This window comes from Lepidochelys olivacea (assembly GCF_965140295.1).
Source record: "Lepidochelys olivacea isolate rLepOli2 genome assembly, chromosome: 22".
Classification (NCBI taxonomy): Eukaryota; Metazoa; Chordata; order Testudines; family Cheloniidae; genus Lepidochelys; species Lepidochelys olivacea.
This window is the reverse complement of record NC_140432.1, coordinates 15,596,247-15,734,595: the sequence shown is the minus strand read 5'-3', so window position 1 is coordinate 15,734,595 and position 138,349 is coordinate 15,596,247. Positions and strand designations below refer to the sequence as shown.

Genomic DNA, 138,349 nt, shown 5'->3' with positions numbered 1-138,349 from the left:
ATAGTCTAAATGTTAGGATCTTTTGACCTCTGAATTGTCAGAATACAGCATAGAGAGGGACTGTTGATTACATTGTTGACCCTACTTATACATATGTAAAGACAAAACCACCAACATTATCTCCCCACACACCTTCTGAGGGTTATTTTGCAGGCTGTTTAATCCCTTCTAGCCATGCATCACACTGTCCCCTGCTAAAAGCAGGCAGATCAGCTGGGGAGGGTCAGACCCGCCAGCTTTCTTCCATCCGAGGTTCATGCTGCTCTTTATGAGGTCGGCATGATGCATTATTCAGCAGGACTCGCTTCCTGCCCAGATCTCACAGCTGACGAAAGGCAGATGTTCAGGGAGGAATCTGGACACTGTTCAGCCTTGGACCTCTTCACACGCCTCTGCCAGGGGAGGGGGAAGAGTCGCCCTCTCCTGGGACACAAGAGGAATTCAGTCCCTCTGAAGTAAGGCTGGAGGCCTAGTCCTGTTACTCCCCAGATGGTGCGCTAGCCTGTCTCCAGCTTCCACCCACTCCACCAGGTATGAGAGCACTGGGTCTAAGTCTCATTTACTCCACTGCTGCCAGCCATTGCAGGGAGCTAAGGAGACTTTAACCCACCTTTGCACTCTGTATTCTGAGGCAGGGCTGGGCCCTGCCTGGCCCCATGTGTAACTTAGAGCAACCTCAGGGCTCCTCTAGTGCACTCTGTTTCCCAGGCACCATAGGAAGCAGCAAATAGATGCAGTGCAGTGCACATGGGCCATGCTCCCTACACCAGGGGCCCTTACATAGCGGCTGGGGAAGCCTCATGTGGAGAGCTGCACAAAGAGGCCATGGGATAACTAAGATCAGGCCTGCTGTGTTCTCTGGGATGAGGGCCCTAAAGTCATCAAAATATGGGTGCTGCTTTTGGACCTATTGGATGGCCCGCAAGTTGTGCCATCATTGGGGTGTAGGTTTCCGACCCAGAGCGAGGAGACCCCCTCACACCCTTCTCCAGTGGAGAAAGGGGAATTCATTCTCCAGGCCAGACTCTCAGCTGGTGTAAATGAGTGTCACTCCTCTGACAATAGGGACTTACTAGCTGGGGATCTAGCCCTCTACATTCATTTGATCCTGGGGTAACTCCGACACCTGCCCCAGTCCTAGAACATCCCCGTCCTGCTGAGTCTCTGTACCAGTTCATGTTGCTCCCCCTCTCTGGGCTCGGATCCCAGTGAATAATTTGTGTGTGTTCCTCACTCCTTCCTCTCTCCCTTGTTTGTGCTTTGAGGATTATTAACCATGGCTACAATAGCTTTTGTTTATACAGTGGGGATGGCGTCTTGGAAAATCAAAATGGGGGAGCGAGCCAGGGCAGAGGAAGGAAAGACGTGAGCTGCGAGGGAGGAAAGGGATGAGTTTAAAATAAAGCACCATCTGGATTTTCAGGTTGGAGGAGCCTGAGATCTTGGGTGCTGCCTCGGGCCCACCTGCTTCTGTGCCATGCACAGTGACCAAAAGAAACCAGAGTCCCCACGTCAGGGACAAAAATGCTCCTGTTCCACTCCTGGACCCCTCCTACAGGTGGGAGCTGTGGAACAGGGCTTAGCTGCAAAATCTGCTCCAACCAGCCTGTTTGGTGCTGCAGGGCAGGTGGGGTGTGGGGGAAGCCAGGAGCCCACTTTGGGAAGCAGGATTGGGCAGAACAGGTGTCTGGAACGTTGACTCGAGAGGTGACTGGGGCAGAGCCAGTAAAGCCATTAGCCCAGTGAGCCAACAGGTTCCTGACTAATCTGAGCCGAGCAGGCACAAAGCAAAGGGGAGGCCGCTCAGTTAACCTGGATTCCATCTGAAATGCTGGGTATAGCACCACAAGGAGGGGTGCCCTGGAAAGGGGCTAGCAGCACAGAGGAAAGATAAAAGCTGCCTTGGAGAGCATTCTCAACAGAAAAAAGGTTTTGACGTGACCTAACCTCCCCACAGTAGCAGGTCTATTGAGTAGAGCTGACTCCCGTCCAGCTCTGGGAAGAGAGTAGGGTCTAGTGATTAGAGCAGGGCACTGGGAGGCAGGATTTCTAAGACCTGTTCCTGACTCTGCCACTGAATTGTTGTGTGACCTTGGGCATGTTACTCCTCTGTGCCTCATTTTCTCTGTCAAAGGAGAAGAATTTCACTGACCCAGCAATGTTAAATGCTTGGAGGAAGGGGACAGGGACTAGCTACCCCAATGAAGAGACTATAAAAAAGGAGACAGCGTGGAGGAAAGGATACCATATTATCCCTGATGGTGGCACATCACTTTGAAGGCTCTCACAATCCCACAACTGAGAAGGAGGCTGAGCTGGTTACAAAACTGACCTGCTTTAGAGGGGGAATGAAGACACCTATAAAATATATTTATAACTGTAGCAGATCAAGCACTCACTACCTCCACACCCCCTGCTGGTCATCCAGGAATTATCTCCCTTCCAGTCCTCACAGCGTCTCCTGCTGGCTGGTATCTGTCCTACCTCAGGACCCATATCCCTCCCACACCCCAGTGCCCCTTACCCTGGGGTTCTGCCCCACAGCAGTCCCCATGCTCTGGGTCTCCCCTCCTAGGGAAACCCCCAAAGCCCACCTCACCTCAGTGGCTACTGCCAGTCATGATCTTGCCCCCATTCTCTGGGACAAACTTGCAGTCTGTAATGGCCACTCATCACTGGCAAGGAGGTTAGACCTGCTGCGTTTCTTGACCTAGCTGTCTCCCTGCAGCCCCAGTACCTCCTTTGGCCTTAGAATCATAGAATAACAGAGTTGGAAGGGACCTCTGGAGGCCCTCTAGTCCACCCCCCTGCCCAGAGCAGGACCAATCCCAACTAAATCATCCCAGCCAGAGCTTTGTCAAGCCTGACCTTAAAAACTTCTAAGGAAGGGGATTCCACCACCTCCCTAGGTGACGCATTCCAGTGTTTCACCCTCCTAGTGAAAAAGTTTTTCCTAATATCCAACCTAAACCTCCCCCACTGCAACTTGAGACCATTACTCCTTGTCCTGTCATCTGCTATCACTGAGAATAGTCTAGATCCATCCTCTTCGGATCCACCTTTCAGGTAGTTGAAAGCAGCTATCAAATCCCCCCTCATTCTTCTCTTCCGTAGACTAAACATCCCCAGTTCCCTCAGCCTCTCCTCATAACTCATGTGTTCCAGTCCCCTAATCATTTTTGTTGCCCTTTGCTGGACTCTCTCCAATTTCTCTACATCCTTCTTGTAGTGTGGGGCCCAAAACTGGACACAGTACTCCAGATGAGGCCTCACCAATGTTGAATAGAGGGGAACAATCACGTCCCTCGATCTGCTGGCTATGCCCCTACTTATACATCCCAAAATGCCATTGGCCTTCTTGGCAACAAGGGCCCACTGTTGACTCATATCCAGCTTCTTGTCCACTGTCACCCCTAGGTCCTTCTCTGCAGAACTGCTGCCAAGCCATTCGGTCCCCAGCCTGTAGCAGTGCATTGGGTTCTTCCGTCCTAAGTGCAGGACCCTGCACTTATCCTTATTGAACCTCAGAGTTCTTTTGGCCCAATCCTCCAATTTGTCTAGGTCCCTCTGTATCCTATCCCTACCCTCCAGCGTATCTACCTCTCCTCCCAGTTTAGTGTCATCCGCAAACTTGCTGAGGGTGCAATCCACACCATCCTCCAGATCATTAATGACGATATTGAACAAAACCGGCCCCAGGACCGACCCTTGGGGCACGCCACTAGATACTGGCTGCCAACTAGACATGGAGCCATTGATCACTACCCGTTGAGCCCGACAATCTAGCCAACTTTCTACCCACCTTGTAGTGCATCCATCCAGCCCATACTTTAACTTGCTGACAAGAATACTGTGGGAGACAGTGTCAAAAGCTTTGCTAAAGTCAAGAAACAATACATCCACTGCTTTCCCTTCATCCACAGAACCAGTAATCTCATCATAGAAGGCAATTAGATTAGTCAGGCATGACTTGCCCTTGGTGAATCCATGCTGACTGTTCCTGATCACTTTCTTCTCCTCTAAGTGCTTCAGAATTGATTTCTTGAGGACCTGCTCCATGATTTTTCCAGGGACTGAGGTGAGGCTGACCAGCCTCTAGTTCCCAGGATCATCCTTCTTCCCTTTTTTAAAGATTGGTACTACATTAGCCTTTTTCCAATCTTCTGGGACTTCCCCCGATCTCCATGAGTTTTCAAAGATAATGGCCAATAGCTCAGCAATCACATCCACCAACTCCTTTAGCACTCTCAGATGCAACGCATCCGGCCCCATGGACTTGTGCACATCCAGTTTTTCTAAATAGTCCTGAACCACTTCTTCATTCACAGAGGGCTGGCCACCTCCTCCCCACGCTGTGCTGCCCAGTGCAGTAGTCTGGGAGCTGACCTTGTTCGTGAAGACAGAGGCCAAAAAAAAAAAGCATTGAGTAGGTTAGCTTTTTCCACATCCTCTGTCACTAGGTTGCCTCCCTCACTTAATGCGGGGCCCACACTTTCCTTGGCTTTCTTCTTATTGCTAAGATACCTGAAGAAACCCTTCTTGTTACTCTTAACATCTCTTGCTAGCTGCAACTCCAGGTGTGATTTAGCCTTCCTGATTCTATTCCTACATACCCAAGCCATATTTATATACTCATCCCTGGACATTCAGCAAGGCCTCAACCTGGGGACTTCCCAGGCCAGAGCTCCCCTGCTTCAAGTACCTTATACTCCTTCAGGCAGCTAGGTCCTTCCCACTCAAAGGCTGGAATGAGACTGACCCAGTGCCTCCCTTAGCCCTTATATCAGGGCCAGCTGTGGCCTGATTGGGTGTGGCCACAGCTGTGGCCGCCTCCCCAGTCAGCCTACCCTTTTCCCTTAGGAGAGGGGTAACATCCCCGCTACAATAACAAATGGAAGAAGGAGAAATTTGATAATAATAAATAAAAAGAAGTTAGGAATTATAGAAAAAAATGGATAAAGGAAGCAAAAGGATCTAAGGAGAAATCTGTGGCCAGCAGAGTTAGGAGAATAAGGAGTTTTTAAAATATACTAGGAACAAAAAGGATCCTGACAGTGGTATTGGTACTAGTTGGAAATGGGAGAATTCTCAATAATACTGTAGAAAAGCCAAAAGTATTCAATACATATTTTTATTCTGTATTTGGGAAAATCACTGATGATATACTCTCATCATATGGTGCTGATAACACTCTTTCCACTTCACTGGCATCTGTGGAGGATGTTAAACAGAAGTTATTAAAGGTAGATATTTTTAAGTCAGCAAGTCCAGATAACTTGCATACAAGAGTTTTAAAAGAGCTGGCCGAGCAGCTCACTGGGCCATTAATATTGATCTTCAATAAATCTTGGAGAACTGAGGAAGTTCCAGAAGACTGGAAGAAAGCTAATGTTGTGTCAGCTTTTAAAAAGGGTGAATGGGATAATGGGTAATTATAGGCTGGTTAGCCTGACATCGATCCTGGGCAAGATAATGGAGCTGCTGATACGGGACTTGATTAAATGACCCTCCTTTAGTTCTTTATTAATTAATGCAAATCGACATGGGTTTATGGAAAATAGATCCTATCAAACTAACTTGATATCTTTTTTTGATGAGATTATGAGTTTGGTTGATAAAGGTCCTAGTGTTGATATAATATACCTAGATTTCTGTAAGGTATTTTACTTGGTACCTCATGGCATTTTGATTAAAAAGCTAGAAGGATATAAAATGAACATGGCACACATTAAATGGATTAAAACCCGGCTAAATGATAGGTCTCAAAATGTAACTGTAAACGGGGAATTGTCATTGAGTGGGTGTGTTTCCAGGGGGGTCCTCCAGGGTTCAGTTCTTGGCCCTACACTATTTAACAGTTTTACCAATGACCTCGAAGAAAACATAAAATCATCAATGATACTTGCAGATGACACAAACATTGGGGGAGTGACAAAGAATGAAGAAGACAGATCACTGATTCAGAGCTACCCAGATCGGTTGGTAAACTGGGTGCAAGCAAACAATATGTGTTTTAATACAGATTAATGTAAATGTATACGTCTGTAAACAATGTGGGCATGCTCCACAGGATGGAGGACTCTATCCTGGGAAGTAGTCACTCTGAAAAAGATTTGGGGGTCGTGGTGGAAAATCAGCTGAACGTAAGCTCCCAGTGTGATGCTGTGGCCACAAGCAAATATGATCCTGCAGTGTATAAAGAGGGGAATGTCAAGTAGGAATGGAGAGGTTATTTTACCTCTATATTTGTGTGGTGGGGTGTTCACCCCACACTTGTCCTGAAGGGGTTAATGTAGGCTAAGCCGGTGTGCCAATTAACCAGACAGGCCTCAGCTGAGGGAATCAGGTGGCTGAAGTAGTCCGACTGAATAATGAGAGAGCCCAGCTGAGAAGGAAAGAGCAGGGCTGAGTTTATAAAGACAGGAAGGTGGCCGTAGATAGAGGGCTGTAGGGAAGTGTACTGTCTGGGAGATGTTTTGGGGACTGGTAACTCCAGAGAAGGGGGAGAGCCCAAAGGTTATTAAAGGCTCAGGGAAAAGGTAGTAAGGTCCAGCATGGTGCAGACCTTGGTTGCTGTGGGTCTCTGAGCTGGACTCCGGAGCAAAGGGCAGGTCTGGTTTCCTCTACCAGCTCCTGAGGAAATGGCATAGAGCAGGCAGTGGAGAGCAGACTGCCTGGGACAGTGTGCCCTAAAAGACTTTGACACCCAAGACAGGGAGGACCCCAGTGACCTGGCCAGAGGGCCAAGTCATAATGAGGAAGCTGCAGGTTCTGGAGCGAGAGGGGTCGCAGGGTGAGAGGACGATGGGTGGAGAGACCACCAGAGGAGAGTACAGAATCTGGAAGGAGCTAATCCCCACAGTGGCCAGCAGGAGCCGCCCCAAGCGGTGAGTTGACCTGTGATAATTTGGCACTTGTGCAACTGCTTCTGGAATGCTGTGCCCAGGTCTGGTGCCCACAGCTCAGAATGGATGTTGATAAATTGGGGAGGATTCAGAGAAGAGCCATGAGAATGATTAAAGGGTTACAAAACCTGCCTTATAATGATAGACTCAAGCAGCTCAATCTAACGTTAAGCCATGATATGATCACAGTTTACAAGTATCGACGTGGGGAACAGATATTTAATAACAGGCTCTTCAATCTAGCGGAGAAAGGTAGAACACGATCCAATGTCTGGAAGTTGAAGCGAGACAAATTCAGATGGAAAATAAGGTGTAAATGTTTAACAATGAGGGTCACTAACCACTGGAACAATTTGCCAAGGGTGATGGCGGATTCTCCACCACTGGCCATTTTGAAATCCTGATGGGATGTAATTTCTAAAAGCTCTGCTCTGGGAATTATTTGGGGGCAGTTCTCTGCCCTGTGCTATACAGGGTCAGGCTAGACGATCCCAACGGTGCCTTCTGGCCTTGAATCTGTGCAAGTGCTTTCCTAACAATAACCAAGCATCCGGCCACTTCACAGCAAGGGAAAGGAAGGCACAAAGGGGGAAGTGATTTGCCAGGGCTTCAGTGAGAGAACCCCAGAGTCAGCTTGTCCAGTGTCCTTAAGAAGGACCTGCTGTCCTGGGATGGATCCATCCAGCTCCCCGAGTCGCTGCAGAGAAGGATTTTGAAGCAGAGAATGGGTCAGAGGGTCCCACAGGAAATGAACTGGTGCTGGGGGGAGAGTAGGGGAAGAGTCTCTCCCCCCCCACCCCTCCTGGCTAATTTTAACTTCCCTTTTCCTTTGCAAAACTTCTGAGTTCATCTCTCCCTTTAGCTCATGCCCAAGAAAAGGCTCCCATTGTCTGGAGCCGGACAGAGTCGCTGAGACAGTTACTTGCCTTCACAATGGCCGGGATTATACTGCCAGCTGGGGGGGGTGGCCAGGGGAGGGGAGGTCCCCAGCTGGAGCAGCTGCCTCCCAGATTCTCCCTCTTCATGTGCTAATTAACTAATTAATCCAAATAAATAAGACTGGTTGGTTGGTGGGGGGGAGGGGAAGCAAGGGTGGGAGGCAGGGCTCTGGGGCAAGCAGTGATTGCAGCAGACAGGGAAAGTGAGGCAGGGGCCCAGGTGGCAGGCTGGATGCTGGGGACATTCATTTCCATTACTGGAAATCCCTAGGCTCCGGATAAGACGGGACAGGGTGTCGCTGTCAATTAGTGTCTTGCATGGTTCTGAGCTGCTCACTGCTTGCTGAGCATACACCGGGGAGGATCAAGGTCTGATTAAACAGGCCTGTGTCTCCCGGGCCCAAGGAAGGAGGGCCCCTCGCCCTGAGAATATTTTATTTTCAGTAATCACCAACACCATGGATTGCTTCCCGAGCACTTCCTCCCTCCTTGCTTCTACACAGGCAGCATTGCCTAGGAGCTAGAGCATGGAACAAGAAGCCAGAGAATGGCCTCTAGTGGCAAAATGTTAGGACTCCTGGGTTCTATTCCCAGCTCTGCCGTTAGCTCAGTGATCAGGTGACGCACATGTCCCCTCCCTGGGCTCCAGAAGAGCAAAGCATCATTGATCATGTTGGTTCCCAGATGCTGGCCTGACCCATCCCTGAGTGCCGCTTGGAGGGTCACCTCTACATCCAGAGCAATCCTGTGGAGCTGGGACGAGTGGCACCAGGAGGTATCTTTGCCCCATGGTGCTGTATTGCCCAGACTGATCTGTCCGTCTGTCCTGCACTCCACACACTGTCATCAGAGCTGCTTCTTAGGGTACATCTAGACTGCAAAAAACACCCGTTTGGCAGCGAGTCTTGGAGCTCGGGTCAGCTGCCTTGGGCTTGTGCTGTGGGGCTAACAATGGTCGTGTAGACATTTGGGCTTGGGCTGGAGCCCAGGTTCGGAGATCATGCCCTATAAATAGCAGCAAGAGGCTGGGACACCAGGCAAAGCTGCAGGTACCAACATGGGGTATGTTCTGGGCTCCTCCTCCCCCCTGCCTGTCAGAGCTCAGAAGAGCGTTAAGGCAGCTGATGGTTGTAATGGCTGGTGGGCCAGGGAGTTCTGTGTGTCTGACTTCACACCATCACCTATTCATCAGCAGCCCCCTGGCCGTGACCAGAGGGAAAGTGACAGCTGGGGGAGCCAGGGCCGTGCCTGGGTGAGCCTGATGCCTTTGGGTCAGAGGCTTAAATCAAACTGCCTGGTGCTATTCTCATCCCCGTGCTGCATGTCCAGACTTCCCCCAGCACCTCTGCTTACCTCTGATCACTCTTCCGCAGGGTGTATTCTGTGCCCTGGGTCTCAGTTACAGGGCACGTCTCCCATCCCAGAGGCCTCGCGGCTAGTGGATCTGCTGGCCCAGTGGCCAGAGCTTGTCACTGGGCTGCTTGTGCCGGACTGGGGACAAAAGGAATAAAGCTTAATTTGGTAGGAAAGAAAAATGGAGCCAGTGGCAGGGACAGCAGCAGCAACGGTGGGGGGATGGTGGGGTTGGGGTGGCAGAAGGGGCTTTGCCCCCCAGGACTAGCTCTATTCTCAAGCCTTGCTGATTGCTCCAGGCAGCAGGAACACAGCCCCTTAAGCCCACTGAGATAGAACCTCTGACATCCTCTGTCCCCTCTCCAAATCCTTCCTGCTGCCTCTGATCCAGAGTGGACTGTGTGCCCTGCCCGGCTCCATCCTCTCCAGGTGCCAGATCCCTTTATTAAGATCCATTGCGTTAGCAGGCTTGGGTTTGGAACATACTCACAACAGCCCCGGTCTTTGTTGTCCCTAGGTCTGAGTTTCCTTGCAGGGCTTCATTCTGTCTGGTATCCTCGGAAGGCAGGTTTTGCATCATGCTCTGGGCTGGGGCAGATTGGAGGCAGCCTGGCTAAATTCACCAGCTTAGGGCAAGTTGAGATGTTTTTTATAGGCTGGTGAAATAGTCAAGATGGGGTGTAAGGGCTGGGCAATTTCCTGGTGGCTTTGCCAGGCTGATTCCCACACTCCTCCCCAGCGAAGACTCATCAAAGGACATGCTGACTAGTGAGAAGGAGAGGGCTCCAGCCAGGACTCCGCTCACAGCACTTAGCTCTCCCCGAACGTGCATTCACAGTGACTACCTAACTCCTCTCCAGTCTGCAGATCCCCTCGTGCTTTATAAAGGCAGGTCACCACCATCGCAGAGGGGGAAACTGAGGCACAGGGAGGGGTAGTTTGTTGCCAAGGGCCACCCAGTGAGTTAGTGTCAGAGTGGGAAGCCAGACCCAGGGCTCTAGAGTCACAGTCCGATGCTTGAGCCCCTGGGCCGTGCTGTGGCCCTTTTATCTCTACTCAATTATCCTGTTTATGGCTGAGGTTTTGCAGCTGCTCCCAGCCCCACTCTGGTCACTGAGGCCAGACCTAGTTATGACCCCTGTGGCCTAGAGACATCCTCTCAGCTTAACAGCTAATATCTCAGGCCAGTGAACTTTAGGAAACCATCAGATGGGCTGTAAAAAGGGGCAGAGGGGAAAGGAAGCCCACTGGCTCGGAAAAGCGGGATTTACCCAGGCAGGTTATTCCCATGAATTTTGCATGCTTTTCCCAGCGTTCTTTGGAGAATGTCCAGACAGGATATCAGTACCCCAGCTGCCCCTGCTTCAGAAACCTTGCTCTGGAAAGCCGCCATTCGGAGCTGCGGCCGGCAGAGATCCCCAAGGCTGCCAGTCTGAATAAAGGTGCAGGAGGAAGGAAAGCCCATTCTTTTCCTGGAAAAGACAGATCCTATCAGCTTTATTCTGGGGATCCTCTATAAGGGCCTGACCCTGCATGGAGTTGTTGAGCACCCTCCATTCCCACAGATCCCAAAGAACTGAGGGTGCTCAGCACCTTGCAGGACTGGGCCCTAAATCAATATATAATTTTCTGCATATAATTTTTTTCTTTGCATCCTATCCTAACTTGTTATGCCTCATGGCCGTGGAGCTGTTAAAACAGCTGCCATGTCCCACTCCAGAGGTGGCTGCATCTTAGTGGTGGGTGAAGGGATTCCTGTACCTTGGGGCTCACCTCTTGAATGACAGGTGCTGGTGAAAGTAAGGCCCTGAGAAATGAAAGGCTTCTCCATGGGTCTGGTTCCCTCTCACCTGCACTGGTGTAAACTGGAGGCAAATCCAACAGGGACTAGGCTGCCTGCATACCTCTCTCCCCACAACCAAGGCTCTCAGTAGGCTTGTTTCAACGTCAACACCATGCTGTGTTGCCGATGGGTCGCTCCTGGGCCTGCCCCAAAGAGCAGTGAGATCATCCTAAGTATCTCTGCTCACATCCATAGAGGAAACAGGAAAACAGGGGTTTCCCCAGTCCCAGAGCAGATACAGCACAATCACCCATTGTTTTAAACAAGTGAGGAAAAAATGAACTCTGCTGCACTCTGCTTAAGAGGCAGGGATCTGGGAGAAGCTTTTTCCCACCCCCTGGGACACGTTCACAAGTAATAGGGGAGGGAGAATTCCGGAGGAGAACTGAACTCAAAGCGGCCAACCCCAAACTGGTCTTGCAGGGTGAGATCGGCCAGTGCTTTGCTGGCTCTCTGCTCCTTCAAAGCATTGCAGGGAAGTTGTGATGGGGAGGGAAGGGGTGGCTTGTGTGTGTGTTATCCCCTCTCCAGCAGAGTGTGCATCTGATGTGAGGAGTGCCGCTTGCCCTGAGCAGAGATCCAGCAGAGTTGGAAGCTGCACATGGATCAAGGAGCTGGGACAGAATTGCTAACGGGATGGAGCAAGGAGACTCGCGCCCAGGCTGGAGCTGAGCAGCTGGATTTTCACGCAAGAATAATTCATAATAAATGGAGTTTATGGCCACAATCCTGCAGCAGATCCCTGATGCCCCTGGAGTTACACAGCAATATAAACCAGCGAGAATGACAGCTCTGGCCCAGGGGGATTCATTCAGTGTAACCCTTTCAGCCTCGGATGGTTAAAACTTTGGGGTCCTAGTGAAAATCAGGGAAAGACGAGATTCCGTAGATGGGCCCCAGGAGCTAGATTTACCTCTCCAGGCAGAGCGTGTGCTATGACCAGCGCAGTTCCATGCATCCTGCCCAGGGAGCACAGGGCCCCTCACCAGGAAGTCCCGTCTTTGGTGCTTTGGACAATGCTTTGGTTTCCTCTGAGGATCTCATTCATCATCCATCAGGATTTGTTGGAAGTTCCAATCTCCGGCCCTTTGTTCAGGCTCATTCTTCCCATTCCTCTGACATCCCCCAGCTCATTCCTAGCATCCCTGCTGGGCTCTGCCCAGGGCGTGACCCGAAGGCACCCATAACCCAGACAGCTGGCTGCAGGCATGGATCAGGGCTCAGAATTTCATCAGGCCAAGATCCAGAGGAGCTGGTTCTTACCCCAGCTTTGCGGTCCACCAACAGTCCCCTCAATATGAGCAGTAGCTAGAGTGAAGTGTAGAGCAAGCTGGGTCTAGGCAAGTTTCCCCCCCAACAGCTCTTCCAGTGCCCCCTGATCCTGATACACTATTCCAGTTCTGCCTGTGCCTCATAACCATGCCCTCCGCACCTCAGGGCCACTAGGGGGATGTTCTTCTGCAGATGAGGTGTAGAAGTGGGGTCCTGAAGACTTGACTCTTTGAAAGTAATGCTTATACTGAGCCCTTCTATTGCACGCTGCATCCAGGCATCTCAGGGCTGTATCAACATCCCCATTTTACAGTGGGAGAAACTGAGGCAGGGAGGGGTGACTTTCCCAAGGTCACACAGTAAGTCAGTGGCAGAACTGGGAACTGAGCACAGGTCTCCTGATTCCAGAGCCGACGTACCCGAGCTCCTCGCGAAGCTTCAGCCGGAGACAAGCGGCTTCATTTCTTGTCTAAAACAATTACATGCCGAGCTGCTGAACAGCTGTCCTGTTCCACCCCCAGAGGTGGCTGCATTGCAGAGGCAGGGTCAGTCTCACCACCCCTTACCTAGCAACGTCTCTGTGAGCTGGGACTAAGGTTTACAAAGTGCTGGGAAGATGAAACGTTCTGTGTACGGGGGGGGCAGGAACAATGTGTACAGTGGGGGTGCTGAGAGCCATTGAACCAAATTGCAAACCCTGGGTGGGATGGAAACCACCTGAAGCCAGGGGGTGCTGCAGCACCCTCAGCACCTGTGGTTCCAGCACCTATGTCTATGTACGTGTTAAAACCAGGCGATCACCATCTGCCCAGGGAGTCCCAGTTTCCCTGCTCCCCTGGGGCTCAGCCGTAGCTGCTGTGAGCTGGAACGCCAGCTACCCATCATGCCGGCTGAGCTCTGGGTCTGTTTCACTGGCCTGCTCACGTCCAAATGAGCGTAAATGACTTCTAATGAGGTTAGGGGAGGCTAATTATTTTGTTGGGCCTGGAGAACAGGGAGCGGCGAGTTCATTCAGTTCTCGTGGGTGGCTGTAATCGCGTTAGAGCTATGCGGCGCACATGGGGTCGATGGGCTATATCCAGAGAGGCGGGCCAGGGGCTAGCGCTTGCTACTGCTGTCGATTCCTTTCCCAAGGCAAATCAGCGTGACCTCCAGCAACTGCCTAGCATGGCCTGCAATAAGCAGAGCTAGCTCAGCAACCTCTGGGGGTCAGGCTGAGAACTCGGAGACGTGGAGGAATTCGGGGAGGGGACTTGGTGCTGGGCTATAATGGAGGTGACACAAAGGAACTTCAGTGACAGGGGTTTCCAGGCAGATGGGATGCAGTCAGAGCTCAGCAACAGGGATTCCTGGATGCTGTGATCTACTTCTTGTGATGCAGTCATCAGCGACAGGGATTCCCAGACGCTGCAGCGTACTGGCGGACGGTGGGAATACAGTCAGTGCCTTCGAGCCGGCAGCTCCTTCGTGCTGGGCTACAACAGTCAGTACCAGGCTGTCTCCGCCCTAGAGCGGCTCCCAGCCCCCTCTCTCCGAGGGGTGACGCCACCCCCATTGGAGGAAGGAGGTGTCAGCACAGTCAAAGCAGCCGTGTGCCACCTCTTTCCCTCCCTTTCCAACGGAAGGATGGTGCACGCCTGCCCCCCGGGGCCTGGGCCGCAGCTACAGTGACCCCGCATTTGCTACAGGGGTTTTGGCACCCACACAGACTGGGGAGTGGCGATTCTGCTCCAGCACTGCCTGATGTCAGGAGGGACAGGGAGACTGGGCTGTGGGCAGGAGATGTGGCCATGGAGGAGCTAGGCACAATGAGCAGAGGGTCCATCATGACTGGCTCCCAGAAGAAAGAGGTGGGAGGGGGAGGAGAGGTAAGGAGACAGGAGGGAAGCAGGTGCAGCGAGGGATGGGCTGACATGGTGCCTGCTCGTCCCAGGCCGACTCGTCTCCCACTTCCCCAGCTCAGGGGCCTGAACAAATCAGCGAATGAAACTGACAGAGGCTGCCTCAGATTTTTGAAAAAATTGTTAGAAATCCAAACAGGACCAGAAATGCTCAAAATATCTCCGTGTATCCCCCTCCCATGGGGAGCCAGGCCCCCAGAGTGGGCGTGAGCCTTGAGGGAAGGAGACACACACGGCCGGAGAGAACCCAGGGAGGACACACCCATGTACATGCATGCACCCCCCCCCCCCCCCGCAGAATGCCACATGCAGGAAGAGAAGGAGCACAGAATGGGTGGAAAGAGGATGTAGGGAACGCAAGGTGAAAGCCTGAGCAGCAGAAGGGAACCCTGGGGAGGAGGAGAGTGGAGGATCCAGAGGGACGGGGGTGAGAGAGGGTAGGTTTTGCTGCTCCAATAATTAAGACAATGATCCTGAAGGTGACCAGCATTAAAAAGCGCCCAGGAGTTAACTCCGCGCTGTTTGGGTTTGTTCAGGAGCTGGCACGAGCCCTGGGGCGAGCGGCAGTGCTGGCTAGTGAAATCCTGGAAGCAGCTAGTGAAGGGCAGAGTACTAGGACAGGACACTGCTCGTTTGGACAAAGCATTTCTAGATTGGACTCGGCCCGTCACAAGCCCCTTTCCCCTTTAGGATGGCAAAACACTTCAACAGCCCAGGCAAATTTTGGCACTATCCCCGTTCCATAGCTGCGTAAACAGAGGCACTGGACGAGGTGGCACGTCCTGCATCAAGGTGACCCAGCACCAGAGCCACAAATAGAACCCAGGAGTCCTGGCTTCCAGCCCCCAGCTGTAACCACTAGCACTTCCCAGAGGTGAGAGAACCCAGGAGTCCCACCTCTCAGTCCTGGACATGAGTAGATTATGCTCCCTGTCAATATTACCAGCAATGCCTCGTAACGCCTGGTACTTCTTGGCCAGTCTAGGGAGTAGCAGTGCAGAGCAGCTCCTAGGGCTGAATAGCTGCGGCCCCCGGATTGCTCATAGCCAGGAGTGCAGCCAGCTCCATGGATAACTTTCCCATGGCTCATCCAGTTCGCTGCTTTCCCCTTCCTTAAAAAGCCTTGGGCTCCAGGTCTCGCACACAGAGCTAACGGCTTGTCGTCACCGGCTCCAAAGCCTGAGGAGCCTGGAATGCGTCTCCCGGGAAGGCTCAGGCTCCGTTTGCAGTTTGCTGTGCAACCTCTGAACCTGCAGTGGGGAGCAGGGGAGTGTTGTGTTGGGAACCAGGGGCTGGAATGTCAGCACAGTCCCTTGGGGTGAGCCTCTGGCACAGCCAGGGTGGCATGGGGCTTATTTTGGATACTGGGGAATTAAAGTAAAAATATCCTTCCCAGCAGCCAATGCTGAGCCTCTGCTGCCAGACCCAGAGACCGTGGGTTCTTCTGACTGCAGGAGCAGTTGGAAGCTGGCCATAAATGTAATGCTTGTGATGAGAAGCTGATAACATTGGCTAGAGCCAGGCGATGCCGCAGGCAGGCAATGTGCAAGCTCCCCCGCTCCCCCCCCCCCCGGCTCTGTAAATTCACCTCAACCCCCGACCTGCTATTATTCCAGTCCTGGGTCCTCCACACAGCTCTGCCAGCGCACCTCAACCCTGACCTGAAGCCCCCCTTGGTAGTCCAGACCTGGCCTCTCACGCACCCCAACACTCCTGCTATTTTTCTAATCTGTCACTTCCAGTTGTGCCCGACAGGGCAGGGATTCTGCGACAAGCACAGACCTCCCCTGTGACTAGGATGAGAACTCACTACACTCATGTCGCTGGTGATCTTAACAATATATCAAACCCAGCTCTCCTGAGGCACATGCCTGACGAGTTAACACCCCTTCCACCACCCTGATCCTGCCACCCTTTCCCTTTCTCCTTCAGCTGGCTGAGCACCACCCTCTCACAGAGGAGATCCAGAGATTGCAGCACTCTGCTGGGATGACAATACTGGTGCCATGTGATCAGATACCACGGTGATGGGCTTGGTGTGAGAACCTAAAGAGAACAGAATGCCAGCTGGTCATCAAGCCCTGGCAGTTACCCACTAGTTCTGCCCCAGTCCCTTATGCTGGGGTCACATGTTGACCCCCATTACTGGAAATCCAGCATCCCCACCAGGCACCTTGCAGGCCTCTGATCACTGTTCTGTTGGGTCCCCCAGCAACACCACCAGCCTGAAGTCCAGCAGACAATGCAGCCTCCAATTCTGCTTCATCTTAACCTACTGGCCATCCAGACAGGGATCCATAAGCTGCAGAGTCCTTCCCCCCAGCCCAGCAGGTTCTCAGACACTGATCCAAGATGAGAGCGGCCTCGGCGGCAACTCCCCACCACCTCATCCGCTCTCTCTCCTTTGTTCAATCGATCTGCAAACCTGCCCCCGAGCGGTCATTGAATACAAGGAGTCCTGAGTGGAGATCACCCTTGGGACCCCCCCCGTAGCAAAACACCTGGCTCGCTGGCTTCCCTGCAGCCCCAGACACATCCTCCTGCACCGCCTGACATTACGAAGGCTGAAAATATTCCCAAGCACAGTGGGAACGGCGGCAGCTGCAAACCTGCCTGAGCGGCACACAGGCCACCGAGGGGCTGCGCACAGCAGGGCAGAGCCAGTGCCAAGCTTCGGCGTTCCTAGAAGGACGAACTTTGTAACTGTGTGGCACAGGGTCGAGGTCATTCTCCATAGAACAGTCCTGCCGCCAGCTGCCCTCAGATTGCAGGGGGCGGCTCAGACCAGCATGCAAGCTTCAAAGCTGACCTCCCCCTTTCTTTATGTGCATCTGCAAAGCTCCCCATTTCTCACCCCCCCAGGACAAATGCTTTCTAAACTGATGCCAATGCCCGCAGAGCTCCTGAACAGACCCCACAGTAACAAGCCATCATGCCCAGGCCTCATGAGCACCCCTGTCAACCACAATGTAAAGCAACTACGAGCTTCATTTTTAGAGACAAGCCTAAACCCTTATCCCAGATCCAAACATCTCCAGATTGTACAGATGGGGAAATTGATGCATGAGAAGAGGATGTAACTTGCCCCAAGATCAATCAGCATGTCAGCAACACACCTGGAAATAGAACCCAGGAGTCCTGATTCCCAGACCTGTGATAACCACTTGACTTCACTGCTGCCCTTTAATTACCTGTGGCGCTTTGAAGCCCAGGGACGCTCATGCGAACCAGCAACAGGGTCAGAGAAAGCTACCCTGGGGCAGTTGTCCCTGGCCATGGGGCTCAGCTTTGCTCTCTGGTTGTTTTGCATCAGCATCTTGCATACCCTCTAATTCTCAGCCGAGGATGCTACATAGGGTGACCAGGTGTCCCGTTTTTAAAGGACAGTCCTGTTTTCTGGGACTTTTTCTTATATAGGACAGTGGGTGGGTAATAGGAGCCTGTTTTTTCACAGTTGCTATCTGGTCACCCTAATGCTACAGGAGTAGGGCTTGTCAGAGCTCAGGGCAAGGGGAGGAAACGCAGGATAGCACGTTAACAAGCAGCCCTGAGCTCGGGGTATCTGGTTTTAGCAGGCCGAATACATTCTGTTAAATCTATTAAAACCTGGCTTCTCCCAGAGAGCCGGGGCATTGGAGAAAGAGCACCTGTGTAAACAGAACACAAACAGCTCCTCATCATGGAAAAACCCAACCCCAGCAGTGCCATGGGACAGCCCAGGCAACACAGGGTGAAAATCACAGGGTTGGAGTGATGGGGGCAGCTGCTAGAGGTTTGCACGGCAGGACAAAACTGAAGCCGAGAAATTATTCTAGCACATGACATCGGGTTGCAATTAACCCCTTAGTTTCCCTCTGCAACATTTCCCCTCCCCCACATATTTTGCACAGGGGAGGGGCAAGGAATTCAGGGGCGAGAGGTGAAGAATGTGGAGAGACGATGCAAAATGTTGCAACACAGGGATTCCACCCCACACACCTCCCCAAGCTGTATTCCAGGATTTGTTGTTGTTTTTTGCAAGCAAGATTTTGCAGGATATGAGAGGTTGCCTGTGTAGTTTGGGTTGGTCGGTGACCATCTGAGGCTGACCCCAGTCACAGCCATTTGAGAGGAACTTTGTCAGCATCGATCTGTATATGTTAAAAATAATAATTCCTTCTTGTGTTGAGATGATTAAAAGCAAAGCAATTTTAACGTCTGCTTTGCTTTCTTTCCAGTTCATGCTTGCTGCTCAACCACCACCCCTAACGAGAGGCAGAACGGGCTCTTGATAGGGGCAGTGGGCTGAGAATTGGGAAATCAGTCCCATTAGGATTTGTATTGCACTTGCAGCGACAAGGCAGCAGCTCAGGATGGCCGAGGTGTGAGGCCCGTGGTCCTGAGGCAGCCTGGTCTGGTACAATCAGGGGCACCTCTTCTGTGACACGGCCATATTATGGCCATTACATGTGCTGTCGGGATCTGTGGCTGGGGATACCAGGGCAGGGTGGGGGAAGGCACCTCTCCTCAGGGAAGGGAATAAAGAGGGGTAGCTGCCCTTGTCTTGGGGGAAGTAAAGGCGGGCTTTGGGGGTGAGAATAAATGGGGTGCTGCCTTTACTCCCTAGGGGGAATAAAAGAAGACCCAGGGGAATGGGTCTTCGACTCTAGTGAGGCCTCATCTGGAGTACTGTGTCCAGTTTTGGGCCCCACACTACAAGAAGGATGTGGAAAAATTGGAAAGAGTCCAGCGGAAGGCAACAAAAATGATTAGGGGACTGGAACACATGAGTTATGAGGAGAGGCTGAGGGAACTGGGGATGTTTAGTCTACGGAAGAGAAGAATGAGGGGGGATTTGATAGCTGCTTTCAACTACCTGAAAGGGGGTTCCAAAGAGGATGGATCTAGACTGTTCTCAGTGGTAGCAGATGACAGAACAAGGAGTAATGGTCTCAAGTTGCAGTGGGGGAGGTTTAGGTTGGATATTAGGAAAAACTTGTTCACTAGGAGGGTGGTGAAACACTGGAATGCGTTACCTAGGGAGGTGGCGGAATCTCCTTCCTTAGATATTTTTAAGGTCAGGCTTGACAAAGCCCTGGCTGGGATGATTTAATTGGGGATTGGTCCTGCTTTGAGCAGGGGGTTGGACTAGATGACCTCCTGAGGTCCCTTCCAACCCTGAAATTCTATGATTCTATGAATGGGAGGGAGGCACCATTCCCTACCCTTGGGGTGGGGTGGGGTGTACCAATGGGAACAGAGGGGAGTTGTGACCCAGGAACTGGCAGAGGGCACTCTGACGCTTCTCAGGGCAGCCAGGGCTGTGAGTTACCTTGTTGCCACCTGCCTCCAGTGTGTGGGGTTCTTGCCTGTGCCAGCTGGGTGTTAGCTCAAGCATGCTTCTCTGGGCTCCACCAGTCGTGTCTTTGCCCTGTAGGTCGACAATCCGCATACCCCAGCCCATGACTCCTTTCAAAGTGACCCGCTATGGCGTCCAGCCTCTGATCACTGGATACCCACCGAAATCCCAGAGCCTTTGTTCCCAAAGAACAATGTACCCCAGTTGATTAGTTTTACCTTAGCCCACACCACCTGTATCATATGCAGCACTTGAGTTCAATGATAAAACAAAAGGAAATTTATTTAAGAAAGAACAGAGATTCAAATATAAACCAGCATGAGAGATGGGAATACATGGTTACATTTAAAGCAACATCATTTCACTCATTCTTGATCTAAAATTTAAACTTCTTTAGACAGGGGGAGAACTTGTTAGTTATCTCCCCAGAAGTTCTCTCCTGTATCTGCAACCAAGCTTAGCTGAGACCCACTTTTTCCGAAACCAACTCACTGCCAGTTTACTTCCTAGGTGAAGGATCCCAGGGGGTGTCTCCAAAATACACAAGAACAGACCTTTGATGTTCACCTGAACATCAGGCTGTCCCACACACCCGCTATTTACCTCTTCCTGTTAAATTTCCTCTTGTTTGAAGATTTCACAGTCCTTCATTAATATTCACCTCAGACTGTAGATGGAGGCCCATTGTGAACCACACAATACTTAATTTACACGTAAACAGCCAGTGTAGTTGTAGCCGTGTAGATCCCAGGATATTAGAGAGACTAGGTGGGTGAGGTAATATCTTTTATTGGACTAATTTCTGTTGGTGAGAGAGATAATCTTTTGAGCTTACACAGAGCTCTTAAATTCATAGATATTAAGGTCAGAAGGGACCATTATGATCATCTAGTCTGACCTCCTGCACAACGCAGGCCACAGAATCTCACTCACCCACTCCTGCGAAAAACCTCTCACCTATGTCTGAGCTATTGAAGTCCTCAAATCGTGGTTTAAAGACTTCAAGGAGCAGAGAATCCTCCAGCAAGTGACCTGTGCCCCACGATGCAGAGGAAGGCGAAAAACCTCCAGGGCCTCTTCCAATCTGCCCTGGTGGAAAATTCCTTCCCGACCCCAAATATGGTGATCAGCTAATCTCTGAGCATATGGGCAAGATTCACCAGCCAGACACCCAAGAAAGAATTCTCTGTAGTAACTCTGATCCCACCCCATCTAACATCCCATATTTCAGGTCTGGGAAAGGAACTCCTAGTGTCACAGCAAACTGCAAGGGGGTGGGGGGGGAACAGATTGTTTAGCATAAGTAGTTAGCACATATTGTAAGGGACCATTCAAGGACCATTCCTTTTCCTGAAAGGAAACCTGCACAATACTTTCAAAAGGTGAGTTTGGGAGCTTAAATTCATTACTCAGCTAGACAACAAAAATCATGGACTGAACATAGACTCTGGATTTATGGCTTATTACAACCATCTGTAACCCACTAACCCCCTCTTTTTGTCCGATGACTGCGGGGGTTTTAACGGACCACTTCCTCTTGAATGAGATTAACAAGGCCTGGGACAGTCCAGTTTGGAAAAGAGACAACTGGAGGGGAGTGGTGGTGGGGGATATGACAGAGGTCTATGAAACCATGCATGGTGTGTAATTTACCCCTTCACATAACACAAGAATCAGGGGCCACGCTATGAAATGAATAGGCAGTAGGGTTAAGACAAACAGAGGGCAGTACTTCTCATGACGCACCGTCAACCTGTGGAACTCACTGCCAGGGGGACGTGCGACGGGCGTTAAGTACGGCTGGGTTCAAAAAGAGCACGAGGTAAGTTCAATGGCGGATGGGGTTCACCAAGGGCTAGGAGGCCAGGACGCTCAGGGATGCAACCCCGTGCTCCGGGCGCCCCGAAGGGCCAGAAGCTGGGAGTGGAGGACGGGGGCGGGACCCCTGGACAATCGCCCTGTTCTGGTCGGGGCAGCGGAAGCATCTGGCCCCAGCCACGGCCTGCCGACCGGATCCCGGGCTGGCTGCTCCACGGGCTGGCCCAGGATCGCCGGGGGGGGCCCGGCACCGGCCGGGGGCCACGGGAGGTGAGCCCAGGCTCCGCCTGGGGGTGGCGGAGCCGCCAGGGGGAGAGAGCCCGTCCCCAGCCGCCCCTCTGCCCAGGGTAGGGCGCTGTCCCTTTAAATCCTCAGCCCACCCACCCAGCCGGAGCCAGCATTAGCCAATCGCAGGAGCCTCGGGACCCATAGGCCACGCCCCTTCCGTCGGAACGTAAACAGCAACCCCCCCCCGGGTGTCCTTCAAACAGCCCAATCAGAGCGCGAGCAGGGGCGGTTCTCGCCGCCCATTGGCCGGCGTCCAGCCCCGCCCACTCAAGATGGTGGCGCCCATCCGCGCGGAGGGAGCCCCGGGACGTGGATAAGACTCACCCCCCGCGGGGGGGGAGGGGGGAAGCGATCCGGGGTGCCCCCCCGTGGGAGAGCGGGGTGAGGAGCTGCTCCCCCCCCACGCCGCGGAGGGATGGAATCGCCCAGCCGGCACTCCCCCCCCCAGTCAGAGGACCCCCCCCTGCGGGATTTCACACCCCCCCCCCTGCTGGGACCCCTGCCTGAGCGCCCCCCCCCGCCTGGTAGCAAGGGAAACATCCCCCCACCCCACCCCACCCCCCGCAGCCAGGACCTTGAAACGCTAAAGTGACCCCCCCCCCGGGCACCTTTAGCCACCAGAGGATCCTCTTCTCCTCCAGCTGCCTGGCAGGACCCTCCCCACCCCCTGGGAACCATCCCCATCCCTTCCGCTTTTCCCATCAGAGCCTGACCCTTCTCTTTTCCTCCAACCCAGCTGCTGTAGTTCACGCCGGGACCCCCCTCGTCAGGGCGCGAGCCATGGATCTAGTGTTCCTGGTCGTCAACGGCGTCGGGATGGCCCTGGATTTCTTGAGCCTCCTGCTCGATGTGAACTTCTTCCTGGTCTCCACCTTGGTCTCCGTGCTGGTCTGGCTCATCACGTTCGTCTACAACCTGCCCAGTGCATTGGTGGCTGGTGTGATCCAGTGCTGGAACGGGACTTTGTTCTCCTTGGTGTACCTGGTGGAGGCGCTTTGCTGCCTGGCCCTGGGCTCTGTCCAAATGGTCACCGGCCTGTTCCGAGGCTTCTGCTCCAGCCTGGAGAGTCTGAAAGTGATCGGGAACCTGTTCTCGCACCTGGTCCTGAGAAGCAAGGAACTTGTGCACCGAGGGCTCTGGAATGTGGTTGGCTCTGGCCAGTCGCTCCTGAGGCAGGTATGCGAAGTGTTTACCATTGCCATGAGCCTCCTCGCCTACTTTGTTAACAGCATCATCAACATCTGCCTGATCGGCACCCAGAATCTGGTGCTGGCCCTGTGGGACTCCATCATTGGCCCTTTCCTAAGAGTCACAGACCTCCTCTCTGCTTTCCTTGCTCACATGTCTAGCAGTGCCATTGCCATGTCCATTCTCGTGTGGTCACCCTGCCAGCTGGCATTCGAACTGCTAGAGTCCATGAGCAAACTCCTGGTTAATGTCTTCTTCCTGAATCTTTATGGCCTAGTGTTGCTCGCCCTAATTGTCACAGTCAGCATCTTAGTCCTCAACCCTGAGCTGACAAGGACGCTGGCAAACCATGTGTTGGGATACCTGAATACCTTGCCTTCCTACCACCGCCTGCGGAGGGACATCTGGCGCCTCTATCAGATTGTGCTCTTGTCACTGGGGATGGTCGTGAGCTCCCATGCTTGGCGCAGGGTAGCAGGCTGGGGTCTCCAAATGGCCAACTGGAATGGAGGAGGCAGAGCAACAAATCAACAGGTCAATCAAGAGCCACAAGGTGCAGAGGTCAACCAAGGCAGGCAAGGGGCAGCTGCAACCATTCATAGGCCAGTTGCTCTTGGAGGAGCTCATCAGAGAAGACCAGGGCTGCCTGGAGCCAATCAGCAGGGTGCAGGTGGTGCCCGTCAGGTGCAGCAGCCGGCAGCCAGAGGACATGAGGACCAACATGACACGAACGTTGAGCAAGGATCAAATGTGCAACCAGCCTCTGGTCGAAATGCCACAGCAGGGCAGCGCCTTCAGCCACCAGGCGAAGGACCAAGCACATCACGAGCCAAAGCTCTGAGGAAAGAGCAGCTGAATGCTTCGGAGGAGGACAGCGAGGATGTCGCTTTGGAGAATGACCCGTGGATGCTCCTGAAAGAACAAGAAGAACGTAAAAAATGTGTCATCTGCCAGGACCAAAGCAAGACAGTCTTGCTCCTGCCCTGCAGGCACTTGTGCCTCTGCCAACAATGCACCGAAATCCTACTGCAGCAGGCCATCTACCAGCGCAACTGCCCACTCTGCCGACAGATGATATTGCAGACTCTCGACGTGTACTTGTGAGTTCGGGGTGTCGCTTAATCTACATTCCACCGGGCTTACCCGGTGTGCCAGCCAGCACAGGAGAATCCTGGGACCCTGGCTTCCCGGTGGTGTTACTTTGTGTGTCGGTACCCGGCAGTAGCTCAACGCTTTCTATGCCACCAGGAGTTTTCCAAAGAACCGAGAATGGCACTGAAACAGAGAGAACATTAGAAGCTTGGTTTCACTAATATTATGGTGTAACTTGTCACTGCCACTGGAAAGCACAGCAGCCGGTCTCAATAATGGACTGAAAGGTTTTGGCAGTTGAACATTCTGTATTTCAAGGACTTTTGCCCAGAGTGCAGAATCTTCCTCTGTTGGTTCATCATATAGAAGGCTTTTTCAAGCAAGGCTTGAAAAAGGCTCCAGACACTTCCTAGCAAAAGTCTGCTATGAAAGATGAAGGCTGTGCCCTGGTAAGAAACTCAGCTGTTAGGAAAAAGCAAATGCTGGAATTCCAACCCTGCTATTAGGAGCAAGGCAGGCTTGGCTAATGACTGCCTGAAAATCTTGGCATTTCTCCTCTTCTCTCAGCTGTTGAGAGGGAGAGGGAGCTCTTCTTGTTCCCCCTTACCCTCCTGCTTTCTTGTAGGGGGTCAGGAAGGGAGTTGAGTGGCTGACATTGACACGTTCTTGGTCAGTTTCACAGCAAACTACAGTGCTGTCTTATCAATTTCACACTGGTGCCCCAGGCTCACAGGTCCAGATTCTCAAAGATATTTAGGCCTCAAATGCCTATCAATTTCAATGGGAGTTGGGCACTTAAATAGTTTTGAGGATCTCGGCTACAGCCCCTAGTGAGTGGGCAAGTGCATCTTTCAAGCCTGATCCAAAAGACTGGCTCGTGATCTCCACAGCAAGAGGCCTATTTGGCTTTTGGTTGCAGAAGCACACCCTGTGCAGTCTTTAATCATTTCTTCAGAAACTGTCACAGTATTTTGGATCCTGGTGCCATCTGGGGTCTTGATTTTTTCTTTTTCCCCTTCAAAAGCTGGTAATGCAGGGGGGAAATTAATAGGCTGTGGGATTTTTCCAGCTCATTTTCCCCACTTCTCTCAGGGCCCCTCCTCCTCGAGAGAGACGCAAGTTAGAAGCCAAATGTTGCTACTGGGGAGAACACAAACTCTTCCCAGTTTAACTTACCATAGAGTTAAGTCAGAACCTCATTGGATACACTTGCATGTAATTAGCACAGATCACCTATGCAAGATAGCACATTCCAGACTCCTTGCACGGCTTTTCTTTTTTCTTTTTTTTTTTTTTTGGGATGGGGGGTGTTTGAGAGGGGGAGAGGAAAGCTGACTCTTTTTTCCTTTTGAAGATTTTCTTCTCATGAATGTGGTGCTGTTTTAACAGCCCTGGAGACTGAAGGCCTCCATTTATCCACAGAACAGGTCCAGCTTGGGCAGCAGCAATGCAAGCATCCACATCTCCCTGTACTTCCCTCCACACTCAGAGGGTCCCCTTTAGAAGGGACTTGATTCTCCGTGGCCTACTCAACCCATGGCCTTTACTGAGACTGCTCTAGAGCCATCCCGTTGTAACTGTCTTCACTGTCTCCCAGACTGGGTTGGAATTGAAGGAGTGGTCTCCGAGGGGGGAAGCTCCAAATCCCAATGCTGGACCGCTGAGACATGCAGACTCTGGGGAGCAAGTACTTTTCCATGTGGGATGAAGCTGTGATTGCACATATAGGGGTTGTAATTTAGAGTGGGATTATATAGTGTTGAGTTTTACCCACAGCCTGAAATGTGAAACATATCATGAGATCTCCTTTGCTTGTGCACCATCCCCTTGCAGTGAAACTTAGCAGTAGTCTCTGGACTGGGAGGTCTGGAGGGCCTGTCAACATTTTGCCAGTAAGCGTAATTCCAAGAGATCAGCAAGCTGACAAATACATATTTAAACTAAAACCCTCTCGTGTTCCCGGATGCTTGAGATGGGTTATAAGAGTGCCAGAATCAATTTAATTGTCAGTACTTACATTGGAAAGAGTCCCTGGACCACAAGACAAGAGGCTGAGGGCTGTTTTTCTTCTCTCTCAAGCTAATAAATAATTGATAGTTGGTCTGACCCCAAATGAAGCCCTGTATTAAGGCCAGAGAGCACTTGGGGAGGGTCGAATTATTTTGTTTACACTGCAGAATTCTACTATGTCATAACGAGACGTGGGCTAGTCGGTGTGAATGTAACTGAACAGTTATAAGCACTTCGTGGGACGTTGTTACAGCCTCAGGGTGAAATGCTGGCTGTGCTGATGGCAATGGGAAAATTGACTTCAGTGGGTGCAGGATTTACCCCTGGTCTCGCTCCGGCGTTAGTATATGAGGCGGCCCCTGCATGGAGGCCAGAACCGAACAGTTCTACCAAGGGTGGGGCACTGTGCTGCCCTGCAGAGCATGGCACACAACGGCCTGTAGGAAGACCCCCCGTATTTGTGTGCTTGACGGTCTTAGGGAGGCTGATCCAGGCGTTGGCGAAGAGTTTCAGGGCGGAGCTTCACCTGGCAGATGAGTGTGAAGGGTGAGATGCAGAACCTGTGAGGTTAAGCTTCTAACCTCGAAAGCTGCAAGGGAGCAGTGCTGCTACTGGGCCACTGACACGTAAAATGATGGAGGTTTCACTTTCTGACCAATAAAAAAAGAATCCTAGACAAGCATTTGAATGGCTGCTGTGTGATGCCGCTGGCAAGGGGATGAAAAATATCCTTCTCTGCCCCTTCTGAGCGCCTTGCACTTGAAATCTAGGGTGACAAAAGTGAGATGTCACCGAATCAACTTCTGCCCTCGCTTGTAACCCACGCAGCCAGAGGTACAATGTGGGCCCTGCCTATTCTGACACACAGCCAGGCTTGCAATCCTCATGTTTACAATCTCTTACTTTGCTATTTTAGAAAAAAATTTCCTTCCCCCCCCAGCTGCAGTCTGTTTCAAATGTTGCTTTCCTCTCCATCTGGCCAGTCCCTTTCATTTTCTGCCTCACCTCCATTTTCAAACACTGCAGGGGGATGTTGAAATCCAAATGGAGAATTGTTTATTTTCTAAAAAGAAAAGGAGGACTTGTGGCACCTTAGAGACTAACCAATTTATTTGAGCATAAGCTTTCGTGAGCTACAGCTCACTTCATCGGATGCTGTAGCTCACGAAAGCTCATGCTCAAGTAAATTTGTTAGTCTCTAAGGTGCCACAAGTACTCCTTTTCTTTTTTCAGATACAGACTAACACAGCTGCTACTCTGAAACCTGTTTATTTTCTGTGAATTCCCCTGGAAATGCTCTGATTGATTTGTAGAGTTTGTATAATCCACCCCCCAATCACCACAAGAGCGTCTCAAAGCGCAGCAGAATGGTGGCTGTGGGGCTGGGCCAAAGCTCCTTCCCGGTGGTACGTGTGTTCTGTCCCTTCAGAAAGTGCTCCAGGGCCTTAGTGCTGATGGGCTGGGGGGAAAGACCATGCCAAGTAACAAAGCTCATAGCTGCATTGCTAAAATCCCAAGTGTATTTGTGGTATTATTCATGCCACAAATTGCACAGGCACAATCTAATACAGTAGCACGGGTCAGCTGGTGTAAATGGGCAGAGAGCTATGCCCAATTCAGCCTGAGGAGGATCTGGCTGAAGAGGCTTCTTAGGCTCTTGGGGAGGTGCAGCGTCCATAACTGTACGTAATGCTTTCCACCTGCTCCAGCACAGATGAGGCTATTCCACTTCTTCCTAACCATCCCCCTTGGAAGCTGGAGGCAGGCAGAGGCCTGCGCAGCGAACCCGGCCCTCTTGGTAAAGTTAGCCAGACCCTCCCCATTTGTGCCTTCGTAAAAAGCTGGCTCCCTCATGGCTGCTCTCTGGCTGCTCTGCTTCAGGGGTTTATTTTGAGCGATTGCTTTTCTAACGCAATCCCCTGAGGGAGAGAGTTTTGTATCGGGCTTTCTGGGGGACTTCTCTTCCCAGAGCTCACTGCTGCTTCCCTTCCTATCCAGTCTTTTTTGATGTTTTAAAAGTCAGTCTCTCTGCCTTTTTAGGGGATGTTATTTGCTGTCCAGAAAAGCTGTGTGTTTTAAGGTTAACTCTTTGCACTACTAACCTGACTCTGCACATTAAAGTCTCCTTTGCAAAAACCAAGCTGCCTATGGCCCTGTTCTTGGGAGTGCTCCAATTGGGGGAGGGCCACCTCCCCACAGGGATACTGGTGTTGAACTTCATTTCCGCTCATCTCTGGCCACTGGAAAAGGGAGAAAGCCCTGCAGCCAGAGATTGCAGGCTTTAATCAGCAGGGAACCTGCAGCTTTAGCAGGAGAGTTCTGAGCAAAAACGACAAGGGTGAAGAACAGGGTAGGACGCGGTGGGGGTGGGCAGAGAGGGCTGGGGGGAGCATGTTCAGATCGTGCACACAACCAGAGAGGGAGAGGAGGGGACCCTTCAGGGGTGTGGTCAGGCCCTAGGCAGATATGGGGATGGTGTGTCAGGGGTGTGCTTGGGCGTAACACACAGTTAACCTTCAACTGGGGAAGCTTGGCCACTTGCATGCACAAGTGCAGCTATGGCTAGTGCCCCCCTTTGCCTCCCACGTCCCAGTTGTGTGAAACAAAACGAGCAGGCAGTAAAAACCGGCCGAGTTCTCGATCAATATCCCTGCCCTCCAACCTCTTTCAGAGCCATGTTCCCTCACTCACTGGTATCTGTTATTTGTATATATGTTCTTCTTGCAACCAGATCAGGCCTTGGGCAGTGGGGAGAACCTAGCCAACAGGAAAGCTTCAGCGTTTACAGGTCAGCTGGGTTTTGAGTTATGCTGTACGGAAGGGAATAAAAAAAATCTGAAATTAATTCATTTTTTTCTCAGCAGGAAAAAGCTTTCCCCTCACCCTCTCATAATAAATAATAATATAATAAAATAGTGGTTAGATTTTGCTCTAGCTTTCCAAAGAGAAATCTAGGAAATCGTTGAGCTTAGCCAAAGCATGGAGAAGTTCAACCCCCACAGAAGGCTTTGCAGAAATTTCTGAGCATGCGGAGACATGTGGCTCAGCATAGACGCCACCTTATTTGATACTCTGGGGGGCCTTGGGCAAGTTGCTTCCCTTCTCAGTGATTCAGCTTCTCCAGCTGTGAAATGGGGATGATGATCTGGACCTACCCCCCAAGGGTGGATGGGAGGCTAATTTATTCATGCCTGCAAAATGTGACACTTCAGGGTATCTCTAGGAGGCACTATAAGCAGAGAGAGAAGACCCAGAAAGGAGGATGTTTCACTTATTATGTGTCTAGGTAACATTTCCTTGTAACAATATGGAAGCCACAACTATCTGGCTTCCTATCAATTATGCTTTGAGGTCTGTGAAAGTGCAGTGGCTGTTTAATGTGTTATCCTTCACGTCCTGTCCTGAGTTGCTGGACGGATATGCACGGGTAAGCATGCTGCTTTTCAACCCAGAGGTGGTTGCATTTCACTAGTGGATGAACTATTCTTGCATATAGTTTGGAGCCACGAAATGGGAAGGAGTTCTGGCTTCCAGTTCCCTGATCTAAATGCTCAACAACCCCAGTCCCAGAGTAAGGAACATAATCCAGGAGTCCTAAAGCTCAGACTCCTCCACTCTAGTCAATAGAAAACACCCCCTCCCAAAGCCAGGACTAGAACCAAGGAGTCCTGGCTCTCAGTGCCTGCTCCAGCCACCTTGAAGGTCTGCGTTCCTTTGGGAGACGAATGTCTCTAATGCTGCCTCATCTCTCTGCAGCCCTTGTGTGGGCGAACTCCCACCCCCACCTCTCGGCACGTACGCAGCACTTCCTAGCTCTGAATATTAGCTAACTCATCCCCTCACCCTCTTCTTTGCTGGGGAAACTGAGACATTGCGAGGTTCAGCCCCACATTTTCCAGGGTGCCCACCATTAGTCCGACACATGATTTCCAGAGATAATCCATGCCCGCAGTGCCTAATGAATTCAGGTAGAAATGCAAGGTGTGGGGGTGCTCAGCACTTCTGCAAATTAGGCACCCCAAACTAGAGACCCCCACATTTGGAGGCCACTGTTGAAACCCTGAGCTTAAAGGGCTTGCCCAAGGCTACAAGGCTAATCCACAGCAGAGCAGGGATTAGAGCGGCTTCGCTGAGGATCTGGCTATCTGTGCAGATGCTACCAGTACCGACCTCCCGAGCCAGCCGAAGGCTTGTGGGAAGGAAACATGCCATGCTGGAACCTGGCGGTGCTCTCTCTACCCGCCCACCCTGCAGCTGCTGCTGGCCTAGCAGAAGGAAGTTATTTTTTGGCTAATATTCCTGTAGCCCATTAAGATTCGTTATTATAAGCAGCAGAGAGCTGGGTTCGGAAGGCCGGCTCTTCCCCTGGGAGCCATCAGGCCTGTGGTTTTACTTACTCCCTGGCTGTTACAGCAGGCAATTAACAAAAAAATGCAACTGTACATTCCCTGCCGCCCTGCTACCAGCGAGTCTAGGCAGATCGCAGGGTTATTGATACCTGCACTCAACCTTTTCCCTTAATAACTCACCCATTAAGTGGCAGCTCCTGGACTCGCTGTTCTGGCTGCTGTTAAAAATGTACCTTCCAGCCGGCTTCGTGTTAGCACAGGGCTAGTGAAATATTCATGGGCCGAGAGCTGGAACGCAGACCAGCTGAGGGGTGGGAAAGTGACCCTGCACTGTGATCCCTCAGCGCAAACAACTGTCGTGGTTTGAGCAAATTCCAGCCAGCTCTCCTGTGCCCCTTTGGGACAGTGAGACCTAGGCTAGCCCGGGGGATTTGTCCCAATTCTAGCCACCACTGCAAACCCCAGCATGGGCAGGCAAAGCTGCTATAGACTGCCCGATTTGCAGTGGTGCAGCTTAACCTGGTTCCAATCATGCCTGCGGCTCCCTGGTGCAAATCCGGACTTACAACAGCTTTGCCTGTCTGTACTGAGTGTTTCCCTGCTGGAGCTGTACAAGAGCCTGGAATCTCCAACCTGGAGAAAGCCTTGGTCTGGTGGCACGTGGGGGAGATCTCTTTACACCCCCCGGTCAGATTGCCATCCTACTCCAGACAGGGCATGGGTTAGTGGCTTAAGCATCAGGCTTCACCGCCCACACCCTGGAACAATAGCAGCTGGGTCCTTTGTCCAGCGGAGGGGGAGGAACAGAATTCCAGGTAGCCCTGGAAAGTGTTTGGGTGGAACCCTTAAAAATCCAGGCTCTGTGCAGGCATTCACCAGCAAGTGGCATTTATGGTAGGAGTTGGGGTCTTTGGCTAAAATCCACCACCCTGCACTGTTTTAATGTGCGCTGGCCACCAGGCAACTCCCCAGAGGCAGTTGCATTTCAGCAGGGCATTTTGATCCCTGCGTGCATAGCAGGCAAAATACAATTAATCCCTCCCAAAGGGCTTCCCAGCCTCTGGCACACTCCTGCACCTGGAGGTGGATCCAGAGCAGCCTAGAGACTCTTCTCATCCTCTGGCCTGGCAGCTTCAGCCCCGCCAGACTGTGTGGTCCCGAGCAGCCAGTGCTGGCTCCGTGGCTCAGAGGGGGGATGAAGCAGAAGGAAGGGAGATGAGCTGGGAGGGGAGATGCCCTCCTGACGGGAACACATGTGGGAGTTTGAGGCTGGGGAGCTGGACATCTCAGCCTGCACAGCCCAGAGCCTGGCAGAGCTGCCTGGTGCTCACGTGCAGCAAGGGGCCTGGATTGCATTAGTGGGGACGGAAGGAGGAAGAGGCTGGAGACCAGAGGAGGCGGCGTTGAGGTACTAACCAGGGGACTGGGTTACTCCTTGGGATCAGGCTTGGGTCTCTGGCCCATACGTGGCCGCATGGGTGGACTGAGTTTGGCTGGTCTCAGTCCAGCTCCTGGCTTGCACAGCACAGAACCACCAACTCTGCTGGCACCAACTGTCTCAGAAGGGCCAAGGAGTGACTGGGCTGGTCATGCAGCCTCTTCCACCAGGGCTATGGTCACGGGTCCCAAGGAGGGGATAGTAATTACAAGCAAACTCCACCTGGACGAGCCGCAACTCATCTGGCTCCCATTGCCTGGGCAGTAGCCCCTCTCTTGAGCAGCTTCTGCCTAATCTGGGCAAGATACCATGGGGTCTAATCGTGGCCCCAGCTTTAATGAGATGGTGATTTCCATGCTCCAGAGACGGCGGCAGTGTCAGGAGGACAGACAGATCCATCTGCTCTCACCCCCTGCTGCCTCTCTCCACAAGGCAGGTTGTCTCGTGCCCAGTAGGGAGGCTGGCTAATGATGCTATGGGCAGCAGATGACAAATGGCAGCTGGACCACCGGGGACCTTGGCAGTCGTGGGCCTGAGGCGTAGGGAACGAGGTGGGGCAGGAATGTCGTGTGCATAGAAGCTCTTTGATGGCACCGTCTGGCACCCCGGAGAAGGCTCCTTCAGCTGTTGATGGGTCAGAACGGCGAGCCCAGATCCAGCCTCCTTCAGCTCGGGATGTGGGAATTCAGATCCTACATCTGGATCTGGCAAATGGCCTCATTGCTGCAAATAGCAAAACCAAACCCTTAGATGCAAACTTGGGGGTGTCCAGAATCCGGATCCAGCACCTGCAGCTAAGCCCATGTCTGCTTGGGGCTGTGAAGGCAGCAGCTGCTTTTCTGCAGCGATGGGACCCAGGGCGGCTGCAAGTCGCCTGTTTTGAGGAGAGCTCTGAGCAGCTGAACCTCTAGGACAGGGGTCCCAACCTCGGGGTCTCAGCCAGGTGTCAAGGGGTCACGGCCACCCTCGCCTCCCGATATTGCTAAGGGGAAAAGGGATTTCCAGTGGGAGGGGAAGGAGGTTTGGGGGGGGTCCCAGCATGGAAAAGGTTGAGTACCACTGCTCCAGGGGCTTCCCCACCCTTCCTGTTTGCCCACCCTCAGCCCAACCGCCCCCTGGAAGTGAGGTTCCCTCCCCCTGCACCATCCTCTGCAGCCCCCCCAGCCCAACCCAGCAGATGAGTTCAGCTGCAAAAGAGGCTTGTCCATCTCCAAGAGCAAGCAGCTCCTGCCATCGATCCGTGGATCCATTTAGCCCCCAGGTGGCTCCGCTTACGGAAACAGATCAAACCCAGGCAGGCATAAGTCGTAAGTCCACTGCTGTCCTCAGGCCGCTTCCAGGAAGGAGGTGCTGCTACCAGAGCATTCGGATACCCGGGGCTCTGGCTAACCAGTCCCAGCCTAGCTTCTAGGGGACCCAGGGCTCTGCAGTGAGCACCCAGCAGCCCCCTAACGCTCTGCAACCATCCCCCACCTCAGCACCAACTGCTGCGCTGCAGCCCCAGAGCCGGCGGGAGGGAGGGGCGGAGACCCGTGCTGGGGCACCTCTGTGGGCAGCACCCCGTGCCCGTCACATCCGGTACATACTCACTCTTCTGTAGCACCCACCCCCTAGGCTCTCAAAGCACTTTACATTAACCCATGGAGTCCCAGAGTGCCCCTTCCCTCCTCCTGCAAGGCATTATCCCCATTTTACCCATGGGGAAACTGAGGCAGAGAGTGGTTAAGGCCAAGGTCGAATGGTGAGTCAGTGGAAGAACTGGGAATAGATCCCAGGAGTCCTGAATCCTAATCTCCAGCTCTAACCATTAGACCCCACTCTCTGCCAGAGACAGGCCTCCCAGTGTCCACTCCACCTGCTCTAACTACTAGACTGCACTCCACCACAATGACCTATGTCAGACACATCCACTGGGAGGGGTCCATGGCCCTTGGGAGTACTGAAAGCTCTGGGTTAAGGAGGGTACCTGGCTGCTTCTCTGGGGGACCAGGGGCATCTTAAATGAACATGAAACTCAGAGGGGGTGAGCCCAAGTCTGGGGGGAGCTGTGAAGTCTCATAGCCCATAGATTCCTGGAGTTCTGTTTAGAGGTCTCCCCAGCTGGTGCGTGGCCCCCTCCCATGAGGGCACTCGGGGCTGGAGAGCTTAGCTCTGGGGTCCAGCCAGGATTTTCAAGCATGGTCACTGATTTTGGGTGCCCACCAAGAGAGCCTAGAGCTGCTGGGCTCTCTTCTGTCAGCGGAAACTGCAGGGGCTTAGCACTTGCTCAAGATCAGGCCCAGAGCATCTCAGCCTGGGCCCCCAACTGGAGTCAGCTGGAGTCAGTGGCCACTTTGGAAAGCGCCTGCCACACATGGGGACTAACTAGCCAGGGCAGCCCCAGGAGCGGCCTCTCCCAGGGGATTCAATGGGCACTCCATGCTGGTTCCCGCTGAGGGGAATATCGGGCTAGAATTCCTTCAGCCATGCCTCTGGGCGGCCTGGGAGGCCGGTTGCAATCTCCAGATCCGGAGCTTCCGGGCCAGGAGTCCACAGCTTCCCAGGCCCTTGCACAGGCCTTCATTGGAAGGAAGCCCTCTGTTTGTTCATGCCAGCCTCAGCCCAGAGCTGGAGGAGACGCACCTCTGGGGAGAGAGGGCAGGTCCGTCCCCCTGGCCTGCTCAGCCCTTGGCCCGCTCCTGACTCAGGCCCAGTTAGCGCCAGTGGTTCTGCGGCTGCTAGGAACTGGACTGAGACCTGCCCAGCTCATTCCACAGGGGAGAATGGCTCCCAGCCAGGCCTGGCCTCTGGCTCATTTCACACCAGCAGCTAGACGCAGCGGCTCCAGGCCCTTTTGCAGGGAGCAGCCGCTGAAGCCAGACTTGCTCTCGCTAATGCAGTGAGCCCTTGGTCCAGAGTTGCTCGGGTCCTGCGTTCCCTTTCCGGGGGCTTTGCTCAGGGGCAGCCCAGGGGTCCAGTATGGGACCCCAAAGACCTGCCATGCAGCCCACCAGCCTGTACCCACAGGTGTTGGCTGCAGGGATTCTAACAAGCAGCAATTTCTATGTCTCAGGACAGACATGAGCCAAATGGGACCCTGAGTGACACCCATTCCTGTAAGATCCTATGCGGCCCATGGGCCTGTGATGGGGTGTCCACTCCACACAAGGCCTGGCCACTTGGGCCAGTTACCAGCTCAGGCTGCACCAAGGAGCAGAGCAAGAATTAATTAGAGATGAGGCTCAGCTGGACAGGAACAGGAGGGGCCCATATAACGCCCAGGAGCTTGCCTACCTAAGGGGCCTGTAGCCTCTCAGGGTGAGGGAAGGAGAGGCAGGCTGTAGTTTAGGGATATAGCAGTATGGTTCAGAGTTGTGCAGACCCTGGCTGCTTGTTGTAGGGTCCTGGGCTGGAACCCAGTGTAGAGGGCTGCCCTGCCACAGCGCGGTGGTGCTGTTAAAGGGCCATGAAAGAGAAAACTGCCCGGGATGGTGGGTCCTGAGACACTTTGAGAACGTGCCCCTCCTGGCAGGGGAAACTACAGTGACCTGGGAAGGGGCAAGTCGTGAAGTGGGAGCAGTCAAGTCCTGAGAGAGCCAGCCCCAGAGGAGTGATGGAGTGTCCCCTGCAGGAAGGGGTTTTGACCCACAGAGCTCATCCCCAGATATGGCCAGAAGGAGGCGCTCTGGTGGTGAGTCAAGCACCCTGTGACAGAGCCCCTACTAAGCCTGAACACAGCCCCCAGTCAGGTGCAGGCGGCCCTATTCCCTCTTGCTGTGGGTTGAGGTTGTAGCCTGCCCCAAAGGGGCCTCCGGTCACCTAGTAGGGGATGTTGTGCTCCTCAGCCTGGGCCCCAACTTTGGCTTAATCTGCAAACCCCCCTGGGACTCAGCTGGACAGTGGGAAGGGGCTGTTCAGCCCATGGCAGCCCCTGCTATGAGGCATCTGACAAGTCCCCAGAGAGAGCTCTCCTCCCTGGGATGGCTCCAGGTGCTGTTGCCCCCTCTTCCCAGCCTCCCTCTCTGCAGACAGAGGTGATCTGCCAGCTAGCATAGCAGGGGGACACAGACCCCTGGCGTTCATAGCTGGGATGGGGAAGGGAGAGACACTTTCTGCCAGCGCCTCCTGCTGGGGGACCCTGGGGGTGGAGCAGCAGAGTGCTCTCCTATGGTCAATGCCCCAGTGCCATTCCCTCCAGTGCCTCCTGCTGGGGGGGCCTGGGACTGCAGTGCTAGGAGCTCCCCAGCACTGGCTGGCAGGGTTCCCTCCAGCTCTTTAGGGCAGTGTGTGCTGGCCTGGGGCCTTGGGGAGGATCAGTGGGGAGGTAGGAAGTGCCCATACCCTGGATAATGATCCTAGCCCCTCTCCCCATAGGCAGCAGCCCTGGCTCCTCCCCGCCCCCCATCCGTTTGTCCTGCTGCCTAGCTCCCCTCTGGGCAGGTAACCAGAGCAGGGGTGGCTTATTGACCTTGGGCTAATATTTCCTTGAGGTGCGTTCTGCCTCTTGGCTCATCACAGCCGGGGACTCTGGGAGGCTAAGAGGTAAGGCCAGGGGGCACCCTGCTGGGCTGGCCCCATGGGGGACCTTGGCCCAGGAATGGGGGCTGCAGAACAGACCAGGCAGGGCACAGAATATGGCTTTTCTGGTTAGGAGGTTAGGGAAAGGACTGGGGGTAGAGGAGTCTTGGGCGGTGGAGACGGAACCCAGCAGGCTTGGCTCACAGTCACCGCTCTAAGCACTAGCCCATGCTCCTTCCCAGACCCAGTGTATGCTCCCAGGCTGCTTTCAGAGCCTGCAGCTCAGGGACATGGAGGTGGTACAGGGCATGGGGTGTCTGTCTATGCCCAGAGCCTCAGGACCTGCCTGTCCAGTGTCCAGCAGCCATCACAGCTGGCCAGCACCCTCCACGCCCAACTTCTATCCTCAGCAGGGAGGAACATGTACCACCACCCTGCTGCCTTCTTCCCACTCCTGGGCATCCTGCTCTTAGCCCCCGACCCCAGCCCTCTTCCCTGCAAACTGGCTCCTTGTCAGACCCCCCGCAGCTTTCTGGGCCTCTCGCCTCCCCATGGGGCCCTGCTCCTTGTCCCCAGGCCACCTGGAAACCTACTGCTGCCGGATGTGCTCATAGGAGGAGAGGGATGCCCTCTTGTGGAGCTCTGAGGCCATCACCGACCGCAGCAGGGCGTAGTATGGGAGATACACCAATAAGATGTTCGCAAAAAGAAAAGGAGGACTTGTGGCACCTTAGAGACTAACCAATTTATTTGAGCATAAGCTTTCGTGAGCTACAGCTTATGCTCAAATAAATTGGTTAGTCTCTAAGGTGCCACAAGTCCTCCTTTTCTTTTTGCGAATACAGACTAACACGGCTGTTACTCTGAAACCTGTCAATAAGATGTTGTTAGGGTTTCCCCAATTCATCCTTATTCTCTAACTCTCCCTTCAACCAACCCCAAAATGTACCTGAACCCTTCACAATGGTGGCAGTAACAGAGCCAGGACAAGAATTCAGGAGTCTGAATTTTAACCTTCTCCTGCTCAGACCACCTTCAACTCCCAGAGTTGGGAGAGAACTTAGGAGTCCTGCCTCCCAGGGCCCCATCTCTAATCACTGCAGCCCTTTGACTCCTTCCCATGACTGGAGATAGAACCCAGGAGTCCGATCTCCCACTCATTCTACCCGCTTGGCCACACTCCCTTGCCACGTCCCCCTTCCCAGATCACGCTGTCAATGCCCCACATTAGCAATTTCTCTCCTGCCCCCCAACACTGCTCCCCTCCCTGTTCTGTGGGCCTGGCTCATTCCTGAGCCCGAGTGGCTTCTTGGGAGGGTCTTTTAAGTGACAGAATCAAACTCTGCTTTTTCATGACGGGGGGCATGAAGCATTCAGTCTGGCACCTGGGCACTGCACACAGACGGCTGGGTGCTATCCCCTGCAGTGTTTTAATACCCACCATCTGTTGGCGCTCTCTAGCACTGCTTAGCTTAGCAGGGCAGGCAGGCGAGAGGGGGATGAAATGCATTGCCTCTTCCCATGCTCTGCTCCCTGTCTGGGCAGCCCTGATTCTCAGGCCTGTGACCCACATGAGCTCAGGCTGGATGAGCACAGCTGTCCTCTCGGGGAGATCTATGATGCCTGCTCCCCCCTGGGAGCTCACAGGGCCCAGACTCATTTGCCATCCCCCTTCCATGCTCTCACAATGGGAAGCAGTCCCCAGCTGGGCACGATCCAGCGGAATTTAGAAAAGTAGCACCAGGGCTATCTTGGACAGAAGCGCAGAGGGCTCTTCCTTCCCTTGCTAAAAATAGGGACCTTTTCCTGAGCCAGGTCACAACATTCACACTGGAAATCTGCAAGGGGAGAGAGGGAAGGGAAGTAAGACAGTGCTGCCTCAGCAACTCCTGCCCCCAGGGAGGCAGTGAGGGGAGCCAGGCGTCACTCTCTGGGGGAGCTCTGGAGTTCAGAGAACGAGGGCACTGTTCCAGCTCCGGATCTCAACGCACCTCCCAACTCCACTAATCCTCACGGCAGCCCTTGGAAGACGGTGAGCCGTGGAGGGCAGAAGGGAAACTGAGGCACGGAGCGGCAAAAACGACATGCCCAAAATGAGTCAATATCAGAGCTGGGTCTAGAACCCCAGGAGTCCTGACTTCCACACCAGGCAGGTTGCTCTGAGAGGCGAGTAAGGCGCTGGCTGATACGCCCTGTTGCTGTGCAGAATGTGGGGTGTGTCGTACCCTGGCAGCGGGGCTGCTAATGAACAGAAGCAGGAGCTAGGTCGGGGGAGGGATAGCTCAGTGGTTTGAGCATTGGCCTGCTAAACCCAGGGTTGTGAGTTCAATCTTTAAGGGGGCCATTTAGGGATCTGGGGCAAAAATTGGGGATTGGTCCTGCTTTGAGCAGGGGGTTGGACTAGATGACCTCCTGAGGTCCCTTCCAACCCTGATATTCTGCTGAATTGATGCTTTTGCCCAAGAACCCGCCCAATGTGGGGAGCTGGTGCCCCCTAGGGGAGAGAGGGCTCTGTGCATCTGCCCAAAACTGCGCTGGAGCCAACAAAGCACAAGGGCATGGCCTTGCCAGCTTGGGTGCAATCAGGGACAGCCTTTGCCTGCAGGAGCAGGCAGCGTTGACAAAAGTGTCTGTAAATGGGGCTTGCTGCTGGCATCCCTCTGTCCTGACACGCGGAAAAGAGCTGACATGCTAACACCCTAACCTACCTGGGAGAGAAGACACAGAAACTGGCCCTGACTCACATACAAGGAAAGACACAAAAAAGCGGACACATGCGAATGCCCTGATGTGCACACAGGAGCCAACACAGGCTAACATGCACTAACATGCATACAAGAGAAGATCCTAACACACTTAGTCTTGCATACAAGAGAAAACACGTGACACTCGGTCATGCATTCGTGAGCTGATAACACAGACATGCCCTGGTGAGCATACAGATGAGGCACACAAATGTGCCCTGACGGGCATACAACATGCTAACACGCTTTGATGAATGTCCAAGAACCCAAACATATGATCACGTCCTGACACGCGTTCCGGAGCAGACATGCTAACAAGCTGACGAACAGTTAAGAGCCCATTTATTGAGGGAGGTCATATACACGGTGAGAGCGACGTCTGGGTGGCATGAAAGCAGGGTGGTCCCTGCTCCTAGCACAGATGAGGTTGGGTGACTTAGCTGGCAAACCTGCCGCCTGTCAACCCAGCTCCTGCTCCATGTCCCAGCCGCGGCCCTATGCAGGGTGTGCTTGGAGCAGGTCCAGCGGGTACTGGAGTCAGGCCACATGTGGTGTCTGCTTGTCAAATGGCAGCGCTCAGTGGGAGCAGGGTCCAGTCCATTATAACCGGGTCCACCTGGAGCTCCCACGTTGGCTTCAATGGGGTTTCTCTGTATCCCCATGGGTGTAAGTGGGAAGAAGATCCAGCCAGATCCTCAGCCGGCGTACAGTCTTGAAGCTCCGTAGAGGAGCTGTGTGATTTACAGCAGCTGAGGGTCTGGGTCTGTTCATTGAAAGCCCCTGAAGAGCCCTGTTTTTGCTCAGAGCAGGGAGGGTGCAGCCCCAGCAATGTGCCGGGAGTTCAGTGCCCATGGCCCACCCAGCCCTTGGAATCTCTGCTGAGATGCGGCGAGTGAGCCCCACAGACACTGGGGGGTTTGTGCCGCGGATGCTGCCCAGTCCTGCTGGGATGCAGCGCTCACACCACAGGGAATATGCTTCAATACTAAATGGCTATGGGCAGTGACATACAATAACCATGCCCTTGCGTCTACATTGCACAGACAGCGCGTGCCTCAGGGAGCCAGGAGATGGGCTGGGGTGAGACCTCCCAAACTTCATGCACCAGTGATAATAGGAACACTTAGCTCTTATGCAGTACTAACTAATGAATCCTCACAGCGCCCTCCCCGCCCCCCGGGGTAGGGAAGCATCATTATCCCCACTGTACGCATTAGTGGGAAGCGTTAATGGTGAAGAACCCACCATGCTTAGGCCACTGGACCCTGATGCCTCTTGGGGGTCCCTCCCCAGGGGACGTGATGGGGTTTGGGCTGTGCGCCGCGGGGACGGCACTTCTCAATCGCTCCCCCCGCCCCGGGCAGCTCGGGTCTCAGGCGAAGACAGCTGAGTTCTGCCAGTAGGTGTACACCAGGAAGCCGGTGAAGGTGCTGTCCGTCTTGATGCTGGAGTAGAAGCCGAAGTAGTCACCCACCCCGACCTGAACCCACACCTCGTCCTCCGGCTCCAGGCGCACCAGGGCGCCACCTGACAGTGACGTGGGCTTGGGCCAGTTGCCGTAGAACTGGAAGAAGGAGGCCACCGAATGGCCGTTCTTCATGATGTCAAACTGCAGGCTGGTGCGGTACACGGTGGCGTGGACAGCGAAGTAGTAGACGCCGGGGATCTCACAGGTGAACTTGCCCGTGTCCGCGTCATAGTGGCCCTGCTCATTGATCAGCACCACGTCGAAGCGGATGGGCTGGTCCGCCAGGGGTGGGCTGCGTGACTCCGAGCGCTTGGCGGTGAAGGCTGAGCGGGGAGCCACCGCGCACTCCCCCTGAGCCCCCTTCTCCCCAGTCAGACCATTCATGCCGGGGCTGCCGCTGTCCCCTCGGGGACCTGGGACTCCTGAGGGCGAGGACAGAGAACATTACAGGGGGCAGGAGAGAAGCCCAGTGCACTGGAGCCAATAATAACCAGCCAGCCCATCCATCTCTGGATCTAATCCGTGATACACCCATCACCATGGGATCTGTGCCCCTGGTTGCATGTCATGGATACCAAACAGAGCAGACAGGACCTACTCCCCCCTCACATCAACTACATGGCATCTTATTTATTCCCCCTCAAAGGATAAAGACTGAGACCCAGGGACTTTGCACCTGGTGCTTAGCCCCTTTGGATCTATCTGGTTGGCTGGTTAACCCAACTGCTCTAGTGCGGTAGCCATGGGTCTACCACTGGATCCTCCTTCATGGGGAGCAGGGCTCCAGTTCCAGGTGCATTCCCCAGCAGGGAGGTCTCCTTACCGGGTTGCCCGATCTCTCCCTTTTCTCCCTGCGTCCCGGCCACTCCGTCCCGGCCGTCACGTCCATCTCTGCCTGGAAGACCCTGGCTTCCATGGCTGCCGGGCGTGCCTGGGATGCCGGGCTGCCCAGAGCACAGGCTTGGGATCTTGTTGTCCTCAATCTGGATGGAACTGGCGATCAGCCCGAAGAGGAAGAGGAGCTGCTTCATCTCAGCTGCCGTGGAGGGGCTGGGAGCAGAGTGAACCATTATGTCTCTAGCAGGCTGAGAGGTGGAGGCCCTGGCTTGACAGCTCTGATTAGGGTCTGTGGGCTGTAGGTTCCCCTCACTCCACAGCAATGCTCCGACTGAGCTTGGGTACCAGAGACGCTGGACACTGGACTTGATGAACCAGCGATCCGGACCACAAGGGAGGTATGGGATACTGGCCTGGGTAGGCCACGAGCCCAGTCAGTCCAGTCCAATCTGCCCCTCACCAGGGTATCTGGGAACTATGGCATGACAGGAGGGAGGACAATGGGCTAAATGGGCCAGGTGTGTGTGCTGGGCTGGAAGGGGTATGTGTGTGTGTGTGAGTTGTGTGGATAGTGTTCTATGAGCTATGCAGTGGGTAGGTGCATGGTGGGTTGTGAGCTGGATTGAGCGGTGTGTATGTGGTGAGCTGTGGGCTGGGTGTGTGGTTGTGGGCTGTGTGTCATGGGTTGTGAGCTGTGGGTCGTGTGGGTGGCTGTGGGCTGTGTGTCATGGGTTGTGAACATGGGGCGTGTGGGTAGTTGTGAGATGTGGGTGGCTGTGGGCTGTGTGTGTCATGGGTTGTGAGCGTAGGGTGTGTGGGTGATTGTGAGCTGTGGGGTGTGTGAGTGGTCGTGGGCTGTGGGGTGGATGGGTGCTTGTGGGCTGTATGTGTCATGGGTTGTGAGCTGTGGGGTGTGTGGGTGGTTGTGGGCTGTGTGTGTCACTGGTTGTGAGCTGTGGGGGTTGTGGGCTGTGTGTGTCATGGGTTGTGAGCTGTGGGGTGTGTGAGTGGTTGTGGGCTGTGTCTGTCACTTGTGAGCTGTAGGGCGTGTGGGTGGTTGTGAGCTGTGGCTTACGTGAGTGGTTGTGGGATGTGTGGGTGGTTGGGGGCTCTGTGTGTCATGGGCTGTGGGGTGTGTGGCTGGTTGTGGGCTGTGTATCATGGGTTGTGAGTGTGGGGTGTGTGGGTGGTTATGCGCTGTGGGGTGTGTGGGTGGTTGTGGGCTATGTGAGTCATGGGTTGTGGGCTGTGGGGTGTGTGAGTGGTTGTGGGATGTGTGTGTCATGGGTTGTGAATGTGAAGTGTGTGGGTGGTTGTGAGCTGTGGGGTGTGTGGTTGGTAGTGGGCTGTGTGTGTCCTGGGTTGTGAGTGTGGGGTGTGTGGTTGGTAGTGGGCTGTGTGTGTCCTGGGTTGTGAGTGTGGGATGTGTGGGTGGTTGTGGGCTGTGGTCAAGGATCCTGTCTCTATTTCCTGCCCTCTAGGGCAGGGGTTCTCAACGTTTTCCTTTCTGAGCCCCCTCACCCCCCGTACAACATGCTATACAAACTCCCTGGCCCAGCTGTGCTGACGGTGACTCGCACGCTCCTAACTCTCCCTTCACACGGGGCGTGAGGCCAGGACCCTTCCAGACCCTCGAAAAAAACCAGAAACTGGGCTTGTTTTTGGCTTAATTGGCTTGTGAGTTGCTTGTTGGCTAGTTTTTGGCTTGTAGCTTATTGCTTGTTGTAGCTTGTTGCTTCTTTTTTTTGATAGGCTCCCGGCAAGCAGGGGCAAGGAGGGGAGAGAGCCAGGGGTGCACAGTGGGCCCACCACAGTCCCTGACTCACACCGGGGGGATGGGGGGATCTAGAGTGTTGGGGTTCTTAGGGATTGGCTTGTTTTGGCCTTGTTTTGAAATGGGCTTAGCTTGATTTTTGGCTTATTGTGAAAGTCGGGGTGCTTATTTACAGCATGAAAGTTGGCAACTGTGGTCCCTTCCCGGCTCCACAGTGCATTACCCAGGGGCTTCAGCACCGCACCCAGAAGCAGGGTAGCACCTCTCCCCGCCCCCCAAAGCTGTGGAGTGTGGGGACACCCTCCCAGCTTCTGCAGCATTACCACCCTCCCAGCGGATCCAGAATCCAGCCCTTCCCCCTGCCTGCAAGGCTAGTATTCCCCTCGCTCCCCCAAGCAGGGCTGCTATCCAACTCACTTCAGCATTGGCTTCTCCTGCATTGCCACATACAGGCCTCTCCCCAGCCTGGCTCGGAGCGCCCGGGTAAGCAGGGATCCACTGGGGAGCAGGTCTCTCCCCTTCTGAACTCCTACAGGCCACTTTCTCCAAATAAAAGGGAAAGAAGGAAAACAGAGCCTGCCGCTGGAATGTGTCATGACTGGAGTTGGGACCCAGCCGAGCTCCCGGGCCTGGCCGAGTTGCTAAGGGAAATCCCATGGCCCGTCTGGCCGCATAGCTACACCATCAACTTTGTTAGGAGCAGCTGGAGCTGGTTAGCTTTACTTACTGTGTATCCTGGCTCTCTTGCTGCGCCGGCTTTGCGTCCCCTTGTCCTGTGAGCTCTTCCTGACCACTTCAGCTCCGAGGAAAGACTGTCTCTCTCCCGCACCCCTTCCCCTCCTTGTGTCTCTCCTCCCAAACTCCAAAGGAAATCAGTGACTTTCAGAGCCAAGAGCTACAAGAGGAGGGGAAAAAAATCCCAGTGTCGGAAATGCTGTCACCAGTGGGAGGAGGGCGGGAGAGACAGAACCACAGACCTGACTCGAAAAACCCCTTGACTTAACACATCACCCTGCAGGAGCTGCTGAGGGAAAGAGGCAGAGAAAGAAAAGGAGAGAGGGGAATGGCAGAACAGGGAAAGACAGGAAAAGTGAGAGGAGGGTGAAGGAGGTGGCTCACATCCTCTAGTTCACCCAAGTAGCCATGAATATGTCAGCTCCCCCATTCTGGAAGCATCAGGCCAGTCTTTGTGCTGTGGGGAGTGCTGCCATACCAGAAACCGGCTGGTTCATTTTTGTGGTGCTTTCTCTGGGCGGAGCGGAGCCCAGTGACAGGGCTGGGGAAGGAGGGGGAATGCGAAACAAGCCAAAAACCGGCCTCTTGGAGGGGAGCACTGGGGTGTCTGGGCCAGGCAGGTGTTTTGTGGAAGGTCTTGGAGGAGGAGAGGCTGTGGGTGTGGCAGGTGGGAGCAAAGACCAAAGGGTGTGAGGGCTCCCGCAATTCAGTCCTGCTTAGGGACATCATGAGACACGAACTAAACCACACACCCACGGACGGGACACACTCCATGCACCGATTGTTACTGTACACGTCACACACGCGAGCAGCAAAGACCACATGGCATGCACTACCCACAGACTACCCACAGATGCACCTCTAAAGCCACAGACCACACGCACAGACCCACTAACGCTGAGCCACGCACCCATCAGCACAACACACAAACGTGCATGCGGGGGTCACACCCTCGCTGGCACAACACGCAAACACTCTCCCCTACTAATGTGAAACACCGGCCAAAGCCTTGTGGTTCCAGAGGCCGCGTGAGACCTTTTACTTGGCCTGGGCTCACATTTCTCTCCGTCAGCTCCCCAGGTCGCTGCAGGTTTCTCCTTGGACAGCAGGCGAGCCGGACGGACAGCAGCAACACTGGGAGCCCAGCAAGGTCCCTGATCGCTTCCACAGGCTGGAGTTTTCTGCCGGGAGGCTGGCTATAAAGCCCTCGTGCTCCCCTTCGCCCAGGGCCTGGGGCTCCCAAGCTCCAGGGTATGCTGAGCTCTGGGAGCTGGGGCTGAGCGTCAGCAGGAGTCGGTGCGGCTGATCTGTGAGTGCCTGCAATCCCAGGGAATAGGCCACGGCCAGCTCTGCAGATGGATACAGAGACGCAATGCTGCCAGCAGGCCGGGAACATGGAGGAAACCACCGGGGCAGCCAGTATAGGTGTGAGTGAAGCTCTCTCTCCCCCATCGCTGGAGCACGGGACACAGTGCCTGAGGCAGGCCTTTGAAACGCTTATTTAACTCATTTCAGCTCTGAGCGGAGCCCAAGCGGCTCTCGCCCCAGCTCTGCCTGCCATGGGGTTGGGGGAAGAGGTTCTCCGGCCAAGGAGAATTCCCTGGGGAAGCAGCCAGCCAAAGACCTGTGTGCCCAATGGGTTTGTGTCCCCATCACTGAAAAGCCTGGCTCACCCCTAGCAGAAATTAATGACAGCGAGACTCTGTCCTGGTCTATTGCTTTCAGCCGTACACTGATCCTCACAACCCTACTGGGAGGCAGGTCAGCTTCAGCATCCTCATTTTACAGGTGGGGAAACAGAGGCAGGGGACAGTCACGTGGTTTCTCCAGACAGTCTGCAGCAGAGCTGGGAATAGACCCCTGAAGTCCCAGTCCCGCTCTAACTGCTCGGTCACACTGCCTCCTTTTGGCAATTGTAGCAGAGGCTAAGAATTGAATGGGCCACTCTCAGAGCTAGAGACAGACCCTCCAGATAGAGAAAACACACAACTGGGCATTGGGCTGAAACAGTCCATCTGCCTGATTTCCTGACACCAGTAACAATTCCTCCACTGCCCCCCAGAAGTAGATAGAGTGAAAAATTCTCTCTCCCCCTCCTGTGGACATGTGCAGCAGGTTTTACTCTGGTGGGCTTGTTTTTTTTACAAAAAGTGGCTTAAATATTTTGAGAGTTGCGGATTGCAGGGGTTTGGGGCTTGTTTCCTTTGGAGGGTGCTTACTCGGGCTTTTTTGCAATAGGTGACTTCAACACAAGGCTATAGTTTAAAAGTGGTTGTAGGCATGATGAGCAGTTTCAGGGTGATACAGTTCCTTAGAATTTGAGAATCCTCCTATCCCCGCTCCCGTTCAATGAAGAAAACACACCCAAACACATGAACTTAGTGGCCCGCCCCTTGACACATCCTATGTTTGAATTTTTTGTCCCACACCAGGATATGCTCCAGCGATTCAACACGGGAATGTACCACACTGATGCAACAGAGAGCACGGAGGATGGAAAGAGTGAGAATGACCTTTTTAAATCATGGAAGTGCACACACGTATTATTTTAATATTTTTAATGTGTAACTTAATGTGTGCAACAAAACTAGAACTGCAAAGGATGGAATTTGTAGAAACACCCCCCACGGTCCTCCCTCTGAACCGGGCAGGGCTTCTTTGGAAAGGCTGTGCTGCTTCTTATCTCTCCTGAGACTTGGCAACAAGGCGTTATTGCAATATGCAAAGGCAGAATGAGGTTGTGAGCTGTAATGTAGCACAGGGGGTGCAGTCACGTCTCGGTGCCAGGGGTGCCTGGGAGCTGTGCACCAGTGGGGGGAGGATGCGGTCTCGTCTCGGTGCCAGGGGTGCCTGGGAGCTGTGCACCAGTGCGGGGAGGGTGTGGTCACGTCTTGGTGCCAGGAGTTCCTGGGAGCTGTGCACCAGCGGGTGGAGGGCGCGGTCACGTCTCGGTGCCAGGGGTTCCTGGGAGCTGTGCACCAGTGCGGGGAGGGTGTGGTCACGTCATGGTGTCTGGGAGCTGTGCACGAGCGGGGGGAGGGTGTGGTCACATCTTGGTGCCAGGGGTTCCTGGGATCTGTGCACCAGTGGGGGGAGGGCACAGTCACGTCTCGGTGCCAGGGGTTCCTGGGAGCTGTGCACCAGTGGGGGGAAGGCGCGGTCACGTCTCGGTGCCAGGGGTTCCTGGAAACTGTGCACCAGCGGGGGGAGGGTGTGGTCACGTCTTGGTGCCTGGGAGCTGTGCACAAGCGGGGGGAGGGTGTGGTCACATCTTGGTGCCAGGGGTTCCTGGGAGCTGTGCACAAGCAGGGGGAAAGTTTGGTCACATCTTGGTGCCAGGAGTTCCTGGGAGCTGTGCATGAGTGGGGGGAAGGCGCGGTCACGTCTCGGTGCCAGGGGTGCCTGGGAGCTGTGCACCAGTGGGGGGAGGATGCGGTCTCGTCTTGGTGCCAGGGGTTCCTGGGATCTGTGCACCAGTGCGGGGAGGATACGGTCACGTCTCGGTGCCAGGGGTTCCTGGGATCTGTGCACCAGTGGGGGGAGGATACGGTCACGTCTCGGTGCCAGGGGTTCCTGGGAGCTGTGTACCAGTGGGGGGAGGGTGTGGTCACGTCTCGGTGCCAGGGGTTCCTGGGAGCTGTGCACGAGTGTGGGGAAGGCGCGGTCACGTCTCGGTGCCAGGGGTTCCTAGGAGCTGTGTACCAGTGGGGGGAGGGTGTGGTCACGTCTCGGTGCCAGGGGTTCCTGGAAACTGTGCACCAGTGGGGGGAGGGTGTGGTCACGTCTTGGTGCCTGGGATCTGTGCACCAGCGGGGGGAGGGTGTGGTCACATCTTGGTGTCAGGGGTTCCTGGGAGCTGTGCACGAGCAGGGGGAAAGTTTGGTCACATCTTGATGCCAGGAGTTCCTGGGAGCTGTGCACGAGTGGGGGTAAGGCGCGGTCACGTCTCGGTGCCAGGGGTTCCTGGGAGCTGTGCACCAGTGGGGGGAGGGTGTGGTCACGTCTCGGTGCCAGGGGTTCCTGGGAGCTGTGCACCAGCGGGGGGAGGGTGTGGTCACGTCTTGGTGCCTGGGAGCTGTGCACCAGTGGGGGGAGGGTGTGGTCACGTCTCGGTGCCAGGGGTTCCTGGGAGCTGTGCACCAGTGGGGGGAGGGCGCGGTCACGTCTGGGTGCCAGGGGTTCCCAGGTGCTGTGCTTTAGCAGAGGGAAGCCCTGCTCTGAGCCTATGGAGAGAGAGCCCCTCTGTGCCCTTCCCAGCGGACATCCCAGGCCTGGTGGGTGGCTCTACCAGCGTTTGAGATCACAGGGGTGGTGTTCAGCCAGCTGCACTGGCCTGCGGATCCTCCCAGTGGATGGGAAAACAGGATGTTGTCTTTGGTCAGGAGAAGCTTGTTTGTGGCTTTAAGGCACAGCCAACCTTAGTGGAGTGGTCAGGAGTCAGGCCAGGAGTCCAAACCCAGCTGGCAGCTCCAGCTACGGCCTGCCCCTGCTCCAGAGCAGAATCCACCTTCCCCTTCTTCGGGAGTGGAGCCCCTCCCACCCTCTCCCCAGTTCTTCCCACCCTCTCCAGCGTGGGGAGGGGTTCAGTATTTACAGCTGAGGGAGAATACCCCCACTTTGCTCTGGGTGAGATGGGCCCAGACTGATGCACAGCCAGGAACCCCGTACCCACTCACCCCTGAAATGGGAGGGCTTCGGATAACAAAGGGGCCTAGATCCTATCTCCTTGGCTTTTGGATCTCCCAAACAACACCCCACCCCCCACAGCCCAGCCCAGCCCAGCCCTGTTATGAGCCCGACCAAATTCCCGGCCATGAAAAATGCATCATGGACTGTGATATCTGGTCTTTTATGTGCTTTTACCCTGTACCATACAGATTTCAGGGCGGGAGACCAGCGTTTCTCAAATTGGGGGTCCTGACCCAAAAGGGAGTTGCGGGGTATTGTCACCTTACTTCTGCACTGCCCCCAGCGCTGGCCGGCCGGAGAGCGGCAGCTGTTGTGGGGAGCCCAGCTCTGAAGGCAGCGCCCGCCAGCGGCAGCATGTACCAGCCCAGGCCACCCTGACTTCTGCGCTGCTGATGGCAGCGGCTCTGTCTTCAGCGCTGGGCTCTCAGCCACCAGCTGCCCCTCTCCGGCTGCCCAGCGCGAAGGCAGAGCCGCCGCCAGCAGCAGTGCAGAAGTAAGGGTAGCAGTCCTGCAACCCCCCCCCAATAACCTTGTGACCCCCCCCCTTTTTGGGTCAGAGCCCTACAATTACAACACGGTGACATTTCAGATTTAAATAGCTGAAATCATGAAATTTACGATTTTTAAAATCCTATGACGGTGAAATTGACCAAAATGGACTGTGAATTTGGTGGAGCCCTGGCTATGAGCCCTGCCTGCTTCAGAGAGACAAGGGCTCCTGCTCTCACTCCCCAGCTCCTTGTCCAAGGACCCCTTAGGTCTCGGTTCCCAGTGACCCCTTCCAGTGATTCCGCCCAGCCCAGGCATATTCCAGTGCTTAGAGCAGGGGATTCATACATGGGCTTCCCCTGGGTTCTGCTCCTGGCCTTGCCCCTGACCTGCAGGTAAATAATTTCCCCTCTCGGTGCCTCAGTTTCCCCAGTGCTGACCTGGGGGTAATATTGACCTGCCCCCCCAGGAGAGTGTGAAGCCAAATTATTATTTGAAAGGTTGTAGTTGCAAAATGCTGCAGCTGTTTATTAGACACACAGAGTCGTGCCAAGGGCATTGGAGCCCACGCTGCTGTTCTGGCCAGCGCCCTGGGCACTGCCAGCCAAGTCAAGTGGAATACAGTGCACTGGGCCTTGCCTTAGCCTGCAGGTCTGCGTGGTGAGCTGATTAACTCTTTACCCTGTGTACAAGTGGCATTCGGGTAAGGTGGAAAGACAGCTGTCCGGTGCCAGAACTGGGCCAAGGAACTGAAGTGTGCCAATGGGTGCTATGTCTTAAGCTGCCGTGGCATTGGGGAAGCAGCCCTCCAGCCCCCTGCTGCCCAGATGAGATGTCAAGTTAGAGGCTCGGGCACAGGAAGGTTTGTAAAACGAAGTGTGATGCTGGGGTAGGTGCCATTTCTTAAGGTGTTTTTTGTCATTCGTCTACCTAGGTACTTCTATGGCCCCTGCCATCACAACAGGGCCCCATGTAGCTATGCTTTTATCCTTACAACCCCCTGGTTGTTAGGGAAGTAGCATTGTCTCCATTTTACAGATGGGGAAACTGAGTCAAAAATTTGTTTTTTCTTTTCCCTCTGTCATGCAGGGGGTGTAGGACGGGGTGTATCGGAGGATGTGATGGGTGAGAAGGCACGAGCCGGCGGACCCTTTGACCCCACTGCAGGACTGGGGAGATGGGGCCAGGCGTTGCCGAAGTGCTGTGACTATGCAGTGTGGAGACCCCAGCAGCCATTCACTCGCATTCTGGGCACTTAGGGCCAGCCCTGGTGGCTCCCACAGGGGACTGTTATGGGGGATACCATGGGGAGTTATGAGGGATACCATGGGGAGTTATGGGGCAGCAGGCTCCCAGTCTCAGGGTGGGTGGTTTCTTCTCCAGCACCTTTATTTGGGGGTCCTGGGCCCCACAGGCTCTCCCCATGTCCTCAGGTCCCTGAAGGGAAACGCGTTGGAAGGGGAGGGCATAGCTCAGAGAAGAGTTCGAGTATCCACCCACCCCAAAGCCAGACAGGTCGCGTCTCTGGCCTGGCTGGGGCGGGAAGAGCCACCCCACCCTTCCACTCGCTGGGCCCCACCTTCCCCTCACGGCTTGAAGCACTCCACGGGGTCGTTGGAGTCAGGGAGGACATTGCAGTTGATGGGCCAGAGGATGCTGAGGAGGCTGAGGGCCTGCTGGCAGCGCTGCTCTGCCGTCAGGCACACGGAGCGGCAGGGCTGCAGGACGCCCCCGTCCGGCGTGCACTTGGGCACGAAGAGGCTGCAGATCAGCAGGCGCAGGTGCTGGTAGCAGGAGAGCCCCATCAGGGTCTGCAGGGAGAGAGGGAGGCAGTGAGCACCACAAGGCCTGGGGTACTGGTGGGGGCGGCTTCCCCGTTTATGGGTGCATTACCCCCTGGGCACTCTACACTGCTGGCACCTGATGTCCCCACCTTCCACCCAAAGCAAATTCTCCACCCAGCCTGCTTGCTTCCCACTGGGTTTCCCTTCCCGCCCAGCTGACACCCCCCGGCCGGGCAGCACAGTCTCCCCCATGGCCCCCTGTGCTGGGCTCACCTTGTAGTCTCGGAGCATGGTGGCTGCTTCCTGCTGGTCTGGGATGGTCAGCCAGATGTTGGGGAAGGAGGTGGTGTTGTAGCTGAGACCCAAGCACACCTCCACTTGGATCTGCTGGCAGGAGGACTCTGCAGGGGAGAGGGCAGGTGATACAGGTGGCAGCTCTGAGCTGGGGGGGTGCGCTGGCTAGGACGTGCAAAGAACGTTTGCAGGGCCCATGGGCTCCAAAATCTGGATCCTAGCCCAGCAGGTGCCTCAGAGTTGGTGGTCACATTAGTGTGTAAGGACAGAGGTTCCCTGGGTGCAGAGCTGAGGCCTACCAAACTCATTCCACCTGTGACCTGAACCGGCTGAGGGAAACTGGAGGATAAAGTCCCCCCACCCCATAAGCCAAGTGTTGGTCATTGTAGGAGCTTGGTTGGGCTAGGGGTTGTCACTCACCAAAGGAGGGGGGTGAGACACTAGTGCAGTTGAATTCATCGCTCCCATCCGGGCAGTCATGCCAGCCATCACACACCGACTCCCGCGCCTGGCACTCCCCGTTTCTGCAGGAGAACTCCAAGGGGCTGCATGTTTCTTGGCAGATGAGAGAGAAAGATGTTGGAATGAGCGGGTACTCGTCTGAGTACAGCGATGGGGCCTACATGCTATGGGCTGCAGTGTAACTATAGTCACCATGGTGACCCCGTGCTTGCAGACCCAACCGGACACACACGAGCAGTCAGCAACTGTAATTACAATGGGAAGCGGTGCCCAACTCCAGTGTAACTACAATGTAACCATGGTCACTGGATCACAGACCCAACTGGACAGCGCTATCATACCGTGACTAGAGCGAGTGTCCACGGGCCAGGATAGCTACAGTGGTATCAATTTGCCACTTCCCGTACAGATGGGAACTGAGGCTCGCTGGGCCTCAGTTCCCATCTGCACAACAGCACTGCTTCACTGGGATGTGCACGGACAAATGCACTGAGGGGGAGCAAAGGTCCCCTGGGAAATACCTTGGAAAGAGGAAGTGGGGGAAAGGCAGACCTGGAGGGTGGAGGAGTGGACTCTCCTGACGGTCACTGCTAAGATTTCTGGGCACTGCTGCTTTCTGTTTACCCCAGTGATTCCCAGGGGACAGAGCTAGGGAGGTGATCGCATTGTTCTCCCTTCCTAACAGCAATCAGCTACTTACTGGGCAGCAACAGGGAAATGACAGGGTGTCAGGCTATTCCCTTGATAAACCTCCCAAGGCAGTTCCCCTCCTAGAAAAAAACGACCCTGTGATCAGCCTGGCTGAGGAGGTCTCTGTCCCCTTCTCAGGGAGGTGTGGGGAGATGGGACGATCCCACAGCTAGGGAGGCAGACCAACGGCCGAGACCCATGCTGCTTTCACCACATGTGATGCCCAGCTCCGTGCCAGCGATGAACCCACAGCTGAGCAGCACCCTGGCAGAGAGTGCACCTGGGTCAGCTTGGCACCAGGACATGCCACTCAGAGATGGGCGACCCTGCCACCCAGCTGGAGGAAGACCGAGTAGCAGGGAGGGTGCGTTTCAGACCCAGGGACCTACTTTCCGTGGCGTTCCGGGCACGGTAGGTGGCAAAGAACCCGTCCTCCGCCACGCCCTCATCTGCCATGAACAGGACGGTCATGACGTGTCGTGAGGAGGTCAGGACGGGCGGCAACTGGGAGCCACAGAACCTGCCAGGAGAGGAAATGTGATGGGAACGAGGGGGCTGAGGAGCAGGGGAGAGAGACCAGGAGGGAGAGAGAGATGGAGAAAAAGAGGGGAGTGAGACAGAGAGGGAAAAGAAGAGAGGAGCAGAAATGGGGATGGGAATGGACGGTGTGTGGGAAGTTGTGACCGTGCCAAATGCCTCCAGAGACTTTTGTCCCCTCCCTGTGCAGCCCGTCTTCTTGCTGTGTGCAGAATATTGGCTAGTACCTTGGGAAGGCATTGATGCCTAGTGGATAAAGCACTGGACTGGCACTTGGGAGCCCTGGGTGCCCTTTCCCAGCTGTGCCACCGGCCTGCCTTGGGTAAGTCACTTCCCCGCTGTGCGAAACGGAGAGAGTAAAACCGACTTGCTTCGTACAGCACCTGGAGATGTATGGCTGACAGGCAGCTAAGGCTGGGTCTGGGAGGGGCAGGACCTGGGTCTCTCCAGTGCTGGGGATGGGGGCATTCAGTCGGGTAGGAGAGAGGTTCCTCTTTCTCCCCAGGAGGTGGCTCTGCAAGGCAGCCCTGCTCAGGGAGTTCTGCCCCCCTCCCCTTCCCTCAATCTCCTGCCCCCAGCGGCAGATCGCTGAGCCGCGGGCACCTGTACCTGCCCAGGAGGCTGAGGGCGTCCGTGCCTGCACTGTCGTGCACCTCCACAAAGTCAAAGGTGCAGTCCTCCTGCGACTCCAAGCTGAAGTTGTGGAACTGCAGATCGATCACATGGCCCACGGGCACGGCGATCTGCCAGAGACAGAGCTGGAAGAGACCGATGCCAGTAAGCCTGTGCCAGACATCCCTGCCCGTGTCTGGATGGGGAACTGCCAGCTGGGCACAGACCGGGTGGGATGGCGTGGGAATTATTTCATGATATTTTGTATGAAGCGTGTGTGTGCCTCAGTTTCCCCTATGTGGTGTAGGGTTAAGTAGGTGGTGCGAAAAGCTTGTTTCCTCTTTGTAGAGATCCAGAGATCCGGGTGTGTCTGACGCCTTGCTGCCTGCTGCCCCAGGCCCATGGAGAGTCCCAGAAGACAACAGCCACTCCAACTGGATGGAGATTGGGCACCTAGCAACTAACGACCATGGATGCCAGCAGGGTGTGACGAGCAGGGGAACAAGGACAAAGGACCGAGGAGGGGCCGGGTGGGGTTGCTAAATGGGGGCTGCTGGAAATGGGGGAGACGTTCCTGGACTGGGATGAAAGAGGGGTCAGAGGGCTCTGGGCCGGACGCAGATGCTCTACGCTGTAACTTTTCTGTTCCCTGTGCTAACCAAGGGCTGTCTACACTGTGTTCCAGACATGTAATAAACCCTGTTGCTGTTACAGTTCTGGCTGAGTCACTGCAGTTTAAGGAAGTTGGGGGCAGGGGGGTACATGGATCCCTTTGGGTGCACACAGCTCCTGCAGGCGGACTCGCTGCAGGGAGCTCACAGTGGGAAGCAGGGGTGGTGAAGGCTCCGAGGTTCAGTCCCCAGAGGCGGGGAAGGCAAGTGGCTCACCCTCGTGAAAGAGTGTGACCCTAAGGGGGCTGGTACACTGAAGGGCTCCTCCCAGGGACTGTTCCAGAGCCGCACGAGAGCACCGGACCTGATCCTTGACACCGGGCATTAAACCACTGCCCACCTCTGGATGGAGGAGCTGCCAGGGTGGCCCAGACTGGGGCATTTCTGGCTCTTCCTGGTGTTCTGGACACAGTGGGGGACCCTATCCCTCTGTGGCTTGAACAGCACAGGGCCAACCTGACCACTCCACCTCCCCTGCCCTCCATAGCCCTGGTTCTCCTTTCTGATGCCAACAGCTGCATGGCAGAGGTTGGCCCTTGTCCTCTTATGCCAGCTGGGCCACATGACACACCTCCCCGTAGCCTCCACTGCTTAGCACTCTTGCTGCCCCCAGCCCCTGGCTCCCCCCTCACCTGCTGATGCGGGTATGGCTGGGGGTGGCTTGGGGTGGAGAACTGCCCCTCCAAGCTGGTCAGCGACCCACCGCATTCTGGAACAAGACAGACACCATGGGGTCGGATCTCTGCTCTTGCCCAGCTGTGACTGGTGCACGCTGGTTATTCTGCCGCCAGCCCTGTGACCCATGGGCTCTCCCCATCCCACCCCCGGCCCGGCACCCCTGGTGCTGTCTGACTCAGTCCTGGCTTTCCAGGGCTCCCTGCACTCTGCAGCACCCGGGCAAGAACATTTCAGACTGTCCCTGCTGAGGGATTTGCTCTGGCCCCGCGTAGTCTGTTAGAGATCGCCCCACCCCATTCAGCCCACAACACATGGACTTTTCCTCCCATGGCTCTGACCAGGCCCCTCAGTCCTGACGCATGGCATCCCCTGTTTTTCCAGTCCTGGATCCCACCCACTTCTGCCAATGCCCCTCAACCGTTACATGCACCGTCCTCATGCTGTCCCAGGCCTGGGCTCCCACACTTCACCAACGCCCTGCCAGGCTGTCCTGCCTGCCAGCCCTGCAATATCCCTCGGTACGGGCCCCCAACACCCCATTGCAACTCCCGTCCAGGGCCCCACCCAGCACTGCTGCTGCCCCTCATGCTGGCCCAGGCCTGCCCCCCCCCCCGCCCCGGCCCAGCCCCTGTGTGGCCAAGCCGTGCCGGAGGCCGCCCGGCTGCCCGTGCCTTTGTGTCTCGAGCTGCAGTTGGCTTCGTCGCTCTTGTCCGTGCAGTCGTGGAAGCCGTCACAGACAAGGCCCAGGTGGAGGCAGAGCCCCTGGTCGCAGAAAAACTCGTCCCAGGCACAGCTCTCTAGGACAGACAGACAGATGGACGAGGAAGAGGAGTGGCTGCTGAAAGCAGGAGCCAGTGGCTGGGTGCGGGCCTAGGAACCTGGCAATGCCCCTTGGTCAGCAGCTCCCTGCCCAGGGCCAGTGCCCCATTGCCTGTGGGTTCACAGATCTGAAGGCCAGAAGGGACCACTCTGATCAGCTTTATAACAGAGCCTCCCCCCGCCCTTGGAAGCTGCCCACAGGTGCCCAGGGCTCGGGGTGGCCCTGCATCAGAGGGCCCCTGCTGCCCTGGGAGGGTGAAGCCCCAGGGGTTGGGGTGGCTGTGTGTGGGGGGGCCGCACTCACTGTCCCTGGGCACGATGGCGCGGTAGTGGGCGGTAAACCCCAGGGCACCCACGCTGTTGTCCGAGACGAAGGTGACGCGCAGCCGGTTGGAGTTGGTGTTGATTGTCGGGGGCGCCACGTCCCCACAAAACCTGCAGAGAGCAACAAGTGTGTGCAACCGGTGCCCCCTGCCCCAGAGACCCTGGCAAGTGGGGCAGGCACCTGCCCATTAACCTCTTGAGCCCATATGGCTGGAATGGCCTGGATCCCGTGGTGGGGGGAGGCTGGATCTGCCAGGGTGCCCTTGGAGCAGCAGGGGAGCACAGGACAGCTCCGCTGGGCTCCCTCCACTCCATTCCTGCTGCGCTGCTCTGGGGGGAGAGACCCGCAGGCCCAGGGCAGGGGGCATTTTTGGGCTTATGGGCATGTCAGTGCTGGCTGGAGGCAGGAAGGGTGGACAAGCTTCTGTCTCACAGCTCTGCCAGTACCCCTCAATCCTGACCCAGAACCCCCTGCCATGCCAGCCCTGGGATGCCATGTCCTCCCACTCCCCAGCTCTCCCAGTGCCCCTCAAGCCTGACTCACAGCCCCCTGCCATACCACCCATGGGACACCCTGGCCTTCCCAGGCTCCCACCCACCTCTGCCAGTGCCCCTCAGTCCTGATCCACAGCCCCCTGCCATACCAGCCCTGGGATACCCTGTCCTGCCCCCCAGCTCTGCCAGTGCCCCTCAAGCCTGACCCAGAACCCCCTGCCATACATCCCTGGTCCCCCTGTCCCCCCACAGCTCTGCCAGTGCCCCTCAGTCCTGATCCACAGCCTCCTGCGCTGGGCTCCTGTGATGACAGGTACAAAGTCCGCACTGGATAAGAAGGGGTTAAGCTCTGGGCCTAGGTGGAGGCACCTGCAAAGCCTGCCCAGCTGGAGGCAAGGTATAAAAGGGAGGCAGCGGGACTAGGGCAGATTTCTGGGCTGGGGAAATGCTAGCAGTACAGCCCTGACCAAGATTGCGCAGCAGAGACTGGAGAGACCTAGCGAGCAGGTCAGAAGCTTTGTGGTTCTTTAACTTCCTCTGGGGAAAGGGGCTGTTGGTAGGAAGTGACCTGGGGGGTGGCTGCTTAGCACCCTAAGGTGCAGAACCTGGCTGCCCACCATTGGGCCCTGTATGGGAGCCTGGTGGAAAGGGTGGGCCTGGGCTCCTCTATGCACTCCAAAAGATGGGCCACCCAGGGGGCCTTCTCCTTGGGGGAAAATCCAACTGGGGGAGCCCCTGACTAGCCAAGGGCCAAAAGCCTGTGTCCCCCAAGCTATGGGGAAAGCCCTGAAGCCTCTGTGGGTGCTGGAAGACTTCTCTGTGACTGGTGTCTCTTTGGGGACCCCCTGGAAGGGGAAGCCTGGATTGTAACCCAGCAGGGGAGCCACAGAAGAGGGGTTGCCTCCCCCAACCCCAAGACAGAATTGTAACTGACAAAGGGATGTCGGGGAGGGAGACCACTTGCTACAGCCCTGCTTGAGTGCCAGGCAGCCCTGGGGGTGAGTGCCCCTCTCCACCCCACCCCCTGCTTTACCAGCACACCTGCCCTGGACCTTCTGCAGGCCTAGCTAGGCTGGGGCCTGGCCTGAGCAGAGGGTGCTGCTTGCTCTGGCAAGTTGCCCACCCTGGCAGATGGGAATCCAGAGCACTGCCCCTCTGCAACTGAGAAACCCATGGCCCAAAAGCTGAGGATCTTGTGGCTGATGTGAGCCTGGATGGGTGGGGATATTGGGGGGGGGGGTCTGATTCATCCAGCCTGGCAATGGGGTCCCTACCTGGATGTCCCTCCCCAAGGGGAGCTGCTGGCTGCTCCCAGCTCTTCGTACAGCTCCACCCTGTCGAAGAGGCACCATCTTGTGCCTTCCAGGCTGAGTGACTCGATCTTTAGCTGGATGGCCAGCCCGTCCTCCACCTGGATGCGCCAGACGCACAGGGTGTTGGGTGGGTAGGGGGCAGGGTACCTGGGGGAGCTGAGGGAGCCCTCGGGGCCCTTCAGGGTCCCCCCACAGGCTGCACAGGGACACAAGACACATTGGAGAGGGAAGGTTACAGTGGGTTGAGTTAAGAAGGGGTTCTTCCCCATATCACCCTAGGATGGGGGGTGCTGTGGGGTGGATGGGGCTCACTCTCTGTGCCCCCAGCCCTGGAGGGGGGTGGATGGGGGGGTCCCCTCTGTGTTCCCAGCCTGGGTGGGGAGCTATGGAGTGGGTGGGGCCCCTTTCTGTGCCCCTAGCCCTGGGGCTCAATGCTTACCCTAGTCAGGGATGGGGATCCCCTCTGCTCTTAGCTGCTCTCCCCACTGCTCCCCCTTACTGGGATTAACATGAGGCTAGTCAGGGAGGTGAGGAGGGGGGCTGTGAATGTGGCTCCCTGTGATCTCCCTGGACAATGGGGTCTCGGTTTGGTGTCTGATGCCCTCCTGTGCTCAGTAGGGTTGGGGGTAGATCTCTGGGTCCCCTGGCCTGGGGAGAGGCTCTGCGAGGCCCTGGTACTCACAGGGCTCTGGTGTAGCAGCTGGGGGCGGCTCTCTCTGTGGCTCGGCGGTGCCTGCAGGCGCTGTGGTGGCGTGGTGATGGTGGGCAGATGCAGTCGCAGAGGAGGGTCCGGCTGAGTGTGAGGACTGCAGCTCTGCTTCCACAGGGAGAGCCAAGAGTGGGGGTCAGCCACTGGAACCGGGGTCTCTGGGCAGGCAGCTGAGACTCTCTCCCAGGGATCAGACACTGCTGGTGGGGGAGGCCTGGCCTGCAGCTGTCTCCCCTGCTTGGCACCCCAGATTGGGGCGGGGAGGGAGCAGGGGCTCGGAGCTAGGTGTTTGGGGGCTGGGGAGTCTCTTCCCTCCACCCGGAGCTCAGTGGATTTCAGGCTGTTGGTAATTCCAGCTGGAGGGTGGACCAGGTGGGGCCAGGGTCTTGATGGGGTAGCAGTAGCTAACCCTTACTCCATTCCCGCAGGTGTGCTCCCAGCCCCACTCACTGCCCTGACCCTGGGGGGGGCGGGGGTGTAAGACTGCAGCTGGGTTGTGCTGCTAGCATGCCGGGCCCCCCACACCTGCTGTCCATCCACATGCCCCAGCTGCCCCTGCCCTGGTACTCACGGGAGATGATGATCCCCAGCAGCAAGGCGAGTAGCAGCAAGAGCAATGCACTCATCAGTGCTACGCACAGCCAGGAGAACTTGCAATCGGGCCCGTGCTTCCTGCCCGCCCTGCCCCAGAGCCGCTGGCCTGCGGGGGGAGCTGTGTGCACAGCGAGGGGTCACTGGTGAGCATGGCTGGGGGGGCCCCTCCTTCCCAGAGCCCTAGGGGAGAGGTCTGTGTGGCACCCAGCCCTGCCAGCGCTAAGGGCAGTGGGACAGGACCCCCAAGGCTGGAAGAACTGGGGAGGGGACCCTGTGGGGATACACCTGGCTCTGGGTACGAGCACAGGACCCCTCAAGCCATTCTTGGGATACCCAATATTCTGGCCGTGGCAGCCAGTGGGCGCTGTGTTGGGTGGGACCTGTGGGTCACTGCTCCCCCTCTGGTGCTTGTGGGTATACAAAGTGCAGCTGGAGGGCACTGGAACAAGCTGCTGTGGGGCACAGGACCAGCTCCTTGGGGTACACCGAGTACAGGGGGCCTGGCTTGAGGGCACTGGTGTGACCATGGTGGCCCCCTGACAGCCAGTACTGTGTGGTGCATGACTCCCTTAGGGAGGACCCTAGGGTCTGCTGGGCCCATCTCCCCCAGGCAGAGGGAGATCCCCTGCCTCTCCTCCCTGTTCCCCTCAGGGGCTGCCCACTCAGAAGGGCCCACTGTTGCTAGGGCCCCCAGGGAGCTGGTACCGAGGCCATCCCAGGGGGATCCAGTGCTGCTCCCGTTCTCCCCCGCCATCTGGTGCGGAGTGGGGGGTGCGCAGCCAGCCCCCTCGCTCTCAGGCTTGAAGATGGGATTGCAAAACTCCGTCTGCAAGACACAGAGCAGGTGGTCAAGGGGCTGGTGTGGCTATGGTGGGGGTGGAGCGCCTGGGACACAGTGCAGTGTGAAGCAGCAGGGAGGTGAACAGTGCTTTGTGGGGTGGGGAACATGGGGCATGCTGGGCTGTTCATTAATGGGAGTCAGGGCCTTGCTGGGGGGTGGGTGTGCGCAAGGGGGCCAGCCCTGGGTGCTGGGAACAGGTGCACATGGCAGGGAGGGGTCAGTGCTGGGGAGGAGAAGCAGGAGGTATGGTGGGAGTGGGAAGTGAGGTCCTCCCCACACAAGGCAGAGCAGGTTAAATTAGGTCAATTAACCTCATAGGCTGCCCCAGGAGGAGAACCAGGGCTCAATAAAGCTGAGTGGAAGATGACCTTCAGGTGGGGTGGTCTAAAAGGAAGAAGCTGAGAGCAGAATGGGCTGCTGGGGAAGCAGTTGCTCCCTGGGGGAGGGAGTTTGGGCAGGAATGTGCGGTGCATAGGAAGGAATCCAAGGAGTGCTGGAGCCTGGGAGCAAGCAGACAGTGGCTGCTGGGCAAAGCATTCAGGGCTGGAACCTGGGGTCGTGGGCAGGCCTGGTTCCCTTCCCTGCTGCTGAGAAAGTGGTCCAGGGCCCGGCTGTGGTGCAGAAGGACTGTCTGGAATGGCGGGGAGGACAGTACAGTGACCTGGCCAGGGCGTGGAGCCACAGAGGAAGCCACGCGAGCCCTGGAGAGCGAGGTGGGATGCAGCATGAGCAGCTGTCGGTTATGGGGAGCATCAGACCTGAAAGGAGCAAGACCCCAAACAGATGCCCCAATGGTGAGTGAATCCCCTGATGGGGGTCTGTACCAGGCATCGGGGGAGGGGGACTGCATGGTATTGAGGGTGAGCTGGGGGAAGCACATGGCACTGAGGGGTCAGGGCTTGGGAGGTGACTGCCTGGCCCCAGGGGCAGGAGGTGACACCAGCAGCAGGAGCTCTGGGCCAAGCGGGTTCAGGGCCAAGACCCCACACAGCTCCCTCCCCAGTGGCACCTGCTGCCGCCCATACCTTACTCTGCTCCAGCCTGTCGGGGCACAGCGTGATTTCAGTGAAGTCCTTCATCGCTGGGGGTGATTCCTGGCAGGATCTGGCTAGAATTGCTCCCCTGGTGCATTCCTCGCCCTCTGGGTCTGGTGGGCCCTGGCCCCCTCCCATGGCCCCTCTGCCATCGGCATGGCCGCTCCTGATCACTGTGACAGCACAAAGCGGCTCCTGAGAGGTGCGACTGGGGTTTGATCCTTCCCCCGGGACATCCACGTGGTTATTGCGGAGCACTCAGAGCTCTGGTTGAGCTCAGTCTGCCTGCTGCTGGGAATGTAAATGGCCAGGCTGGCTGCTTTGGCTGGTACCAAAGGTTGGAAGCCAAGGAATGGCTGTACTGGACTCGAGGGGGAGGGGGCTGGGAAAGCCACATGGCAGTGAAAGAATTTTAAAAGCATTAAAAAAAACAGCCCAAGCCCCAACCCCTCCTCCCACCTTAATCCAACTCAGCTGAGGATGCTGAGGTCAAGTCCCCTGGCATGGCAAACAGGAGTCTTAAAGGGACAGCACTGAGCTGGCTTGGTTGGACTGGTGCTCCCCAGGAGCTGAGGACCCTAGTGGCTCAGGCAGCTAGATCTGGGATGCATGGAGGGGTCCCCCATCAAGTTGATGAGATGACCTGCCCTGCTTCCCCTGGGCTATGTGGTGCTGTGGGTAGGTAAGCGGCTGTTGTGCTCCACCCCAGAAGTGGCTACATTGTGGCGTTGGCGGAAAGCACCCCTGTATTCACACCCTACATGCCACTGCACAAAATAGGCCTTGTGAGGGATCATTTGAAAACTAATAACTTGCTGGTTGATAACTTAATGTAAAGTTACGAAATCCCCTGTACAATGGCACATGTTCAAAATGCCTCAGCCCTGCCCAGGCAAAGGTGTTAGACTCGTCTGGTCTGGCCCAAAGAAGGCAATGTGTTTACTTGTGTGCAAATTGAGGGAAGCAGGGTCCTCAAAACTGCAGGGGGAGGAGATAGCGGAACTACAAGTTCTGTTCCCTGCCAACAAGAAGGGAAAGGTGCATGAAGCCTCTTTGCCCACCAGACTCCATGTTGCCTTCCTCACAGCTTGCATAAACTTTGCTTTGAGGGGTAACCTTCAGTAGGACCCACTCCTAAGGTTCCCTGGACTATAAAGGGGTAGAGAACCCCAAGTAATCTCTTTTGCCTAAGACCACCAGGGCCCCTGCACCTTTGGGCCTCTGGGAGAGAGCCTGACCCAGGAAAGGGACAGTCCCCATCTTGTTGGAAGGCTGCGGGTGAGACCATCTCAAACCAAGCTTTGAACCAAAACTTGTTAGATTGTTAGACTTAGATGCATGTTCACTCTTCTTCGCTTGTAGCTAGTTTCACCTCTTCTACTTGAATTCACTTAATCCTACCTTTGTTTTGTTTTTGATACTAATCTAAAACAATCCAGTGCTGTGTGTAAACCAAACTGTTTAACTCAAGTTAAAGCAACAAACTGAATGTTGACTCTTTACAGGGGCAACAAACATGAAGATCTGAACCCTTCAGGAGAAGGCAGGTCAGTGCAGAACGCACATCTTTGGGGAAAGCTGGGACTGGGAGTGTGCTGGGGTCACCCCGAGAGGAGTAACCAAGGCTGCTGAAAGCCAGTCTTGCTGGACTAGGCTGCAGCTCTACATGGACGCTTGTGGTGTGACTAGGGGTCTGGTTGTGAGTGGTGCAGGGTGGGAGTTACAGCAGCAAAGCTGAGAGGCAGCCAGGGTTACAGGGCATGTGATGACCCAGCCCCTCACTGGTCTGGACTGCACCCCAGAGTGGGACGGTAAGGTATGCTGATGTAGTACATTCCTGAGGAGCATCTCCGAGCCCCTGGCTTACATTGCTCTATGAAGCCTTAGCCATCCTTGAGGTGCACAGAGCAGTGTCTATGGAGTTTTCTGTAATTGTATGTGGCCAATGTGTGCCTCAGTTTCCCCTTTATTTTTCATGGTTACTGGAGTTGGGGGGAGACAGTCTCTCAGGGCAGGCTAAGAGACATAAGCATGCATGATGCCTAGCTGTCTGAACCTGAATGGGTCTGTAAAGGACTGGTGGAGGCTGACACCCTATCGATGGAGAATCTGAGAGGACAATGGCAAACCCTGTCACCAGGACATGGACACCTGGCAACCAATGCCCCAGAGGGAGATGGATTTCCCCACCTCTCTGCAGGGAAGCTGGGCAGAATCTCCCAGCTCAAGAACCAAGGATTGGGAAGGTGTAAAGGGGGGGAATAAAAGTTGTCATCTGGAGGGCAGCTAAGTGCTCACCAGGGATCTGAGGAAGGAGATGATGGTGCTTGGAAAGGGGGGTACGCTACAGTTTGGCTGGGCTCTGGGCTAACCTGAAGGACCTTGAAGACTCTGGGCTAACCTAAGGACTTGCTGTGTTCCCGTTGACAAATAAACTTACTGTTTTGACCATGCTACTTGAGTCATTGCAAAGGCTGGGTGAGGTACATTAGAGGGTGAGGGGGGTCTCCAAGTCTCTCCAGGAGCATTTCTCAGTTGGCCTTGCTGAATAGAGTGCCTGCTGTGAAGGAGGAATGCTGGTGCCCCAGAGATTCAGTCAAAGGAGGGGGTGAGGCTGCATAGCCTATTCTCTGCAGGAAAAGTGAGACCCCTTGGGGGTCTGTCCCCCCCAAAGGGGTTCCAGCTAGAGACTGTTCCAAAGCTGGGGGCGGAGCACAGATCCTGTGGAGCTATCAGTAGGTCAGTGCTATTATCCCTGCATTGCAGGGGGGAAACTGAGGCATACATAGAAAATATTAGGCCCTGAAAAAACCTACATAGGTTCCCCTCAAGGTGCTGCAGTTAGGAGCTAATGTCCCCTTTTGAAAAGTGCCTTTGGAGCCATTGGCTTTCAAGGAGTGTTCTGCTCCTAAGTCACTTCCATGCTTTTGAAAATGATTCTCCTAGTGGCCATCACTGGGGCATCTGTGCACCTGCTTTGCCCAAGGTAATGCAGCCAGTTGGTGGCCCAGCCAGGAGTAGAACCCAGCAGTCCCACATCCGAGCCCTCTCCTTGGTTGCGCTGGTGTTAGTGGGTGGGAATTCAAGTCCGCCTCTTCTTTTATGCTTGTCTGATGGGTGCTGCCTGGAACGAAGCTGCAGGGTCAGACATCTTATGAGAGAGTGTGCCTGGGGTAGGGAGATGGAGCTGGGGCCTTCTCCCATGGTCTTGAGTCCCTCCCAAGACATGATCCTGGCCCTCAAGCTGCTTTTGCTCCCCTGGACAGAGGCCGCTTAGGGACTTGTGTGGAGTATTCATGAGATCTCCAGGGGTGGCCTGGAGGCAGCAGGGCTGTCACTGTCCCAGGGGGTCTCAGGTCCTGCACTTCCAGTGGGCTTGTTAGGGGGTGAATGTGTCTGGGGGGGAGCCTGGTTCTCCACCCCACAGCAGCTCATTCCCTTGCTCCCTCCAGGGCATTACTGATGCCACCAGTGCCCCATGGGCCTGCAGGGAGTGGATGTGCAGTGAGCGAATTCCCCTGGCTGTGTTTACCGTTGGCTGGGCTGGGTGCAGCGTTTCCCTAGTGCCTGGCGCCAGGGCCCAGCCAGTCGCATTCCTGCAGCCCCTCAAGGCGAAGCTGTTTCTCTGTTACTAAGCAGTGGAGAAAGGGCTCATTGTGCAGGAGCTTTGGGGAGAGCTGAGCTGCAGGGGGAGAGCCCGGTACTTAGGGCTCCCAAGACTGGGGCATGTTAATGGGTGGTGCGGGGGAGGGTTTACAGCAAAAGGCTTTGCTCTGGGCCTGGATCTCTGCTTCTCTAGCCAGCCCTGGGTCCCTTTTGCAGTGGTGTCGTAGTTCTCGTTCTGTTTCATGCTGCACAAGCCAGGCTCCGGGGGGCTGCAGGAGAAACTTGCTGCCTGCCTCAGGCCCAGGTTAAAGGGTGGTCCCAGCTTGCTTTAGGCCCTGCTGTCCTGCTCTGGGGGGCAATGGGAATCTCATAAGCCCTCTGGGCAGCCAAGAGCTGTGCCCTGGCACAGAGCACGGCTCTATCTAGCCCACTGCCACCAGTGAGTAGCCAGTGGCAGGATAAACCCCCTAGCTGGCTGGGCTTACCTGGCCTGGGGGCGGGTTTCCACAGCTCATGCCCTTGAGCTGCCGCATTAGGCTGGGAGGAGTGTGGTCTGTCCTGTAGCGTTAGCTTGGGACGCACACAGCAAGGCAAAGCCTGGGGGGGGCGGTCAAGCTAAAATTTATTCCTGTACAAGTCTCCCTTGTACTCTACACTCTTCCGCTCACCTTGCTTACACAGTAAACAAGCAATAACCAAACCAGCAACTCTGCTCTGCTCAGCCTCCCTCCAGCTGCTGTCTGGGCTGCTCCTGTAGCCACTCGTCCCCTGCAGCAGGTGCCCCCAGCCACGTTGAAAGGGGCCCTGGCTAAGCAGTTGGAAAATGTCCCTTTCAATCTAAGTGTCAGTCCTCTTAGACCTGTTCTTGGGGCAGGGCGCAAGGAGCGGTTGAGGGAAGCAGGCAAAGCAGCCAGGATGCCCCAGCCGTGCAGTGCCAAGAACAGGCAAGTGGCACAATTCAACATGGCTGTGGGGGCATCTCTGAGCATGGCAGGGGCTAGCTCAGCTGTAGGGTGTGGTGGGATGCTCTGAATGTGGCTGGGGGGGAAGGGAGGAAGAGAACAAATTAGAGAAAAGACTAAAAAGGCAATTGAGATTCCCTGGCCAATTCAGGGGAAGCCCAATGGGGCTGGCTTCACGCCTCTGTGGGAGGGAGAGGCTGCTGCTCACCATTCCCAACTGCTCAGAGACCCTCCCACGCCCCCCTAAAAAAAAAAAAAAAAGCTGGCTCTCAGAAAGCTGCTGGCCCTCATGGCATAGGCTGGGCATGCTCCAGAGGATTGTGGGAACATTACTTCAGCTCACATGCCCCTCCCTGCTCTCAAAACATTTTAAGGCACGGTTGTACAGCAGGCTGGTAAACCCACCCAAAGCGAGTCTCTCCCCCATCCCCGATGCTCCAAGCAAGGAGGCCCCCTAGGAAACCAGTGTGGGCACTGTGGATTGAGAAAAGTCAATTAAAAATGAACTCAAGAGTATCCCCCCAAAGTGCTGAGATGCAGAACAGTCACTCCAGGACCTGTCCTGGGCTCCCTGTGCACCGCTGGGCGTCATCCACACAAATCCGGTCATAGCCTGGCCAGGGAGTTTCAAATCAATAATTCACTGCTACGACTGCTCTATGGGCAGAGCCACCAGCCAAGTTGCCTCGGGCTATTGGAGAAGGGTGGCGGGCTATTAGTCCGGTTTAGAGGAGCAGCCCCTGGCTGCAGCGAGCAGGGTGGGGCCGAGCTGGAGAGCAGGTGCGGTGTTTCCATAGTGCAATTCAAGATGGGGTTCCCAAGCAGCAGGCTCCAAATGGTGTGGTTGCACCAGGATGAGATGGAGGTACTCTTGGGTCCCCAAACCCCACTCGTGTCTGCCCCGGGGTGGGAGGGGTTGGTTGCTTGGAGTTAATGGGACAGGCAGGCTTCTGCGCCCCTTGGCATTTATTACACACTAAAGAAAAGAGCAAAATAAGCTAAGAATCCAATCCCCGCCCCTAATAGCAGGAATCGTCCAAACTGTCCAGCCCCCTCTGTGCCGGCATCCTCTCCGCTGTCTGTGCCGCCGGTTGGTCTGGGGCTCCACTTGTCTTCAGCCTCAGCCGCAATGGGCCCCCGGGCAGGAGAAATCTACCCCCCCACCCCCGGCCAGGGTGCTGGCCCCATTTTAGGGGTGGTTTCTCTTGCGTCTTGTGTTGTTTTTTAAAAAACGAACCGATTAATAGAAATCCCCGCCAGAGTCGTGGCCGTCCTGGGTCTTCCCGTCTCGGCATGGCCATGCCATGCTCCCAAGGGGCCGAGCGGGGGGGCAGGAGCTACATGCGGGAAGACGGGCTAGCCAGCTCGTAGAAGAGCAGGTAGGCGTCGCTGCTGCGCACGTGGCTGGAGGACATCGGGGTGACGCTGTAGGGAGAGAGAGGCGGTCATGGCACAGGAAGGGAAGCTACCCCCATAGCAGCCCCCAGTCACCCCACAGCTACAGAGCTACCCCCACAACACCCAGAGCCTGTGCAGTCCCCAGTCACCCCACATCTACAGATCTCCCCCAACAACACCCAGATCCCGTGCAGCTCCCAGTCACCCCACATCTACAGAGCTACCTTCACAACCACCCTAGCCTGTGCAGTCCACAGTCACCCCACATCTACCTAGCTACCCCCACACTACCCAGAGCCCATACAGCCCCCAGTCACCCCACATCTACAGATCTCCCCTGACAACTCCCAGAGCCCGTGCAGTCCCCAGTCACCTCACATCTACAGATCTCCCCCAACACCCATTCCCCATGCAGCCCCCAGTTACCCCACTGTGATGTTGCACTCCATAAGATTTTATGAAAATATGCTAATGAGTGTGAATATAATGTAACTGGAATACGCTTCATGCAAAAGGTCTCTTGTAAGGTATCATTACAAAGCTTATAATCTACTGAGTGTGGTCATCCTATTTGTATGACTATATCATACCTGTATCTGAAAGTAGGAATATAAAACATAACTCTGAGGTCCTATTGTAGTTATGCAAAGTGTGGGCCATTAATGGTGGTTTAGAATCTTGATGGGTTCCATCAGCTAGGACAATTGACTGCAGATGGCTCTGTTACTTGCAAGCCTTCCTATGAGTCAGGCTGGGAAGAATGAAGGCTTGGGGTCTCACAGGACATGTGACCATGTCACCTGGTACTGGAACCCATCTTAAACCTGGTGCTTTTCCATTTAGAAGGAGGGGTGGGGACCCAAAGAGACAAAAGATTGCTGCCTTGTGCCAAAGGTATATAAGGGCGTGGAACAGAACAAAGGGGGCTGCAGTCATGAGAAATCCCCTAGTTTTTATCACCTGAGCTGGAACAAGGACTGTACCAGGGAAAGGATTGGGCCCAGACTAGAGAGGAGTCTAGTCTGTGAAAGAAGCTTACTGGAACATCTCTGAGGGTGAGGTTTCATCTGTAATCAGTTTCTTAATGTATTCTTCTTAGACTTGCATGTTTTGCTTTATTTTGCTTGGTGACTTACTTTATTGTCTGTTATTACTTGGAACCACTTAAATCCTACCTGTTATACTTAATAAAATCACTTTTGTTTATTAATTAACCCAGAGTAAGCCATGAATTCCTGGGGGTGCAAACAGCTGTGCATATCTCTCTATCAGTGTTATAGAGGGTGGACAATTTATGAGTTTACCCTGTATAAGCTTTATACAGAGTAAAACAGATTTTCTGGGGTTTGGATCCCACTGGGAACTGGATATCTGGGTGCGAGAGACAGGAGCACTTCTTAAACCGCTTTTAGTTAAGTCTGCAGCTTTTGGGGGACGTGGTTCAGACCTGGGTCTGTGTTTGCAGCAGGCTGGCGTGTCTGGCTCAACAAGACAGGGTACTGAAGTCCCAAGCTGCCAGGGAAAAGGGGCTCTCAGCACATCAGGTGGCAGTCCCAAGGGAGTTTCTCTGACTCAACCTGTCACAGCGGCATAGTCAAGCAGGATCTGTGCACAGCTGATTGCTTTGAAATGCTGGTAATGATTTTAAGTGAGGTTTAAGTGTGTTGGCTGGAGAACAGACAAAGTGATTACCGGTTAGATATTTTCTGTTTGCTTATTTTGGGTAAGGGAAATAGGGACAGAAAAGTAAGCAAAATAAGTGAGAGTGAAGATCAGAGGAAGCTAGAACTGCACAAGTTGCAAATTGCCCAGAAAGGCAGAACGCTGGGTGCTGGGAAAACGAGCTCACAGGTATTCTCAGCACATCAGGTGGCAGCCCCAAGGGGGTCCCTGTGACCGAACCCGTCACACCCACATCTACAATCTCCCCCCACATCACCCAGAGCCTGTGCAGCTCCCAATCACCCCACATCTACAGATTTCCCCCAACACCCATTGCCTGCGCAGCCCCCAGTTACCCCACATCTACAGAGCTACCCCCACAGCCCCCCTAGCCTGTGCAGCCCCCAGTTACCCCACATCTGCAGAGCTACCCCCACAGCCCCCCTAGCCTGCGCAGCCCCCAGTTACCCCACATCTACAGAGCTACCCCCACAGCCCCCCTAGCCTGTGCAGCCCCCAGTTACCCCACATCTACAGAGCTACCCCCACAGCCCCCCTAGCCTGTGCAGCCCCCAGTTACCCTACATCTGCAGAGCTACCCCCACAGCCCCCCTAGCCTGCGCAGCCCCCAGTTACCCCACATCTACAGAGCTACCCCCACAGCCCCCCTAGCCTGCGCAGCCCCCAGTTACCCCACATCTACAGAGATACCCCCACAGCCCCCCTAGCCTGTGCAGCTCCCAATCACCCCACATCTACAGATTTCCCCCAACACCCATTGCCTGCGCAGCCCCCAGTTACCCCACATCTACAGAGCTACCCCCACAGCCCCCCTAGCCTGTGCAGCCCCGTTACCCCACATCTACAGAGCTACCCCCACAGCCCCCCTAGCCTGTGCAGCCCCCAGTTACCCCACATCTACAGAGCTACCCCCACAGCCCCCCTAGCCTGCGCAGCCCCCAGTTACCCCACATCTGCAGAGCTACCCCCACAGCCCCCCTAGCCTGTGCAGCCCCCAGTTACCCCACATCTACAGAGCTACCCCCACAGCCCCCCTAGCCTGTGCAGCCCCCAGTTACCCTACATCTGCAGAGCTACCCCCACAGCCCCCCTAGCCTGCGCAGCCCCCAGTTACCCCACATCTACAGAGCTACCCCCACAGCCCCCCTAGCCTGTGCAGCCCCCAGTTACCCTACATCTGCAGAGCTACCCCCACAGCCCCCCTAGCCTGCGCAGCCCCCAGTTACCCCACATCTGCAGAGCTACCCCCACAGCCCCCCTAGCCTGTGCAGCCCCCAGTTACCCTACATCTGCAGAGCTACCCCCACAGCCCCCCTAGCCTGTGCAGCCCCCAGTTACCCCACATCTGCAGATCTCCCCCACAACACTCATTGCCCATGCAGCCCTCAGTCACCTCAATCCACAGAGCTGCTCCCCACATCAGCCCACAATACCCATCCACCTCCCCATATGCCCATACAGACCCCTGGCCACATGGGAAGTGGGACGGGTGCCTGGGATGCCAAGTGCCAGGATTACCGGGAGTCGTTGAAAGTGTGCCACTCGCCGGACACTGGGCTCTTGCAGTAGGCTGTGTAGTGCCCTCCCATGGTGGTCCCGGAGTGATTTGAGATGGCATACAGGTTGTAAATGGCATGATCTGTAGGGGTGGGGCAGAGCAGAGCAAACCCAGCAATTAGCGAGGGTAGGGTCCAGCGTGCTCATCCAGACCCCTGCTGCTGGAATCCCCTGCCGGGCTGGTATTGTGCCCTTGGGATTCCACTAGCAAGGCACAAAGAGCAAGACCCCAAGGACTGGGCAGAAGAATGGGGGAGGGGGTGAGCCAGGACTCCTGGGTTCTATTCTCCGCTTGGGGAGGGAGAGTGGTCTTGAGTGAGCAAGTGATTGGGGGAGCCAGGACTCCTCAGTTCTGTTCTTAGCTCTGCCACTGGCTTAGTGCATGGCTTTGTGTGTGTCACGTCCTGTGCCTCAGTTTCCACACCTGAAATACAAGGCTAAAGGCATGTCCCTCGGGGGCTGGGGAATTCGTCCACCACTGTCTCGTTCCCTCGAGGGTGTGGGGTAGAGGGGTGCAGCAAGGCAGAGCGTGCCGTGCAGCCTCTGCTGGGGCAGGACACAGTCCTAGGGAGACAGAACGTACCCACGCCCTGTCTGTGGGATGAGTGCACTGGCAACCAAGGACACGCAGCTAGTGGGGAGAGCTCCCTTGGGGTGGCTCATCAGCCACCAAGCTCCCTGTGCCAGGGCCCGATTCGAGGTGGCTGCAGCACGGGGAAGGTGTGCAGGCTGAAGCCTGTTGGGGATGACTCAGCTTGGGTGGCAATTGCTGGGCTGATGAGGCAATGGGATGGGTAAGTGGAAGGATCTAAGTGGGAGGGAGAGGAAACGGGAGAAGTTCAGAGGGGCAGCCTGGGTGGAGGAGAGGTGGCTGTGGGGAAGTCTGCTTTGCTGGCAGGCTGCAACCCACTCTCTTGACCTTGGTAAGTGAAGAATAAATCTGCACAGGGAGGAAGGGTCACGACTGGGTGTGTGTCTGATCTAGGGCCAGGCCGGGCAGTGTGGCACACTGGTTAGCGACAGGGGTGCTCCGTGACATGCCCCTGATGCCCAGTGGGATGCCGTGAGGGACGCTGCCCCAGCCCTGCCCCATCAGCTACGGGCATGTTGTCTCCCTGTGCCAGCACACCCAGCCCCCGCCTTGCCCCAGGGTACTCACTGCAGCTCTGTGCGGCAAACTCCCGCAGGTCCAGGTCCTTCAGCTGGAAGCTGATGAAGGTGGTGAGCTTGCTGGTTCGTATCCTGGCTTCAGAGAAGCGCTTCAGATCTGGGGGGGCGGAGTCAAGGAAAGGGGGCAGGGCCAGGACAGATGGATGGGAGGGAAGGGTGGGAGGAGATGTGCACAGAGCCCTTTGCCCTCTTGGGGATGGGCCCCGGTCTTCCTCTGGTATGTCCCACTCAGCAGAAGCTGGATCTGCTAATGCCTGGGGGTAGGAGGTGACTCCCACCCATATCCCTTTGCCCCAAGACCCCCCACCCTCCCGCCCCATGGCATATGCTGCCTAGGTGCTGGGATCTCCACTGCAGGGAGCTCCGGGGAGACTGATGGATACGAAGCACCAGGATCTTTGGAAACCTCTGGACGCTGAACTTCTTTGTGCACCTTGTCCTGGTTTTGCAACGACAGCATGTCTGGGGGAGACAAACCAGGATTAGAGGGGGATCCTGATAGCATCATCGGGGGGCTGAACCCAGGAGCCCTGGGCCAGGCCCGAGCGTACTACCCACAGGGGAACTTCAGCAAATAGGCCCACCGTCTAGCGGAAATGGGGCACAGCGGAAGCAAATCCAAGCCTATCCCTGAGCCAAGATGGTGCCCACCTTGAGGGCAGGCGGCCTCATTCCCATGGGGCTGGGATGCGGGACCAACTGCTACAGCAAAACTGTGATGTGGGCAAATGGCGCAGTGCCGAAGGGTGATGATCTCTGTACCGCACCTCCTGATCCCTAAACAGCAGTCTGCCTGTCCATCTGTCCCTGCCCGTCCATCCCTTCCTCCCACCGTTTCCCCACCCATCCCTCCCTCACTGGCTTTTCGTCTCCATCCAGCACATCCTCCTTGGTGAAGAGCCGCAGGCAGTCCAACAGGGTCACCTCGCCATAGCTCTTCTGTGGGGAGCAAAGAGTGAGGGTCAGAGCATGCCCAGGCAGGCAGGATGGGGGGACGCTGAGCAGCAGGTGGGGGTGGGGGCATTACCTTGGCAATGGGCAGGGACAGGTCCCAGAAGGGGTCGAAGGCCGTGGAGCAGTAACCACACTCGCTGCAGGTCAGGGAGCTCTTCAGCTGCCCGACGAAGAGATCTGGGGTGGGGTGGGAACGAGAGGGGGTGAGAGATGCCCAAGGCACTGCATGGCCCAGCCCTCACCCGGCAGGGCTCTGACCATCACAGCAACCGTGTCTTCTACCGATCTATCCATTTGTGTACTGGATGTATGGGGTCTGAGCCGGCTGCCTGCCCTCCCCTCCATAGACACTGCAATTCCCCTGCCCGCCTCCACTTCACTCCCTGGGCCTTGCTATCCTTCCATCCACTCCCTGCCCCCATGTCCTCCCCTCCCCGTACCCAGGCACTCACCTCCGATCCGGCTATCCTCCCTCTCCTGGTACTTCTGCCACATCTGCCTCCCTTTTTCATCGTCACTGCAGGGGACAAAGAAGAGACAGAGTGTGTGAGATGCCTGCCAGGGCCAGCGCCCCACCAAGGCCTGAGCTGCTTTGCAGTCTGCAGGCGGAAGCATGCCAATTAGGAGGGAGCTGCAGGGAGCATGCTCTGCCCCCTTTACGGTCACTGGTCCAGGACTGATGCTGGAAAAGCTTCTCTGGTCCTGAACTCCACTACCGCGCCAGTGGGTCTCAAACCCTTAAAAGCACGGCATGCTGAGGGCCTTCGGGCTTTGCATTTAGTCCACTTGAACTTTAGTCCAGCACCGCTGGAGCACTTGATGGCTCGCGAGTTGAGTGACATAAGAGACCAGAGCCGTACCCCCATACATCAAGCCTGGGGACTCCATATATTTGGGATCTGTGACGTGCTAATTCCAGGGCTAGCAATGCTAAACCCTACAGACATCACGGCAGGCAGGTGTGCAGAATGCCGGGCTGTTACAGGGCTGCCGGCTCCCCCGAGCTTGGAACGCGTGGGAAGAAGGGATCCCCTCACATTAGCAGGGCTTTCTTTCTTTTTTCTTTTCTTTTCTTTTCTGGAGGGGACAGTTACCTGCCCAGTTTGGGATCTGCTGGTGATTTTCCTTCCCTGTGGCTCGTTTATTAGGCCCCAATCTCCCCTCCGCACCTGCAGCCCCCGTCTCCCCCCAGGCCCCATCACAGTTGGGTTCTGGTGTCCTGGGCGTTTGCTGCCAATTTGGTCCAGCCACCACCAATCTGAACTTGCTCAGAATCACCCCAAAGAGAGAGCTGGCCAAGGCAGGCCCCTGGGGTTGGGTTTAGCTGGTGAAAAACACCTCTGGGACCCCTTCTCCAGTTCCAGGCTGGGCGTGAGCCAGCTGGCAGGGAGCGTGGCTCCTTGGCGATGATGGATGGATGCTGCTCTGCAGAGGCAGCGTGCGAGAGGCACCAGTCTGTGCCACGGGCGTGGCTCTCTCCTCGCGCGCGCCGCCTACTTACGGCAGGTGGTCCAGGTTGTTCAGGTTGGATCTGGGCCGCACTAGCACCTGGTTCACCTCGCTGTGGAGCCCATCGAGGAGGAAGCGCAGGAATTCCTGAGCATCCTGCTGGCTGGAGTGGACAAGGGAAGGGTAAGGAACCACTCCCTGGGCTCCACAAGCCCCCTACCCCACCCCCCGTCTAGCCTAGGCTGTGGCAGAGCCTTACTTGTAGCCGACAAAGCGGGGTGCGTATCTCTGGATCTGGGTCTTGAATTCCGAGGGGCTCACCACTTCATTGGGGGACGAGGTCCAGAGCAGCTGGATCAGCTTTGCGAACTCTGCCAAGAGAGAGTGCAAACAAGGGTTACCAGGGCCTGCAGCTTGCTCCAGCCCAATCCCCCAGGTCCCTGGGGGCGTGTTCAGAACCGCAGCCCCATCTACCGGCGGCTCTCCTCTGAGGGGGGACTGTCCAGCTTCTTACTCCGCAGATCTGCTCCCAGTGCATATTCACGGCCAGATCTGCTGAGCAGAGGAGCAGCAGGAAACCTGGTCTGCTCTGCCTGGCCAGGGTCTCACGGAGGAAGCTGAAGCCTACACCTTGGGTATCAGCGGCAGAGCTGGCAAACCTGGAGGAGGAGTCGTCAGCCAGTCAGATTTAAAAAGGGGTCTTATGAATGAGTCAGCGAGAAACATTTTGTTGCCACATGTTAGACACACATCTGGTGGTCATCAGCAGGGTGTTTGTAGCTGCTGGGAGTGGTGCAGTTATTCTATATCATGTCATGTTGAAACCTTAACCTGAAAAAATCATAAAATCACCAAAAAGGCCACAACTTGGAGAAACACGGTCTATTTTTTTACCAAAAATTGGCAGAAAGCTTCTAAATTCAATTGCCTACGAACTATGTACTCAAAATAATACTGTTGCGGAAAGTTTGGGGAATATTTAGCCCCTGGTGACATATTTTATGCATTTTCCCATACTTGTCTGCCTTTGGTTAAAGCAAAAGTCTGTAGTCACACGACAGTATGAGCTTGTTTGTATCATGTAATACATCAAAATATCTGTCATTATTTGTAGGGTGGACTGATTGGAGAAGACTTTCTGTCTGCTATTTTATGACTATTGGCTACCGTGCAATGATTTCTGCATCAGCAACTGATGTAAATACAGAGTACACCAGGATGAAATATTTTCAGGATATGTTCCACTCTCTGGGCCAAGACTGGACTTATGACGTGTATGATGAAGCAATGTATTGCAAAGCACAGTTGATTAAATGGAGGAATCGAACCGAATTTGACAATGACCCCTTTGAGATGGGAGGCGTGCATCGTACAGTGAATTTCCTGGGTGACATAGGCAGTGTGATACAGGAAAGTGGGTTTGAAGACCTCCTTGTGGAAGCAAGCATCGATGGTGCTTCAGTCATCAGCCATGCTGTAGGAGCGAAAGCACAGAACCGTGGTGTTAGAATCCAGAAACCTATGAAGGAAGCAATGAATCATTTGAAATGGGTGGCACTGGGCGATTCCATGAACAATGATGTTCTCCCAGGAGACGAGAAGAGACGCATCTTGGAGAAAGCTTGACCTTGCACGGAAGCATTTGAAGATGTGGACAAGGCACACAGAGAAAAGAGCGTGGAAGCACAGAATGCTCTGGCAGACGTCATGAACAGAACCCAGTCACTCCGCCAGCTCATGGACACTTACGTTACCCAAGGGAAAAACTGCTGAGATACATTTCTGCTCTGGGAAAACTATGTAATGGATAAAGAAAAGGAGGACTTGTGGCACCTTAGAGACTAACCAATTTATTTGAGCATGAGCTTTCGTGAGCTACAGCTCACTTCATCAGATGCAGCTCACGAAAGCTTATGCTCAAATAAATTGGTTAGTCTCTAAGGTGCCACAAGTACTCCTTTTCTTTTTGCAAACACAGACTAACACGGCCGCTACTCTGAAATATGTAATGGATGTTGCCCAACTCCTGAGGGATACACTGCAGCAAAGAGAGGAGATAACAAGTCCTCGTCGCTTGAGACACTGGCAGAGATGATTGCACTTGAATTGCAGTGTGGTCATATGAACTATGCTAGATGGGGTTGTGTAAATGTACCAGAAGCCAGATATATGTCCCATGCCAGCTGACAGTCAGGGTACAGAATACCAGACTGCTCCACGGCCATGTCATGCCATATACCACAGAAGCATGTGGCAATCACTCAGCGAGGACTGTGAGAAGCATCTGCATCTTTGCACAAAAGATAAGGCGCTGACCAAGTATTACCTGACTGTACATTTTACGTTATTCGCAGTGATGTGTTTTCCCCGAGATATCTGAGAGACAAGGCAGGTGAGGTAATATCTTTTACTGGACTATGGTGAAAGAGACAAGCTTTCGAACACCAAGAAAACTCAGTCCAATCAAAGATATTACTTCACCCACCTTGTCTCTGCACATTTTAAGGCAGCTGTAACATCTACACAAGGCAGATGTGTGGAATGCAGCCTTCAGAAGCAGATCTCCACAAAGAAGTGACCACAAAGGGCATTGCTACAGATGAAACTGCTGTCCAAGATATTATAAAACTTGTGACTGAAAGTATGACAAAACCTTTATGCACTGAACCTGGAACAAGCCCAGACCACAGGCAGCCACTTGTGAACACTGCAACATCTACTGTGACCCCACCAGAAACTGAAGAAAGTTTGCTTGATCACAGAGAACGGCACACAAGGAATGAAACAGTTTGTAACCAGGAGGCTGCAAAGGGGTGAGGGAGACGTCTCTGAGCCCATAAAAAGGCACAATCTCAAATCATTTGATAATCGCAACAAAACAACTGATCAAAAGAAGAAGCAGAGCTGGGAACAGACATGTGTTGTATGTTGTCAAACATTCATGCTGTCAGTAGAAGTGACTCTACTTCAGCTTTCGGTGGCACAGTAGAAAGAGCTGGCTGACGACAGCCGCTGAGCTGGAGAGAGAAGAGAAACCAAAGAGGTCTTTTCTCCCTTTTAAGGTTCCACAGTAGTTCATCTGCCATTGATGGGCCTTCTCTATTGGGCAGGACAGGACATCACACCTTCTGCACACCAGCATTTCACACGACCTGATGTCTTTCTCCTCATTCGTGATTTACAGTTACCAAGGATTACAATGCAAACACTTAAATATTACCTTATACCATTGGGTACAGATATTATAAGCGAGATTAATGCATGCAGCAATTTACAAACGTTTTATAAAATCTAAACACATTCTTACATTTCTAATGTCTGTTTTAACAATATTAACACACAGGTGAGTCAGATGGGTTCCAGCCAGGTATTTGTCAGTGTTCAGGTGAGACCGAGGGGCCTTGGCATAAGCTGTCACCTGGTCTCTCAGTGTCTATTCTGCATTGCCCACCCAGATCTCAGGGCTTGCAGCATTCACAAAGCACACCCATTCACACCTCTGTTGGACTTAGTGATGTCTATTGTATGAACGCCAGAGCATCCCCACTGACAGCAATCCCTCTTCTCCATTGGTCTCAGGACTACATGCCCCTGGCATGCCTGTTCTCAGCTCCCTTACCTCCCAGTGCTCTTTGCTTGTAATATGGACCAAGTATACTCTGTCTCCGCTCCCCTCTGTCTCAGCATTGTGGACCAGACCCACAAGGGGGTATAGATGTGGCAATCTCACCATTGCCCTGGCTTCCAGATGCCTAGAAAATCATTGGAACAACAATGGGATTCCCAATGCCTGAGTTAGGGGCTTGGACTCTGTCTTGGAGGAAGGGGCAGAGACAGGTACCAAAGAATGGGATACATAAAAACAAGAATGACAGTCACAGAACTGCCGAAGCTAGCCACTGGGACATGCCAAGAAGAGGGGCGGTGCTAAGCCCTGACCCTTTTAGGCAGCTTGGGACCGAGATATATTTGTGATCTGCAGCCAGGAACCCCTCCTGGAGTAAGCTGACTTAGGTGCATGAACCATTTTGTGTCAGATTGATATGTACCTGCCGAAGATCATACAAAACAGATTTGAGCAGAGGGGGAAGGAGGCACAGGCCTTCTGTGTAATTTTAGTGCGATGGTTAGGGTCCTCACAAGGGCTGTGGGGGACCCTGCTGCAAATCGCCCTTGTGCCTGTACTAAGAAGAGATTTGGAGAGGTGGCAAATGCAGCCCTGGTAGGTGTTCCCAGACCTTTGGAGTTCTGTGATTGGGGGTGGGGTGGGGTGGGGTGGGGTGGGGATGCCTCTCTCTTGCCTGTGGAAGCTGTTCCACTTTAATTAAATGGTATTTGGGCCTCAGGCTGACCCAGTTCCCTCTGTAGGCTGATGGCTAGACTGTGCGCCTTGGGTGGGCGAGATGTGAGTTCAAACCTCCCTGGGTAGCGTTGCGGGTGCCTCCTTTCTTGCCTTTCAAAGCTGTTCCACTTGAATTAAATGGTATTTGGGCCTCTCCTTACTGCAACACCCTCTGTAGGCTGATGGTCACATTGGGTGCCTGGGGTGTGTGAGATGTGGGCTTGAATCTCCCCTGGTGCGTGTCCCTGGACCTTTCTCTATTAGCGAGAGGGGTTGCCTGCCTCCTTCTTCTTGCCTGTTGAAGCTGTTCCACTTTAGTTAAATGGGCTCTGGCCCGGCCTCATAGCTACCCTCACTCTCTAGTCCAGTGGTTAGGATACTCGCCTGGGTTGTGGGAGATCCTGGTTCAAATCCCCCAGCTGCCTGTTCAGCAGGGATTTGCACAGGGATTTCCTGCCTCCTAGGCGACCGTCCTTTGGGTGGGCCATCCTTGTCCGAAGCCCCTCTCTTTCTCAAGAGGCCGTTGTCTTCTTGGGACGGAGAGGGGATTCGGACAGGGATCGCTCGCCAGCGACTCTCCCCAGGAGGTGGCGGCCCCCAGTTCACACCCCTCAAAAGAGCAGGGGAGTGCCCTGGGGTCTGCCACAACCTGGGCGTGTATCCTGATCAGGGTGGACAAGAGTGAGAGGGGGGTTTTACTGTAGCGCAGCATTGCCTCTTTAATTAAAAAAGCAAGAGGCCCTGTGCCGGGCCTCTTGCTCAGCTAGGAGGGGCCTCCTCTCACCCGCCAGAGGCCCTCCTATCCCACCGAGCGGGGATGCGAACCAGGGTCACCTGCAATCCAAGCAAGCGCCCTAACCCCCATACCATAGAGGGACTTGAAAGCTTAGCTCGCCCCAGTTAATATATAGTTAAAGTGGAAGGCTGGAGCGGTAAGAAATTGAGACTCCCCATGCCGTCTCAAGCGACACCCAGGGGAGTTGAACCAGGGTCACCCGCAATCCAATCGAGTGCCCTAACCCCCATACCATAGAGGGCTTGGAGACTTTTCTTTGCCCCGGTTAATATATAGTTAAAGTGGAAGGCTGGAGCGGTAAGAAATTGAGCTCCCCATGCCGTCTCAAGCGACACCCAGGGGAGTTGAACCAGGGTCACCCACAATCCAAGCAAGTGCCCTAACCCCCATACCATAGAGGGACTTAAAAGCTTAGCTCGCCCCGGTTAATATATAGTTAAAGTGGAAGGCTGGAGCGGTAAGAAATTGAGGCTCCCATCTCAAGCAACGCCAAGGGGAGTTGAACCGGGAGCACACACACAGCAGGTGAGCACCTTAACCCCTGTACCATAGAGGGCTTGGAGAGCTGCCTTTGCCCCGGTTAATATATAGTGAAAGTGGAACACTGGCGGGGCAAGAGATTAAGCTCCCAAGCCTTGATCTCAACAAACAGAGAGGGGGCTTGAACCAGCGGCTTACTGCTTCCAGGGCACGCAGCACGACCCCAGGACTATTCAGGGAGTCACAGGGAGCTGCTTTCCCAATTCTCATGTAATATGCACTGAAAGCGGCCAACCTGCAACAGAAAAGCCTGAGGGAGAGCCCACATCCCACTACTTCCTAGGCAGACACTTAGGCCATTTGGTTGAGAGGCAAGTGCTCAACTCCCTTCTCTTTAAGAAGAAGAAGAAGAAGCAAAAGGGGGATGGGAACCACCAACCTCCCACATGCAAGTCACAGAGTCCAACCACTGGACCACCCAACTCTGGTGGCTCTGCTTTTGCCCCAGTGAATAATGTAACCGAATGTAGCCCTCCTGCAACAGAAAAGACCGAGAGAGCCCCCACAGGGGAAAACCTCCGAGCCTAGCACTTAGGCGATTCGCCTGAGAGGGAGTTCAGATCCCTTCTCAGCAAGAAGAAAGGGGCTTTGAACCCACAGCCTCCCACTTGCTAGGCACGCACCACACCCATCAGACTACAGTGGGCTGCTAGGTGAGCTGCTGGCCCCATGAATATGTCATGTAAGTGGAACAGCTTCAGCAGGAAAAAAAAGAGATAGGGGCCCAAGCGCCCCAGGGGGATCCCTCTTAGTCCAGAAGCTGGATACTTGCTTGAGAACAGGGAGATGGCTGTTTGTTTAAGTCCTTCCTCAGCAAGCTGGGGGAGGAGTTGAACCAGCATCACCCACACACTGGGTAAGCACCCAAACCACTGGACTACAGAGGGATTCATGTTGCAAGGCTGGCCCGTTACCACTTCATGGAAGTGGCACAGGCCCGACAAGCTACAACGAGGAAGTCTCCTCAGGCGGTTCTTTACTTCAGTATTGGGGCTCACGCTTGAGAGACTGCAGAGCCCTCTTCAACTCCCCGGCGCCCATCAGGCGGGGAGAAGGAAATCGACCCAGCGTCTTCCCCTCCCAGGTACCGCCCTCTGCTTGCCAGCCACGGCCAGGAACCCCTCAGGGGACTTAGCGTGAGCTGGTTAGGGACCATTTAGCGTGAGCTGGTTAGGGACCGGCCGAACGCCCCACAAAACAGCCCAGGAGACAGAGGCGGAGGCCCCCTTGTGTAACTTTTAACCTAGTGGTTTGGGGCCTCGCCTGTGAGGGAGGCTGGTGGGGGGGGGAGCGTGCTTCAGGTTCAGCTGGGAAAAGAGACGGTTAAGGTTGGCTCTGACAGAGGGCTAGCCAGTCATGACTGGGGTGGGGAGCGGGAATCGGGACGTGTTATTTACCCCTTCACGCAACGCAAGAACAGGGGTCACCCGCTGAAATAAGCAGGCAGCAGCTTTAACCCAAACCAAAGGCAGTACTTGGCCCCGCAACGCACGCTCAGCCTGTGGAAGTGGTTGCCGGTGGAGGTGGGGTGGGCCAAAACTGTAAGTGGGTTCGAATAGAAAGACTGAGAAAGTTTGTGGCGAATGGGTCCATCCGTGGCTATTAGCCAAGACGGTCAGGGACGCAGCCCCGTGGTCCGGGCGTCCTTCGCCCGCTGACGGCCAGCTGCTGGGAGGGGGGGGGCCCGACGGGACGGATCGCTTGAGAGTTGCCTTCTTCTGTTCACTGCCTTTGATGCAGCCGGCATTGGCCGCTGTTGGAAGGCAGGACAGTGGGCTAGCTGGGCCATGGGTCTGTTGCATTATGGCCATTCACCTTCTTAACTCTCCCCGCTGCCTGACGAGCACAAGGGATTTGCAAAGGGCTCACCTACCACCCGGGTGAGTGCCCTAATCACTGGGTCCTGGGCTACAGCGACGGGAGCACCCTCACTTGAAGCTGTTACACTTTAATTGAAGGGCCCTGAGCCCAGTTAAAGGCTGCGGCTCCCTCTCTGATTCCGTGGTTAGACTTCAGAGAGGGGGTAGGAGGCTGGCTCGTTCAAATCCCCCTTCATCCTGCTGGGAAGGTTGTGGGGAGGTTTGACGAGCGCTGCCCTATGGGCTGTCTGTGTTCTGTGGTTCCGTAAATCTAGTGATGGGGGTCTCGTGATCCCTTCCTCTTTCCCGTGAAACTGTTCAACTTTAATGAAATATTATTTGGGCCAGCCAATTCAGCAGCTTCCTGTGTAGTCCAGGGGTTACGCTACTGGTCTGGCTTGTGGGCGCTGTGGGTTCAAATCCTCCCTTTGTCTGTTGTGAAAACTGATGAGATGGCTGGTGGTCCTGGATTGAATCTGTGGCGTCCCTTGCTTTTTGGCCCGAAGAAGGTGTTCCACGTTAATTAACTATTGTTCAGGCAAAGCGCCCGGCACCGCTCCTTCCGTGGTCCAGTGGTTGGGCTCCATGTGGGTGCTGTGGGTTCAATTCCCCAGATCTGCTGATGCTGAAAAGAGCTTGAAATGAGCGTTTAACACAGGCCTGGTTGGTCTTTGGGTACTGCCGGAGGGGGGCTGCTTCTCTCTTGCCTGTGGAAGCTGTTCCACTTTAATTAAATGGTATTTGGGCCTCAGGCTGACCCAGTTCCCTCTGTAGGCTGATGGTTAGACTGTGCGCTTTGGGTGGGGAAGATGTGAGTTCAAATCCCCCTTGGTGTGTGTGTGGGTGGCTGTCTTTCTGGGGGTGCCTCCTTTCTTGCCTTTCAAAGCTGTTCCACTTGAATTAAATGGAATTTGGGCCTCTCTTTACCACAACTCCCTTGGTAGGCTGATGGTCACAGTGTGCGCCTGGGGTGCGTGAGATGTGGGTTCAAATCTCCCCTGGATCTTTCTCTATTAGTGAGGGGGTTGCCCGCCTCCTTCTTGCCTGTTGAAGCTGTTCCACTTTAGTTAAATGGGCTCTGGCCCGGCCTCACGGCTACCCTCACTCTCTAGTCCAGTGGTTAGGATACTCGCCTGGGTTGTGGGAGATCCTGGTTCAAATCCCCCAGCTGCCCGTTCAGCAGGGATTTGCACAGGGATTTCCTGCCTCCTAGGCGACCGTCCTTTGGGTGGGCCATCCTTGTCCGAAGCCCCTCTCTTTCTCAAGAGGCCGTTGTCTTCTTGGGACGGAGAGGGGATTCGGACAGGGATCGCTTGCCAGCGACTCTCCCCAGGAGGTGGCGGCCCCCAGTTCACACCCCTCAAAAGAGCAGGGGAGTGCCCTGGGGTCTGCCACAACCTGGGCGTGTATCCTGATCAGGGTGGACAAGAGTGAGAGGGGGGTTTTACTGTAGCGCAGCATTGCCTCTTTAATTAAAAAAGCAAGAGGCCCTGTGCCGGGCCTCTTGCTCAGCTAGGAGGGGCCTCCTCTCACCTGCCAGAGGCCCTCCTATCCCGCCGAGCGGGGATGCGAACCAGGGTCACCCGCAATCCAAGCGAGCACCCTAACCCCCATACCATAGAGGGACTTGAGAGCTTAGCTCGCCCCGGTTAATATATAGTTAAAGTGGAAGGCTGGAGCGGTAAGAAATTGAGGCTCCCCCTGCCGTCTCAATCGACGCCCAGGGGAGTTGAACCAGGGTCACCCGCAATCCAAGCAAGCAAGCACCCTAACCCCCATACCATAGAGGGCTTGGAGACTTTTCTTTGCCCCGGTTAATATATAGTTAAAGTGGAAGGCTGGAGCGGTAAGAAATTGAGGCTCTCCAGGCCGTCTCAAGCAACACCCAGGGGAGTTGAACCAGGGTCACCCGCAATCCAAGCGAGTGCCCTAACCCCCGTACTATAGAGGGACTGAAAAGCTTAGCTCGCCCCGGTTAATATATAGTTAAAGTGGAAGGCTGGAGCGGTAAGAAATTGAGGCTCCCATCTCAAGCAACGCCGAGGGGAGTTGAACCGGGAGCACACACATGCCAGGTGAACACCTTAACCCCCATACCACGGAGGGCTTGGAGTGCTGCCTTTGCCCCGGTTAATATATAGTGAAAGTGGAACACTCGCGGGGGCAAGAGATTAAGTTCCCAAGACTTGATCTCAACAAACAGAAAGGGGACTTGAACCAGCGGCTCACTGCTTCTGGGGCATAGAGCCCGACCACAGGACTACCCAGGGAGCTGTTTTCCCAATTCTCATGTAATATGTACTGAAAGCGGCCCCCCTGCAACAGGAAAGCCTGAGGGAGCCCCCATTTGCCACTACCTTTTCATCAGGCACTTTGGCCTTTCAACTGAGATTTATGTCATGTAAGGTTTTGCAGCGGAGGCAGCCTGTGTCGCATTGGTATCTTCACTGTAATGTGGTACAAAGAAGGAGCTCTGGAGATCGTGGGCTATGGGTTGCTTGCTAAGAAGAACAAAACAAGTGAGAAACTGCTCCCATCAGTGGCCTCCTTCAGGCAGCACTTGAAAAGTGCAAATTATCAGCTCACATGGAATCATGCAACAAGTTCGGTATCTTCAAGTCCCCCCTGTTACCCTCGGACGGGTGACAGACAGCACGGGTCGTCTCGTCCCTGCCATTGTGGTGCTGCTGCCTGCTCCGGAAGCCGCCCTGCCCTTTGCGCAGCGGGGCGGTGAGAATGCCCGTGCGACGAGGAGATGCGACTGCCGCAGGGAAGATTTGCTGTGCTCCCATGCACGCAGCTGTGACAGGGACGAGTGCAGCAGCACAGTATCGAACTCAGCAGAGACCCTCGGGGCGAGCAGAAATGTTTCAACTGTCTGCATACTACTGAGACTATGTTTGTGAGTAAATATAGCTCGAAGGGGTGCTGCATTTGACCTTCAATAGCCCCTCGTTAGATGTAGAGGTTACACTGAGAGCACATGGCTATACTAACCCTTGCATCTGATGAAGTGAGCTGTAGCTCACGAAAGCTCATGCTCAAATAAATTGGTTAGTCTCTAAGGTGCCACAAGTCCTCCTTTTCTTTTGGCTATACTTTGTTATTCACAGGATATATTCATACAAGACATTCCACAGCCCTTCTGCAAAGTGTCCTTACTGTTTCTAAGGCGTTCACATGGATTGTCATTGTATTCAGTGACAGTAAGAAGATAACAATAGTTGCATCTGTGTGCTTTAGACATATGTCTCCGGTTGAGCAGACAACATCAAAATATATGTTTTATATTTAGGGGGTTGAGGTGTTGTTATCTGTGTAGCTTATAAAAATAGCAGACAGAAAAACATTTCCCCAATCAGTCCATTCTATAAATAATGACAAATATTTTGATGTATTACACGGTACAAACAAACTCATGCTGTGCTGTGACTACAGACTTTTGCTTTAACCGCAGGCAAACAAGCACAGGGAAATGCATACAATATATCACCTGGGGCTATATATGTCCCAGACTTTCCAAAACAGTGCTATTTTGACCGCATAGAAGTTTTCTGACAATTTTGGGCAAAATTAGACTGTTTCTTCGCGTTATGGTTGTTTTGGTGATTTTTCCGTATTGGATGCCTTGGAACCTTTAAACATCACGTGATACAGAAAAACGACACCACTTCCAGCATCTGCAAGCATCCTGCTGATGACCACCAGCTATGTGACTCACATGTGGTAGGAACAATTTTCTTCTTGTTGATGGGTTTATCCCTTAGTGCCCCAAATGGGTCCGGGCAGGTAGACTAGTGATGGTGTGGCAAAGGGGTCACCGAGGGCAAAGGCTGGCAGGGGATGTGAGAAGAAAAAAGCCAGCATGACTCTCGCATCCGAGGGAGAGTTTTGCAGGAAAATCTTCTTGTGCCCATGTGACACAGAGCCAGAGGACCAAGAGGCCGGGAGCCCCGTTCAGACAGGGTCACTCGCCAGAGGGGAGCAAGCTGTAGGCACCGGCTCAGCCCCCAGTCTGCCAAAGGGACGGGCCAGGTGGAGCACTGGTATCTCCCAGCCCTGGCTGTGGGCAGCTGGCTCCCCTTACCTGCCATCAGCGCGGTGTGCATACGGCTGTTGCTGTTGAGGTCCCGCACGTACTGGTTCTGCAAGCAGTAGTCCCGGAGCTCCTTCGTGTTGCTCAGACACTGCAGGATCGAGTTCATGAAACACTGCAGGGGAGGCAGAAGAGAAACTATGGCAACAGGAGACAGGACAATCCCAGCTGTGGGGGAGATCCCTGGAAAAGGGACACCAGTACCAGGGGGCTGGGAAAGCCCACCTCAACCTGGTGTTGCAGGCCACATCACTGGAGGGCACTGGAGAGATGGATCATCTCATCTGATCTATGTCTCTAGAGCAGGGGCTTTTAGCCTTCTTCAGATGGGGGAGACTGCTCATTAGAACAGAAATGTCTGGGGATCCCCCCTCTTTGATCTTGTAACTTCGCTGGACCTGTCTGCAGCCCCCAGGCTGAGAACCCAGGCAGTCTGTGCCATGCAAACCGGGGAGATGTGAGGGAGTTTGTTGGAGGGAGAAAGAATAAAATCAGCATGGTCTAGAAAGGCCACGTGGCTAATACCGACACTACTTCTGGCTCCTCCCGCTCACCTGCATCCAGACAAAGAACACAACCAAGGATGCTTCTACTTAGGTCCTGGTGTGGATTTGCAGGGACTGTGGCCTGCATTTCCCAGTCATAGAAAGCCAGGGGGGCGGAGACCATCCTGTGTGAGAGGTGTCCCTTGGTAAAATCTCTCAGGAAGCAGGTGGGAGAGCTACTGGAGGAGGTGGCTAGGCTGAGGCCCATCCATGAAACAGGAAGAATTCATTGAAAACATGCACAGGGAGACCCCCAAGGCAGAGGAAGCAATCCAGCTGCAGAGGACTACAATAGTGCCACTGGGGGGGAGGAAATGGCTCTTGAACAGAGTGGGAGGCCGGCTGCTGGCTAGTTCTGGCAGTGCTCCACCCCTGCTCCCAACCCACTGTCCATAGAGAGCAAAAACCAGTATGCTGCCCTGGTAACGAGGGTTGAGGAATCTCCCCCAAAGGTGGAGGAGGAGAAGCCATGACTCTGAGCAGATCGGCAGTGAGCACAGGGGCTCTGGCAGTGAGGGTGAAGGAGTTGGGGGTGCAGGCGGTGTTCTCGTCAATCCTTCCAGTCAAGGGTAGGGGCCCGGGCAGAGACAGGCATGTCCTGGAGGTGAACACACAGCTGCACAGTCATCGTGCTGCCAGGAAGGCTTCCGCTTCCTCAGCAGTGGGATGCTGGTCCTATTGGGAATCCAGGACGTGGGCGGGCAGAGCTCGTCCACTACAAAAGGATCCCCCCACAGCCTAAGGGGGAGATCCACAGGGCCTGGAGAACCAACTAATTACGGGGGACAACTAATGAAAAAAAAACGGGGACGGGAGTGCGGTCAAAGGGTCAAACGAAGGGAACCGGACGGGGACACCGAGCAGAGAACCCCGGACAGCGCCCACCGCTCCGCAAAGGCGTCAAGGGAGTCGGTGGACGCCGCCCAGAGGAACTCCGCTCGGAGGCGTGAACGGACAGAGGAGCAGAAATAGGCCCCGCAGTCGCAGGAGACTCCATCGGCAGTGGGATGCTGGTAGCCGGGAAGCCACCCGGCTCCGGTTTAGAAGGGGTTAAAAGCCAGCCCTTAGGGATGGCTGAGACTCAATCAGAAAAGGCTGTGAGGCAGCCAATCAGGGCCAGGCTGGGCCCTATAAAAGAGCTGCAGGGCGAGGGGGCAGTCAGTCTCTCTCTAACTTTAGAAAGAGGTGGACCTGGCTGGAAGAGCAAAAAGTACCTTGGACAGAGCAGTGCTGGGTCTTGCAGGCCTGGTGCCCTCCCAGGCTAAGGCCGGACAGGAAGGTACTGGGACTGCAGGGAAAGGCAGCAGATCCAACACCCTTGCCAATGATGAGTGGCCATCACAGACTGCACTTTGCCCCTGGTGAGAGGGGGCTAGATGAGGACTGGCAGTGGACACTGAGACAAGGTGGGTATAGGGGATTGGGGTTCCCCTGGGAAGGGAGACCCAGAGAGTGGGGGCACTGCTGTGGGCAGCACCCCAAGGGACAGGGGCTGAAGGCAGGAGGGACACTGGCCAGCAGGAGGTGCTCCAGGGTTGAAAGAGCTAATTCCCAGGGTAACCAGCAGTAGGCACTGTACTGGTGAGTGCTTGACCTGTTACAATGCTGGTCTGAGAGAGACTGCTGAGTAGAGATGGGGCCCAGTATCTTTGGATACAGACCGGCTAACCTAGTGAGGTGGGCTTTAAACTAGGCTTGGGGGGGGGCAGGAGACAAAAGCCTACAGGCAAGTCCAAAACCTAGAGACCAGGGTGAAGGGTCAGAATTTGGGCAGAACATGGGCAATCACAGCAGGGACAAAGGACAAGAGGGGAAATATAATGAACCTCTTAGCAGTCTCTATGATAAAGAAAGATTTATGGTGATTAAACAGGAAGAACTAGAAATAATGAATTATCACAATTATGACCAAATAGGCATCATGAACTAGGGTGGAAAAATTCATGAGTGGAATATTGGTAGAGAAGGGTACAGCTTCTTAAGGAAGGACCGGTAGGGAAAAAAGGAGGTGGTGTTGCCTTGTATATCAAAGATAGAAGTGGGAGGCAGACTTGGGTAAGGACAAAAAGGGTAAAAACCAAGGGTGATGTCATGGCAGGAGTCTATTCTTGACCACCTAACCAGAAAGAATAGGTGCATGAGGCCTTGTTAAAAGAAACTAACAATCATCCAAAGCACAGGAGTTGGTGGTGATGGGGGACTTCAACTACCCAGACGCCTGCTGGGGAAAATGAAACAGCAGGGCACAGATTATGCAACAAGTTCTTGGAATGCATTGGCGTTAATGTTTTATTGCAGAAAGCTGGCTCCTCCCTATTAGACAAAATCAAAAGTGGAAGGCAACTTGGGTGAAAGTGATCATGAAATGATAAGAGTTCATGATTCTAAGGCAGGGGTGGGCAAACTTTTTGGCCCAAGGGCCACATCTGGGTGGGGAAATTGCTTGCAGGGCCATGAATGTAGGGCTGGGGTTGGGGTGTGGGAGGGTGTGCAGGAAGGGGCTCAGGGCAAGCGATTGGGGCAGAGGAGGGGTGCAGGGTGTACAAAGAGACTCAGGGAAGGGGGTGGGGTGCAGGAGGGGGCTCAAGGCAGTGGTGCAGGGAAGGGTGTGGGATGGGGCTCAGGGCAGGGGTGTGTAGGGGCTCAGGGCAGGGGGTAGGGGTGCAGGAGGGCTTCAGGTTCTGGCTCAGCACTGCTTACCTGGAGCAGCTCTGGGAACACAGCAAGGCTAAGGCAGGGTCCCTGCCTGCCCTGGTCCCGACCCCATGCCACTCCGGGAAGCAGCTGGCCCCAGGTCCCTGTGGCCCCTGGGGAAGGGGGGGCAGGGCAGAGGGCTGAGCTCACTGCCCTTGCCTGTGGGTACCTCCCCTGAAGCTCCCATTGGCCGCAGTTTCCCATTCCTGGCCAATGGGAGCTTCCAGGGAGGTACCCACAGGCAAGGGCAGTGCACAGAGCTCTCTTCTCTCTCTCCCCCTGACCCCGGGATGTGGTGCCGACTGCTTCTGGGAGCAGCGCAGGGTCTGCAGTGCCATGGGGTGGCCATCCCATGAGCTGGATCCAAAGCCCTGAGGGGCCGGATCCGATCCACAGGCCATAGTTTGCCTACCCCTGTCTTAAGGAATGGTAGGAGGGAAAAAACAGCAGAATAAAGACAATTGACTTCAAGAAGGTAGACTTTAGCAAACTTGAAGAATTGGTAGGTAAGATCCCATGGGAAGCAAGTCTAAGGGGAGAGTTTAGCAGAGTTGGCAGTTTTTTAAAGACCTATTAACAAAACATTTTACAAATTGATTAAAACAGTAATTTTAGACTGCCTAAGATTTCCAAAGGGGTCTGCACCTCAACTCAAAAATTTTAGGGGTCTGCAATTGAAAAAAGGTTGAAACCTCTTGCTTGTAAAGCAGTGGGAAGAGCAAGGAAAGGGTAGGCCCATTACTCGGTGAGGAGGGAAAAGCAATAACAGTAAACGCAGCAGTGGCTGAAGTGTTAAATGCCCTTTTTGTTTCAGTTTTCATCACAACAGTGAGCAGAGATTGGCCAACTAACATAGTGAACATCAGTGTACATGGAGTAGGCTCTGACCCTAAAATAGGGTAAGACTCTAGTTAGGAATTACTTAAACAAGTTAGACTGGTTTTTTGCAGGTAGGCAGTCCTAATGAAATACATTCTAGAATACTTAAGGAACTGGCTGAAGGGATCTCTGAGCAATTAGCAATTATCTTTGAGATCTCATGGAGGACAGGAGACATGCCAGAAGACTGGAAAAACAAATGTAGTACCTATCTAAAAAATGGGGGGAGGACAACTCAGGGAATTATAGACCACTTGTCTTAAATTTAGTACTTATAAAGATGATGGAGCAAATCAATCAATGTGTACATATCTAGAAAAGGTAATGGCCAACATAGATTTGTCAAGAACAAATGTCAAACCAACTACTATCCTTCTTTGACAGGGTAACAAGCCTTGTGGATGCGGGGAAACAGGAGGTGTGATAAAACTTGACTTCAGTAAGGCTTTCGATACAGTCTCACATGAGCTTCTCCCAAGCAAACTAGGGAAATATAGCCCAGATGAACCTGCTAGAAGGTTGGTGCACAACACATGAGGAGACAAGTTAGCAATGGTTCACAGTCAAGCTAGAAGGGTATACTGAGCAGGGTCCTGCAGGGGATCAGTGCAGGGTCCAGTTCTAGTAAAGATCTTCATAAATGATTTGGAAAATGGCATAGAGTACACTTATAAAGTTCCCAGTTGATACCAAGCTCGGAGGAGCTGCAAGCCCTTTGGAGGACAGGATTCAAATTCAAAATGATCTGGAGAAATGGTCTGAAATAGAATGAAATTCAATAAGGACAAATGCAAAATACTCCACTTAGGAAGGAATACTCAATTGCACAAATACAAATGACCTCCTGGGAAGGAGTATTGCAGAAAAGGGATTATTGTGGATCACAAACTAAATATGAGCAAACAGTGTAACACTGTTGCAAAAACAAGCAAACCTCATTCTGGGATGTATTAGTAGGAGAGTTAGAAGCAAGACATGGGGAAATCTTCTGCTCTACTCAGCACTGTTAAGGCCTCAACTGGAGTATTGTGTCCATAGATTCATAGATATTTAGGTCAGAAGGGACCATTATGATCATCTAGTCTGACGACCTGCACAATCCAGGTCTAGGTACCATATTTCAGGAAAGATGCAGACAAATTGCTCTCCTCTGGACTTCCTCCAACAAAAATGCTTAAATGTCCAGAAAAGTTGACTTAACAGAAAAGATGGGGGGGGGGGGGGGAGGGATTGAGTTCTTCTTAAAGAGAAGACTGAGGGGAGAGAGAAGTATATAAGACTCTTATAAAGAGGAGGGTGACTTCTTGTCCTGTCTTTAGTGGGTACAGAGAAGAAGCAATGGGCTCAAATTGCAGCAAGGGAGATTTAGGTTAGACATTAGGAAAAGCATTCTGACAGGGTAGTTAAGACTGGAACAAATTACCTAGGGAGGTTGTGGAATCTCCATCATTGGAGGCTTTGAAGAGCAGGTTAGACATACACCTGTAAGGGATGATAATACTGAGTCCTGCCTCAGCACAGGGGAATGTGCTGATACCTATCAAGGTCCCTTCCAGTTCTACATGTCTAAGATTTCTATTCTCGTGGCATCTCAGCACCATGCAGCAGCTGGCTCCAAGCCACACTGAGGCAGCAGGGGCAGAAAGCTGCTCCCATCTGATAGTGGCTGGGTGCTCTGGGATTGGTGGGGCAAGTTCCATGTGAATAGGTGTCCACATGCCAACACCTTCCTGCACCTGTGGGCAGCCTCAGCAGAGGGCCCTGCTGCCCTGGTACTGCAGAGCATCAGATGGACAAGTGACAGATACCTGGCCCGACTCCGGAGTGGGATATGGGAAGTGAGGGTACTCCTCTGTACATGGTGAGTGCTGAGCAAGCTCTCTCTGTAAGAAAAATATGACCGAATGCTGGGGATGGGGCAGGGCCCTTTTACCACCTCTAAAGCCAATTAAACAGGGCTGAGAGCCAGGCACACCCAGCACCGCAGCTGGGCAATCAGCATGGGGTGGCTTTACTACAGGCCCCAGATCAAATTAATGATGCAGCGCCTAGCACCCGCTGATGAGCCACAGGGGAAGGAAGTTTCCAAACAGGCCCTTTTCCCTGGGGTTAATGCCTCCCCAGCAGTGAGAAGGCAAAGCACTGAAAGCAGGCACGGGGTGCTCAGCCCCTTGGGATGGGTGCAGGGCATCCTGGGGCTGTCAGTCCATTGGGGTGGGTGCTAGGGATCTCTGCCCCTGTGGGCAGGTACTGGGTATTCCCAGACTCTCAGCTTGTGGGTGGGGGACTGTCTGCTGTCACTCTGGGTTCCTCTTTCTGTGGTGTGGAAGTGAGGGGCAGGCTCAGCACTGGGGGATCCGCTCAGTGAGGCCGCTGCCGGAAGTGGTTACAGAAGAGCTGTGTGGTGGGTGGAGCAGGCTGGGGGACCGCTGGCAGAACCAGGAAGGGAGTTCCTAGCATTAGCACAGTCTTTCCTGAGCAGAAACTGAGAAGGCCCTCTGTGGATTGGGTGCATGAGTCCGGGTGGTGGGGTGGGGCTGGGTGCCAGCCCCTTGGGTAATACAGGTCAGGGAAGGGCAGCAGCAGCTTGGCGTGGGTGGGTGATGGTGACTGGGTGCAGGAGCCTGACAAACCAGTCCAGCATTCAGGGCTCCCTAGTGGTGCAGCAGTCACATCAGGGACCATGTCTCCAGGGTGACCCCTGTGAGCATGTGGGGATGGGGCATGGTGCGAGGGGACCACTACCCTGGGGGGGAGCCCAGCAGAGATGCAGGGAAGGGACTCACCGTGTTTCCAAGGTTACGGAGGCCAGTCAGACCCTGCACTGTCTTGGAGATCTGAAAAGAGAGAGCACCGGGGGCAGATCAATGACAGGGCTTGGGCAGCTCTCAGGCAGTCAGTCTAAAACCCCTGGCAGACACAGTGGGGAGCAGTGACCAGACAGCTGGGGGGCCATACCCTCTGTAACCCTTTCTGCCCATCTGAGCATCCATGTGAAGATCTAGGCTAGGAGTAAACCAACAGGAAGCCTTCTCCAGATGCTCAGACTCCTGCATATCCACAGCCTCCCCAGGCACAGGCCAGTGTCACTATGTACATATTACAGATGGGGAAACTGAGGCACCAGGCAGGGTAGACAACTGACGAAGGCCACATGGCCAGGTAGAACTGGGAAGGAAACCAGGAATCCTGACTTCTTGTTCTTTGCTCAGGGTACACCTCCCATTTAAAACAATACAATACTTCAAAGAGCACCTTTTGCTGAGTCTGGGGAGCATCCTTGGCACCCACACTTCCACCCTCGAGGTGGGACTTTAGCCCTTATGACAGCATGACTGTGATGTTGACTTGAACTGGGACCGTATAGAACATTGTTGCAACCAAGGCCCTGTAGTGGCCCCAAATCTTGTATAAAGGGAGTAAAAGGAGGTGTGTAAGACAAGGTTATGGTTTGCTGGTTATGATTATGCTATGTGAGCATGTATCATCTTTTGTATTTAAAGACATAAGTATTGGCTCTATACTGTCTGTATTTCAAACTTATGCTCTGCTTCTGGGTGACACCCCAGACAAGTTGGTGTCAGCTCTGCCTAGCCTGCTTGATGGCTCATCAAGGACCATCAGCTGTACAACTGACCCATTGAGAGGAGGCAGACACGCCTTGCAACTCAGCAAGGTGTGCAGGGACCTGCCTATGGACACAACTCTGAGGTTTTTCCAGGCCATGGGATGGACAGCTTGTCTTTGGGACAAAGACCACATGGCAAGAGACTATAAAAAGCTGCTGCAGCTCCTCCATCTGGTCTTCAATCCAGCTTCCTACCTCTGGAGGGACTTGGCTACAAACAGAACCTCTAAACAAAGGACTGATGACCCATCCCAGCTGTGGATGTTCTCCAGAGCCTTGATTTAAACCTGCAGCTTATTCCATCATTGTTATAAGCCTGAACCAAGAACTTTGCCATGACTGTATGTCATTGATTTCATTTAACCAATTCTAGCTCTTGTCTATAGCTTTTCCCTTCTATGAATAAACCTTTAGATTCTAAAGGATTGGCAACAGCGTGATTTGTGGGTAAGATCTGATTTGTATATTGACCTGGGTCTGGGGCTTGGTCCTTTAGGACGGAGAAGCTTTTTTCTCTTACTGGGTTATTGGTTTTCATAACCATCTGTCCCCATAACAAGTGGCACTGGTGGTGATACTGGGAAACTGGAGTGTCTAAGGGAATTGCTTGTGTGACTGGTTTTACCCCACTGGCTAACCACAAGTTCTCACTGTCTAGATGGTTTGGCTTGCCTTACAGGTGGAAAAACCCCAACCTTGGGCTGTAACTGCCCTGCTTTAAGCAATTTGTCCTGAATTGGCACTCAGTTGGGTCCCACCAGAACCAGCATTGTTACAATGACCTGGGCCCTGCCTCCTAGTGGTCATTGGGATCCAAGTGCCAGAACTCCCCAGGGGACCATGTGAGTAGAGGAGCCTGGCTGAGTGAGCAGTGTCTCTATCCTTCTCTTCCCCCTTCTCCCCAATGGCTGGTGAACATACAGGGTAAAAGCCTACTACTGCTACCTCCTAATGGAGTTACTCCAACTCAGAGGCCTGTGCATTTGGACCTACATTCATTCCCAGCTAACAGTATGGGTGAGTGGTTGTTACACAAACACTGAGGATGTTAACTGCCCCAATGGTCCTGCAGAGACCCCCACAGGAGAAACATTCCAGCCTGCGGTGGGATGAAAGGGGTAAGCCATGAAAGGTAGAGCATCCGCCCTCCCCTTAAAAGCCCTGCCAGTACCACAATTCACCAGCTGTAGCTGCAGCAGTCTGCATGTGCATGGGGGTGGAGAGGGGTCAGAACTGGAAGTGGGGGCTTAGTGGGGCTCAGATTAAATGGGACCTGACTCCTCTGCTCAGAGGAGCATGGCCAGGCTGAGCTCAGCTGCAGCTTCCCCTGAGCACTCAGCCTTCCCCTTTCTCCCCAGCCCTTGGGAACCAGGAGGGGAAGGGGCCTGTGAGAAGAACAGTGCTGCCCAGCAGGGCCCATCTTGCCCTGCCTCCAGCTTAGCACTGCCTGGGTGAGGGGCAGGGAAAGTAAAGTTTCCTCCCTGGAGCTCATTAATTCAGGATTCCTCAGACCCTTGCTGCAAGGGCACAGTCCAGAGATTCCTCCAGGCACAAAGCCAGCCCAGCTGCAGATGGGCCTTGGGCTCAAAGTCCCAGGCAGCCTTTCCTCTGCCATCTCCCACCCCCTTAGCACCAAGAGCTCCTGGGAGCAGAACTCTGTATGGCAGAGGCAAAGGCAATCCCCACACAGCTGATCTCTGGCCCCTGGATTTCCAATTGAGTGGATCCTTGGAGGCCAGGATGGGGGTGGCTGGAACATACTGCTGTCCAAAGAGATCCCCTTTCTAGTGAAGAAGGATGGCCCAGTGGTTAGAGACACAGGTTCTCAGCTCTGCATCAAACTCCTGGTGTGACCTTGAGCAGGTCCCGAGGGGGGCCACACTATAGCAGGGAGTTAGCCCCCCCCCCCCCACACTATAGCAGGGAGTTAGCCCCCACCACATTGCAGCAGGGAGCAAGAGTTAAAGTGGGATTCCTTGGTCCTGACCAGGCTGTTGCTGAAGGACCAGTGAGTACAGTGGCACAAAGAAGCCCAAGGGGAGGAACTTAAATAGCAACCAGCCTGTGCCATCACTGCCTTTCTTATTGGTTAACAGCTCTGTCTTCCTATGAGACCCAATAGGAAGTGCCCCTGAAAGTAACAGCAAGGGGGTGGGGGTCCCAGCCTGCTCAGCCCCTGCAGTGTAGCCAGATGAGGGGATGGGAAGCTAGGACTCCTGGGAAACTCTTGCTGCACCCTGCATACTCAAGCTGAGTCATTCCCCCGCCCCCCCCCGGACTGACCCCACACATCATGTAAAAGACAAACCCCTTGTGGCCAAGAAGCAGTGCACCTGGCACTAACAGAGGGCAGCTGTGCCCAGAGAGCCATGGGCGGGATGCCTATTGCCTGTAATGCTGAATTAGAATGTGAAACCAGCTTCCTGTCATTACTTTCACCCACCCACCCAGCCTGAACTGGGTGCCCCGTTCAGGCAGCCGGAAGAGCCCCACTCAGCATGAAACGCTCCAGCTGGGTGAGCGTCAGGCAACCAGACCTTTAGACTATCTGACTAAAGTACACTTGCTGAACTGCAACCCAGCCAACTCTGCCACTCTCCCCGCTGTCCAGAGTGACAGCGCTGTGAGCTTCCTCATGGCAGTGCCCTGACTATCAGCTAGGAAAGGGCCATGTGCGTTTGCTCCAACTGGTAGGCCTCCAGTAGCATGAGCTCCCTTTCAACAATACCCTGTCACCCCCAGTTAGAACAGCCAGAGTAGAAAGGCATCTCTTGCAGAGACAAGTGACAGACTCCAGCAGCTGGACAAGTTCAAAGTGACATGCATCCTGGCCATGTTACCAGAAAGAACAAGAGAGCAGGGGCAGGCAGAGAAACAGGCTGTGCTGGGACCAGGAGCCAAACCCATGGGAGCAGAGAACTATGGGATCAAACAGATGAAACAGACATGGCAGGGAAAGGACTTGGACAAGGCACTAGAGTCAGTTGCAGAACTGGGGATAGAACCCAGGAGTCCTGATCCCCCATACTGCACCTTAAGTGCTAGATACCACTCCTTCCTAGGGCAGAGGCTAGAATCAGGAGCCCGGACTCCCATCCCTGTGCTCTCACTGCTAGCCCGGCCTGCCCCTGCAGGCAGGAGGAGGAGAGCTGGGAGCCCATGGGTGTGAGGTGGCAGAAGGCTGGGCTATGACTCTGTAGCTCTCCAGACACCAGCACCATGAGGTACAGGAAGAGACTCTCACCCCCCACCCCCTGTGAAGCTTAATGTCAGTGACATTACCCCCCCAAGCAGTGAGAGCACTGTGCCAGCAGCTCCAAAATAGCAGTGCCTGGCATGTGTGTGGGAGGCCCCAGCAACAGCCCAAAATAACCCAGCTACAATTACACATGCTGCTTAGTGACAGCACAGGCGTCACAAGCCAAGTCCCCTTGGGGAGCGGGGCCAGGTCACCCTTGCAGGCTGCCCCTATGCAGTCCCTGCCCGCTGCCCTTCAGGCCCTGCCCTGCTCACAACCAGGGCGCCTGGGCAGGTGACGGTGGACCCAAATCTGATCTGAGCACAGCAGGATCCTCCTCAGCACAGAGGCACCTCGCCAGGGCTCTAGCAGTGCCATTGCTGCCAGCTGAGGGCCTCCAGTGATGTGAACTTCCCCACAGCAGTGCCCTGTCACTGCCAGCTAGGGGGCTGCAGTGATGTAATTCTCCCCACAGCTGTACCCTGCCAGTCCCAGACACTCCTCACCCTGGCTCCAACCCTCTTTAGACACGTTAACCATCTCTCTTTCAGGGCAACTCCTGCTCTGGCCCTGAAGCACCCAGCAAAGCCAAGAGCCCCTCGCGATTAGGCCCCAGGGATGCTGGAGAAGCAAGGAATGCCCATGTCTGGGCTCACCCTCCCTTTGTTCCTGGTGGATTGGACTGGCCGGCTGTCCCCTCTCTCCCACTGCTGAGCGTGAACTGAAGTTGGGTCAACACCCGCTAAGTAGCACAATAAATGGGGACAAGCCCCAGGGCAGGATCCACCTGGGATCTTGCCAGAGGCCTGCTGTGCGGCTACCGTGCAGGGAAGCACCAACAGGTGCTTCTTGTTACTTCAGAACTGAATGCTGATAAATTGGTGCAGCCCATCTATCTCGCGCCTGAATCAGCTGCAGGAGACAGGCCACAACATTGCCTGACACCAGTATGCAGCCTCCTGGCTGCTCTCCTCAGGTAGCCTCTGAACCCTGCGAGCTTCCTCTCAGCAGTGCCCTGACTCAGTGGGAGCTGGGCACCTGGTGAAGAACCCAGAAAGCGGTGACTGATCTGGCAGATAGTTATGGAAAAACTGACAAGTGGCCTCCTGGATTATCATACAGGAGAGAGGAGGTGAGGGGAATGAGCGAAGGGAGCGAGGCATGCATGCTGGCTGCCTCAGGTCATTGTAACGCTGCAGGAATTTGGCTGGGTCTGTGCCCTTATCAAAGGGGACTGATGCAAGTGGCAGGGACGGGGCATCTCCCATCCTACAGCCACCAGGGCCATATAATCACCTAGGTGGAATGGCGGGGCCTGGACGTGTGCTCTGGGGAGGAGCTCAGGGGGTGACAGCCCAGGGGGAGCACAGACAGAGCTCATTTAACAGCTAGGGTGTCTACGCTGCTGGAAGGGCCCCATGCCTGGCCGGGCCTCTCCCCACAGTCCGCTGAGGCCCACTTTCCCCCCATCAAGGTGCACTCCCCATAAAGCCCCTCCTGGCTCCAACTACAGACCATCCCTGGTTGCTGCCCAGGAATTTGTCTCCCTGAAATCACGTGGGCTGGCTTTGGCCAGCTGGCTCTGCCCCTCAGCACAGAGGCTGGTGAGGCAGGCCGTGGGTGCAGAGGACGAGGAGGGAATGATCAGCAGAGAAGGCTGGAAGAACAGGGCGAGGGCAGGCTCTGGTTGGGGTTGCATAGGGATGGTTCTCTCCTGCTCTTGAGCTCTCCTTTGGGGCCCTGACATATGACCAGCTTCCCCAGCCGCACGGGCTGAAGCTTGCTCCCCTAGTGCAGACTCAGGAACCAAGAGCGCCCTGGGAGGCGAGCCGAGCCAAGTGCTGCTCCCCGGCCATGGACAGGGAGCTCGCACAAGGCGAGCGGCACTCGCCCTGGCACGGGAGTAGGCAGCAGCCTCTCCCCCCGCTCCCCACAGTGCCTCCTGCTGGGGAAAGGCCAGGACCAGAGTAGCTGGGAGCTCCCCTCCACAGCCCACACTGCTGCCCATTCTGTACTGGGAGACAGACCGCAGATGGAGCTGGAGCAGCTAATGTCCGTGTGCTGTGAGAGGGCAGCTTGCAGGAGATCAGCCGTGCCCCTGGAGTCCTGACCTGTGGCCCCCTTGGGCAGAGGCCTGATACTGCTGGGGAGTGATTGTACAGCATGTGCTCCTCCCCCATGATTCGATGCTGGCTAATCCCCCTCCCCGGCCCTGGCCTTTATTTAGGACGTGGGCACGGCCCGGATGGGTGAAATCGAAGTGAGGGGCACGGACAGCAAAGGCAGAACCCAAGATGCCCCCGTGCAGGGTTCACTGGACTGGAGAGATCAGCCAGGACTGGCTCCCGTCTCTTGGCTGCAGGACACTCCCGCTGCCCCCACCCTGGTCTCTTTAGCCCCTCGGGTTTCCCTGCTGGAGCAGAACAGCGGGCACAGCGATGGAGTCACACCAGGGCAGGCGACTCTTACATAAGTTCCTGCAGCCTCACACCCCCTTTGCTCCCTCCATTCATCCCATCTAACCGAGGAGTGAACCTGCCCGGAGCCCCGGGGGCTACGGGTCCTGGCCGGAGGGGCCCCCGGGGCGCCCAGAGGGACTCCTCACACAACGGGCCAACGTCAGCCCTGGTTACACTTCACATGTATGGCCCAGGATTCTGCTTGTATGAAAGGGGGCACTGAGGCACAGGGAAGGGGAAGAGACTTGGCCAAGGTTACACAGTGAGTCAGAGCTGGGAAAAGAATCTAGGAGTCTGGTCTCCCACTCCCTCCCTGCTCTGGCCACTAGACCCCACTCCCTTCCCAGAGCCAGGGACAGAACCCAGGAGTCCTGACTCCCAGTTCCTCCATGCACCAGCCATGAGACAATACTTCCTCTCCCAACAAAAGCTGGAGAAAACTGTCTGACAAATTCTTTTCTGACAAACTAGCCTGCAGCCGTCACAAAGCCATAGCAGGGCTGATGTCCCAGCACAATAGACCCTCGCCCCCCTGCCAGCACCCTCCCTCCGGGTCAGTCTTCAGCAGGGACAGGTCTGGGGAGGGCAAGGGCAGCTACAGCGCATTAGCATTAGAAGAAGGTCTGGGCCCTTTGGGATCAGCTGCAGGTGCACAGAGGTTCTCCTCCCAGGCTACCTGTTGCTGTCACAGGTAAGGCCCAGAGGGGCAGCCCTGCTCCTTGCCGAGCTAGGCAAGCGAGTATCCCCACCCCGTTATGGGGTAGGGGCAGGCTGGAACACAGAACACAGCGAGTCTGGGGCAGAGCCGGGAAAAGAACCCAGGCATCCTGGCAGGAGGCTGCTGATCTCACTACTAGTCCACCCTGTCTCTCACCCACACAACAGACCTGGCACGGGCAGCCAACAGAGCCTAGGCTCTGGGTGGCCAACCCAGCATGGCCAGCGCACCACCTGGGGCGCCCTGACCCCGACAGCATTTAACACCATGCCAAGCAGGGGCATTGCCGGCAGCCTCCCCCATCCCCTGCCAAAGCTAAGGTGCAGGGCAGTGCCCGGGGGGACGCAGGCCACCCCCGAAGACAGGACAACACAGGGCGGGGGGGGGTCTCTCTACCTTGGTCTTGTTGAGAAGGAGCCCCACGAAGGTGGAGACCACCAGGGATCCCGGCACGGAGGTCCTGCTGGGGCGCAGCTCCTTGTGCAAGCCGGGGAAAGCGGGGGGCTCCTCGGGCACGGTGACGGTGTAGGAATTCCGCATGCTGCCCGGCTCCCGGAGTCAGAGCCCGGGCATCGGCACGGGGGGGGGGGTGGGCAGCTTCGGGGAGATCCCCCGGTGTCCTGGGCGTGGAAAGTTTGTGCTGCAGCCAGGCGCGCTGGCTTGGCCGCGGCTCAGCACGGCCAGGGCCAGGGACCTGCCTGCCCGCCCCCAGCTGGGCGCTCTCCTCCCCGGCTCCCGGCGGCTTGCAAACTCCGCTGGCTCGCCGGCCCCGCCCCGCCCGGCCCGGCCCGGCCCGGCCCCGCCCCCGCCGCTCCGTGCAAGCCGAGCTGCTGACGGCACCGGGCGGGCTCTGACATCAAGACGGGGGAGGCGCATCCAGCTGGCTCCGGCGGCCCCCACGCCGCCACGGGACGGGAAGGGGTAGCCGAGGGGGGCACGCGTGGGGCGGCTCTGCAGGGCTGTAGCAGCCCTGTCGCGCCGGGGGATTGAGGGTGAAAGGGCTCCAGGCTGCGGAAAGCTCCTCCGGCCGCCCGAAAGCCCTGCCCAGCACGCTGAGCACTATTGGCTCCTTGCCCGTCTGTCTCCAGCGCCTCGCTCCTGTTTTCGCCTTTGATCCGAATTTTTGTTCCGGGTTTGTACAGCCCCGAGCACAAGCTGGGTCACAACTGGAGCGCCTAGGCGCTACCGTCATGGAAAGACGCACTGAACTGGTTTAAAGCAGGCTTTCAACCTTTCCAGATTACTGGACCCCTTTCAGGAGTCTGATTTGTCTTGTGTAGCCCCAAGCCTCACCTCCCTTAAAAACAGGTTTCAGAGTAACAGCCGTGTTAGTCTGTCTTCGCAAAAAGAAAAGGAGGACTTGTGGCACCTTAGAGGCTAACTAATTTATTTGCATCCCATGAAGTGAGCTGCGAAAGCTCATGCTCAAATAAATTGGTTAGTCGCTAAGCTGCCACAAGTCCTCCTTTTCTCCCTTAAAAACTAATTGCTTACAAAATCAGACCTAACAATACAAGAATGTCACAGCACACTAGTACTGAAAAATGGCTTGCGTTCTCATGTCTACCCAATACTTACAAAACAAATCAACTGGAATATAAATATTGTACTTACATTTCAGTGTACAGTGTATAGAGCAGCGTAAACAAGTCATTGTCTGTAGGCAATTTTAGTTTGTACATTGTCTGTAGGAAATTTTAGTTTCTTGTGGTGCTTTTTATGTAGCTTGTTGTAAAACTAGGGAAATCTCTAGATAAGTTGATGTACCCCCAGAAGAGCTCTGAGAACCTCTACGGGTACATGTACCCCTGGCTGAGAACCACTGGCTTAAACCAGGGCAACTCTGACAATTAAATAGACTAGCATCTGACTTAGAGCAATTTTGCCAGTGTTAGTAAACATAGTTTTCTGACATAGGAAAGTGACCCCAATATAACTTAAAATGCAAGACTTTAAACCATTTCGTTAACCTGGTGCCAAGGGCCATGTAGATCGTATTAGGATTTAAATGAGGCTTAGTGCAGTTTAGCTTATGTCCGTTAGCAATAAAAGAAGCCCCTCTTCTATTGAACACCCAGCTTTCTGCACTAGTTTAATTAGACAGGTTGAAAAGCTGATTCAGGACAGTCTGGTGCAACTTTTCCATGCAGAGGAGTCTTACAAGGAGCAAGTTAAAGTGACAGAATGGATATAAGAGTGGCCACACAGAGGTTTGTATCCATTTTCAAACCAGTTTAAGTGAAACCAGTGCAACTTGTGGATGGAGACAAGCCCACAGGGGGTGTAGTTCTGCTCTTGGGGGACTCCTGTTTTAGGGCTTGGCAACGATCGGACAGCTAATTGTGCCAACAGAGACTCATTAGATGGAGCTGAACTGCTATTTCTCAGTACATTTTTGGTCTCCACATTTTTTGTAATTATTTTCTAATTTTCTTTCTTTTTTCCGCACTAGTAGGAAACAAACCCCAACCCAAATCCTCATGCTATTTATTCCCTTTTTAACCGTCACTGAACCTGTGATTCAGAAATAAAACTGTAATATTGCCTCCAGTATGTCCATGTACTACTGTCCTCTGCTGAATTAAATCAGAACGGCACAGCTGTGTGCCATAGGCCCTGCTTATAGTGAATGGGGATTCTCCTTCGGCTCAGAAAGATGAGCCTGGGCTAGCGGGAGGAATGGGGTTCCATCTTGACTGCTACTGTGCACTTCCAACTGGCCACAGATTTGCTACATTTAGCACTTGTGCAAAGTAGGGCTCAATCCTGAAGCTGTTACTCAAGCAAAACTGTCCCAGGCCCTAATGGGAGCTCTGGCTAAGCAAAAACAAAAGGTGCAAGCTCTCCTATAATCTGTGTATAAGGAGCCCATCACTGTGGTATCCCACGAGAGCCGACTGTGAGGCAGGTAAATATTATTAGCCCCATTTCCAATCTGGGGAAACTGAGGCACAGGGAGGAGCAGTGACTTGCCTGAGTTTCTGCAGCGAAGGCAGTAGCAGAGCTGGGCAGAGAACCCAGGTGTCCAGACTGCAGGGGCATGTTCAGGAACACAGCTCTCTCAATCACAGTAATACAGTTCTGTGTTAGTCTGTTAACTGACTGACTGCCAGGCGGGTGGGCTGATAGAAAGCACAAGGGGCTGCATTTACATAAGAGCACCATGGATCAGGTGTCTTTACCTTCTGTTCTGGGTAAATTTCCACTATTAGCCTCAGCATGTTTTCCTCCTGGGTATTTGGAAGAACAGATTGACAGTTTCTGCCCAGCACAAACTGGCTTCCAAGCCTCCAGCTGACACTAAGCAGCGCGGCTCACGTGAGCGGCCCAAGTCCAGCACGCGGGCCGGCCTCCTAATAACCACACTGGGTGAAGCACAGAAGCCACCCCCCTCCAGGAGTCAGGGATAGGAGAGGCCCAGGGTGGTTGTTATTTTCATGCTAATTGCTCCAAAACCAAGGTAGCCTCCTCCATCCCCAGATTGAGGCTTCTGCAGAAATGTTCTGGGGGAGCTAACTATAGGTTGGAGGATGAGAGGAGGGCACTATTTCTGGCAGCTTTAAAAATACCTAAGGCAGCGCCTTGCAGTGTTCATCTGCAGGGGACTTAGATTTCCTCATCGAAGCGTGACAGTCATTTAATTGAACACTGTGTGTATATACACACACACAGTATACTGTACACAGACACATACGCAACATGGACACAAATGCCTACCCTTGCTCCCAACTCACAGCCGACAGTGTACACACACACACACTGCATACACAGAGGCCTGCACTCTGCACCCCCTGTACGTAGGCTTGGCAGAATTCAATTCTTTGTACATCATTTCAGTGGTACTGTCAGTTTCTTTATAAACTTCTAACATTTTGTATCTGTTTCAATTGTCAAAGTTGTGGGAAATTATGGGGAGGGGAACAATAAGTATTCTATGACAGTCGACGCTGGGTTTCAGAAAATCTGTCCATTTCAGTGACGATAGATTGAAATGTATTTTCATCAGTTTGTGGGTGTGTGGCAAAATGAATGTTGACCAACAAAAATCGAATCCTTCCAAGCTAAAGTATACTGTCTACACCCCCCCACCACACGTACACATGCACAGTATATAGACACACACTCTGTATACACACAAACCGCCTACACAGGAAGACACACACAAACAAAAGTGTACACTGTATACATACACGCACGCCGTATAAACAGATGCACACCAAATCACCGGGAAGACCAGGTCAAACCCAACCATGCAACGTGAAAGTCAGACTCCGAAGGATTCCTGTGACAGAGGGTCCACCCTAGCAGGACTGTCCGTGCACCGTGATAGCAAAGCTGGAGTGGACCCACGCTAATACAAACTGGCAGATCACGCACTAGACATGGAAAATGGGAGATGGCGCAAAGCCAGAGAAGAGTGACCTGCAACCAACGAGCCGGGGTGAGATCCGAAGAGAGGAGGCAGGGGTGCTACATGGCGGAGCTGCCTGTCACCTGCTCAGGTGAGTGCAGAGCGGGAGACGAACCCCAGACACCCTGAGATGGCTCGTGCAGGGAGAAGAGTCAGTGGAAGCTCCAATCACTCCCACGGCAGCTAGTTCACCCTCAAACTCCCTGGCGACGTCCCCATGAGGGCATCAGGGTGTGTGTGTGGGGGGAGGGTTGGGGGGGGTGGAAAGGGATGGCAGATATTTTCCAAGCAGCCCCAGAAAGCAGGGGGCACGAGCCCCAGCTTTGCCCTCCAGGCCATGCTCGGAGTGTCAGCCAGTTGGCTCTCAGCCACGCTAGTGTTTTCTCTGCACTCCCAAGGGCAGAGGATTTGCCTGGTAGTGCCAAGCCCTCCCTCCCCCTGGCCAGCTCAGGCCTCCCGCTCTGGATGCTCTTGCCTCTCTTGTGTTATGCAGGCACAGAGAGCACTGACCCCCAAGTTGGGCCGGAGTCACCCACCAGAACTGGGGGGAGCCAGGCAGGGCGCCCCCAATGGAGGTCTGGGAACCATTCTGGGCTGGTGGTGCCCAGGGACCAGGCTGCTCCAGCTCAGCAGGTCCCACAGCATGACGGGGTCATTATGAGATGGAGCGCCTGGGGGTGAATCCTGTACCCTCCTGGCCCCAACTCACACTGTGCAAACTCACACTCCCAGGCAGCTTCCCACTCTGCCAGCAGCTCTGCAATGAGCCATCAGCTGCGGCGACAGCCCAAGGCCAGAACCAAGGGGCGCAACCCACCCCCTTCCCCAGAGCTTGGGGCCGGTTCCCCTCCAGACTTAGGTTCAAATGGACCCATCTCCCATCCCAGCAATGCAAAGAACAAGTCAGTAACGAGACACCACAAACCTGGCTCAGGGGCTGGGGAATAGGACATGTGCCCTTTCCCCTCTAGCGGGCACCAGCTCCAATCTGGTTACAGGTGGAGAGGACTGGTTGGCTTGGGCAAGTGGGGCATGGGATACAGGACCCTTCCCCTCCGGGGCACTGGTGCCAGTCGCAGCTGAAAGTTGTTACTCATTGCAGGGGACAACCTGTGCAGAGCAGAGCGGCCGCTGCATCCCTAGACCCCACAGTTTCATGCTGTCCCATCCCCCCCACCCTCAGGGGGTACATGAGGGTTTGCCATGTCCCTCGCTGCCAGTGGGGTAACAGGAGCCAGGGCCATAAGCACACAGCTGTGGCGGCTGCCGGAATCCAGAGAAAGGCCCCTGCGACTCAGCTGACAACAGGCTTCCCGGAAGCCGGGTTATTGATCGAATGCAGCTGGGCTGTGTGTGATCCCAGAGGGGAGCCGAACCCACAGCCCCAGGAGCTGTCGCAGGGGGCAAGACGGGGCGGGCAACATGCTGACCCCATCGTCCCCACTCTCCCGGGGCCCTGGTGCAGCTCCCAAGCAGTGACCTTCCCAGGAGAGGATGCCAAGAGCCAGCTGGCAGTAAAAGGCCAATGGGTTCAGGCACTGGCCGCAAGCCAGGCCCAGGAGCTGGTTGGGACGGAAGCGTGAGCAGCTGGCGGCAAGTTTATGGGTGGCTGCAGCCACTGGATACTCAGTTCACCTGATGTTCTCGGCAGTTAATGGGGCTGCACAAGTCCGGGAGCTCGACCAGCACAGCTGGGAAGCAAAGGGTGCCCTGCCATCCGGCCCCCTCCGGGGGAGCTGACTGACCGCCTTGCCCTTTCACCCGAGACTCCCAGAGCACTGAAAGGATGTTCGTTCAAGAAGCTTCACAGCTGGGGCCAGGTTGTTGTCCCCAGTGGCAAGGTAAACGGAGGCATGGAGCACTGCAATCACATGGTCAGGGGCAGAGATCAAGACTAGAACTTAGGAGTCCATGCTGCTTTACCACTGGACAACACTCCTTTCCAGAAACAAGAACAGGATCTGGGAGCCCTGACTCCCGTGCCTCCTGCTCTAGCCATTAGACCACACTCCCCTTCCATCGCCAGGAACTGAACCCAGGAGTCCTGACTCCCAGATTCTTGCTCTAATAACTCCTGTGATCTTTGCTTTCCACCACCCAACATCCTAAGTAGCCCAGGCTGAGGTTGAGGGGGAAACGGCCCGGGGACCGTGTAGCCAAGGGAGTGCAGCTTCAAAGACGCAACGGCTCCAAAGTGACCGCAAGTAACCAGCGTGACCCACGCCTCCCGGTTAATGGAGCAGAACCGATCGGAAACCTGGGCCGGCAGCCTCTCGTACCCCTCTCCACAAGCCGCTTCCGGCGCTTTGTGTTTGTGGTTTAATTATTATTTATGATTTTGCTTCTTGGCTCGGAAAAAAAAATAAGACCGGAAAACAGCAGAGAACATTAAACTATCTGTGAGCACTATAACCTCCGGCCAGGACAGCTGCCCCCACACTGCACCTCCTGATCACCCCCCGCCCCGACTAGTACCATCTACATGCCATCACGCCTACGCCCCAAAACCTAGAGCAGGGCTACAGCTGGGCACAACTTCCAATGAAAACTTTTTGGGTGAAAAATGCAGATTTGGGTCGACCAAAACACTTCACAACTTTGTGTCGATTTTGGGACGTTGTTGATGGGGGGGGGAGAAGAAAAAAACAGTGGGGAAAAAAAATTCCCAAAAAACCAAACTGTTTTGACCTTTCAATTCAAAACGACCTTCACTTATATATATCTATATATAGATATAAATAAATAAATAAATAAATAAGTAAAAACGGGGGTGGGGGGGAATAAAGCCCAACATCAACATTTAAAAAAAATTTTGTTTGATTCACGGAAAATGTCATTTTCGATTTAACTTGAAACAATTCCCCCCCGGTTTTTCAGACTTGCCAGCGAACAGAAAAATCCATTGCTCACACAGCTCTAACCAGAAGCTTGCTGCTCTGGAGAGGCTCTGACTCATCGCAGGAGGTGGGCCAGGGTCCGGGCTAAGGTCACCATTAAGAACGTACTACGTGTTTTGTTCTAACCCAGTAAATACTAAGGCACTGCCTGGGAAAAGCCGATTGGGATCACAGAGTGGGAGAAAAGGGTGCTCAGGACCAGGGTGACAGAGGGGAGGGAGTCCCTGGATCAGGATGGATTGTGACAGGCATCTGGGGCGAGCCCAGGGCACAGGAAGGAGCCTGAAGACAGACTTCTCCTGCCCACCATGGCCATGTACATGAAAAAGCAGACGTAACCCCATTCCAGGCTCCGGGGAGGAGGTGGGAACGGCCTACCTGCAAAGCGCAGCAAATGGGGAATGACACTGCCTGCAGAGGACATCTGATGGGGGGCCTGTGGGGGACCCAGTCAGGCCTCTGAAACCCCCCCACCCCAGTAAATGATCCCCCGCAGGGAGGGGAGAGGCCCCCACAGCTGCCGGATTGTGTCACACACTGCATAGACAGTGGTGGCAGGCGTGAGGCCTAGGGTCCCGAGAGACAGGTCGGTCAGTGCCACATGTAATCCATACCCCATTGCTTGGAGGGGAACCCAGAGCCTGAGTGCAGCCCACTGAGTCAGGAGTTCAAACTTCCCTGACCCTCTGTTCTAGCCATCAGACCGGGTGCTGCAGCCTAGCGGACACCCCAATGCTGCTGTGCGGGAGATGTGTTTGGAATGAGGGGGGGTGGGGGAATGACACCTACTCCTCCCCACACCAGCCATGAATGTAGTGGGAGCTACAGAACTGTCAGGAGAGAGGGAGAGCTGGGTGCGCGCGGTGACAGATCAGACAGACGCTGCTCCTGACTCTCTGCTACCTTGTCTCGTCACTGGCACCTGTGCAGAGCAGGTCCAGAACAAAGCCACCGTGCCTGGGCCCCCACATGCCAGATTCAGCGGTTACATGGAGCCGGTAGACCCAGACCCAAGTGCTCTGCAAAGCATCCAGCCCCAAGAGCAGCCGCGCTCTCCCACCCCCCGGCAGACGGACCGTATGTGGCCAGCCATGTGTTGGAGCCTGCAGGGAGGCGACTAGAGCCTGGCATCAGGATTTGCCTTCCCCGCAACTTGGCCAGTGGCTCCTCCCAGTGCTGGTCGTGCCCGGCTGCACCCCCTCCCATCCTGCCCCACGGCTGGGAGGCCGGAGTTCTGAACTGTTCCCAGCTACACGGCGGTGGGGGAGATGGGACAGAAGAGGATAAATAATCGGCTTTTATGCTCTCAAGGGCCTCACAGGTGATAAACGCAAGGATCCCTCACCTACTGCTGAATGCAGCTGTCTCTGGGTGGACCATGGAAGGAGGGCACGTAGGGATTTTGGCCAAGAAACACAGGGCAAACCTGTGGCTCTCACACAAAGCTGCACCAGGGAGGAGCAGGGCTTTGATGTGCTGGCCCCAGAGTCCTGCGCAGGGAGGGGACTGTGTGTGATTCCCTGGGGAGGAGAAGGGCCAAGCTGGCCCTGCCAGGGTTCGCCGCTGTGGTTCCAGAGATGCTGGGGAAGCCATCCCCTCTGGGAGAAAGGGCACTAAGAAAGAGGGCAAGAGCTGAAATAAGAGAGAAAGTAATGGTGGGAAAGTCAGACACAGAGACTGGAGGATTAAGGAGGGATTAAGGCTGTTATGTAATGTCCCTGGTGGGGACCTGCCAGCAAGGGCTGGAGAGAACCTGCCCCAACTCCGCTCCCCAAGCCAGGCTCCTGCACATGGCAAGACAGGGTCAGTCTGGGAGGGGAAGGAAAGAGCTGGGGGGGGGTTTCCTCCTATTTCTGTGCATGCCAGGGAACTGCACAGATCAGTGCAGGCACCCCTTGCCCTTGAGCAAGGCTCAGCCTCAGCCCGAGGCAGGGAAAGGGCTGAGCCCAGCTGAGCATGGTGCCAGTGGGCAACACCGCAGGGGAGACTGGCCCTGGCAAGCTGCAGCCCTGCACGCTGGGGTGTGAGCTAGTGTTGGTGTGCGGGGCAGGGCTGTACACGCGGTTGCTTATGCGAATGCCTCAGCCAGTGCCCGCAGTGCAATGCCTGGACAAAAGAAATCAACAGCCTGAAAACCCTCCTCTTGCCACTCAGGGGTAGACCACCAGGCAGGAAAAGGGGAGTCCCCCAGACTCCTGACCGCTCTCGTCCACTTCCAAGCCTCCAGGACTGGGGCAGGACAGCACAGACCTGGGTTTGCATCTGTGCAGGGCAAGAAAACTGCAGCGTCCCCACCTGCCTGACCAGGGATGTATTGGGGGCTGCTGGAGGCCCCCCAGAGGAGACAATTCCTGGATACAGCTGGGCATTTTCAGGCAGCTTCCCCAGTCCTGCCCCCCCAGATCAGCCCTGGAGCCCAGACACTCTCGTACTCAGCCATGACCTGACGCCTACGGCTGCCCCATCCCGTGGTGTAAGACAGCCTTGGGGCGGGGGGATGAGCCGACATCCCAGCAGCAAGAGGGCTCTGAACATCCCAGGCAGGGACTGAGCCACCCGGCTGCAGACTCACTCACCAGGACTCTGAAACCTGACCCCCTTGGCACTGCAGCCCCATGGACCGGCCCTGAGCTTGCCTGACTCTTGCCTTGCCCCGCCGCAGCCAGTTCCTTCCTGGTTGGTTGTATAACCACTGGGTGGAGATCAGGCCCAGAGTCTCCACTGAGCTTCTCCAAGGCCCCAGGGGCATGCACACCAGGGTTAAACACCTCGGAACACTTCTAGTGGACAAATAGCCACTGACATCAGCCAGTGGCCTCTCAGGATGGACTAACCCACAGGGGCATTGGCTAGCAGCCCTCCGGGTAGGTCCCAGTCACATCACAGCCTCAGTACTGTAGGTGCCTCCCCTACGCGGCATAAGCTAAGCACTAAGGCCCAGAAACCAGTGGGATTGGGAGCCTCAATACCTTTGAGGATCTGGGCCCAAGTGCTTAGGGTCAGGGAGCTGGAGCAACGCGGGTCCTCGTCTCTCCCCTGGCCCAGCTGGTGGTGGCCGCTGTCGGAGGCTGATCTCTGTGGAGCCCGGGCAGCTCCTGTCTTCCCACTGGGGCTATTTTTGGTGCCTGTTACCACTGCCAGGGGCCGGGAGCCACACCTGCTGTGGCAGGCTTTTGCCTGATATCTGCAGTAAGAGAACAGGAGGGATGTGGTTGATGGGGCCGCCCCAAGCAGCTGGATTTTGTTACTGCTCTACCCAAAGCAATTTCCCCTCAAATACAGATGTGATCCCCGAGTTTAGAGCCCTGGCCCAGCCGCTGGAATTTAGGGCAGGGTGGGGGCCAGGGGTGCACAAGATTCCCCCCTCCCCACACACCTGATTCTTAGGATCTCTCTCCACTTGTCCAGCTCCTTCTACAAACCCACAGTGAGAAAACAGAGCCCCCTGGGCAAGGGGGGCAGAACTTGTATGAAAGCAAAGCAGCTTGAAGCCAGTCACCATCTCTTAGCCCAATCCCAAGGCCCAACGGCAAGTCCCAGGCCCAGGGCCCTTTACTCAGCCAGTCTCCTTTCCCCTGGGGAGGAAGGGCAGAGAGGGACAGAAAAAGCGACCAAGGGGCTGAGACGAGATCTTGGAATGAAATCCAAGTGGAAAATTACCAGTCTGGTCCCATGTGCTCACATGATGGGCTGTGGGCGTGGGAGGCTCAGCCCTGGGCTGGGGCTTTGGTGACACGACGTCTCTGATCTGTACCCAGGGTATTAAATGCTCCACTGCCTGCGTCACAGTTCACCAGAAACCAGCAGCCAGGGAAATGCCAGAGAAGGCTGCTGCTCCCTCCCTGGCTAAAAAGTCCCTTGCCTAATGGTGCCACTGAACGGATCCATTGTCCCATACAGCCCAGGGCATCCAGCCGAGGCATCTCAGCAGAGAGGAAAGGGACTGGATATTCCCAGTGACAGTCACATGAGAACAGGGCCGTGGAGAGAAATTTGGGTCTCTGGTACATCATGTTTGCTTCCTATTTCACTGAATTTACATGCACGTTACAGGTGTTTTGGGGCCCCAGTACAACTGTCCACCTGTTCTCCCTCTCATCAGCTCTGCATGGGAACCCTGTTTTCTGGTCCAGGTGCCCAGCCCCACGGCCTCTGGGATAAGTAGGGCACAGGAAGCTCCAACATGGCACAGCTGGGAGGGGTGCGGTTGGGTTCTGGAAACAGGACCGTGTCCCCAGCTTGCACTGTACAGTAACTGGTACACACCAAACCAGCCGCCCCAGATGGGCGTCTCCAGCTGCAAGCGCTGCCTGGTCCATGCCAGACAAGCAGGGCTGATTGGGGTGATTCGTGACAGCAAAGAACGGACTGGGCGGGGGCCAGAGGCAGCAGGTGCAGGTGTGGTGCAAATGTCTCACATGCAGTCCTGCCCGGCTGCATCTCCTGCCACTCCAGTCCTTGGCGTCCCACGCACAGCTCTGCCAATGCCCCTCCCTCCTGACCTGCCCTCTCCCCAGCCTGCTGTGACCACAGCTCCAGAGCCAGCGGTTTAGGCTTCCCGAACACCCAGAAACTGGCAGCACAGACCCGCTACCGGTGGGATGATGAAGGGGTTGCTGCAACGGCACAAGGATGCAGCATCAGGGGAGCTGATGCCCCCTCTGGCAGCAGCAGAAGGGGATGGGTTTGACCCCCCAGCTGCCCCAGGGCAGCCACAGTGCGAGGATGTCTGGCTGGACTGGGTCCCTGGAACAGGACTCCCGGAAGAATCTGGCCCTGCACAGCCTAGGCCAGAGGGGGAGGCTTGGAAGTCAAAGGGTGAGTTGGCTACGCGGCTCAGTGCCCCTAATTAGGTCTCTGTGTCCATCTCGCATTCTCTCCCGGACTCCAATCCCCAGAGTTACAGAACAGGTATAATTGTTTAATATCAGCTTTGGCACGCACGCGCACACAAACACACACACGCAGCATGTCAACAGGCAGCCGAGAAGCGCTCAGGGCACGCCTAGAAATCTCTCAGGAGTATGCCACGGCAAGAACCCAGGGCCCCCTCTCTGCCCTGCCTCCTCCCAGGGATCTGTGCACGGGGAGGGTGAGTGAAGCTGGGGCTCAGGGGAGGATCCGCGGGATTCTCTCCATTCCGATAGCAGACCCTAAGGCACCAGGGGCTGCCAGAAACTAGCCACCCCGACCAGGGTCTGGGCCGCGTGTGACGAGCTAACAGGTTTCATGTGTAGCACCTGGCCAGCAAGAAGCAGGTGCCCTATCACAGATCACAGCTGCCCCAAGCACGCTCTGTGCCCTGGGACGGAGCCCACAGACCTCAGGTCCCACCCCCGCAGCCATGGGCTGTCCTTCCCGTGGGTGATGAGAACCAGATCAAAGGATTGAAGGGGGTGGGGGCATTGGCACTTCCCCCACCCCCACTTCCAGCTGTGCCCCCGGGTACAAACCCCTCCTCATTGTGAGTGAGCAAGGGATGCTGTGAGCAGACCCCAGCCCGAAACCTCACTGGGATGAGCCAATCCTGGCCCATTCCCTCTACTATTGGAGGGGAAAAGACACATGAGGGGGCTTGGGTGGTTTAAAGCCCAAAGGCACTGGAAATCCAGCCCACCCCTCTCCCGAGGGAATGTGAATCTGGGAGGTGCAGCTTGGGATCAGGGACTCCCCATCCCCCCCCCCTCGCCACCCCATAGACAGGGTAGCTCAGTTTCTATGCACCACCCATTCAGTCCTTAGCCTCACTGCCCAGACTGCCAGTAAGGGGGCCGGGCAGTGTCAGCAGTGAGGTGGTTTCAGTGATGGGAACTCAACCGAGCTGATGACTTCACAGCACACGGGGGTGTTTGTGAGGTATCTTTGCACCATTTGATAATTCCACCTAGCTCTTCTCGAGCACGCTCATCAGCAGCTCTCAACGCACTTTACCACAGGGGTCCGTATCATTCTTCCCAAGGCACGGGGAGGTTAAAGTGACTTGCCCAAGGTCTCCCAGCAGGCCAGCGACAGAGCTGAGAATAGAAGCTGGGTCTCTCCTAAGCCCCAGTGTTCTACCCACTAAGCCACACCACCCATCTGAGCCAGGCCGGCTGGAGACCGCAGTTCACAGAGACCCAGGGTGGATCAGCCACGGGCGGCAGGATGTTTTGTTCCAGCCCCATCAGTGAGTCCAGCCGGGCTCACACCCACTCGGCCGCATGCCTGTGGGGCTGCATCACCCCGAGTTGCCCCCACCCAGCTATAGGCTGAGCTATAGCTCAGGGGGGGCATGCACAGCATTTGGCTCCAGGTGTGGCTTCTCCTCAGTGTCTGTGGGGCTCAGGTTTGGGGGTGGGGAACAGCTGCAAAGCTTGGATCAGGAGGTGGATCTGGTTCAGGCTGCTCTATTCTTGGGCCTCCTCCCAACACTTCACCTGCTCTTCCACCTGTGCCCCATGGGCAGCCTCTCTCCTCCCTGTCCCTGCTCCCCATCAGCAGCCCCGCGAGGTTACTTGCCCCCCCCAAACACACGAGATCCCCGCGCCAAGCCGGCAGCACCTACCGAGGGGTCCCTGGCTGGGGAGTCTGTCCGGCTCTCACTCCTCTCCCATGGCTGGCTGGGGCAGCGGCTGTTGGGCCGGAGCATAGGGGTGAGCACTTCTTGGGTGGGACTGCGGGAGCAGCCGGGGGTGCGGCTGTCCTTCCTGCTGCAGGACTCCAGGTACTCCTTGACGTACTCGGAGCGGCTGGCGGCCTGATACAGGCTCTGCAGGGCACAGAGCTCCTGGCGGTTGCGGGCGAGGAGTGGGGTGCGGGTGGGTGAGTCCAGGCGGTAGGGTTCGGAGGTGTGCAGCCCGGCGAACTCCCGCGCCAGGTCCGAGTGGCTGCTGGACTTCTTGCGGCTGAGCGTGCACGGTGTCGCCATGTAGCTGGTGGGGCTGCTGGTGGTGCCGGTGTAGGCATAGCAGGCTCCCCCGCTCAGGCCCCCGCTGCCCAGAGGCCTGGCCAGCATGCGGCCATAGCTCGGGCTCAGCCTGATGCTGGACTCTGGGCACAGCGCCAGACGGCCCGCATCGCAGCTACTGGTCGGGGAGGTCCCCGAGGTCCGCAGCCGGCCGGAGGGCAGATAGCTGCTGGGGGGGCTCGGCTTGAAGCTGATCTTGTCCTTGTCCGGGTAAGAGGCGACAAAGCTGGAGCCATAGGAAGAGTAGGAGCCGTAGCTGGTGGGGGATTTACTGTAGGAGGAGGCGGGGTAGCGGGAGGTGTCTCCATAGCGCTTCAGCGGGGAGGAAAGCTGGGACATCCTGGAGACTGGGGCTCCGGGGGCACCGCTGGTGGCATTGACTGCAAAGCAAGAGCACAGTGGGCACCTTGAGTCCCTGCCCCAGTGGGCACCCGCCCCAACACGCTGCACACACCCTGCCCCAGGCTTGGAAGCTGCCCTGGGGACAGACAGGGGCTAGAGACCTGGAAGCCCCCCTCCCCCACATATTGAGAAAAGGCTGGAGACCCCCTTACGAGCCAGCATTCGGGGCAGGAGACCCCTGCTATGGGAGCATGGAGGTGACTTGGAAAATGTAGCTGTGGGAGACTTAAAATCTCTGGACGGGAGAGACAAACATCCCTCTCCAACTGCCGGGGAGAAAACCCCCTGAGCCGGTCACCGGAGGGGCTGGGATGCACAGGGGCAAGGCCCAGCAGGCCCCACAGCGGGGACGCACCAGCTGGTTGGAGCCCTGTGCTGAATATGGCCAAATCTTATGCACAGCAGAGTGGGCCCACTCCATGGCAGCGGGACCTGGCTGTGTGAAGCCAAGTCCATCAGGCGCCCCGTATCCTGAGGGCTGGCAAGGGTAGGAGCATGGGGTAGGTTCAGGAGTGGCACAGCTGGGTTCTAGAGCGGGTTATGGCGGGTGGGATGGAAAGGGGGATGTACTTGTGTGGGGGCAGACAGCAGAGAGGGGCCAATAGGGGGTTGGGATCCAATCCAAACCAAGCCCCCTTCCTAAGTCCCCAGTGCTGGGGTGGGGCAGGCGCTCAGCACAGAGGGCGAGCGGAGCAGACTGAGCCACGCAGTCCCCACAAACATGAAACCCACTGACCCCACGGCAGGGAAGGAACCACCTTTTTATGGGGCTGCATTTTAGACCCACTTTGCGCTGGGGCCAACGGCGACCCAACGTGCAGGGCAGGGTCACCCACTCAGAGGATGATGAACTAGGTGACGCCATAATGCCCCAGGCCCTTTATGTAACCTGCAGCAGGTCAGGGAGCATGTGTGTGCGTGCACACATCTGTCTGCGTGTCACTGTGTGTGTGGAATTCCTTCCTGACCCCATTTGACAGTCCATTTAAGCCTTGGAGCATGACCGTGGCTGACAGATTTATTGCTTCTCATGTTATCATTAGCCCAGGACAGCCCAGCCTTCCCCGCTCCCCTCTCCAGTACAGCCACAGAACGTGACTCGATATCCTCTGAGGCTTAGAGCTGACACAACCACTCATTACATTCACTGATCCCAACCAGGTTCAAATCCAGCCTGGCAGGGTGGTGACCGAGAGCTGGTCCCGGCTGACAGCCATTCGGTGGCCACATGGGAAATGAGTTTGTCAGGTCTCAGTCCAGCTCCCAGGGGGACATAGCGCACCACCAGAAATGCTGCTAACTGACCCTAGGTGGGCGGACTCAGCAGAGAAACCAAGGACTGAATGGGTCGTGAACCCCCCTCTCATTCCCAACCCATCCCTAGCTTTGAGGTTCCCCCCCAGAATCTGTCACCAAGACCCCTATAGGTCGGGAGAGATGGTGGGGAAATTCCTGGGATGCTTGGCAGCACCCCCACCCCGATCCCGGAGCACTCACTCTGCCCCACCCACACGGGGGAGGAGGGGACAGAGGGCGGGCAAGGATCTCACACATGCTGGGGATGCTCTGTCCTCTCAATTAGACTCAAACCCAGCGATCACTTGCCACAGGGGGTGCTGCAGAGACGCGAGCGAGTGACAGGGACAGATGGCAGCAGAGAGAAGGAGCCTAAACAGAAAGCAAGGGCCCTGGATTCTCTGCGGCTTTGTTTACAGCAGCCAGTGCCCTGCACCGCACAAGGCAGAGGGGCCTGCTTCTGCCCAGGTGAGCAGAGCTCAGGGTAGGAGAGGTCACCCTGTGCTCTTCTCCGTAGAAAGTTTCGGGAGCAGGGAGAGATTTTCCCAGCACATCCTCAGAGCCCCTCAACTCAAAATGTTTTCGGGGTAACAGTAATAACAGTGCCTTGCTTTACCGAGCTGGGATTATTCAGAGATGCTTCTAACTCACAATGCTTGGATCTGAATCTCTCCCAAAGTTGAGGGAGGTTTGGGACGTCAGGCACATCTCTAGTGTTATCACCTTTCCGCAGATGGGGAAACTGAGGCATTCAGAAGGGCAGGGACCCGGTCATCTGATGGGTGGGATGCTGGCCACGACCTCCTCCCGGGGCAAAGGCTCGTATGCCAAGGCACCCGGAGCCCTGAGAAGATGAAAGGGTGTCATACACCCACCAAGAGTCATTACGGCCAGCCTGGCAGAGAGATGAGGGGCAGCCCACAATCCATGCCGCCCGCCCTTCCTCTCCATGGCACTGGTTTCACAGCTGGGGGGTGTGTGTTTGGGGGAAATGTGACTGCAAGGGAGGGTGCGTTCTCCTCCCTGTCCCATGGAGGGGCAGGACAGGTGTGGCTGGGATCTGCGGGAATGGAAAGAGAGAAGGGAGAGAGAGCTGGGGGAGAGAGAAAAGAGCAGGGAGGAAGAAGAAAGTGCAGGAGGTTCAGGGCTGGAGTTGTGAGCCTGTTCCCCAGTGCGAGGACTTGCGGGCTGGAGCTGCTCAGCCCAGGCTCTCTGCTCCGCTGCATCTGACCCCGCTGAGAGCTAGCTGCTCCCATCAATAATTTAGCACCACGCACAAACTGCAGGCTGGAGCCAGCAGCCAGGGCCAGTCCCCCTGCCTCTCCCCACCCGCCTGAGTGGGTTTGCATGGGGGATGATTTCATCAGCTCAGACCATCCTCCCACCCAGGCCTGCCCCGGGGCATTGGTATTCCAGAGACAGAGTCCTGGGGCTATTCAGCAGCTGCCAGCTCCACTCTCCAGCAGCTGTGCCATGCAGCTGAGCTGGCTGGACATGCCATCCCAGCCTGAGTGGCCAGAGGCCTGCAGGAGAGCAGTAGGAAGGGCGTGCTGAGCTGGGGGAAAGGGTGCTACTGGGCTGACCTGGAAGCCAGCCTGGAGAGTGCAGAGCTAGGCAGTGATGGCCAAGCCCCAGCTGCTGCAGCAGCTCCATGGACTAGGCAGCTCTCAGGTGCGGGAAGTTTTTGCCACTGTGGGAGCTAAGGGTCTAGCTAGGACTGTGCATTAGCATCATGGGAAGCTCAGTCTGCAGCCCTCTTGGGGATGGCAGGGGGCTGCACCTCCAGGGGGCACCAAGCACCAGCTGGGGCTGCCCTGTCCCAAGGATCTGGCCAGCTATGCTCATCTCTGGCCTCAGCATCGGGCTCCATCCACAAGCCAGCAGAGAGCAAAGAGGAGCTCGGATCAGTCCTGAGCAGAGTGCCTCCACTGGAGCCAGACAGCGCAGGCTCCCATGGAAGGGCAGGGACTGGGTCCCCCTCCTCCCATGGCTCCCCAAGCACTGCACAGACAGGAGCCCCATTCTACGCATGGCGAAATGCAGGGAAGTGACTTGCCCACGCCCACCCAACGCGTCAGTGGCAGAGCCGGGAATAGAACCCAGGAGTCCTGAGTCCCAGTACCTAAAAGCACACTATACACCGCGGTCAGGTGGGAAGAGGCCGTGTAGGTGTGAATGTCACATGTGCCAGGGGCTCTCTCCCCAGGGCACCCCCCTGGGCCTGCCCACGTTCACCCCATCAGCTGCCCAGAGATATAAACAGATCCAGCAGGTCATGAATGGCCAGTCGTAGAAGCCGAGGAACTTACAACTAGCAGCGAGGAAGGGGCCCCTGGGCCCAGGCTGGAGTATGGCCAGCACAAGACACCCCCTCACAAGCCCACCAGTGGCACTCGGGCCCCTCCAGAGGAGACACCCACGACAAACACCATCCAAGACTTGGGTAAAAGTCCTGCCTAGCTCAGCCAATCAGCTTCACCCCCTAGACAAGCTGGGGCTGCCTCGCAAACAGGCCCTAACCGGGTGGGAACTTTGCTCCTGGAATGGATCCATTGGGTCAGAAAGCGGCTGGCACAGGGCCCGGGTGGACATTACACCAGACGGGGCTCTGGCTGGTCCCCAACCGGCTCCAGGGATTTACGTGGTGGTTGGGAGGCAGAGGGAACTCCCCCGGACGTCTCCTCCAGCCCTGTCACTCCCTCTCTGCTTGTTTTCCTTCCCTTGCAGGACAGCAGCTCACATGGCTCAGAGTCTCTAGTCACCAGGGAAACCGTCCTGGTTCAAAGCCCTTTCAAGGCGAGCTCTCCACGCACCTGGACATGCTCCAACCTGACGTGCTTGCGGCAGGGGACAGGCACAGACATGCTGTCCTCTGCTCGGCCGCGGGACGTGGCCCACACCCCTCATAAGCCCCAAGCTTGTGCAGCACCTCGTCCCGGGGATCTCAAAGCACTTTGCAAAGCCGTTCATTTGGGGTGCTCCCCCATGCCCAGGAAAGGAGCAAGTTGCTCTCACACCCCTTGCACGGGCAGCCAACGAGGCCCAGGAAAGTGAGGTCACCGGGCTGGGGACACCTAGCAAGTCACTGACTAAGCACACGCGAGAGCTTAGGAGACTCTAACCACTAGAGCACACTCCTTCTCGGAGGCAGGGGTAGAATCCACGAGTCCGGACGCCCAACTCCGTGCTCTTACCACTAGACAGCCCTCCCCCACTCAGAGCCAGACACAGAAGTCCCAGCTCTGTGCCCTAACCACCCAAGGCCTCCCACGTACAGCTACATGAAAGACCGCCTTGGCTCTCTAGCCAAACCACTCATGGGGGAGAAACTCACCCAAGCTTTTGCACCGAAACTCCCAACCTTGCCCAGCAGATGCCTCCATCCCTCCCCAGCCTGGTGAGTTGGCGAAGTCATCCCCCAAGCAAGTGCTGTGGAGAGGCCTCGGGAAGCCACGCTCCATTTAAGGCACCCTGCACAAGCTCGGCCCTCAGGACCATGTGTGTGGGTGTGTCCCTACACCCAGCGGCGTAGGGGAGCACCCTCTCGCTCACCTGGCCTGGTCCCAAGGGGCGGGGCCATTCTGTTGGGAATTGAGAGAGTCTCAAGCTTCAAAATTCATCTCTAGATTCCGAGCTCCCTCAAATTCTGGGGTGTCTGGATCCACTTGCATTTATGGCTCACCCCTTCTGCAGCATTTGGGTCCCTGCCCAGGAATCAGCACCAGCCGGTCCCTAACCCTGCATCCCAGGCAGTATGAGATTCAGCCCCGGAGGCCACATCTCCAAGTGCACACTCACCCTACCCCGCTGCACCCCCCCAAGGCAGGGGTTCGACCGAACAGAGCTGCACCCTTCAGCCCCACCGCCGCTGAGAATATGCACTCCGGATTTTCCACTGGCAGCCGAGTGAAACTGAGCCGGGGCCGGGTGTGAAACTGGAGTCAGCTGGAGGGAACGTTACAGATCCACAGGGAGATGAGCCATTTCACCTGCTGTGCTAACCTAGTTCACGCGCTCCCTTGGTCTGGGCTCAGCAACGCCACAGGGAGCTGCCAGTCACCAGCGAGATGAGTTTCCCAGCCTCAGCCCAAGCAGCCACGGAACACAGACCCTTACAGACCCAGGAGCACCCCGTAGTCAGCCCTTGCACACAGGCCTGCAGCAGGCCGTTCTGGCACATGGAACCACTCCAGATCCAGTCCAAAACTAGCCCCACTTGTGGAAACACTTCACCTCCGATCCGGGAATTTACCTGAGATCCTCATCCCCATAGTAAATTGTCTGAGGGACCTAGCTGCTCTAACCCAGAACCTTTGGTGAGCCGTGAAGCTCCATCCAGGTGCACTGGCCCCCGGCAAGGTTGCCAGCTCTCTTGACTTCCTGCTCTTTCCACGCAGTAGTCATCCCAGAGTAAGTAGGAAACTATTTATGAGCAAAAGCAAGTCCAAGTACACAAACCTGTTAGGCAAGCAGGCTGCAGGGTGAATAATCCCCCTGCAGGCAAATACTCCAGTGAGACGCCTGGCTCTTCCCTGCCAGAGCTCAGCCCCTTTACCAGGAGCAGCAGGAGACCAGATGGGCTGGGCTTCCCAGCTGAAGCCTTCATCTGCATAGTGGAGATTTTGCTTCGAGGAATGCAGGGATGGCTACAAAGATGCCAGCTGCATCTGACAGAGGGGCACCGGCACAAGGCTCTGGTACCATCTAAATGCCATGAGAACCCCCTGCTCCCTGGCCAGGCCGTGGGAGCCCAGCATAGACCCCCACCTGCTCCCTGGCCAGGCCGAGGGAGCCCAGCATAGACCCCCACCTGCTCCCTGGCCAGGCCGTGGAAGCCCAGCATGGAGCCAGCTCAGATTTTGCAGGGCTGAACCCAGAACAGACTCCTCAGTGCACCACCGGTATAGGCCCTGGCACAGATCCGTGCAAGGCAGGGACTGTCTGGCCGTGGGCTAAGCTTCCAAAGACTGCATCATTCGCTCTTCCCCGCTGCGCCCATATCTCCGACATCCATTTCCGCCTCTAGCCCCTTCCGTTTCGAAAGCCCCTTTCATGCCAGAGACCCTGCCAAACTCTCGCAACTCTGCCAAAGCCCATGGACGTGCATAGGGATAAACGAGGGGTAGGATTTACCCCTTCAGCATGCCAAGGTCACTTCCCTCGCCCTTAAAAAGCAGCCACCTCTGGGGTGGAACAAGCAGCTGATCTACAACAGAGAAACTGCTTTTAGAAAGAACACACTATGCCTTTGAAATGAAAGGGGGTAGGGGGCTGTGAGAGTATGGGGCTGTGTGGAGAGGGATTCAGGGGAGACCAGGATGACCAATGACACAGGCTAACACCTCAAGGCTTGCCAAATATGCCAGGAGATCTTAGCAGATCAGAGGGACCAGCTCCCTAAGGTTACTCGTCACAGGAAAGTTTTCTGTGTGCAGGAAAGAAAGTCCTGGCCCATAGGACCTGTTCTACCCACCCTACCCCAGGAGGGTCCCTGGGCTGCTTACCATCTAGGACTGCCACCTTTACAAGAACTGCCTTCCCTGTGGGATTCACAGGACCACGTCACACCATCCTGGTGCCCAGGGCTGCAAGAGACAAGCCGAGCGCACCATGAGAGCCGAGCCGAGGGGCACGAAGCCGGGTGGCTCTCTCCAGCGGCAGCGCTGCCCTTGCACGTACAGCACCTCTCAGCAGAGCCGGTGACTCAGCCTTCCTCCGCCCCCGTGAGGCAGGGACACCCCGCCACTAGCCCCACTGTGCAGCTGGGGAAGCGGAGGCACAGAAAGATGAAGCATCTGGGCTAAGCTCACAGGGCGAGCCAGTGGCAGGGCTGGGACAAAGAACCCAGGAGTCCTGGCTTCACATCTACCGCTTCCACCACTCTGCTCACTCTCCGGTCTATGTTAAAGCTCTAGGGGAGACTAGAGAGCCAGGGCACAGATCCTGCCTCCTTCCATCGCCCCAGACCACCCCCTTCTCCCCATTACCTTCCATTGTCTCCACATAGGACAAGGATGTGACGAAGCGGGACTGTTCTTAATGGTTCCTCTGAATGGTGTGGGGGTGCCTCAGTTTCCTCTGTGCAGTTCTTAAGTATCTAGGTGGTGGGGTAAGGGTGTGTGATCGTTGCAGAGCCCTAGAGGGCAGGTGTGTGCAGGGGTCTGGACACAGAGAATGGCCGACACCCTGTTTCCTGGCAACTTGTGGCCTGGCCCTTCCCCCCTGCAAGGTGAGAGCTAAAGAGGTTGGAGAACAAAGGAATCAGATGACCTCCTGGCCCGGGAAAGGGACAAAGCCCAGAGGAGGAGGGACTGGAGAGGGTTTCAGTTTGGGGCTGGCTGGGGACATGGAGTGAAGTGCAGATGGGGTTGTCTGGCTCACGGCCCCCAAAACGGCCCCAGCTGAGGGGTCTCGTTCTCTGCACCTACAAGCTCTGTTTTAGACCATGTTCCTGTCGTCTAATAAACCTTCTGTTTTACTGACTGCCTGAGAGTCCCGCCTGACTGCGAAGTTGCGGGGCAGGACCCTCTGGCTTCCCCAGGACCCTGCCTGGGCGGACTCGCTGTGGGAAGCGCATGGAGGGGCAGAGGAGGCTGACTGCTCCGAGGTCAGACCCAGGAAGGTGGAAGCCGTGTGAGCTGTGTGTCCTGCAAACAGGCTGCTCACAGAAAGGAGACTGCCCCAGAGTCCTGCCTGGCTTCATGGGGAGCAGTTCCAGAGCATCGCTTGTGGGATGGGGAGGGGAGGCTGTGCAAGTCTCCCCCTGCAGCGGGGGAGACTCTCTAGGTACCATGCACAATGCAGAAGACAGTCCCTTCCATGAGGACTTTGTCCAGGCCAAGGAGACCCCGTCTGGACACCAGCCAGCTGACACTGGGTCAGTCAGACTGGGAGCTAGAGAGAACGGCAGGGTCTGCCTGTGTCCAGCAGCCGAAGCCCCTTTATACTATTGTCATTACACCAGAGCATCCCACAAGGGAGCCTTCCTAAGCCCTGTCCAGGAAAGCTCAGGTCAACCCCAGCCTGTTCCTCCACCGAGACTGGGGCTTGAGCTCCCCCTGGGAGTCCCATGACCCCAGCCCCTGTCGATGAGGGGCCTACTACTGGAAGACTACTTCCAGGGCAGAGGAATGGGGGAGCCGAACACTAGCCTCTCCTTGGAGCAGAGCTGGCCAGCTGGGCCTGACACAGAGGTGACCCTGCGGTCTTTGCAAACCTGCAGCATTGGAATGCAGCAGCCAGAGGGAAAACAAATACCCACAGCAGCTCATCTCAGAGGAGCTGCAGGGCAGGCCCCCAGAGGGGCAGCGCCTGGGCCAAATGTCTGCACAAGCCCTGGAGACTGCACTCCCCCTTCAGAGGGGCCGCTCCCGGGCAGGCTGAGGAGCATCAGTAGCGCACTGCAGGACAGCTTTCCTTTTGGGATGAGTTGTTTAGTGCCTGGAGGGGGGCGGGAAGGAGCAGGGAGTCCGCCAGACCAAGCCAGGGGTATGTTATGCCAACAATTCCTCCAGCTGGTTTGATTTGTCCACTCTAAGGGTGGCCCCAGAAACCTCCTCCCAAGATCAGAGCGGAACCTAGCCCGGCTGGGGAGAGTTGCCAAAGGGATGCAGTTTGTCAACAGATAAGAGAACACGCTTAAACCCTCCCATGCTCCCTGCCAACAGCCCACGCCCAGCCCTCCGCCTGCAGGGCTCCAGGGGGAACGGCAGTGACGCCAACAGGCTGCAAGTGATTTTGGTAGTGGGGCAAGTGACAGCCTTGGACTCCGGTCAGCCACAGAACAGGGACAAGGTGGGTAGCAACGGGGCAGGCTTCCCACCTATGCCCCTCCGGGCCTGCCCTAGAAATAGGTGCTAGAGCCCAGCTCAATTCCTCTCTCTCTCTGGCCCCCATCACTCACGGCAGCGTCTGAGCACCTCACCATCTGCACTGCATTTAACCTCACCACACCCCTAGTGAGGGTGGGCAAGTGCTGTGATCCCGATTGTACAGATAATAACAATACCCAGCTCTTGTCAGCCGTAGCTCTCCAAGCGCTTTACAAAGGCGGTCGGTATCATTATTCCCATTTAACTGATGGGCAAACTGAGGAACCAGCAGGTGAAGTGGCTTACCCAAGGTCACCCAGCAGGCCAGCAGCAGAGCTGGGATTAGACCCAGGTCTCCCGAGTCCTGGTCCAGTGCCCTACCCATGAGGCAACACTGCTGAGTAAGTGACTTGGCCAGAGTCACCCAGAAAGTCTATGGTGTAGCAGGGAACTGAATCTGGGTCTCCCAAGTGCTAGGCTAGTGCCCTAACCACTGACCACCCTTCCTCTGTTGTAGATGCTAATGAGCATCCATTGCAACCGTGGCTGTCAGCATAGGGACTTGCCCACTGAGAACAAGGCAGAGACCCACCGACTCTCTTCACATGTGTCACCTAACAGCTGGCAGTTGGTGCTAACTCTGGCAACCTGAGCTGGATCTGAGTTGCTGACGACCTGCCTGCCCCCGGCCACATCACCCTAGCACTCAGCAACCCGGTAAAATCCAAGTTATGAAGCCCCCGGCGCGGCCTCGGTTAAAAGTGGCGGAATGATGGAAGAGAAAAAACCTGCTGGTGAAGAGCTCCCTGGACAGCTGATGGGAGCAAACAAGAACATGAGCGGAGTCGATTATTCGCCCACCACGTGCTTCAAGATCTACGGAGGAAGAGCTCGGTATTACCACCACCGGACGGACGCTTGATTGACTGACAAAGCTCAAGACTTCAGTTGCAGCTAGCGAAGTTAAAGGAAAAGGACCAAATTGGCGATGTGGATAGAACATGGCCAGAAAGGCTGATCCCGGCCCCAGGTCCCCAGATCTTAGCTTCCAGACAACGGAGGCACTTTGCTAAGTCCACCCTGAAGTTTCTCAGCTTGTATTTTACCCTCCCTCCCGGGACCCTCTAACCCCATCCTCGAGTTTCCCAGCAGCTCCATACACACCTGCGTGTGGGGCAGCAAGACTGAAGGGTAGCGGCTTGTCATGGGGTGACGCCCTGGCTGCTCGGATGGGGTCACCTCAGCGTCCGCAAGGCACTTGCCCTACAACAGAAGCAAAGGAGAAAAAAGGGATTGAAAATAAACAGTAGCGACTAACCTGTTAGCAGCCGTCCAGGCTGTCTCAGAGCCAGGCTTCTCCAGCGGGCATGGGGGGGGTAAAGGGGGGGATCTGGGTGAAATGGCCAGAGGGGCAGAGCCTAAAGGCTGGGGCTGTGTAATCCACTGCAGAAATTCTCGGCTCAGGTTACCGGCTAGATAAATATAGTGTCTTATCTGACCTCACAGGGAGCTGGAGCCCTCCTCTCACATTCCAGCAGCGGGGAGACTTAAAGTGGCAGCCGGCAGAGCGCAGCCAGAGGGGTTCTCATGTGTCATGGAGGCAGGGCCAGAAGAGGGGTGCTACAGAGAGGAGAGGGGGGAAAGGGTGGCGTTCTGGGGCAATGGGAGAAGTAGAGGCTTTGAGGGTAGGAAAAATGGAGGTTTGGGAGGCAAAGAGAGATGGTGGTAAGGGGTCAAAAGGGAAAGGGGGTTCTGGAGCAGGGGAAGGGAAGAGGGGATCAGGTGTGAGGGGGAAACTGCAGAAGGGGGTTCTCGGTGAAGGGAAGAGGGGGGCTGGGCTGATACAGGGGGAGGGAGGGGCTGGGGCCAAGGGAGGGGAGATAGGATTCCTGGAGATAAGAGGGAATGGCAGACAACTGCCCATAAGGCTCTGGGGCACCCCAGAGATGCTGCCCCCAGTCCAGCCCCCAACTGGTGGGAGGAAAGCAGCATCCTCCCAAGGGAAGCAGTGGACTTCTCTCCCTGGGGAGTGGAGGAGAGAACACAGGCAGGACAGATCTCAGCCACGGTCCCTATTGCACGCCTGGCAGGCACCCTCATCCCACAGTGCTGAGTGTGGTACAGGAACTGACATAGAACAGATGCCTGGTGGAGACAGTTAGGAGGAGCCCGGACAATGCACAGCCCTATGCTGACTTCAAGGGGCAGGGAGTCTGCATGGCACATATGGGTGCCTCTGGGATCCTCTGACCAGCTATGAGAGTGCCACCCCCTGGCCATTAGTCATGGGAGCTGTCTCGGCCCTGCTCTACCTGGCAGTGGTGGGACAGCCCACTTGGGGGACAGAGATAGGGCCAAGGAAGCCATTCACCCTTCTGCCCCTTGAGGGCTCTTCAGGGTGAGGGATGCACGGGCTCCACGGACACAGAAGAGCTGGGGAGGTGCCTTGCAAGAAGATCCAGGGTTAAATTCACCCTAGCGCAACTCCACCCTAAGTCAGCTCCATGTGTGAATTGGGTCCAGCTGAGTCTACTCCAGAGCATTGGAAGGCAATGACTCAGTCCCCACCTCTTATGAGTAACTAGGCAGGATGCAATTAAGCCACCACTTCCCTCCCTTCCCTGCTCATCTGTATGTCACAGCCCAGGCATGGCTGTGGGAAAACACTTAGGCCAGTTTTATCCCTGGGGTAACCTCAGGGAGGTCAACGGGATGAGGCCAGGGATCTATTTGGTGCTCCAGCCCACCCTCCGCCAGCCACCACCAGAGCCAGATCCTTCACTGCGAAATCCTGAAGCCTGGTGGGTACCTGATGACTGGATCCCCGGACTCACTCCTTGAGATGGACAACCCCCCCCCAAAATAACCCAAATCTTCGGGTTATTTTTAAAGCAGCTCGACCCTGAGCAGGGAAAATGTATTCCTCCTCCCAGTGTGTTCAGAGAGCCTCCTCTCTCTGGACCCAGCCAGCTTGGCAGTCCTGGGGCCGCTGGCAGGATGGCCCCACTCCCCACAGCCTGGGGTAGGAAGCTGGAGGATCCGGGTCCAGCCCTCCCAGCAACACATCTTCCTGGAGCCACAGGGAGCATTTGCATGGTGCGTACACGCACACACACGGCATGTTGGCATGGTACGAGCGCTCACACGCGGCGAGGCACGAGTGTTCACGCAGGGGGGATGCAGGCCTGGCTCAGGCACACACAGATCACAGGCAGCACTGATCTCGGGTCAGCAGGAATGACGCAGATTGGGTACATGCTCCCACACTTCCCCTGCCCCATAGCCCAGGCAGGCACTGCCTTATTGTGTGTGTTTGGCACCCCCTAAGTCCCCCAGGTGGAGCCAGGCACCCCTAGATCTCCCCAGTCGGGCTGGCACTGGTGGGAGCAGCCCTGGCATGTTCTCCTGACTCCCACCCAAGCCTGTGGGAGAAGGGGCAGGTATGGGACACACCCCTACCACAGAGATGACTCTGGCAGGCACTGCTCAGGGGGGGCAGGCACCCCCTACCACAGAGATGACTCTGGCAGGGGGGAAGTGGGGGAAAAGAGACATTTTCTTAGTTAGGCCCAAGCCCCACACCCTCCACTTATACAGAGCCCAGTCAGGGGCTGGCATGACCCACAAGGTGCTGGGCCTGCTCAGGTGGTTTTCAGGGGATGGGGGGGGGGGTCATTCACACAGCCAGAACATCGGTGGGAAGTAGAGGGCATTGTCCCACTGCCTGGGGGGGCAGAGAACCCTTACAGACACAGAGCCTTATTCTGCTCAGGGGGGCCAGGCACCCCCTCGATCCCCCCCCAGGTGGGGCTGGCACTGCTCAGGGGGGGCAGGCACCCCCTAGATTCCCCCCCCCAGGTGGGGCTGGCACTGCTCGGGGGGGCAGGCACCCCCTAGATCCCCCCCCAGGTGGGGCTGGGCACTGCTCGGGGGGGGCAGGCACCCCCTAGATCCCCCCCCAGGTGGGGCTGGGCACTGCTCGGGGGGGCAGGCACCCCCTAGATCCCCCCCCAGGTGGGGCTGGCACCGCCCAGGGGGGGCGGGCACCCCCCGCACACACGGAGCCCCGGGGGGCTGGCCGGGCGCGCCTCCCGCACTCACCGGGCTCTCGGGTGGGGATGAGCCGGAGCCGGCCGCTTCCGTGGAGCAGCTGGGGGCCCGACCGAGCCTGATGTCACAATCCGGGCGCAGCTGACGCGGGGCGGGGAGGCTGCAGCTGCCGGGCGGCGTCCCTCGCCCAACTCGCCCCGCACGGCAGCTCGCAGGTGGGGGGCCAAGGCCGGGACCCGCGGGGGGACAGTCAGCCCCTGGTGCTCCGCGTCCCCGGGAGCGGGGTGCGGGGCGCGGTAGATTCCAGACCCTGGACCCCCGGGTTTCCCACCCACCCACGGCTCTGCGGGAGAGGAGTGTGGGGCAAGGTACTGGGGCCCTGGGTGCTGCTCCCTATAGGCTGGGGGGAGATCCCAACTCCTGGAGCTCTGGTCCCCTCAGGGGGCTGCATCCCAGCCCTTGGGCGCTGCCCCTATAGGCTAAGGGAGAAAGGAGAGGAGGTTTCAGAGTAGCAGCCCTGTTAGTCTGTATCCGCAAAAAGAACAGGAGGACTTGTGGCACCTTAGAGATGAACAGATTTATTTGAGCATGAGCTTTCGTGGGCTACAGCCCACTTCATCGGATGCAGAAGAGGAGATCCCCGCTCCTAGGTGCTGCTCTGGGTCCCCCTGTAGGCAGGGGATAGTCCCAGCCCCTGCTGGGGTGTGTGTGGGTCACCCCAGGGGGACCCCCTGTGCCATTCTATGAGCTTGAGCCCTCCGGCTCCAGGGCCCAGGTGGGGCTGGCAGCGGGAGCACCCAGGGGCCGAGTTCTGGAGCTTCCCAGCCTGAGAAGAAACAGCGCTGGGAGCGAAGCTGTCCCGCACCCCCTCTTCCTCGCTTTCCAGACAGAGCGTGCACCGCTCCCCTTCATCCCCCCTGCTACTCGGAGCATGTTGGGCCTGCGGGGCTAGCCCTGGGAGCTGGGCCAGTTCCAGAGCACAAACCCACCCGCCGGTGTGAGAGGCGATTTTCTTGCAGCAGTACAGACACTAGGACACACAGCTAAGCAGTTCAGATTGTCTCCACTAGAGGGCAGCCTGTCCCCAGCCAGCTGTGAGGGCTGGCCCTTAGGAAAGCAAATTCAAAGCCCTTGAAATCAGTGCTGAAATAAAGAGGCAGGCAGCTGTGAATCCAACACAGGACCGAGGGATTTATTGTGCAGACAGAGGCTCTTTTGTTGTTCTTCCCCCTCCCCCTTGAACAGCATTTCTCCTACACCAAACTGTGGAAACACTACAAATGTTCACAAAACAAGACTAGGCCATGCCAGTGTGGGTTGGCTGGGTCTGACACCCCCCCCCCCCCACATTGCATTCCCCGTCAGGTCACGGCTGGCTGGTAGGAGATGTACACAGAGAGATACCTGAGCAGTACATCTGGGCAGGGTAGTGCACCGCACAGTGGAAAAGCAGGGCGCGGGCCGTCTTGGAAGAAAGCAGCTCACCTTAGCCAGCCACCGGGGCTCTTGACACTGCAGCGGCCTCAAGCTCAGCACACACAATTAGAGAGAGGGGCACGTTAGGATTAGCTGGGGCCTGACCCCATCCCCACCTCCAGTCACCATTAGCCCTTCCAGTTCCACCAGGTGAGCTCCCAGTTCTTGCCCTGGTCAGTTCTGATGCTTATGATCTTGGCTTCCCATTGTCTCACCTGTGTGGCAGAGGGCTGAGGGGGACCTCTGCTCCCCAGTCCCACAGAGGTTGTTTTAGCCCACCCCTGGGTGAGATGCCTTTGGCGCTCCGAGAGAGCTATGTAATACCCTCTGCCATCTAGCCTGCCCCTGCTAGGTAGGTGGGCTCAGGAGAGTTTCTGCCCTGGTAAGTCCTGGGGCATCGATCCCCAGCTTGCTGGAGGGAAGGCCTGGTCCAGACCCTGTCTCAAGCTGGGGATGCTCTCTAAGCTTGGGATCATTTTGTGGTTTGTGGTGCATTAGCTCCCCCTACAGCTAACCACCATCCACAGGAAACACCTGCCTAGGCCCTTTAGGCTCCTAATGAGAGGCAAGGCCATGTTAAGGGACAGGCCTGCACCTTAACCTGCAAGGGAGGAAGGCTGCAGTGGGAGCAGGACTGGGCTGAAGGAGGAAACCATGGTCCAGTCAAGGAGTGGAGCCAGGCACGCTGGTCTTGCTTGTGCCTCGAGTCAAACCCAAACGGTGGCATGCAGGGATGAGAGCCTGTGGCTTGAGGGCAGCCCCAGCTCCTGAAATCTCCCCCTGATCCCCAGTGGGAGACAGCTGTATGTGTTAATGGGGGTATGTGCCCAGAGCAGCTTTGACTGGGGCCAGAGTGGGAGGTGGCAGCTGCTAGGCCCCCTTCCCTATCGGTATATCTCCTCTCTCCCCCAGGATGGTGACTTCTTCTCTGGGAGCGAGCTGTCCTAGTTCTAGGATTGGCAGTCAGGAAAAGTCTGGCTCCTTTAAGAGCTAAGGACACTCTCCCAGGGTACAGGATCCCGCCGTGACATGAGTGTCTCTTCACCCCCCACATACTGGGGAGGAAGGAATATGCAGCTGCTATCTGGGTCTCCGCCCAGGGGACCACAGCCTGGAGATCAGGCCAGCAGTGCAACTGACAGGCACTAACTCAGCAAGGGGTCTCCCTTCACAGCACACAACTGTCTTCACTGAACAGGGTGAGCTAATGCCTAAGGAGCTCTAGGCCTCGGCACACTGATGACTTTAAAGGGCTACTGCCTCAGTTTCTTAGTTCAGGATTAACAAAAAAAACCCAAACAAACCCCAAAACAACCAACTCCTATAGTAACTATCATCCCCTGATCTTACGGTGAGGACGTAAGCCCAGCAGAGCGTGGATGTGATGGGCAAATGTTCTTATGCAGGGCTGCAGATGAGCCTCTGTCCTAAAAACCTTCAGCAGCCCTTGCTATTTCAGTGCTGTGCCCCCCCCCCCCCCCCCAGGTCTCTATCCCTGCACCTCAAATGTGAGACCTTCAGCACCCTTTGCTGTCTCTGTAGTAGGGTGTCCTTGTTGCTCTCAGCCCCAAGACTGAGCTGTTTCAATGCTGGCCCTTTCCTATGCAGGTGAACCAGTCATACCAATGATCATGGCTTTGTGCAATACGGAAGTGTTGGCTGCCAAAGAACAGGCTGAGAGCCCACCAAATTCATCTCACCAGGCAGGATTCAAACCCAGCTCCCCAGAGGTGAAAAGCTAGTGCACCGTACTCTATCCCAAAGCTTCCCATTTGCCTGATGTTGCCTAGGTCAGGACAAGTCTTTACACTGGGCAACCCTGCGTTGCTGAGTGAACGTCTGTTCTCCAGGCTGCGGTCGTGGCCAGGACTCCCCAGTTGGTCCCCTAACTCTTTGACCCTCTCTCTTTTACCAGTCAGGTCTGGGGGCCCTGCTGGCTTTCCCCCTTGAAAGACAAAAAATGGGACAAGAAAAGCTGCTCCCTCGAGGCTACAGATCTCCCTGCCACCGGGGCAAACAAAAACAAAACTTGCTATGGAAGAAGCTGCACCATCTAGCAGAGTGCGAGGGAATGCCGCCATGCGTCGGATCCTTTAATACTGCTTAATACCCCCACCCCGGCCCCCAGCGTGTTTCGGACATGTGGTGTGATGGCGAGGCAGCGCGGGCTCGGTAGATATACAGATATAGACAGAGATATACACAGAGAGATTTCCTTGGTTTCAAATCGTTCATCGTCTTCTCTTGCAAAGGGCCACGTTTGGGCGGTGGGGCTCGGCTGGGCGGCTCGGTCGCTCCTTCCCTTCACAGGGACACGAAGTCCACGGCTTGCAGGAGTGGCAGGGACAGGAGCAGAAGCAGCAGCCACGAGGTGTTCTGAATCAAGAGGCTGACGCCAGCACATTTCTCCAGCTTGTCTGCCAGGGCAGGGGGAGGGGAAAGAGAGAAGAAGCAAAAATGAGATCCCTGGGGAAAGAGGATGGATGGGGTGCCGGGAGCCGGCACACCTGGGTTCTCTTCCCGGCTCTGCCACGGACCAGGTGGGTGACCTTGGGCAAGTCACTCCCCCTCCATGTGCCTCTATTTCCCCTCCCACTCTGTGTCTTGTCTAGCGAGACTGCAAGTTCTTTGGGGCAAGGGAGCACTTCCCACTGTATCTGTCCAGGGCCTGGCACAAGGGGGATTCTGACCTCGACTGGGACCTCTAGGTCCTACTGCAATACAAACGAGAACGATCAAGTCAGTGCTCCATCCACTCCCCTGTCCTCTCTCTGACAATGGCCAGCACTAGTTGCTTCAAAAGCGGGCAGAAGGAACCCCTAGGGGACAACTAGGCAAGATCCTGCCCATAGGGAAGTACCTTCCTGACCCCAGGCCGAGAGAGGTGGGGTGTGAGGTGCTTTGTGGCGCTCTGGGATGGGAAGAGTCCTCTCTCCAGCAGAAAGCTGACAGATGCTATGTTCCAGGTGGACAGCCTTGGAGGCTAGAGTCCCCTCCCTACAGAACAGCCACAGGGTGGGCAGAGGTCAGGCTAGTTTCCCTTAATGCTACCCTGCTGATCTGTCCTGGGGGCCAATTAATACCAACTATGATGGGTTCTTTTGGGTGACATTAGCAACTATCCACTGAGACTCACCAAACTCAGCACACGTGTGGGCCACCGAGCAGCCAGCAGACGGAGACAGTTCTACAGATCTGGGCTAGGTTTGAACAGGCAGCCAGAAGGCACAAGGCTCCGATCTGGCCCATTCCCCAGCGCAGGGCTGGCCCTAAGATTTGCAGGGCCCAGTGGGAAGCTGGATGGGTGGGTGCCTCTGATAGATATCTGCAAAAGGCACAGGGCACTGGAGGGTGAGAAGGGTTTGGCTCCAGGCAAGGATGTGTGTGTGGGGAGGGGTGACTCCGTTGCTGGCCCTGCCCTGGCTGCAGTTGGTTGGAAAGTACATACAGGCCTTTATCGAACAGGAGCATTGGGCAAAGGGCTCAAATGGTCAGAGGGCATCAGGTGGGCCTGTGAGAATCAGTGCCCCTTGTGTACTGGTGCCTTGGCCCATCAGTAGTAGAGCCGGGAGGACAGAGGGTGATGCACCGTGCTAGGTCAGCGAGAAGCCCGGGGTGGTAGGGTCCCCTCCCTTGCCCACCTTTGATGACGGTGATGTTCCTTATCTGGTTGCCGGTGTAGTCACCGGTGATCTTCAGCTCGCAGATGTAGGTGCCCTCGTCTGCGGTGGTGAAGTCGAACAGCTGCAGGCACAACAGGTCCTTTGACAGGGTGACGTTGGATCGTGCCTTGAGGCTGTTCTCGGGGACGTTCAAGGTGGTCTGGATCACACGCTTCCTGTTGTCCTTGAACATGCTGAACTCGTAGGTCAGGGGGTTGGCAGTCTTGTTTTCGTAGCGGCAGTCCACGCGCAGGTTCTGGCCCAGCAAGCAGGCGCTCAGTTCCTTGATCTTCTGGCAATGGGCAGCCTGCAGCACTGGGACAGGCCAACAGGGTCAGGGGAGGTGGAGCGGGGCTGGCGGGGGGGAGGGGGGTGAAGGCAGGAGCACCCCTGCAGTTACCCCTTGCTCCAGTGCATGCAGCAGTAAATCCACATGCTATGGAGACACGTCACAGTTTCTGGCTAAATCACACGCACACAGGGCTAGAGAAGCCAAGACTTGCTGCTAGCAAAATGAGGGCTGAGCTACTGGAGACTCTCCGTTCGCCTGCAGCAGTAGTTTGGCTTTTAACCATTTTAGTTGTGCTGCTAGCGAGTGAGCTCTCTCTCCCCACGAAGCCCGTGCATTCCACGGTGGGGTCACTGCAAAGTAGGACAGATCATAACACCCCCCGCCCCCCAGTGTCCCCGGTAGGGGAGGAGGAGGATTCAGCTGGCCTGGCTTTCTCTGGAGTGAAGCATTTATTTAGAAGTTATGTCTGGTCTCTCCAGCTAGCACCACTTATGGCGCATGGCCACTAGATGGCAGCATTATTGCACCCCTGGGCCCCTACCTGTCAGGAGGACAGCAACGCTGATGGTGGGATTCATCTTTCCGCCCGCTGTGCTGGGGCCGTCAGCGGTGGAGAACAGCGAGGGGGGCCTGAGCAGGAGGAGAACATGCTGGTTAGTGACCCGACAGGGATCTGTGCGACCCTACGTGCACACCCACAGACAGGTGCGTGACCACACCCGGGCGTGCCCATAAATCCACACGCAGGCTGTTTGCCAAGCAGAAGAGGGCACTGTAGAGTCTGGGGGCAGAGTTAGAGACATTCTGTGCTGACACCAGCAGGAAGGTCACCCAGTCTGGAGAGGTCTAGATCCCAGTCAGCAGGGTACTTTTTTTTGCAAGACCAGCAGCATGCACAAAGGGGGGAGCAAGCAGGGGCACCCCCCCCCCCAATAATAATCAGGGGCACAGAATTCCAGCCCCGGGGCCACGGTGGCAGAGAAAGTGAGCTCCTTCCACCCCAGGGCTGCAGGGAGGAAAGCAAGGGCCTGTGGGAGCCGGAGAAGGAAGAGCAAGCTCCTGCTGTGAGGGGTGGGAGCACAGGATGTGTCCCCGCAAAAGGGGTCAAAGTTAAATTTCTGTGTATGCCCCTGAGCAGCAGCAAGGAAATACCAGACTGATTCATTCACCCTGAGTGCTCCGTGGAATTCTTAACTATCTGATTTTCTTCCACCCAGAGAGAACAGCCCCATCTGTGCAGTCTTTGCATAAAAGGGCTTCCTGCAAAGTACAGCTTCCATAGGGCAGGGACTGCTTGAGTCTCATTTAGTCCCCAGGACACTTGTCCTTCTGACGCCTTTGACTTTCTGCGGCCCCTATGCATTCGATCGACTCTGCTTACCTCTGGCAACTCCCAGAGATCTCCTGACTCACCCTAGGCACCAAATCCTACTCCCTCCCAAAGTGCAAATGAATCCCAGGGGTATGTGTGTGGTGGATCGGCGCCTAAACGGGGCCCAGATTGGCCCTGGGTGGCCGCATTTGGGCTCCTTACAGTCCCTGCTCCTCTCTTCGGCTACTGTCTTCAATGCAGCGATATCTCTGCTTAGCCTAGGTCCAGGGAGAGCCACCACTGCGCCGCACACAGCAGCTGTGTGAGCAGCTGATGAGTGGGCCAAACTCTAATTAGAAGCAACGTCTCCTTTGCATGGGGACGGGACTCAAGCTGTGGATAACATTGAAGTCAGTGCTGCAATGAGGACAAGCCCCTAGCCTCACCCATCTTTTCCAGATCCCTCTGCACAGAGGTGGATTAGGGGTTTGTGGGTCCCTGAGCCGAAGCAAGTGGGGACCCCTCCCCACCCCTTCCACCTGCATTCCCCCCTCCCACCACTCTGGCTGGGGAGCAGGGGCTTGCCCTGCCCGCCGGTCCTGCTGGGGATGGGGGTTGGGGCGCAGCGGCTTGCCCGTCAGGTCCGCCGCTTTCCACCGCAGCACTGTCACAGGAGGAGCTGCTAAGAGATCGAGAGGCTGAGAGGAGGCGGGGGATGCGAAGGGAGCGTGTCTGGGCTGTGCTGGGGGCCGGCAGCCCCAGAAATGTGTGTGTGGCAGAGATGGGGAAAAGGGGGCTGTTTGCCGGTGGGTGAGAGTGTGACAGAAAAGGGATGTGGGTGCAAAGGGTGTGGCTGTGTGTGCTTGCGGGGGGCAGGGCAGGAATGGAGCAGTCCTGACCCAGCTCCCCAGGGCCTGGAGAATGCAGGCAGCTCTTCCCCGTTTCCCATGTTGGTTTGAGTAAGGCCCAAGCTCAAGATACGTGTGTGGGTGTGTGTGTGTGTGTGTGTGGGGGGGTGTCCATTCACAGACACCCTCCCCCGTTTGCAGCCCCCGATCTGGAAACATGCAATGTTCCTTGATTTAAAAACCAGACAACTCCCCCGACCCCTTCTCATTTAGAAAAGAAAAAAAATTGTTTAATTATAAAAATTCTCCTTATTCCTTCCACCAGCAGCCATATCCTGAGCATGTGCAGCAAGGTCCCTCTGCTTCCCCTCCCCTCCCCACCCCCGGAGGCCTGAAAACATCCCCCCACTCCAATGAACCCAGCCCCAGGGACTCCATAGCGTGGTGACCACAGATGTCTTTGCTCCTACAGCATCTGTCATCAGCAGCTCTCCAGGTGTTCTACTGCGGAGCGCAGGTATCACCTGCCCCGTTACACAGAGAGGGGATGTAACCACCAAGGTTACATGGCCAGTCAGCAGCCAGGCCAGGAAAAGAACCCAGGAGTCCTTGCTCCCAGTGCCCTCCTAATTGCTAGCCATTCCCTGCCAGAGCTGGGAAGAGAACCCAGGAGTTCTAGCCACTAGTGCTCCCGCTCCAACCTCAGCCACCACCCTGATGGGCGTGGTAACAAAAACTGCTGACTCCAGCCCTGCCCACACCCACCTGACACATCCTGAGCCCCCCACGGGGACAGGCTGGGCTGGGTGCTGATGGCCCACGGGCTATAGCAGGGGAGCAGAGCTCAGATCCCGGCAGGTAAATAAACCAATTTCCAATGTCAGTGAACTCTCGACATGAGGACTGGCCTTATTAGGCAACCTCCTGCCCAGCAACTGGCCTCTGCTCGCCAAAATATTGACACACCCCCCCCCCCATCGCCCATGGGGAGCCTGAACTGAACCCCAACGGCAGAGAGACTGCACACGGGCTGGCCCCCGGAAAATCTGCAATGGGGCGTGTGTAGGGATGGCCACTGGCTTGGCTGAGCGGACGACCCCAGGAACCTTGATGGCCAAGGTGTCTTGCAAGTTGAATGCAATGTGTCCTCTGGCCCCCCCATGGCTGTCCCGCTCCTGGGGGGTTCTAGTGACCCCCAAGTGAGTGTGCTGCTGATTACAGGGCCTGGTTTATTTTTATTTCTGTTCCAGCGTTTTTAGCGCCCCCCAGGCTGTGCTTTCTGGGATCCAGTCTGCTCTTGTCTCATCCGGGTGGGAGCTGGGAGTCGAGCCACCAGAGGGGAGGAGGTGGAGAGGAAAGAAGGGATGGGGGAGGAGGAAGGCAGCAGGGGTGGGCTGAGAGGGGCACGGGGCAGAGAGGCGGGGAAGGGGTTCCCTGTCTCATCCCGAGCCCCTCCCACAATCTGCTCCCAAGCCCTGATCTGCAGCCAGACCATCCACCCTCTCCCGCCCCCCCACCCCACCCCACCCTACCCTGCTGGGTCACCCTCTATCTCCCTCATTCTCCTGGCTTCTCCGGCTGCTCCCCCCCCCATACCAACGCCCCAGTATTTTGCAGTCATGCCCCCTTTCCCCGGCGCGTCGCTGCAGCCTGCCAGAGACACTGCACCATTCTGCGGCGCAGCCTGCGGCGCCGGGACTGCGGAGCGGCGGGGCTTTGCACTGGTGCACGGCCACGGCTCCCCACTGCAGCCCTGAGCGCTCTGGGAGCATCCGCAACACTGCCTGCAGAGCTGGGGGGGGGGGGGCACCAATGCAATTATTCACCCCGCCGGGAGCCTGCCCCGGCTCCACTCTCTCTGCTCCCTGCAGGAGCTGGGGGAAAAGGCAAAGGAACCCGCTGCACTGGGCCAGGAACCCCATCCCCAGCAGGCTGGGGAGAGGGCGGGGCAGGCAAAAGCTGGCGAGCAAGACAATCAGACGGACACAGGGCTGCGTCTCTGCGGAGCATCCAGCCCCCGGCCCCAATTCCCCGGCTCTCCATCACCGCCCCCAGCTCCCTGCGCCTCTCAGCTGCGATCCTGCCGAGCGGCTGCTGCACTGTCTCGCCCCCTGCCCGCCGCCTCGTTCCCCCAGCTCAGACCCCAAGCTGCGTCCCCCGCTCCGGGCTGCCCGGGCCAGGGGACCCCAGCGGTCCCGCATCCTCACCTGCCCGGGGGCTGCGCTCAGTCTCCGCCTGCTCCTGCTTCTGCTTCTCCTCCTGCGCCGCTCTGCTCTGGTGCGTGCAGCCCCTGCAGTTTGGGGTAGGGAGGCGCCGGCGTCCCCGCGAATCAGGAGTGGGGCTGCCTGCCCAGCTCCACCCCCTGCAAGCCCCTGCAGTGGGGACGGCCCTGCCCTCTGCAGTCTGGCTGCTTCCCAAGGCCTGTTGTCAGCGCCTGGCAGGCTCACAGCCTGGGCTAGTGGGAGCCAGGCGGGCCTGGCTGGGGGCCAGGTGCAGAGGAAAGAGCCCTTCGAGCCCATCTGCCCCGTAGCCCCGGCACGGCCGAGATGCCAAGAGGGCGTTAATGGCACCCACTGCACCCACGGTGGTGATCGCTGGGTGCCTGGGGCGGTTAGGGACATGGCAGCCCACGTTGCTACCCTCCAGGGGCATCCCGCACATGGGAGGTCCCAGGTGCACCCCCTGACGCTCCCTGCATTCCACCCCCCTGTGCAACGAGGGCCCTGCTGCCGGCGTCTCTTTTGTGCAAACAGCCTCCTGCTGGCATCAAGGGGGTGGGAGGTGGGGCACTCAGGATCAGGGCCCAAACCCATCCCGGCTGGACGGGCTGAAGACCCTGCGCCCTAGGACTGGAAGCAGATGTGAACACGGCAGGGGAACCGTTGCACAAACCACCGCCTAAGCCGGCCCCGCCCAATGGGACACAACTTAGGGCAGCAACGACTAACCGCGGAGATGAGGCTGACTGGGCTGAGGGCCCCATGCCCTCTGGCCCAGGCACACGCAGACAGATAGGAGGGACTGCTCCGGCCTGGCGCCAGCACCTGGGCCACGGAAACCCCAAGAAAGGGAGCGGGGAAGCGACCCTCCTGGCTGGAGTCCCACTGCCTTGCACCTTGAGTTGTCAGTTTCTGCTGTGCACAGGGAGCCTCAAACCCTCCCCTCACAGCAAGGCCGGGGGAAGGCCGAGCCATGGGCTGGCGTTTGACAGGTGGCAATGGGGGGACAAAGCGTAAGGCAAGGGCCATGCAGCACCTAGCCACGTTCGCTGCAGACCCAGATCGGGCAGGGCAACAGCTAGCACCGACTGAAATTTTGCCACATCCCTCCCTCTACCCCCACCCACAACATTGTGCCACTCCCCCTGCCCCCAGATATACACCCACACCCACGGCCATACACAGACTTGGATGAAGCCACAGCCACCTCCCAGTTCAATTTTGGCCCCATTTTTGCAAATGAGGGGCTCCCTTTGTGGTGACGTTTCCCTGGTTTCCATGGAAATGTTAATCTTCCCTGGTGCAAAAATGTCAACAGCGTGGGAGTCATC

The 138,349-nt window shown here is 55.8% G+C and overlaps 5 protein-coding genes and 1 long non-coding RNA gene across 11 annotated transcripts; 2 read left to right on the top strand and 4 right to left on the bottom strand.

The window, feature by feature from the left end:
• The first annotated feature begins 21,918 nt into the window (after positions 1-21,918).
• RNF26 (ring finger protein 26) lies at positions 21,919-26,049 on the top strand. Its single transcript, XM_084611796.1, has 2 exons — positions 21,919-22,037; positions 22,393-26,049. The coding sequence occupies exon 2, from the start codon at positions 22,437-22,439 to the stop codon at positions 23,946-23,948; it is 1,512 nt and encodes a 503-aa protein (XP_084467922.1). The 5' UTR covers positions 21,919-22,037; positions 22,393-22,436; the 3' UTR covers positions 23,949-26,049.
• A 13,250-nt stretch (positions 26,050-39,299) lies between these two features.
• C1QTNF5 (C1q and TNF related 5) lies at positions 39,300-44,086 on the bottom strand. The gene is made up of 3 exons (XM_084611759.1): positions 43,781-44,086; positions 41,266-41,492; positions 39,300-40,864 (listed from the first exon to the last, which is right to left on the bottom strand). Exons 2-3 carry the CDS (start codon positions 41,471-41,473, stop codon positions 40,347-40,349), a joined length of 726 nt encoding a protein of 241 aa, XP_084467885.1. The 5' UTR covers positions 41,474-41,492; positions 43,781-44,086; the 3' UTR covers positions 39,300-40,346.
• Positions 44,087-49,470: 5,384 nt separating this feature from the next.
• MFRP (membrane frizzled-related protein) lies at positions 49,471-61,189 on the bottom strand. Of its 3 annotated transcripts, XM_084611739.1 has the most exons (13): positions 60,815-61,189; positions 59,654-59,774; positions 58,926-59,066; positions 58,328-58,459; positions 57,607-57,841; positions 55,818-55,948; positions 55,366-55,491; positions 54,649-54,725; positions 53,343-53,491; positions 52,586-52,716; positions 51,465-51,599; positions 51,024-51,151; positions 49,471-50,777 (listed from the first exon to the last, which is right to left on the bottom strand). In XM_084611739.1, the coding sequence occupies exons 1-13, from the start codon at positions 60,959-60,961 to the stop codon at positions 50,553-50,555; spliced, it is 1,878 nt and encodes a 625-aa protein (XP_084467865.1). In that variant the 5' UTR covers positions 60,962-61,189; the 3' UTR covers positions 49,471-50,552. The 3 variants fall into 3 exon arrangements, with proteins under 3 accessions (XP_084467865.1, XP_084467867.1, XP_084467866.1); XM_084611741.1 differs by lacking the exon at positions 59,654-59,774; XM_084611740.1 differs by lacking the exon at positions 59,654-59,774 and having other exon boundaries at positions 60,820-61,189.
• LOC311511293 lies at positions 60,279-75,427 on the top strand. Its single transcript, XR_014709247.1, has 3 exons — positions 60,279-60,583; positions 62,329-62,370; positions 74,717-75,427. It is a non-coding gene; the product is annotated as an uncharacterized lncRNA (long non-coding RNA).
• On the bottom strand, positions 65,035-124,539 carry USP2 (ubiquitin specific peptidase 2). 4 transcript variants are annotated; one of them, XM_084611744.1, is made up of 14 exons: positions 124,324-124,432; positions 120,853-120,933; positions 113,249-114,030; positions 92,140-92,190; positions 85,227-85,350; positions 73,862-73,973; positions 73,655-73,765; positions 72,606-72,670; positions 72,227-72,330; positions 72,058-72,138; positions 71,583-71,661; positions 71,189-71,296; positions 69,991-70,111; positions 65,035-66,816 (listed from the first exon to the last, which is right to left on the bottom strand). In XM_084611744.1, exons 3-14 carry the CDS (start codon positions 113,987-113,989, stop codon positions 66,729-66,731), a joined length of 1,785 nt encoding a protein of 594 aa, XP_084467870.1. In that variant the 5' UTR covers positions 113,990-114,030; positions 120,853-120,933; positions 124,324-124,432; the 3' UTR covers positions 65,035-66,728. The 4 variants fall into 4 exon arrangements, with proteins under 4 accessions (XP_084467870.1, XP_084467869.1, XP_084467868.1 ...); XM_084611743.1 differs by lacking the exons at positions 120,853-120,933; positions 124,324-124,432 and adding an exon at positions 124,478-124,539; XM_084611742.1 differs by lacking the exon at positions 120,853-120,933 and having other exon boundaries at positions 124,324-124,444.
• A 3,841-nt stretch (positions 124,540-128,380) lies between these two features.
• Positions 128,381-137,135, bottom strand: THY1 (Thy-1 cell surface antigen). Its single transcript, XM_084611631.1, has 4 exons — positions 137,007-137,135; positions 133,181-133,269; positions 132,327-132,662; positions 128,381-131,102 (listed from the first exon to the last, which is right to left on the bottom strand). The coding sequence occupies exons 2-4, from the start codon at positions 133,215-133,217 to the stop codon at positions 130,990-130,992; spliced, it is 486 nt and encodes a 161-aa protein (XP_084467757.1). The 5' UTR covers positions 133,218-133,269; positions 137,007-137,135; the 3' UTR covers positions 128,381-130,989.
• Positions 137,136-138,349: the final 1,214 nt, after the last annotated feature.

Bases quoted from the DNA above. Each gene is read 5' to 3' on its own strand.
- RNF26 (XM_084611796.1), top strand. From the start codon at position 22,437: ATGGATCTAGTGTTCCTGGTCGTCAACGGCGTCGGGATGGCCCTGGAT.
- C1QTNF5 (XM_084611759.1), bottom strand. From the start codon at position 41,473: ATGAAGCAGCTCCTCTTCCTCTTCGGGCTGATCGCCAGTTCCATCCAG. The intron at 40,865-41,265 runs GTAAGGAGACCT...CCTCGCCCTCAG, and splicing joins GGGAGAGATCGGGCAACCCG to GAGTCCCAGGTCCCCGAGGG.
- MFRP (XM_084611739.1), bottom strand. From the start codon at position 60,961: ATGGGAGGGGGCCAGGGCCCACCAGACCCAGAGGGCGAGGAATGCACC. The intron at 59,067-59,653 runs GTACCAGCTCCC...CTGTGCACACAG, and splicing joins ATCCCCCTGGGATGGCCTCG to CTCCCCCCGCAGGCCAGCGG. The intron at 55,949-57,606 runs GTAGGGACCCCA...TGCTCTCTGCAG, and splicing joins CCTTGGGGAGGGACATCCAG to GTTTTGTGGGGACGTGGCGC.
- USP2 (XM_084611743.1), bottom strand. From the start codon at position 113,989: ATGTCCCAGCTTTCCTCCCCGCTGAAGCGCTATGGAGACACCTCCCGC. The intron at 72,139-72,226 runs GTAATGCCCCCA...TGCTCCCCACAG, and splicing joins TGTCCCTGCCCATTGCCAAG to AAGAGCTATGGCGAGGTGAC. The intron at 71,662-72,057 runs GTGAGGGAGGGA...TGTCTCCCCCAG, and splicing joins TGGATGGAGACGAAAAGCCA to ACATGCTGTCGTTGCAAAAC.
- THY1 (XM_084611631.1), bottom strand. From the start codon at position 133,217: ATGAATCCCACCATCAGCGTTGCTGTCCTCCTGACAG. The intron at 132,663-133,180 runs GTAGGGGCCCAG...GGCCTGTCCCAG, and splicing joins CGTTGCTGTCCTCCTGACAG to TGCTGCAGGCTGCCCATTGC. The intron at 131,103-132,326 runs GTGGGCAAGGGA...CTGCCCTGGCAG, and splicing joins GAACATCACCGTCATCAAAG to ACAAGCTGGAGAAATGTGCT.